The sequence below is a fragment of the Arachis stenosperma genome, chromosome 5 (assembly GCF_014773155.1).
Source record: "Arachis stenosperma cultivar V10309 chromosome 5, arast.V10309.gnm1.PFL2, whole genome shotgun sequence".
Lineage (NCBI taxonomy): Eukaryota > Viridiplantae > Streptophyta > Magnoliopsida > Fabales > Fabaceae > Arachis > Arachis stenosperma.
In genome coordinates, this window is record NC_080381.1 from 140,204,511 (window position 1) to 140,324,264 (window position 119,754).

A 119,754-nucleotide genomic window follows, 5' to 3' on the forward strand; every position below is an offset into this window, starting at 1 on the left:
CTAAGGCTGCAATTTCCAAAGGAATGAACCCTTTTGTTTTTGTTGTTTATAGACAAGCCTTTGCATCAGTTTCCTTATCTCCATTTGCTTTCTTTGACAGGTTTAATTCTCTCATCATCAATTAAATTATTATTATTATTAACCTTTATTAGTGATTACTAGGCTTCTAATTCTCCTTTGGTTGTGTGTGTTAATTTTGTAGTAAGCAGAGTGCTCCCTTGTCATGCAAGTTACTGTGCAAGTTGTTTCTTATTTCACTTGTTGGGTATGAATGAAATTATGAATAAACTATATATTAATACTACTCTAAGATAGTGACATAACATTCTAAGACACACTTTGCTTTTATTTCTCATGTGTTAAATGTGCAGGTTGACAACAAGTTCAACACTTTACTATGTTTCAATCAACTACACTTCTGCAACATTTGCTGCAGCCTCCACTAACACTGTCCCAGCTATTACTTTTATCATGGCAGCTTTAATTAGGTAAAATTTAATAAATAAGAATTCATTAATAGGCATCTACTCAAAAGGGTATTGGAAAGTTTCATTATTTAATTTCAGGGTGGAAAGCATTTCCATAAAAAATGTGCATGGAGTTGCTAAGATTTTTGGTTCTGCTCTAAGCCTTTCTGGGGCAATAACATTTGCCTTATTCAAAGGACCTGCCCTTGATTTCATGAGATGGTATCCACAAAATCAGAACCATTCATCATCATCATCATCAACTTCTGTGGTTCACTCCAAAGGGGATAATATCAAAGGTGCTCTTATGATGCTCTCAGCAAACATTGCTTGGTCCTTATGGCTTATTTTGCAGGTATCTCATCAATAATCATCAATTCTATTTTCACTATTATACTTATAATGTTTTTGCTTATTCTCCTATTTGATTCTATTTCCTTGGAAACTTAGGAAAGTGCTTTGTAAAGCTTTTTTATGTAACTAGTTATTTTTATTTTCTTACTAGAGAGTTTAAGTACAATCTTAGCTCTTTTTATCGGTTTGAATAAGATACTACTTATAAATGATTATCACAAGTATTTCTTAATTTAATTCTAAAAGAGGAAAATAATGTCAGTACTTTAGATTTATTTAAAAAAAAGGACTAACGTATTATTTTATATCTTTTCTTTCCCCAATACAAGATATTTAGTAGTTAGTAATATATTAATCTTAGCTCTTTTTATCAGTTTGAATAAGATACGACTTATATATTGGCAAATAATTTTACTAATTTTATCTACATACATGATTATTACAAGTATTTCCTAATTTGATTCTAGAAGAGAGAAATAATGCCTGTACTTTAGATTTACTAAAAAAGAAGATATTTAGTAGTTAGTAATATATTAATCTGTTTATGATTGTGATTTGAATTACTCAACACAGGGATTTGTTGTGAAGGAATATCCAGCAAAATTTAGGCTTACAAGTGTTCAATGCTTGTTTAGCTTCATTCAATCATCTGTTTTGGCTTTATCAGTGGAGAGAGATCCATCATCATGGAAGCTTGGATGGGATATTCATCTTCTTTCAGTGGCCTATTGTGTATGTTCTTATATTATATATTCTAATTCTAATCATGTTTAAGAAAACAAAAAGGAAAAAAAGATTATGTTAGTAAATCACTAATGTTAATTAATCAACATGCCTAATTGAATAGGTAAACTTAGGTACAGAAAAGTAATGTGACATGTAAATGTAAAACTCTTATTAAAGTTTGAAACACTTAAATTACTATATATGCAAATTTAAATTTTGGTTCCATAAAATATGGCTTTGTTCTTTAAAGGAAATTTCTTTTACTATTTATATATTTGGTTTTTGTAGACTAAGATCAACATAGAATCTTGGACTACTATTCTATATATAATTATATATCACTATCCTGAGCTAAGTGGATTTTTTTTTTTTTTGGGGTCCAAAATGCGGTTGCATTTTCCTTCTAGGGGATAGGACATTGGAGAATGACATAGAAAAAATATATATATTTAATGCCCTATAGTCACATCATATGAGAACAAAGTTGACATATAAGATCTCAATAATGGTCCACTCTACACTTTGATTAGTATCAATTTTTGTTCAGCACATAAAAGTTACTATCTGTCCCTGTTCTTGTTAAGCACACAACAAAAATATAATAATGAAAAAAAAATATAATAATGAAATTAATTAAATAATGTTACTTAATTTAATTATATATATTCCAATGTGATTGGCAGGGTGTAATTGTAACAGGGATTTGTTATTGGCTACAAGTGTGTACAATAGAGACAAAAGGACCAGTTTTCACAGCCATGTTCACTCCTCTTGCTCTCATAATCACAGCAATGTTATCAGCACTTTTGTGGAAAGAAACACTTTACTGGGGAAGGTTCACATTAAATTATACTCTCATCTTTCTTTCTATTTCAAGATGCTACTTATATTAGCCATTACATTGCTTATTAAAGACATTTATTATGATTATGGGTAAAGTATATTTTTTGTCTTTAAATTTTGGCAAAAATTTTAAAAATATTCATAAATTTTATTTTGTTTCAATTTTGTCCCAAAAGTTTTCGATTTGCATCAAATATACCCTCGACGGCTAAATTTTCAAAAAATTTAAGATTAATCTAACAATAATGCATAAGAATTATGTTTGATTTGCTTGTGTTGAAGGGTTATTCTTATGAAATTGTTGTTGAATCGGTCTCAAATTATTTGAAAAATTAGCTAATAGGAGTATATTTGATGCAAATCAAAAACTTTTAGGACAAAATTAAAATAAAATAAAATTTATGAGTATTTTTGAAACTTTTGTCAAATTTTAGGAACAAAAAGTATACTTTACCCGATGATTATTAATGATATAAGAAAAATTAGTGTTTTTAGTTCATGAATTACATGTTTAATTCTTTTAATATAAAATTTCTATTTTGAACTAACACCTTTAAAACATTGCATAGGAAAATTTATAAAACAGAAATGTGAATTTTATTTGCTACTAAATATTTTAAAAATACTTATTAAAAAATATGAAAAGTTTAAAGAGTTTGATGTATTATTATTGTTTAAATTTTGAAAATGAATATTGTCCCTTTTATTTTAATAATGCTACTTTTTTTTATATATTCATACAAAAATACAATACAAACACTTATAAATGGAGCAACATTATAAAAAATAAAGACAATTTCATTGTCTTTTATTTTTCTTAAAAAATATTTTATTATTGGATTTTGGTAAAATAAATATGGAGATTGTTTATTAGTTAATCATAATTTTTTTTTAATTATGGCAGTATTGGTGGCACTATTTTATTGGTTGTTGGATTGTATAGCGTATTGTGGGGGAAGAGCAAGGAGAGCGTAGAAAGGAAAAATCATGAAGTTGAAGAAGTTGAACAAATTAAAGAGGAAAACAGATTGGAGTGCATTATACAGAATTGAAGAATCTGATTGATTAGACAAAAAATTAAGAAATGATATATGTATATGTCTTCCCTGTCCCATAATGTTTTGTTGAATGCCCTTCCTTTTATGCATGCCTCTTTAATTTATAAATGTCTTGTGTATATCTTATCAACTTTAATTAGTAGTATCATTATTTTTCCATCTACTTTTTCTTTTAGACAACATATATCAGTAAATAACTAAATATAATATCTTATTTATTATTTTATATATAGATATAGATTATATACAGTGTGTAGACTATGTTATTTTGATGTAATAATGTGTAATTGTTTTCAACGTTTACAAGTGATTAATTCAGTTGGTAACTTATGGTCCTTTACCAATCAAGAAAGAACAAAGAGTAGTTTATATTTGAAACATTAGATATTTAGATATCGACTTACACTTTATTTATCATTATAAATAAATATGAATTTATTTATTAAAAAAGAGTAAAATATTTATTAATAAATGTTCTGTAAGTTTTTTTTAATATGTTGGATAATTCTCTATTCTAAATATTCCATTATCACAAACTCACTCATACTACACGCTATATATATACACACACAACACTTTAAGATAGTGGTGTTTATTTTGAGGTATTAGGACAGAAACCGAGAGATTGAGACTGAATACCATGTTTGTTGGTTCAAAAATTAGTACTAAAATTTTAGTATTTTAGTACTTTCCAAAAATAAGAACACAGGAAATTGAAATTTTTAGAGACAGAAATTGAAACTTTAATAATATTTTATATCTAAAATACTCTCATTTCAATTAATTAATTCCAATTTTACCTTTTGTACAAATTAAATTAGAGTTTCATTCTTGTTTTAATTTTTTTTTCCCACTTTGCATCAAACAGAATACTAAAATTTATTTTTGTGTCTTCAGTCTCAGTTTTTTTATTTTTGTCTCTTCACCAAACGTTACCTAAGAGTTCCAACTTCTCATTCACTGCTTAATCTCATCTAAAGTTTCGAATCCGATTGTAATTACTCACGAGACAAATAAATTGTCATTGCGTGACCACAAATGTTTTATTTGTTTTTTTTGGTATTAATATTTATTGTTATTATCGTTTTTTTGGGCCAGCCTGTTCTTTTGACATAGTTTTGGACTTTTGGGTCAGCCTCGAACAGGCTAGTGTATGTGTTTTATGTTGTATGAAGAATGAATCATCATATTGTGCCAAGCCCAAACCCATAGTACGGCCCGGCCCAAAAACAAAAAGACGGATTTTTACCAAAAATGATTGTGTTGGATAAACTGCAAGGAAAATGTGTGTCGATTGATAAAAGACATTGATGCGAATGCCCAAAAAAAAAAAACATTGATGTCAAAATAATATCTTCTATAAAGAGAGTAGATTTAGCGGGACAGATATAGTAATAATTTCATTAGATTTTTTATTAAAGTAAGTAGAAGTTTGATCTCTCACTCTTGTGAATGGAGAATATTCTTGTTTGTTTGTTTTGTATTTTTGGTTCGTATATTTCTTATGTATGAGTGAGTCTATGAACATGCTTCCTATAACAAAGACATAATAAAATCATTAATAATAATAAATATATACACCGCTATCTACTGCAATATAATAAGAAGTAGCCAGTAAGTAGTAACCACTAGTTTTAGCTTTGTAAATACGCCAATTATAAACCTAAATTCTAATTAGCTACTTAATTATAGTGCTATGCCATGTATTATCACTTTCTTTGAAAAATAAAAATATATTTAAAGAAAGAGAATATATAGAGAGAGAAAGAAAACTTAGAGTCTTATATGAGTGTTAGGAGGACAGTAAATTTTGTAATTTATAGTCATTAATTAACTATCGTTAATATTTTTAATTGTGTAAAATTACATCCAGTTATATAGAATTATTCACTTTTCTTTTAATAATTAAATATTACTGACCAAATTTTAATAAAAGTGTTGGCTCTAATTTTCTTTTACTTATATCAATGATATATATATATATATATATATATATCATGATTTTGGTTGATATCCCATAAGAGAATTAGGCTGGCCCTTGAAGTTATTATAGATACATTAGTGTTATTAGGATCTTCCAAATCTAGTAGCTTAAAAAGATAAGGATGATTAAGGTTTCTAAGTGCGAATCTAATTATTATATATATTGTGGAATCAGAACCTTAAAAAGGTAATGCGTTACAGGTCGGAAAAAGGGAACTATAAATATAATAATGAACTAATTAAGAAAGTATTATTGCTAGATTAATATAGTAATTAATTGCTCCAAGGTTAAATGCAAGAAGCTAAATATATGAGCCAAAGAAAAGGCAACAGAATAGAGAAACCGTCGTTAATGAATATGCATGTATAGCTTTAATTATATATATGCATGCTTCTTGAAATTTCTTAACAAGTAAATGCCAATTGAATACTTAACACACAGATAGGATTCAAATATGTCATTACAAGTCTATTCACACATCACATGTTTTTGTTTTCTCAATTTCTAAATCAATCTATCCAAGAGTTAATCTTATCTATAACCACCATTAATAATTTTCTATATATATAAAATAAAATTTAAATTCTTAATATTTATTTAACTAAACAAATAAATTGACTACTCGACTAATTTGAATTAATTACTTATTTAGGCAGCAATTAATATCATATATGAACAATTCAAATGTTTATTACTTGTGATGATTTTAGGTGAAGTAAATAACCAAGTTTAAAATATTGCATTAAGTTCCCAACCAAAAAGATTGCATTAAAATTGTTCTCACAATAAGTAGGCCTAGCTAGGAAGTTAGTTAATTGAACATATAAGCAGATGAAGATGAATGGGGTCTATGCTTGACTTAGTAGATAATAAGCATTTAGAGAGTCAAAGATCATACATGTGTGGACCATGTGAACTTAATTATTACTTTAAAAAAGATTATTACGTACCTAACTGGTGCAACTTTAAAGAAACAAATATATACATGAATATTGAAGGAAGCAGTTATAATATTTTCTGGTCCTATTAGAGATCGATTAGTGCTAATTGCTGATGCAATTGTGCATTCTTCCACCACTTTCAACAAGTAATTATTATTTCTTTTTCTTGCAAAATATATTATATATATATACATACACCAGCTTTTCGTTCATGCTTGATTATTGGTGCAACGGTGCCAATATATACTAGTTATTTATGAATAGATACAATATAAACTAAATTATAAAGTATATTTAAGTAGTAATTACGTATGATATTAAATAATTTAATTAAATATATAATAATTATATAAAGATATAAATTTCATTTTGGTTAAATTTTCAGCTAAAAATTTATAAAAATTTGGATATAATTTTTTTTTAGTATTATTCTAAAAAATAAAAATATATAATGTTAAATTTTAAAATGGTGGATTCACCATTCTCAAAGTGGACGAGAGATTTTTTTATTTCTTTTTAAATTATTCCGAAGCAGCAAAAAGTTTTTTTTTTATTCAAAAAAAGATCTAACTTTTAGCGAGGAGAAATTTCTACTTTTTTAATATATATATATATATATATATATATATATATATATATATATATATCCAATTATTAATATTATATTTAATATTAATACATTTATTTATATAGGTATATATAACAACAGATAAATACATATACAACAAACAAATAAATGATTATATATAAATCAATAATTAAATTATAACAGTAAAATTTAATTATATTCATTGTTAATTATTTACAACTAAAATTTAAATAATAACATTAAAATATATCAAGAAATAGTTCTTAAGTTTATAAGAATTATAAAAGATTATATTGTTATAAATATTATCTAAGTTAAAATATAATCATCTTTTTTTAAGATTTACTTTGATGTTGTTATTAAATTTGTGGTTCAAAATAAAAAATAAAAATTTTATAGTTAATATTTATCAATAAACTAACACTATAAAACACATTATGTTATACATACATTAATACATATGTTCTAATAATTACTATAAATTTATGTGTATAGGATAGTTGAAATATATGAATAGTATGATAAGTTTGTAGTGTTTATTAATGAATATTAACTATATAATAAAGCTCAATTAGCTTAATGTAAAATAAAAAAAAAATTACAAATGTTTTAAGTAATATCAATCAATTTACGTGGGAAAATTATTTTTTTATAAACTGCTATAACTTATCAAGAATTTTGCCTTCCACATAAATTGGTATATGCAAAATATATATTTTATACTCACTTCAAATATTCACACTATAAACCTTTAAAATTAACACTAATAAAGTACATACTATTCTCCATCATGCTTTAACTCATTTTTATATTAAAATATTATTCTGTTAATATTTTGATTAACTCACTTCAATAAATCACTAAAATTTTTAAGAGACCATTTTAATAAAAACATTAAAAATATTTTTTTAAAACGTTTACACATGTTATATTAGTATTGAACATCTTTATTAAATTGGTTAATAATTTATTTTTTTATTATATATTAAAACAAAATCAATTTATTATAGCAATAATAATAAATTTAATTGTCAACATTATAATTATTAGACCCGATTTAATCCGATTAAATTATACCATCTAAATCGAATATATTTAAACTTTTTGATAAAAAGACAATTATATTCCTAACTTTTGTTTTTCAGATATTTAAATCCTTAAAAATTTAAAAATACAATTAAATTTCTAAAAAAATTAAATTTATTGTTATTATTATAAAAAAAATCAATTTTATTTTAATTTATTAATAAATTAAAAATAATCAATTTATTAATACATCTAACAATAATACAACACACAAATATCTTTACAAAAAAATATTTTACGCATCTTTACGAAATCATCTCCAAACTTTTATCTACACCACTCAAATTCTACCAGATAAAAAAAATGACGTGCTTGCTCAGCATCTCAATCTACGAGAAGCATGGCAGAACATGAACATTTCGCAAATTTAAAAATGGTAAATATTTAATAAATTTTATATAATTTAATTTTTTATTTTAAATATTTTATTTTTTATTTTAAAAAAAAAATTAAACAATTTAAACACCATAATAAAAATACCATAAAATTAATCTTCAAAAATATCTGACAGTAGACAAGATTACAATGTGAATTTTGTGTTAACCACGAGAAGCACAACTCACCATATATGCATTTATCTCGCTCCTATTTTACTCACATGCACAACACCAACAATAAAATAATTTCCGTAAATTTTCTTCTAAAACATCGTTGCTTTAAAAAAATTTATAATTTTTAGCAAGCCATCACAATATTTTCTGGATGTCCAAATATTAGTCACGTGATCCTCACGTGTCATTCACTGCACCGCGTCTCAACTGGCAAGTCTTAAGTCATACCTCTCAACACAATGCAACAGTCAACTATAAGGGCAAAATGGTAACATCACAGGAAAAAGTAAGCAACGTTGAGTCCAAGTTGGTATCAGTTTTAATTCCATTTTCTTAAGATAACAAGCAAAAAATAAATAAATAATTTTTGTAATTAATAGAAATAGTTAATAGATAATAGTGATTAATTAAGCAACTTTATTATTTTGTTGTGGATTGAATAAATGCGTTTTCTGCGTGTCTTTTTGAGGTCAGAGGCTGTGTCACGGACACGGAAAGAGAGAGAAAGAAAGAGAGAAACCATTGCTAGAAATAATGGTAAGCTTCTTCTTCTTCTTCTTATTCTGATTTTCCTTCCTTTTCTTCAATGTTACTTTCATTAAGTTTCTTAGTCTTTTGCAGCTGAACTTCCACTTCCACTTTGTGCTGGGAGCTTCAAGACCCAGAATATTTTTTGTGGTATAAGTAGCAGTTTTCTCAAGTTTCTTCTTCTGGGTTCTCTTTGAAGCTTCTAAAATTTCCATTTTTGTTTTAGTTTCTGGAATTTCCATTTGGGTTTCATTTGGTGTAGTATTTAGGCAGGTCTCTTGTTTTATTTTATTTTTTAATAATCCTTTGATTTTGATTTCTGCAATTTTTTATATTTTTTTAATTTTTAGGGTTCTGTTTTTTGTTTGCATTTTGCAGTTCTTATAATCTGAGGCTTGTAGTGGATATTTCAGATTTTAATTAAATAAAATAAAAATAAAAAAATTGTGTTATAGATCTTTGAGCGTGGAGGGGTTAGGGAGCCTAATTATCATTAAAATTCGGTATTGGGGGTTTGTTATTATTAATATCTCACCTAAACCTTTTAATATTTTCATTTCAGCTTTATGTCAATGTGTGTGCTTGCTCCTGTCTCTTGAATCTTGAGAAACTTTCTTTGCCAAACCAAATAGTTTTCTATTTTAAAGGAAAAAGAAAAGTATATAAAGAAATTGGGCAATTAGATTCCCTTATGCTAAATCATGCCTATGAAATAGGTTACAATCACATATATTAATACAAAGTATGTAGTAGCTTTTTATGCTTTTGATCTGACACTCTACTTTGCCCTTTTGCCTTTATTTTTGTTTTTTACTTTTTCTTTTTCCTCTTTGTGGTAGGGAGCTTGGTTAATTTTTGATGCATGCAAAGTGCAAACTTTTTGTGGTTGAATTCCTATTTAGATAGAGTTTAATTGCTTTTTATGAGAGATTATATTTAGGAGGTTCAACTGATGAAAATATGTTTCTGAGAAAAGTATGATTTAGTGATTTATACTGCCTTTAGCCTTTAATTCACGTGAGGCTTCCTTTTTTGAGATTCCCCAATTGATAATTAGAATTGAAGCTGGTATTTAATCTTAGGTTTGCTTGATTTGCAGCGCTTCACACTCCCAAGACTTGCAAGTTGTTGCATCTTCTAACTAGATTGGAACATTATCCTCTGAGTGGTGTTTATCTTGGTTTGAATTGTCAATTGTTAAGTGTATTATAGCAAATGTCCTTCCGGAGTATTGTTCGTGACGTGAGGGATGGGTTTGGAAGCTTGTCAAGACGGAGTTTTGATGTAAGGCTTTCCGGCCATCAAAGGGGCAAGTCACATAGTTTGGTCCATGAGTTGCAGGATCAACTGCCGGTAATACAGAACAGCCAGTGGGCTAGTCTTCCGCCTGAGCTTCTCCGTGAGGTTGTTAAAAGATTGGAAGCAGATGAGAGTACATGGCCTGCTCGTAAGCATGTGGTTTCGTGTGCTGGTGTGTGCAAGTCCTGGAGAGAAATGTGCAAAGACGTCATTAACTGTCCTGAGTTCAGTGGGAAGATTACTTTCCCCGTGTCCCTGAAGCAGGTGAGACTTTTTCCTTTTGTAATCATGTACCTGAATTCAAGGTATATTGGGATGCAAAAATGAAAGAATTGTATATTGTATATTATATATATATATATATATATACCGGAGTACGAGAGTAGTACATAATAAATTATCATGATTGAGGACGACCGAAGTATAAATTTTCATTTTTGACTTTTCATCGTCTTTTATTTTACAGCCTGGTTCTAGGGATGGACTCATCCAGTGTTTCATCAAGAGAGACAAATCTAATCTGACTTACCATCTATTCCTTTGTCTTAGTCCTGGTATGCTCAATTTTTACATTTTGACACATATATATGGGCTGATCTGATTACCGTGTTTTATGATTGATTTCGATTCTTATACCTATGTAATTTTTTAGCTTATACCCTTTGATGTATGAATATGGATAGTTTTGTAGGTCCATCTTATTTTAAGGGCTAGAAATCTTGTTCATGATGTATCAGCCAAATCTTGTGTTCAATCCAAGGTTGTCTTGTAATCTTTGGTGGGATCATTCTCCGGTGGATCATTATATTTGGTTATTAGGTTAATCATGAATATATCTGTGGATGGATCTACTAAAGTATATCTTCATAATGGTGTTAATCATTTTCCCCATTATTTTTTCCAATTTATATTGACCTATTATTTTGTTAATTTTTGGGCTTAGTTATGTTGCTGTGGAACTGAGTACTACTCGGTAAGAGTTGATGCCACTTTTAACATTAGTACAAGGATTTTATATTATCCTTTTCAACTTTATTATTACAAGTATAGTGTCTGATTGCAGATTAAGTACATGTTGGCTTATTTTGAAATGATTTAATGTGTGATGGTTGAGTTGATTCTGTGCTGCTGAGGTTATCTGAAAGTAGAAGTAAAGCTTCATTTTTCTGATTATACCCTGGATTAACAATAAATGAACTTGACGTTTTCTAATTAATTCTTTGCTAATCCCGCGATTTAAATGCCATAGATAGTTCTGCATTTTGAACTAGCAACTGCATTGCTACTACTTCATTTCAATATCATATAAAATATAAATATGAATTCTGCACAGTTATGGACTTGAATTTCATTGTTTCGGGACAAGTTTTGATCTCTTAACTGTTTTGGCAGCATTGCTTGTTGAAAATGGAAAATTTCTTCTTTCGGCCAAACGTACCCGAAGGACAACTTGCACGGAGTATATTATATCAACAGATGCAGATAACATATCAAGATCTAGTAGCACTTATATTGGAAAATTGAGGTATTTCATTCTCCCTCAAGGTCTCATATAGAGAACACTTTCATTCAGAATCTTCCAAGAATGGATGTAGTAGAAAATCAGAAATCAATGTTTTTCTATAGTCTAGCATTCCATACTTAGAATACATGAATTTCCCCTCATTTCAGGTCAAATTTTCTTGGCACCAAGTTTATAATATATGATACACAACCCCCATGTAGCACTGCCCAACTTTCACCACCGGGCAGAAGCCGTAGGTTTAATTCAAAAAAAGTTTCTCCAAAGGTTCCTAGTGGCAGCTATAATATTGCTCGGATCACCTATGAGTTGAATGTCCTTGGTACTAGGGGTCCACGTAGGATGAACTGCACCATGCACACAATTCCTATGTCATCCCTTGAGCCGGGTGGCTGTGTCCCGGGCCAAGCAGAGCTAATTCCCCGTACCCTCGAGGATTCCTTCCGGAGCATCTCCTTCTCATCAAAATCGATTGACCGGTCATCGGAGTTCAGTAGCGCTAGATTCTCAGACATAATTGGGCTAGGTAAAGAAGGGGAGGAGGGTAAAGAAATACCTCTAGTTCTCAAGAACAAAGCACCGAGATGGCACGAACAGCTTCAGTGTTGGTGCCTCAACTTTAGGGGAAGGGTGACGGTCGCCTCCGTCAAGAATTTTCAGCTTATTGCAGCAACACAACCTCCGGCCGGCGCTCCTACGCCGTCGCAGCCGACACAGTCCTCTGACCATGACAAGATTATTCTTCAGTTTGGGAAAGTTGGTAAGGACATGTTCACTATGGACTATAGATACCCACTTTCTGCATTTCAAGCTTTTGCCATTTGCTTGACTAGCTTTGACACAAAACTGGCATGTGAATAGTGTGAGAGAGATACATGGTAAGAAAATAGGATTCAATCTTCATTAAGTTCATAGTACTGTACACCTCATAGTTTAAAGTGTAAAGTACAGAACAATCTGTGCTCAATGTACAATTATATTTTCCTTGTATCTTGTTTTTTCCTCTTATTTTTCCTATCTTTTTTTTTTTTTTTACAACCCTCGTGTTAGTATGCTACAAACTCTGTCTGAAAACATAGTTGTTGCTTATATGCATGAGGAGGGAAAAGGTGTGTAGACAGCATAGGATTGAAGTAATGGAAATATGGGAGCCTTCGGAATATTTGGATTGATGTGATTGCAGCAAATGTCAAGTGCCAAAATATCCTTATTCCTTAGTCTAGTAGTAATTTTGTTACTTTAAATAAAGAATTGTACCTTAGAGGCACTAGAATTGCTTCGGAAGCAATTAATTTTAATGTTGTGTATTCGTATTCATTCTCTTGGAAAATCAACTAGTCTAATGATAAGGTATATTAAAGTCAAAATTTGTGATACTAGTTTGAAACAAATCAACTAGTCCTCTTGATACTAATTTGTGACGAGTCAAAATTGAAGAATTCTTGCATTTGATTTACTTGTATTGTGCTAATTATTGTTGTTTAAATTCATGCACGCCAAGCATTCAGTGATATAACTCTATAACGCGAAGTATTTGTTTTGATTTGTATTTTTACCATTCAACTAGTAAAATATTGTGTTTTAAAATAAAAATAATATTATATGATATAAAAAATATTAATTAAAGTATAAAAATATAATATGATATTATTAATTTTATTCTAAACATATTTTTATTATAAAAAATAACTTCGGATCGAAATGGATCGGAGCGGGTCGTAGTCACCGAAATATAACCAAAACCAACTCAACCAACTCAAAAATAACATTGGATAAAAATTATAAACACAAAAAGATATGACCGACCTTGAACACTCCTAAATTGAGGGATATTATCAAAGGAGTAACCTTTTTATAATGCAAATTCATATAAATATAATGAAAAAAAATCATGTAATTTTCAATGAGTGGTAGGTAGATACTAGTTTCCATCAAATTTATTCTATAATATATTTTATTTGTAAGTTCTAATGTACTATGTAAATTGCTTGATGCATATTCGTAGTTTTTTTTTTTTGGACTTGGTGCATATTCGTAGTTTGTAATATTAGTTTGGTACTGCATTAATGCTTATGCCTATCTACTTTGAATTTAGTTTTCTTTTTTTTTTTTTTTTGGCTTTTGGGGTTTTTGTCCCGTTTCAATAGAAAAGAAAAAAAAAAAACTTGCATCAAGCCATGTGAACATTCATGTCAACACAGTCACTTAACATTGCTTGTTACTAAAAAATTATTCGAAATACTAATAATTTGACTCATTTTTTTAACTTGTAAGAATTGTTTTGAATCTAAGAAAATCTGGCGTGTATATTATATAGATCAAAGTGGTTTGTAACTAATTATTTTCTTAAATACATCAAAGGAATGTCAAAAGTCCATGTGTACATTAAAAAAATCAGAAATTAAATTAGTTATTATATATCTGTATATAAATGTATGTATTATTTAATTTATTTTTAATATATATTTAAATATATATTTTATACATATGACTGATTTTTTCTTTTTTACATATGAAAAATACTAAAGAATTATTAAAATTTATTATTTTTGTCATTATTTTTAACAATCACCAAATTTTTTTAATGTAGTAATTTAACAACATTATTTAGCTCATATTTTTAAATATTAATAACTAATAACTGAATAAAAAAAATAAATTATGATAATCTTCTAACATTTCTGATCTCCTTACATATACCATGATTGAAGGAATGCATATAACTTGATTGAAGGAATGCGTATAACTAATGTTCTCTAAAGAAAAAAACATCACACATACATAGATAAAATTATGTAAAAGTTTACAAAAAGAATAAATATCTTTTCTTGTTGCGGTTCTTTAGACAAGGAAATATTTTGTTGCAGTTATGACCATGTGACAATTAAAAGATGACCTAACTTTTTCGGTGAAAATAATAAATAAATAACCTTACTCATATGATTAAAAAGGGATATATATATTTGGTCCTACAAGGAAAAAGCAAACTTCAAGCTAGAATCTTATAAAATAAATAACAGAAGTTTCAAATCAAAGTCCTTTCTGATGAAACTTTAGTAGTAATTTTCCAAATATTTTGTGCGCCACCGTGTGATTTCAAGTACAATACTGAAGAGCAGTTCAGTTAGTTATCTTTACCAATTATCAACCACCTAATAATGTGTTGGAAATTTTTTTAAATATTTTAGGAATATCAATATTTTAATAATTTTAGTAGTTAATATCAACTAATATATATTATATATTTTTTATAATTAAAAGTAACTATTAAAATTACTGAAACATCTAAGAATACTTGAAAATTTTCCATATGTAAATAGTTCACACTTCACAATTTTTCTTTTTTTTTTTCCATAAACAGAATTACATTGGTAAATTCCTTTAAAATTAAAGTAGTTCTTGCCTTGTTGGCACGTGGAGAATTCATTTAATTGTAAAAAAAAAAGTGAATAAAACTAAGGTGATGGTGAAAATAACAGTGAGAGATAGTACCATACAATAAATTGCTGGTTAAATGATGTGTCACCAAGTTAGTGGAGTTGGGACCAATGTTTCATTATTATTTTGACAGACACATTTAATGAATGGATGGGAACTCACCATAGCTTTCGGTAACAAACACCATAAAAGGATGTCGATTTTCACCCAACATGTTCCAAATTCCATACAAACAAAAACCACATTTCATCTCTTGCTTCCATACCCCAATTATACTTCAATATTGCTCTAATTTTAACTTCCTTTTAATATGTTTGGATAATGTGTAGTTGTTTTGTAAAATTATTTCTATGAATTTAATTTTTTAAATAGTTTTTTTTATTTTTTTATATATTTTAACCATCCTTACCAAATCCAACAACTATCTCAGTTACACAATAACTAACATTTAACAAACTTATAGTCATCAATATCATGCATATTCATGGAATATCCTTATCATACTTTCCCCTCATCACACTCTTTTTCTTTCCAAAGCTATGACCAAAGAACATGTATTATTTGAGGGCATGGTGGTTGCAAATATGCCACCATTATCTAAGGGGCAAAAAATTATATATTATTTAGTCAAATTAAAGAAGATATTCTTAAATCTTATAAATTCATCATCAAATACATGTAATTCTACCAAAAAAAAAAAAGAAAAAGAAAAAAATAGTTAGGCCCAGATTTTGATAAAGCATAAAAATACAAGCACACAGATACTCATATATGGCTCTAATCCGGACCATAATATTTATAAAAAAAATGGAAAAAGAAAAACATAGTATAAACATTAATTAAATTAATAAAAAGTTAAAAACATATATATAAGGCTAGGTTTGCTGGACCATTTTATATAATAATATTTAATTACTGATACATGTGTACTTGGGCAATAATACAATAATATAATGATGTATATATAAATAATAATAAAAAAAAGCATATGGGGTTATAACCCCTGACAGACTTACGAGAAGTGAGCACTATTTGGTACTTTGAATTTCCAGAGAGATACATATAATATATATATGCTTCTTGTTGCTGATGCTGCCGCCTCTTGATCTGATGAATGATTACATAAGCTTTTTAATTTGGACTCTCTCTTAATCTCATTGCTCATGGAGACTTAGCTTTAATTTCATGATGCTAATAATAATAGGACACTAAAGTCAGAAAATAATGTATCCCTATGCTTCCATGGTGGTGGTGGTGGTTGCGGTGGTGGAATCAGCCTTGTGGAGAGAACACAGGATAAGAACCACCTCCTCCACCACCAGTAGCAGTAGTTGTTGTTGTTGTAGTTCCTTCTCTCCATTCTCTTTCTCTTTCTCTCTATCTCTTCTTTCTCTCTCTCTCTTTTCTCTTTCTCTTTCTCTTTCTCTATTTTATTATAATATTGGGGTGGGGTGTGTATATATATTGGGTATAAGGGATAGTAAATTTATATTTTCAATAATTTTGTGCAAAATATTGTTTTTATTAATTATTTAGGGTTCATTCTTAAACATTTTGTTTTACTAATAAGTACTCGTTATTAAGTAAAAATATTTAAAAATATTGTGCTCTTTATTAATTGAATAAAATTTATTTTTTATTTATTATATTTATATCAATAATTAACTCTTGCTAATTAAGTCAACTATTTTTATTGGTAATATGATTATAAAAAAATAAAAGTTTAAATATTTGGTACTTATAATAGTGATAAATTTGTATGAAAATACTATGGTGCATTAAGATTAACCATTAAAATCAGTTACGATATATTTGTGTTTATTAAAATCAGTCACTATATATTTATATATAAAATTATTTAATTTGTTTATAGATTAAGAAACTAAACAATAAAATAAATTTACAAAATAGTACGTGAATAACGTAAAATAACACCCTAATTTATATATAAATACATATATAATTTAATTTATTTTTAATATATATTTATATTTTAATACATATTATATATTAATGACTAATTTTAATATACATCTAACTTGATTGAATTTTTTAGAGATCCTATATTTTATATTTTCTTTGGGGTGGTATAGCATTCATGTTAATTTAGTCATTAAATTATAATAATAAAACATGATATAAATTCAAAGGTAATTTACATTAATGAATAGAGATTAAAATTATGCAGATGTCCTATATAAAATTATTTGATTACACATCTACTTTAAACGTATCTATATAAATAAAATTAGATAAATTCAATTTATTAATAGGATAAAATATCTAAATAAATTGAATTAGACCATTTCAATTTATTAAAACAGGTAAAAAATTATATCTGCACTAAATTTTTTAATAAATTTAATCAATCCAATTCAATTTATTATTATAGAAAATACATGATAAATCAAATCAGTTTACAAACTCAATTTACTATAATACATAACACGAAATAAGTATTATTATATAAATATGTGAAGACTAAATTATTAATTTAAAATTTTAGATGACCAATTTTAGAAAATAATATTTAGTAAAACTGTTATTAAAATATAAAATGGTACATGAAATATAAATATAAATTTAATTTTAATATACTAAAAGTATAAATAATTTTATATAATTATTTAATTATATTTATATTTTAAAATAAATTTTAAAACTAAATTAAAAATTATTTTCACGACAGTAAATCAAGTTAAACTAATTCGGTTTATCATATATTTTTTATAATAATAAATTGAATTATACTCATTAGATTTACTAAAAAAATTAGTCCAAATATAACTTTTTACCTACTTTAGTAAATTCGAACTTGTCTGAATCGATTTACTTAAATGCTTTACTTTGTTGATAAATTAATAAATTAAATTAATTTAATTTATATGTGTTTATATAAGTTAAATTTATCTAATTTTATTTAGATAAATTTATTTAAAACACATTTATAACTAATTCTATTTAGGTTTAATTATTTTGTTGATCTTTATAGTTTTGTAAAATTTTTAATTAAGTTCTTATACTTCTTTTTAATTGAGTATTTGCACTAATTTTTTTTAATTGGGTCCTTACAATTTTTTTTCTTTTATTTAGGTCTCTGCACCAATTTTTTTAGTTAACTCTATGTAAAATTAAGTCAATTACTATAAAAAAGACCTAATTAAAAAAATAGTACAAAAACCTAATTAAAAAAGTATAAAAACCTAATTAAATTTTTTATAAAAATTATAAAAACCAACAAAATAATTAAATTTTCTATTTAAGATATTTATATCATTTTAATCTCCATTTATTTTATTAACTTAATTTACCTTAAATTTTTTATATAAGTTCCATAAAAAAATATAGATATTTAATTTGGTGATTGTGCTTGGACGAACATGCTTATTATTGCTTTTGGTGCGTTGAAAACATTGAAAGTACATAGCGTGTAACAGTGGAAAACGTTGATTATTCACTTCCCTTTCTCACCTTTAAATTACCTTATCCTTTCTTTGCCACTACTTCGTTGGTGCCACCTAAACTATATATAGTTACTCGATAACTTAAAAGTAACCAACAAACACACATCAATGTTTTAAAGAGAATATATAACCCATTAGAAATTGAATATAACAGTGGAAAACGTTGATTATTCACTTCCACTTCTTTCACCTTTAAATTACCTTATCCTTTCTTTGCCACTACTTCGTTGGTGCCACCTAAACTATATATAGTTACTCGATAACTTAAAAGTAACCAACAAACACACATCAATGTTTTAAAGAGAATATATAACCCATTAGAAATTGAATATATTGCATAAACTAATTAATGACGTGTGTTGGCTGTTATTTAATAATGACTTTGCTTTTACTTGGGGGGGGGGGGGGGGGGGTTAGAATTAGTATATAATCTATTAATATATAAATAAACCTTATCAAGTTACGATGTTGTGCATATAATAATGCTCCATGTTGTTTTTAAACAATTGAAGTTAAACACTAGAGATTAATTTAATTGGTGAATGGTCTTTAGTGTTCTTATATTTATTTATATATATGGATCCCGCTAGGGAGACAATGGACTATTTGTACAATGGCTATTGAGTTATGAAATGAACATCCCCTATACTATTTAGAATAACCATCCGAGTACAAAGGATAATAAACATCTTTTCGAAAAATTAGTTTAATTTTTGGGTTCACCAAGGATCGAACTTTTGACCTTTCGGATCTAGCGCTTTAATACCATGTCATGATACCACTCATCCCAAAAGCTTCAGCTGATGGGAAAATGTAACACTAATAATTATATCTCTAATACTCTATAAACCTCCATTGTACATATTGTATAAATATCTCATTGGCTCCTCATACTTTCCCTATATATTATGGTTAATTACTTATTAATAATTAAAATACTTCTGACGCATCCCAAGTGTCTTTCGGTTAATTATTGAAAAAATGATTAGTTAATTATATATCTACATGTGTAAAAACTTGAATAATGAATGAGAAATGAATACGATGGTTTATATATATGGAATAATTCTCGTAAGCACAAATTTAACGAACACTTTTTTCATTAAAATAAAAAATACACTTATGACTTACCATTCTTGACACATTGTTTGGTAACTTGTTTCATATACGAAAATTTTTAGTAGCAATTAGCAAATAGCACAAACTAAGCCTTTTAACGAAATTGGCGGCTTTAGTTGTGGAATAATTAATAATTAATAATAAGTGATAAATCTAAGTAACATGATGGGAAAAATATTCGATATTGCTTTCATAAAAAATGTTACCTAACCTGAGTTTCTTACTTTGTTTTTAGTCAAGTCAAGCTTTTCGTCAGAGCTAGAAAAAGATTATGAGCTAAGTTTAATTTGATCACCTAATTTTAATTTCTGATTTCTGAATTATTAGGTAGTCACATTGTTTAAGTCAAACTAAAGTAACTTATTTCTACTTTATTCAGATTATAATTTAGCATGTCACGTGGGGTAATCATAAGCATGGTAAATAATAAAGTTTAAGGGTTAATAAAAAAAAATATGTGGCGTACATTGAAAAGACTAAATATATATGAGATAAAATTAAGCAGAAATTATTTTTAATATAAAAATGAAGATGGTGTTTTAGTTGAATATTAATATTTGAAATGTATTATAATATTGTGGAAATCATTCAATACGTCTTTCTATTAGTGTTTCAACACACTTTCTACATGTTGGCCAATATATTAGCACGTCAACGTGTCTAACACACTCTTCATGTATTGGTTAAAATGCTGCCACATGTCTAACATATCCCCCACGTATTACAACATGTCTCTTATTTGTCAACATTTTACTTACAAAATTTATCTATCTATAATTACACCAAATAATTTTATTTAAAAAAAAACACTAATATTTCTTCCATATAAAAAAATCAGCCAAAAATAGGTATCCTAAGTGAAAGATTTACTGTCTCTGGATTCATAACATGGAAACAAATTTTATTGATATAATAATAAAAAAAATATTTTATATTCTAAAGAAAATTAAAGTTCATTTTTAAAGATTCAAATTCTATAATGTTAATTAAAGTTGACCTTAGCTAGGCCAATTTATGGCATGTAGTCCTGTCATCTGACTCATCTCCTACTTAAAATCACGTGTTGCTTTTTCACGAAGACAGTTCAGATGGAGCTAAGTTTTTTTTTTTTTTATTATTATTATATAAGTTATACCCTTACACACTTTTTTGTTTTTTAATTATGAGTTTCATATATTAATTTTTTAGCATGGATTTGGATTACAGTTTACAAATGACAATTTGAATAAAATTGATTTTGTAAACTTAAATTTTGATAAAAAATAAATTTATATTAAGTAATTTATGTTTGACAATTTTTATTTTAAAATAGATTATAGTAAAAAAATGTTGTTTAAATTACACAATTTAAAATCACTTTTAGATACAAAATTACTAAAATAGATATCAATTTAAATAATTTTTATATATTATCTTATCATTTTAATTTAAATATTTGAATAGATCTTATTAATTAATTTTATAATAAAATTAATATTTATACACTAAAATAAAAATAATATATAAAAATTAGCAAAATATACTTTTGATTAAAACTAACAAAATATAAATTTTAGAGAGTATTAAGAATAATAAAAAAATTAAATATTTATCTTGATAATAATTAAAATAAATCAAAAAAATTTTTATGATATTTTTTATATAGTATATTTTTAATACTCTTAGTACTCTTTTTTAGTATATTATAATCTTTTATTATTATTATTTATAATTAATTTTTTATTTAATTTACTTTCTTAAGGATCAATAAATTATATTATAAAAAGATAATAAAAATAATACAAAAAATACAATTATAAAAGTGTATAATATTAAATAAATAATAATTAAAAAATAGTAAATAATAGAAAAAAATAGTTTATATAAACAAAAATAATATAAATAATACTATGCATAAAGGATAAAGTTGATAAAAGATAAATTAAGATTGAGTATTAATGGTTAAAAGTCCCTTGGTAAACGCAAAAGCTTAAAATTGTTGTTTCTTGAAAACGTGGTTTTGAATGCAAAATCACTTTTACATTCATGAATAAAAAATTTGCCAAATCAAAAATTGAAGCTTTCAAAATGTCTAAACGTACTTCTTCTCTTTAAACGCATTTGCTAACACACCCTAATTAAAATTAAAATTCCGTGTACCTTCTAACAAAACAAATATAATTGCTATTAAACCAAGTCTTGCAATGTAGATGGAGCTAAGTTGGATCCCAACATCAAGTTGACAAGATTGATTAAATATTAAAAAAATAAAAAATAAATTTATGTAAATGAAGTGTTTTTATTTATTTTAGAAAATGATTATTTTTTTCAGATAAAAACATTCTCCAAAGCTCAAAGTAAGTATGTTTTTCTTATTTATAAATAAATATTAAATATATACTAAAATCAAATCATAAATATATCTATATATAAAAAAATATTTACACATTAAAATTAGTTTATATATATAGTTTAATTTATTTTTAATGTATATTTTATATTTTAATGTATATTTTATTTTGATAACTAATTTTAATGTATAAATAATATAATTAATTTATGTATATATATATATATTTTTACTTATTTTTTATGTATAGTTTATATTTTAATATATATTTTATATTAATAATTAATTTTAATATATACTTAATATAATTGATTTATAAAATAGTAATTAACATAACCATGAACCTATCCGGAGCTAGCTTAGAATAGAATGACTACGTGTATCCGGAAAAAACCGAAGGAATGACTAGGAATTTAATTTCACCCAACAACCACATAAATGTGTGTAAATAAAGACCAAAAAGAATGTGTGTAAATGAGAAATATTATGCATATTTATTTAAAAATAATTTATAAAATATGAGAAAAAATAAAAAATATATTTTATATCATAAAAAATATATATAAAAAGCTATACACCTGTGTAAATATAATAAATCTACCAACACTTTACTAGTCGTGGAACACTAACTAGCCAAAAAAGTTGGAGCATTTAATTGAGGTTATAAGAATAAACAATCTGGTTTTTATCCATTCATATAAAAAAGATAATGCAATTTTAAATAAAAAAAGAAATAATGCATTTTTTATTTTATTATTTTTTAAAAAATACCATTTTTGTTACAAAATTATTTTTATGCAAAAGTAATATTAAAAATATAAACACATTATATTAGATAGTTCGATCAAATATTTTAAATCTTCTAACAATAGGCTAATTTTTTTTTATATTGTATAAATATATGTGTAATACATTGTTATGGGAAGATTAGGTGTTTTTTTTTATATGGTGTTTTATTCAAATCGGACGGTCCGATTTGTTTGAAAAAAAAAAGTAAAGTACAAATCGGAGGGTCCGATTTGTTTGATAAAAAAAAAAAAAGCTATAAATCGCATGGTCCGTTTTGCATTTTTATTTTTTTTTATTTTTTAAAATAGAAATCGGACGGTCCGATTTCAACATTAAAAATTTTTTTATTTTCAAAAACACAAATCGGACCATCCGATTTGTGATTGTTGATTTAAAAAATGAAACAAATCGGAGGGTCCGATTTGTTCACACCATAACAATGAAAAACTCTTCTCTTCTCCCACCATTGTGAGATACACTCACTTCTCTCCCACACAAAAAATAACAAGCGTTTTTTATTGTTATGTTTACATATAGTTATTTTATTTAAATAATAAAAAAAAACTTTAACAAAAGAAGATTCTTTTGATTCTTGATGATGTGGATGACTTGCTATTCTTGATGACGTGGAAAACTTGGTTTGGTTCTGTTTACAAGCACATGGGATGAAAAGGTTTTTATGAGCTTCAAGAGTTCAACGATGACTTTAAAACTAGGCTCTTATTAAACGTAACTGCTAAGGCTGTTGAATTCATTATTATCTATATATCTCCCGAATGAAAATTAATTAAATTTATCATCTAAGAAAAATAAAATACTTGTAAAATTTACTATTATCTGTTCTTGTAATTTTTACCAGTAACAAATAAATTTATTATAATTCAAATCTAAATCAAAGATTTAACTTAATTTTTGTTTAGTTTTACGATTAACTTAACATTTTAAATTTAAAAATACGATCAACATTTATAAATTTTAAAAATAAAAATTTAGATATTTATAAACTCTTTAGCTATTAATTTTATATAAAAATAATCGCAATTTTAATAAAATTGTAAAAGAATAGAAAAAAATAAATTTTTTTTATTAATTATTAATTAATTAAATTATGAAGATAAAATTAAATATATATAAAACATCATCTACTAAAAACAAAAATAAAGATAAAATAAGATAAAAATAATATAAAAATAAGATAAAATAATAAAAATTAAATTTATTGAACTGAATTTATAGGCTATGAGACTTTTTTATTTGTTATGGCCCAAAGAATAGTTTAATAAGTTCTAAATTAAAGATACTGGTTCACATAAGAAATTTCTGTATGTTTTCATATATACCTTCCTCTCATCTTGGCGTTTACTTTGATTAGTCAAAGTCTTCCCCATTGACTCTATCCATAACCCTCTACATTTGATTATATATTATATTATTGTTATTTATTTAGGAACTAATTAAATATACTAATAAGCTCACAAATTATATGATAATGGCGGAACCATCATCATCATCGTCATCTTCTTCTTCCTTCACATGGAATTGGATCTACGACGTTTTCCTCAGTTTCAGAGGAGAAGATACTAGAAACGGTTTCACCAGTAATCTCTACCATGCACTGGATTTTATCTATTAGTGGAAAAATTTCCAACTTTTCGTTGCCTTCTCATTCCATTGCCCAATTCCTTGGTGGGTTTCAACAAAATGCACCATCATATCAAAACTAAGTATAACTCTATTCTCATACACAATTGCAGCAACGGATCATCATCAATCACCATTCAATTTAAAACAACACCCTCATCTGCAGTTCCCAAAGGGTCAAAAGAATTTTGTATATAGCAAACAGACAAACAAAGCTAACAACTGCTCACACAAAAATCATTTCAAGATGGAATGACAAAAAATACAGAAACTTATGCAAGATGCTCCATTTCCCACTCATCCAAGGTGAGAACTTCCACTTATTATCACAACAAAACCTCCCAAAAAAAAAAATTCAGCCAACAACTCCTTCCACCAATTTTATCATTTCAAGCATACCCAAACAGGCATGGATCATAATGCAATCCTGATCACTACACCTCAAACTCTCAAAGACATATAACATATCACCAAACTGAAAACACACCGAACAAGCAATCCAAACAAATCAAAAGTAGTAGTACTCAAATTTGATAACATATCAATATAAATTTCACTACATCAAAATCCAATCCACCACTGCATCTTTGACTCTTGAGATGCTTGCTGATAGAAAAGGTCAAACACTTTCTTTTCACTAATCTATCCAAGTCCGGCATTGACTAGCACAGTAAGAATCCTCTTCAATCACACGTTACCAAAATCAAACCCTAAGGCTTGTAATTAATTCTACAAATACATCTCACCCACGGAAATTATCCCCATTTCTACCCACATATAAAGGACCTAACACAATCAACCCTAAAATTACCAACAACCAACCGAATTCTAGATCTATCTACATCACAAACCCTAAAACCACAAATAAAATAAAAAGATTAAAAAGTACCGATTGGAGATCAATGGTGGGCGGCGGCGGAACCGTGTGCCTTAGCGAGGCGCTCGTGCTCGAGGTGCTCGTAGTGGCGGCGCTCCTCGGGAAGATTAACGAGGTAGGACAAAACCATGCCGCCGAAGCAAACATGGTAGAGTGGATCAGGAGAACTGGTTTCGATGTACTTGGTGTAGTAGTTATCCAATCCGCGGTTAAAGGAGTTCTTGATGTAATCGAGAGATAACTTGGGCTTGATGTAGTTAGGAAGCTCCTTCACCTTCAAACCCCTGATCTCGTTGACGAAGTTCCTCAGCGCCATTTGGGATCCTCAAAAACCCTAGAAATTTGGGGGAGATTGAGAATAAAATGCTGATTCTTGATAATACTATTCTTCAAAACCAGAGAATCCAAATACAGAAAATGAAGCAAAGAATCCAAACTCACCAACCATGGAAGAATGAAAAGGGCTTTTACTTTGGGCTTCATCATGTCTCAATTCTCAAATCATATAAGGGATCTTCAACCAACCAGCCCAAAAGCCCGTGTACAACTACAACCACTCATTTCTAGTCATAAAATGACCCCAAAAAAAATCTAGTCATAAAATATTTGAATATTGATAATTTTAAATAAAAAATGTAAATTAACTAAATATATATAAAAATTGTTAGAAATGATAGTTTATTATAGTAGAAAAATTAAACATTTTGTATTATCTCATTTTTTTAATTTTATCATTTATTTTTAATAGCAAAAATAGAATATGTATACACAATATTAAAACAAAAGTAATGCATGTAACATTTATTTAAAAAAAATTCCATACATGCTATGATACTAAATATCTTGAGTAAATTTTTTATTTGTTTTGTTTTTCTCCCGAGTATTATGAAATGTGAATGTAAAAACTAAAAAGTATACATAAAAGATAAAAAAAAATGTACATACATGATACAACACATTAGAAATTTTTTCAAATAAAATTTTTGTATTCTCTCTTTATCTGTTGACATAATATCTGTTCATTTGTTGTATTACTTTTCTAATTTTCTTCATAGATCTTAATATATAGTATAAATAAGTAGTATATTTTTTTTTATGAACAACGAGGAGCTTAATCTCTAAGAAAAGAAATATTTTTATTCTTAGAAAATAAATATTTTTAAAAGAAAATGTTAAAAAACTACCATTTTTTATAATAAAAAAGAAAATATTTCGGGTTGCTCCGATTTCTACGTTTCTTCAATTCACAGATTCTCTCCCTCTCTCTCTCTCTCTGTCTCTCTCTCTCTCTCTCACGTTTAACTTCTCATCGGAGCTCCGAAAAAACCACCAGTCACCACCAGCACTGAGCGCCACCATGGAAGGTGGCGGAGCAACGTTATCGGATGTTTACCAAAGCGCGAAGAAGCTCCTCCTGAAGACGCGCGACGGCGTGGAACGCCTCGAGCGCCTCGACTACTCCGCCTCCTCCGATCTCTCCCTCTCCCTCTCCCTCTCCAACGACATCTCTCAGATCCAATCCCTATGCGTCCAGATGGATCGATTCTGGCACTCCATCGCCGCCAAATCTCAACGCGATCTCTGGAAAAGGTTCGTTCCGAATCATCCTCCTCCTTCTCCATTTTTTAACCTATTCTGAATAATTTCTAATCGAAAATTCTGTTTCTGCAACACGTTAGTTATTAGGCCATGATGCTTCTGAAATAAACGAAGCATCTGCAATCGGTGAAACATTGTAGTTTAGAAGAAGACTTTCCAATACGGTAACTACTGTGGTAGCAAAGTTTGGAATCTGGTGTTTTTTTTTTTCTTTTCTTTGGCCAGTGGTTGATGTTGAAGTGGTTGCGTTGTGAATTTTGGTGCAGAAAAGTGGAACAGATTGCTGAAGAGGCTGACTCTCTGAAACAGTCTTTAGATAAATATAACATAAAAAATCAGAAACGGATCACAGAAGTTAAAGAGAGAGCAGAGCTTCTGGGACGAGCAGTATGTACTTGAATTTTCATCTTGCTTTGGTTTTGGTGATTCTCTCTATTACTGTTTTTATGTTTTTGCTTGATTTTGATGCATGCATGATTGATTTGTTTTTTGTTAATTTGATGTGGCAGAATGGGGATTCCAGCCATGTTTTGAGGATCTTTGACGAGGAGGCACAAGCTATGCAATCGGTTCGAAACTCAAGGCTTGAGCTGCAGAATTCTACTGCACTTGGAGAAACCATCCTTTCATCAATACATGGACAAAGGGAACGCTTGAAGGTATCTTCATACATTTAATACGACTGATCCATGGCCTGAAAGATATGAAAGATAGGATCAACAAACATTTAGATTAAAACTATTGAAAGATGGTATATTTTTTGAACTTTTCACGTAAACAACTAGTTTTTGACAACTATACTCAACAACCACACAATAGTTAAAAGGAAAAGTATAGGGTACCAACATATTATCTGCCAACTTCTGCCAACTCTTATTTATATTTGTGTTTCATGGAAGTGTATTCGTAGATGTGTCTAATAATTAATATATTTTAAATACATATATAAAGAGACACATCCAGAAAATATATCTATAAAGACACTTCTATTAAACACAGTTATAAAAAAGACATTTTTATTAGACACATCTACGAACACACTTCCATGAAACACAATTATAAATAAGAGTTGGCAGATATGCTGTTGGTAACGTAGCGGAACCGTAGTTAAAAAGGTGTTTAATGAAACGGCATAACAAGTTCGAAACAGACATCTCTTTTACTTTTTGTATAGTTATATATAGTTGTCAAAACTGTTGTTTACATAGCACTTCTTGAAGAAATGGTTCATTTTCTTGCAGATTTCATTTGTGACTAATAAGTTGGTTTTGAACAAGTGTAGCTTCTGTCTTTTCTTTGGTGAAAAGCTAAATTTAAAATGATGTTTTAGATTTCGTTTTTAGCAATGTTAACACTAAATGATTACTGCAGAGTGCTCATAGGAAAGCATTGGATGTGCTGAACACGGTGGGGATGTCAAATTCTGTTTTGAGGCTAATTGAGAGACGTAACCGTGTTGATCAGTGGATCAAATATGCAGGCATGCTTTTAACTGTCATTTTCTTGTTTGCTTTTGTTATATGGAGACGTTAGACGGGACCATGGAGACGTTAGACGGGACCATCTTTCAAGAGTTCGTATCTTCCTTTGTGAAAAGTATATGCAAATAGATTTATCCAGAAAAAATGTTTTGTACCTTTGAATAACTAAGGTTGCTTAAAATTCGCTTGTATTCTTTACACCTTATATTTGAGCTAGATAGAATCTAAGTCTATATAGTTTTGTTCTTAAAAAGAAAATGTTGAAAAGTTTAATCATTTCAATTTGAAAACAGAAGTTTCCCATTAGCCATTAGAATTTGGGAACACCAATAATTGAAAAAGAAAAAGAAACAAAAATTTTGTTGGAACCCACCAAGGAATTGGGCAATGGAATGAGAAGGCAACGAAAAGTTGGAAATTTTTCCACCAATAGATAAAACCAGAGGAGAGAGAAATTCGAAAAGCTTGTTTGAACCCTAGTGAGAGGGAGAGGGACTGATACACTGATCAGTAGTCAGTAGTCAGTACTATCCATTAGAAGAGTTTCAGAATTTGAGTGGAAAAAAAGAAAAAAAAAAGACAGAATCTCAATCATATGATGAGTGAGTGGGCTCCTATTACTCCAGCACTTGTGAAGGCTATTCAAGAATCTAGGATTGCCATCGTTGTGTTCTCTAAGAACTATGCATCATCTACTTTCTGTTTGGACGAGCTTGCAAAGATTCTTGAGCTGTTGAAACTTGAAGGAAGACTGGTTTGGCCAATCTTTTATGATGTGGATCCATCAGATGTTCGCCATCAGAAAGGTAGCTATGCGGAGGCATTAGCAAAACATGAAGAACGGTTCCAGAATGATGACAATGGCAAGGTACAAAAATGGAGGAATGCTCTACGTGAAGCAGCTAATTTGTCCGGTTCACATTTCAAACCAGGGTAATAATCTATATGTTTCTTATGTACAAAATTCTTTTAAATATTGTTGCAAATTATTGTTGATTAAGTATTGGCTAAAAATAATAATATTTACTGATGATCTAACTGTTAGAAATATAATTATTAATGTTGTTTTCTTATTAGCTTTAAATTTTTAGGATGAATAGTTTCATGATAGAAGGTGTATGCAAAAAAATTAAGGAAAGTTAAAAGAGATTTTTACTTAAAGAAAAATATTAGAAATATAATCATTAATATTATTTTTTTATTAGTTTAAATTCTTGGAATGAGTGGTTTCAGGAGAGAATCAATACTCATGGATTATTTTAATATTTGATTGTTTAATTTTAGTAGAAAAGTATGTGAAATAATATATAATAATGCTTTGTTTTCATAACATGGCTTGATATGAACTTGTATAAATGTAGGTTTCAACAGGAATACAAGTTTATTGAAAACATTGTTAGTGACATCTCCAAAAAGCTGAATTACACTCCTTTACATGTTGCTGACAACCCGGTTGGCCTGGAATCGCACGTGCTAGAAGTGAAGTCTCTGCTACAACTTGGGTCTAATAATGATGAAGATGGAGGAGTACACATGGTTGGGATTTGTGGAAGTGGGGGAATAGGTAAAACAACACTTGCAAGAGCTGTGTATAACTCTGTTGCTGATCAGTTTGATGGTTTGTGTTTTCTTGCTGATGTTAGAGAAAATGCAATCAACAAGAATCATGATGGTCTTGCACAACTCCAAGAGACATTTCTTTCTGAAGTTCTTGATGAGAGTAATATAAGAATAAGAGATGTCAACAGAGGGATTCCAATGATAAAAAGGAGGCTTCAACAAAAGAAGATTCTTTTGGTTCTTGATGATGTTGATGACTTAAACCAGTTAAGGGCTATTGCCGGAGGCGATGATTGGTTCGGTTCAGGTAGTCGGATAATTATCACTTCTAGGGACAAACATTTGTTAGAAGCACAATATGGGATGAATCCAAACAAGATTTATGAGGTCAAAGAGTAAAACAAAAAAGAAGCTCTTGAATTGTTTTGTTGGAAGGCCTTTAGAAGCAACAAAGTTAAGTCAGGGTATGAAGATATTTCCAACCGTGTTCTTTCTTTTGCTGGTGGTGTTCCTTTGGCTTTGGAAGTAATAGGCTCTAACTTGTATAACAAGAGCATAGATCAATGGAGCTCTGCATTAGATAAGTACAAAAAAATTCCCATTAAGAAGATTCAAGAAGTGCTTGAGGTAAGTTATGATGGATTACATGAAGATGAGAAGAGTATTTTTCTTGATATAGCTTGTTTCTTCAACAAGGAAAAGATATCATATGTGAAGCAAATGCTACATGTCCGTGGCTTCCACCCTAAAGATGGTATTGATGTTTTGATTGACAGATCTTTGATGAAGATTGGCAAGAATAATAATTGTGTGAGAATGCATGATTTGATTCAAGACATGGGTAGAGAAATTGTTAGAAGGGAATCAACTTCTAAGCCTGGCAAACGTTCTAGACTATGGAATGATGAGGACATTGTTCATGTTCTAGAAAATGACATGGTATGTTGTTATATTTATGTATTCAGCTTGTAAATTTCTACAACCTTACATGTAAAATTTGACATATAAGTTGGTTTTGAACAAGTTAAAATTCAGATTTCATTTGTGACTAATAAGTTGGTTTTGAACAAGTGTAGCTTCTGCCTCTTCTTTGGTGAAAAGCTAAATTTAAAATGATGCTTTAGATTTCGTTTTTAGCAATGTTAACACTAAATGATTACTGCAGAGTGCTCATAGGAAAGCATTGGATGTGCTGAACACAGTGGGGATGTCAAATTCTGTTTTGAGGCTAATTGAGATACGTAACCGTGTTGATCAGTGGATCAAATATGCAGGCATGCTTTTAACTGTCATTTTCTTGTTTGCTTTTGTTATATGGAGACGTTAGACGGGACCATCTTTCAATCTTTCAAGAGTTCGTCTCTTCCTTTGTGAAAAGCATATGCAAATAGATTTGTCCAGAAAAAATGTTTTGTACCTTTGAATAACTAAGTTTGCTTAAATTAGCTTGTATTCTTTACACCTGATATTTGAGCTAGATAGAATCTAAGCCTATATAGTTTTGTTCTTAAAAAGAAAATGTTGAAAAGTTTAATCATTTCAATTTGAAAACAGAAGTTTCCCATTAGCCATTAGAATTTGAGAACACCAATAATTGAAAAAGAAAAAGAAACAAAATTTTGTTGAAACCCACCAAGGAATTGGGTAATGGAATGAGAAGGCTACGAAAAGTTGGAAATTTGAACCTAGTGAGAGGGAGAGGGACTGATATACTGATCAGTAGTCAGTACTATTCATTAGAAGAGTTTCAGAATTTGAGTGAAAAAAAAAAAAAAGACAGAATCTCAATCATATGATGAGTGAGTGGGCTCCTATTAAATTTTGTTTGCTTAATATAGTGTGAAAGAACATAATTCTGATTGAAGTTTATTAACCATTAGCATGCTATATGCATGAGTTGAACTACACTTTCTTTACATACATAGAATAGAAGCCTTGAGGAATGGAATTTTTTTTTATAAAGTTTAAATACCAATGGCGTATTTATTGTCAATGGGGACATGATTTGATTTGGATTGGAATGAGTATTCTGCTTAATATAAACTCTTGTGTATAAAATAAAAATAGTAACTAAATAATGAATCTTTAAAGGATTCTTGATTTAAAACTTTATTACTTGAATATGAAATATATTGTATATCAACTTCATATTTACAGAAGTTTAAATTCATATATTTTTTTCTCTAGTGATTTTTCAGAAGCATTTTAATTCCTAAAATATTAAGATAAAAGAGATTTTTGAAGACTAAGGAATCCTTTAAATGTGATCTTTTATTTAGTTTTTTATTATAATAATTTAAAAAAAATTGAAATAAACACATTTAAATAGATTTAGTGTCTTTTTAAAATTAAATACATATTCAAAATACAAACTAAATAAAACTGAAATTTAAAATTTAAAATTTCTGTTTCATTTCTAGCATTTTTAATTATTAAAAGATTATCATTTATTGAACAAAATGATTAGTTAATTATATATGTACATGTCTAAAAACTTGAATAATGAAATGAGAAATGAATACGATGGTTTATATATATGGAGTAATTCTCGTAAGCACAAATTTAACGAACACTTTTTTCATTAAAATAAAAAATACACTTATGACTTACCATTCTTGACACATTGTTTGGTAACTTGATTCATATACGAAAATTTTTAGTAGCAATTAGCAAATAGCACAAACTAAGCCTTTTAACGAAATTGGCGGCTTTAGTTGTGGAACAATTAATAATTAATAATAAGTGATAAATCTAAGTAACATGATGGGAAAAAATATTCGATATTGCTTTCATACAAAATGTTACCTAACCTGAGTTTCTTACTTTGTTTTTAGTCAAGTCAAGCTTTTCGTCAGAGCTAGAAAAAGGTTATGAGCTAAGATTAATTTGCTCACCTAATTTTAATTTCTGATTTCTGAATTATTAGGTAGTCACATTGTTTAAGTCAAACTAAAGTAACTTATTTCTACTTTATTCAGATTATAATTTAGCATGTCACGTGGGGTAATCATAAGCATGGTAAATAATAAAGTTTAAGGGTTAATAAAAAAATATGTGGCGTACATTGAAAAGACTATATGAGATAAAAATAGGCAGAAATTATTTTTATTTGGTTATAAGAATAAACAATCTGGTTTTTATCCATTCATATAAAAAAGATAATGCAATTTTAAATAAAAAAGGAAATAATGCATTTTTTATTTTATTATTTTTTAAAAAATACCATTTTTGTTACAAAATTATTTTTATGTAAAAGTAATATTAAAAATATAAACACATTATATTAGATAGTTCGATCAAATATTTTAAATCTTCTAACAATTTTTTATTGTTATGTTTACATATAGTTATTTTATTTAAATAATTAAAAAAAAACTTTAACAAAAGAAGATTCTTTTGATTCTTGATGATGTGGATGACTTGCCATTCTTGATGACGTGGAAAACTTGTTTGTTTCTGTTTACAAGCACATGGGATGAAAAGGTTTTTATGAGCTTCAAGTGTTCCACGATGACTTTAAAACTAGGCTCTTATTAAACGTAACTGCTCTGTTGAATTCATTATTATCTATTTGAGAAATGTTAAGGGATCAGTAATTTTTAGGATTTATAGTCATTAAATAATTATTAATAAAATTTTTAATGGTGTAAGATTAGTGTGAGATTTTATCTAATAGTTTATTTTTTTTTGCTGGTTATATGAGAAGTAGATCCTCTCCAGTGAATAAAAAACTGGATAGTGTGCAGTGTTTAATCTAATCATTCATCACTCTCTCTCTCTTATTTATTTCTGGTTCCACTATTAAAATCAAAGTGAGAAATTGCATTGTATTTTATCAAGTGTTAAAAAAATTAGAGAGGATCCATTTCCAGTTACATATTGACCAGAATTTGATAAAATTGGTGGCCCCTAAACTTTTCCTATCTATATATATTCCGAATGAAAATTAATTAAATTTATTATCTAAGAAAAATAAAATATTTGTAAAATTTACAATTATCTGTTCTTGTAATTTTTATCAGTAATAAATAAATTTATTATAATTTAAATCTAAATCAAAGATTTAACTTAATTTTTGTTTAGTTTTATGATTAACTTCACATTTTAAATTTAAAAATACAATCAACATTTATAAATTTTAAAAGTAAAAATTTAGATATTTATAAATTCTTAGCTATTAATTTTATATAAAAATAATCATAATTTTAATAAAATTATAAAAAAATAAAAAAAAAAAAAATTTATTAATTATTAATTAATATTTTAAAAATAAAATTAAATATATATAAAATATTATCTATTAAAAATAAAAAAAAAATAAAATAAAAAAAATATAAAAATAAGATAAGATAATAAACATTATATTTATTTATTAGGCTTGATTTATGTACCGTGAAACTTATTTATTATTATCGGTGGAAGAATACTTTAATAAGTTTTGAGTTAAAGAAATTTCTGTATGTTTTCATATATACCTTCCTCTTATCTCTGGCGTTTACTTTGATTAGTCAAAGTCTTTCCCATTGACTCTATCCATAACCCTCTACATTTGATTATATATATATTATTGTTATTTATTTAGGAACTAATTAAATATACTAATAAGCTCACAAATTATATGATAATGGCGGAACCATCATCGTCATCTTCTTCTTCCTTCACATGGAATTGGATCTACGACGTTTTCCTCAGTTTCAAAGGAGAAGATACTAGAAACGGTTTCACCAGTAATCTCTACCATGCACTGGATCAAAAGGGGATCCACACCTTCATTGATGATGAGGAGCTTCAAAAGGGGGAAGAAATTACTCCAGCACTTGTGAAGGCTATTCAAGAATCTAGGATCGCCATCGTTGTGTTCTCTAAGAACTATGCATCATCTACTTTCTGTTTGGACGAGCTTGCAAAGATTATTGAGCTGTTGAAACTTGAAGGAAGATTGGTTTGGCCAATCTTTTATGATGTGGATCCATCAGATGTTCGCCATCAGAAAGGTAGCTTTGCGGTGGCATTAGCAAAACATGAAGAACGGTTCCAGAATGATGACAATGGCAAGGTACAAAAATGGAGGAATGCTCTACGTGAAGCAGCTAATTTGTCCGGTTCACATTTCAAACCAGGGTAATAATCTATATGTTTGTTATGTACAAAATTCTTGTAAATATTGTTGCAAATTATTGTTGGCTAAGTGTTTGACTAAAAATAATAATATTTATTGATGATGTAGCTGTTAACCATATAATGATTAATGTTATTTTTTTTATTAGCTTTAAATTTTTAGGATGAATAATTTCTGATACGAAGGTCTATGCAAAAAAATCAAGAAAAGTCAAAAGAGATTTTTACTTAAAAAAGAATATTATAATATAATCATTAATATTATTTTTTTCTGTTAGTATAAATTCTTGGAATGAGTGGTTTCACGAGAGAATCAATACTCATGGATTATTTTAATAATTGATTGTTTAATTTTAGTAGAAAAGTATGTGAAATAATATATAATAATGCTTTGTTTTCATAACATGGCTTGATATGAACTTGTATAAATGTAGGTCTCAACAGGAATACAAGTTTATTGAAAACATTGTTAGTGACATCTCCAAAAAGCTGAATTACACTCCTTTACATGTTGCTGACAACCCGGTTGGCCTGGAATCGCAAGTGCTAGAAGTGAAGTCTCTGCTACAACTTGGGTCTAATAATGATGAAGATGGAGGAGTACACATGATTGGGATTTGTGGAAGTGGGGGAATAGGTAAAACAACACTTGCAAGAGCTGTGTATAACTCTGTTGCTGATCAGTTTGATGGTTTGTGTTTTCTTGCTGATGTTAGAGAAAATGCAATCAACAAGAATCATGATGGTCTTGCACAACTCCAAGAGACATTTCTTTCTGAAGTTCTTGATGAGAGTAATATAAGAATAAGAGATGTCAACAGAGGGATTCCAATGATAAAAAGGAGGCTTCAACAAAAGAAGATTCTTTTGGTTCTTGATGATGTTGATGACTTAAACCAGTTAAGGGCTATTGCCGGAGGCGATGATTGGTTCGGTTCAGGTAGTCGGATAATTATCACTTCTAGGGACAAACATTTGTTAGAAGCACAATATGGGATGAATCCAAACAAGATTTATGAGGTCAAAGAGTAAAACAAAAAAGAAGCTCTTGAATTGTTTTGTTGGAAGGCCTTTAGAAGCAACAAAGTTAAGTCAGGGTATGAAGATATTTCCAACCGTGTTCTTTCTTTTGCTGGTGGTGTTCCTTTGGCTTTGGAAGTAATAGGCTCTAACTTGTATAACAAGAGCATAGATCAATGGAGCTCTGCATTAGATAAGTACAAAAAAATTCCCATTAAGAAGATTCAAGAAGTGCTTGAGGTAAGTTATGATGGATTACATGAAGATGAGAAGAGTATTTTTCTTGATATAGCTTGTTTCTTCAACAAGGAAAAGATATCATATGTGAAGCAAATGCTACATGTCCGTGGCTTCCACCCTAAAGATGGTATTGATGTTTTGATTGACAGATCTTTGATGAAGATTGGCAAGAATAATAATTGTGTGAGAATGCATGATTTGATTCAAGACATGGGTAGAGAAATTGTTAGAAGGGAATCAACTTCTAAGCCTGGCAAACGTTCTAGACTATGGAATGATGAGGACATTGTTCATGTTCTAGAAAATGACATGGTATGTTGTTATATTTATGTATTCAGCTTGTAAATTTCTACAACCTTACATGTAAAATTTGACATATAAGTTGGTTTTGAACAAGTTAAAATTCAGATTTCATTTGTGACTAATAAGTTGGTTTTGAACAAGTGTAGCTTCTGCCTCTTCTTTGGTGAAAAGCTAAATTTAAAATGATGCTTTAGATTTCGTTTTTAGCAATGTTAACACTAAATGATTACTGCAGAGTGCTCATAGGAAAGCATTGGATGTGCTGAACACAGTGGGGATGTCAAATTCTGTTTTGAGGCTAATTGAGATACGTAACCGTGTTGATCAGTGGATCAAATATGCAGGCATGCTTTTAACTGTCATTTTCTTGTTTGCTTTTGTTATATGGAGACGTTAGACGGGACCATCTTTCAATCTTTCAAGAGTTCGTCTCTTCCTTTGTGAAAAGCATATGCAAATAGATTTGTCCAGAAAAAATGTTTTGTACCTTTGAATAACTAAGTTTGCTTAAAATTAGCTTGTATTCTTTACACCTGATATTTGAGCTAGATAGAATCTAAGCCTATATAGTTTTGTTCTTAAAAAGAAAATGTTGAAAAGTTTAATCATTTCAATTTGAAAACAGAAGTTTCCCATTAGCCATTAGAATTTGAGAACACCAATAATTGAAAAAGAAAAAGAAACAAAAATTTTGTTGAAACCCACCAAGGAATTGGGTAATGGAATGAGAAGGCTACGAAAAGTTGGAAATTTGAACCTAGTGAGAGGGAGAGGGACTGATATACTGATCAGTAGTCAGTACTATTCATTAGAAGAGTTTCAGAATTTGAGTGAAAAAAAAAAAAAAGACAGAATCTCAATCATATGATGAGTGAGTGGGCTCCTATTAAATTTTGTTTGCTTAATATAGTGTGAAAGAACATAATTCTGATTGAAGTTTATTAACCATTAGCATGCTATATGCATGAGTTGAACTACACTTTCTTTACATACATAGAATAGAAGCCTTGAGGAATGGAATTTTTTTTTATAAAGTTTAAATACCAATGGCGTATTTATTGTCAATGGGGACATGATTTGATTTTGGATTGGAATGAGTATTCTGCTTAATATAAACTCTTGTGTATAAAATAAAAATAGTAACTAAATAATGAATCTTTAAAGGATTCTTGATTTAAAACTTTATTACTTGAATATGAAATATATTGTATATCAACTTCATATTTACAGAAGTTTAAATTCATATATTTTTTTCTCTAGTGATTTTTCAGAAGCATTTTAATTCCTAAAATATTAAGATAAAAGAGATTTTTGAAGACTAAGGAATCCTTTAAATGTGATCTTTTATTTAGTTTTTTATTATAATAATTTAAAAAAAATTGAAATAAACACATTTAAATAGATTTAGTGTCTTTTTAAAATTAAATACATATTCAAAATACAAACTAAATAAAACTGAAATTTAAAATTTAAAATTTCTGTTTCATTTCTAGCATTTTTAATTATTAAAAGATTATCATTTATTGAACAAAATGATTAGTTAATTATATATGTACATGTCTAAAAACTTGAATAATGAAATGAGAAATGAATACGATGGTTTATATATGGAGTAATTCTCGTAAGCACAAATTTAACGAACACTTTTTTCATTAAAATAAAAAATACACTTATGACTTACCATTCTTGACACATTGTTTGGTAACTTGATTCATATACGAAAATTTTTAGTAGCAATTAGCAAATAGCACAAACTAAGCCTTTTAACGAAATTGGCGGCTTTAGTTGTGGAACAATTAATAATTAATAATAAGTGATAAATCTAAGTAACATGATGGGAAAAAATATTCGATATTGCTTTCATACAAAATGTTACCTAACCTGAGTTTCTTACTTTGTTTTTAGTCAAGTCAAGCTTTTCGTCAGAGCTAGAAAAAGGTTATGAGCTAAGATTAATTTGCTCACCTAATTTTAATTTCTGATTTCTGAATTATTAGGTAGTCACATTGTTTAAGTCAAACTAAAGTAACTTATTTCTACTTTATTCAGATTATAATTTAGCATGTCACGTGGGGTAATCATAAGCATGGTAAATAATAAAGTTTAAGGGTTAATAAAAAAATATGTGGCGTACATTGAAAAGACTATATGAGATAAAAATAGGCAGAAATTATTTTATTTGGTTATAAGAATAAACAATCTGGTTTTTATCCATTCATATAAAAAGATAATGCAATTTTAAATAAAAAAGGAAATAATGCATTTTTTATTTTATTATTTTTAAAAATACCATTTTTGTTACAAAATTATTTTTATGTAAAAGTAATATTAAAAATATAAACACATTATATTAGATAGTTCGATCAAATATTTTAAATCTTCTAACAATTTTTTATTGTTATGTTTACATATAGTTATTTTATTTAAATAATTAAAAAAAAACTTTAACAAAAGAAGATTCTTTTGATTCTTGATGATGTGGATGACTTGCCATTCTTGATGACGTGGAAAACTTGTTTGTTTCTGTTTACAAGCACATGGGATGAAAAGGTTTTTATGAGCTTCAAGTGTTCCACGATGACTTTAAAACTAGGCTCTTATTAAACGTAACTGCTCTGTTGAATTCATTATTATCTATTTGAGAAATGTTAAGGGATCAGTAATTTTTAGGATTTATAGTCATTAAATAATTATTAATAAAATTTTTAATGGTGTAAGATTAGTGTGAGATTTTATCTAATAGTTCATTTTTTTTTGCTGGTTATATGAGAAGTAGATCCTCTCCAGTGAATAAAAAACTGGATAGTGTGCAGTGTTTAATCTAATCATTCATCACTCTCTCTCTCTTATTTATTTCTGGTTCCACTATTAAAATCAAAAGTGAGAAATTGCATTGTATTTTATCAAGTGTTAAAAAAATTAGAGAGGATCCATTTCCAGTTACATATTGACCAGAATTTGATAAAATTGGTGGCCCCTAAACTTTTCCTATCTATATATATTCCGAATGAAAATTAATTAAATTTATTATCTAAGAAAAATAAAATATTTGTAAAATTTACAATTATCTGTTCTTGTAATTTTTATCAGTAATAAATAAATTTATTATAATTTAAATCTAAATCAAAGATTTAACTTAATTTTTGTTTAGTTTTATGATTAACTTCACATTTTAAATTTAAAAATACAATCAACATTTATAAATTTTAAAAGTAAAAATTTAGATATTTATAAATTCTTAGCTATTAATTTTATATAAAAATAATCATAATTTTAATAAAATTATAAAAAAATAAAAAAAATAAAAAAATTTTATTAATTATTAATTAATATTTTAAAAATAAAATTAAATATATATAAAATATTATCTATTAAAAATAAAAATAAAAATAAAATAAAAAAAATATAAAAATAAGATAAGATAATAAACATTATATTTATATTTATTAGGCTTGATTTATGTACCGTGAAACTTATTTATTATTATCGGTGGAAGAATACTTTAATAAGTTTTGAGTTAAAGAAATTTCTGTATGTTTTCATATATACCTTCCTCTTATCTCTGGCGTTTACTTTGATTAGTCAAAGTCTTTCCCATTGACTCTATCCATAACCCTCTACATTTGATTATATATTATATTATTGTTATTTATTTAGGAACTAATTAAATATACTAATAAGCTCACAAATTATATGATAATGGCGGAACCATCATCGTCATCTTCTTCTTCCTTCACATGGAATTGGATCTACGACGTTTTCCTCAGTTTCAAAGGAGAAGATACTAGAAACGGTTTCACCAGTAATCTCTACCATGCACTGGATCAAAAGGGGATCCACACCTTCATTGATGATGAGGAGCTTCAAAAGGGGGAAGAAATTACTCCAGCACTTGTGAAGGCTATTCAAGAATCTAGGATCGCCATCGTTGTGTTCTCTAAGAACTATGCATCATCTACTTTCTGTTTGGACGAGCTTGCAAAGATTATTGAGCTGTTGAAACTTGAAGGAAGATTGGTTTGGCCAATCTTTTATGATGTGGATCCATCAGATGTTCGCCATCAGAAAGGTAGCTTTGCGGTGGCATTAGCAAAACATGAAGAACGGTTCCAGAATGATGACAATGGCAAGGTACAAAAATGGAGGAATGCTCTACGTGAAGCAGCTAATTTGTCCGGTTCACATTTCAAACCAGGGTAATAATCTATATGTTTGTTATGTACAAAATTCTTGTAAATATTGTTGCAAATTATTGTTGGCTAAGTGTTTGACTAAAAATAATAATATTTATTGATGATGTAGCTGTTAACCATATAATGATTAATGTTATTTTTTTTATTAGCTTTAAATTTTTAGGATGAATAATTTCTGATACGAAGGTCTATGCAAAAAAATCAAGAAAAGTCAAAAGAGATTTTTACTTAAAAAAGAATATTATAATATAATCATTAATATTATTTTTTTCTGTTAGTATAAATTCTTGGAATGAGTGGTTTCACGAGAGAATCAATACTCATGGATTATTTTAATAATTGATTGTTTAATTTTAGTAGAAAAGTATGTGAAATAATATATAATAATGCTTTGTTTTCATAACATGGCTTGATATGAACTTGTATAAATGTAGGTCTCAACAGGAATACAAGTTTATTGAAAACATTGTTAGTGACATCTCCAAAAAGCTGAATTACACTCCTTTACATGTTGCTGACAACCCGGTTGGCCTGGAATCGCAAGTGCTAGAAGTGAAGTCTCTGCTACAACTTGGGTCTAATAATGATGAAGATGGAGGAGTACACATGATTGGGATTTGTGGAAGTGGGGGAATAGGTAAAACAACACTTGCAAGAGCTGTGTATAACTCTGTTGCTGATCAGTTTGATGGTTTGTGTTTTCTTGCTGATGTTAGAGAAAATGCAATCAACAAGAATCATGGTCTTGCACAACTCCAAGAGACACTTCTTTCTGAAGTTCTTGATGAGAGTAATATAAGAATAAGAGATGTAAACAGAGGGATTCCATTGATAAAAAGGAGGCTTCAACAAAAGAAAATTCTTTTGATTCTTGATGATGTTGATGACTTAACCCAGTTAAGCGCTATTGCCGGAGGCGATGATTGGTTCGGTTCAGGTAGTCGGATAATTATCACTTCTAGAGACAAACATTTGTTAGAAGCACAATATGGGATGAATCCAAACAAGATTTATGAGGTCAAAGAGTTAAACAAAAAAGAAGCTCTTGAATTGTTTTGTTGGAAGGCCTTTAGAAGCAACAAAGTTAAGTCAGGGTATGGAGATATTTCCAACCGTGTTCTTTCTTATGCTGGTGGTGTTCCTTTGGCTTTGGAAGTAATAGGCTCTAACTTGTATAACAAGAGCATAGATCAATGGAGCTCTGCATTAGATAAGTACAAAAAAATTCCCATTAAGAAGATTCAAGAAGTGCTTGAGGTAAGTTATGATGGATTACATGAAGATGAGAAGAGTATTTTTCTTGATATAGCTTGTTTCTTCAACAAGGAAAAGATATCATATGTGAAGCAAATGCTACATGTCCGTGGTTTCCACCCTGAAGATGGTATTGACGTTTTGATTGACAGATCTTTGATGAAGATTGACAAGAATAATAATTGTGTGAGAATACATGATTTGATTCAAGATATGGGTAGAGAAATTGTTAGAAGGGAGTCAACTTCTAAGCCTGGCAAACGTTCTAGACTATGGAATGATGAGGAGATTGTTGATGTTCTAGAAAATGACATGGTATGTTATATTTATGTATTCAGCTTGTAAATTTCTACAACCTTACATGTAAAATTTGACATATATATAAATATATGTTTGGTGTTTGCAATGATGATGATACAGGGAAGTGATAGAGTTGAAGTCATAATTTTGCACTCAAGCAAGCGTAGAGTGAATTGGAATGGAAAAGCATTCAAGAAAATGAGGAATCTCAAAGTTCTCATATTCTGGGATGTACATTTTTCAGTTGGTCCTGATCATCTGCCAAACAGTTTAAGAGTGTTGGAGTGGGATGGATATCCATCACCATCATTACCCTCTGATTTTCATCCCACTAAACTCTTCATACTCAATTTGTGCAACAGTTCTCTCAAATTGGACAATCCACTCAAGGCATGCATCATTTCCTACTATTTTACTCAATCAAATATGTTTATTCGTGTAACAATTCTCAACTATCATCTTCATGTTTTTCTATGCAGAATTTCAATTCCTTGAGTTTCATGGATTTTGGAGAGTGTGAATTCTTGACAGAAGTACCCGACCTTTCAGGAGTCCCAAATCTAGGAGCACTATGTCTTGATAACTGCCGAAATTTAGTTAAAGTTCACAGCTCAGTTGGATTTCTGGAGAAATTGATTTTGCTGAGTGTTCAACGATGCCCCAAGCTCCGCACTCTCGTAGACGAAATCAATCTTCCATCTCTTGAGACTCTGGACCTCAGTGGCTGCACAAGCCTTGTGTGCTTCCCAGAAATTGTAGCAACTATGGAAAACATTCGAGTAATTTACTTAGACAGCACCGCCATAGATGATTTGCCACTCACCATGTTCAATCTTGTTAGCCTGGAGCGCTTGTATCTCAGGAACTGCACAGATCTGAAAACTCTTCAAGGTTGCATTAGCTTGTTACCTAAACTCGAGGTCGTTATTTTTCCGAATCAAAGAGGATTTCGATTGAATTCCGTGGTACACGGATTTCAGCAACAGATATCGTCAGAGTTCATGATTCACCGCGGTCCTCGTCCTCTGGTTCCAATTTGGGAAGCTTATTGCACAGTCTCCAGTGATTTGAATCTCATCCGATTATATCACCCTTGGCGCCGCCATGTTTCGCCGGAAGAAGAACGCGGCGCCGGATCTGAGGGTGCATCGAGTGTGAGCTTCTGGTACCGGAGAAAACTCCCGGGGGTAATCAGCGCGTTGTTTACGACTGAAACGACGGACATTGACGCCTTTGGCTCTGTTCTAGAGTTCAGGGTTCTTGTGTTGGTGAATCGCAGTTACATGTTCTCTTCGTCGAGTGTTTACGTAATCTCTGAGACAAGAACGAGACAGCCATTACTGGTGAATGTAATTCTCGGCACACTTCAAGGCCACGGCGAGCGATATGTTTTCAGATCGGAGTCGGAATCGGAGAATGGATGGAATCTGGTGCAGATTGTTGGCGAGATGTATTTTCACAGGCCGTGTACGGAGGGGGAGGGGAAGAGCACGGCGGTCGGAGCAGTTATGAAACGAAGTAGACTTCTTTTTGACAGGGAATATTGTTGCATGGAGGATATTCGATATTCGAACGGTGACACGTGTGAAAGTGATGCCCTTGAGTCACCAAGAGATATGATTATGCGTGATCCTGGGGATGATGATAATGCTACCGGTGTTGATCGTAATTTGATTAAAGTTAGTTTACCAAATATGTTATGGTTCATGGGGCGTATGGCCCCTCTCTGAATATGGCACCACATCTATTTTTGTTATAAAATAAATTATATACCAAGTACTCTTCATCTGTATAAAAATAAGCATTAGTTGTTATGAAAATATTAGTATAAAACTAATATATAATAGAGAAAGATTGATTTAGTAATTAATTTTTAATTATAGAATTATCCTGTCTAGATAATATAATATATATAATCAAAGGTTTATTTAAAAAATAAAAGAGTATTAAGGAGTTAGTAGATTTTATAATTTGTGATTATTAATTAATTATTATTAATACTTTTAATGGTATAAAATTATATTTAATAATATAAAATTATTTATTTTTTTTACTGATTAAATACTACCAAATTTTAATAAAAGTACTGTTTTCTAAACTTCCTTAAAATATAAGTATAACTAATAACACATACAACAATTAAATCAAAAGAAAGGTTTACTTTTTTAAAATTTTACTTTCTTTCTGCTAAATGGACACAAATCATGATTAACCGCGCTTCTCCCCGTATATTGCTGCTAACTCTATTTGTTATCCCATAAATCATAGGTTATATCTAGCCAGTCTTATTGGGAGATTTTTTTTAATTATATGAGTAGCTATTGACTAAATCGATGAATAAGAGATTATTATATTTTTAGACCAATCCCCTCCTCTTGCACCTACAGAAGGAGGCTAAGCTACAGTTTATTCTTTTTGGGCACTCACATGATGGTTCCAGTTCAATATTTCTAGAGTTGTTGCACTCATTCTTGTAGTTGCAGTTTGGATTACTGCTTCCTAAGCCATGCTGACAAGTGTATCCCTCTCGACCTTGACATATACATGAAAAAAAGTCCTTAAGTATCTTCTTCTCTTTGGTAAAGGATCAGCAGGTGAATCTCCTGGACGAGGAACAGCTCCTACAGCTACAGCAAAATGTAGGAGATCATATGCCATAACAGAGGAACTTTGATGATCTATGATTGTAGACATTCTCTCTTTAAAACAAAATAAAAAAGACCTTTTTTTATATAAAAGTGTTCCTACCCTGGCCCAATAATAAAGGCTCAGGTCCAAATAAAAGGCCTAGTCCAGAGGATTGAGCCTTACTAAACACCAACCTTCACGCTTAGAAGTCGGTGTCAAACCCGACTTACTCTCAAGAAGTCGGGACGAAGATTAGTTGGCAGATAAGTACTCATTCAAATGAGTAACCGCCCCTAAAATCTCTCTAACCGCTTCATAAAGCCATATCTTAACCTCCCTAAGATAATGGGACGGTTAACACCCTAAAGATATGGCACTACTCCAACGGTGGTTATTGGCTCACCACTATAAATACACTGACACCCCTCAGGTATCTCTAAGCCCAATACTCTCTAGACCTGCTCACACCCTTGCTAACTTAGGCATCGGAGTGTCTTTGCAGGTACCACCCCCCATTCACTCACGAGCGCAAGTCGGAAGGAGGCTCCAACGTGCAAACCAGCTCGGAAGCCACCATCCGCGGACGATTGGGCCAACCAAAGCCATCCATTTTATTAATCTCCGGTTACCCATCGTAACATTGGCGCCGTTGCCGGGGACCTGAGAGATCATCCAACGATGGCAAACAGATCCCACGAAGAAGGCCATGTGGAGACAGACTCTGAACAAGAGAATCTGGACACAGGCAACAACGACGTGGACCTCAACCTCCACCAAGAAATCGATAATCAACACAGGGAAGGCACATCCGGAATAAAGAATCCGAAGGTGAACTCCTCAGAAGGGCGCGAATCAGAAAAAGAAGGACCACCCCATGTAACTGAACTCATGGGATTAGTCCAGAGCCGCCTGGAACAATTAGAGCAGGAGCGAGAACGACAAAAGGAAACTGAAAAGAGCCTAAAAGAGGAGATAGAACGACGAAAAAAGTTAGAAAGAAAGCTCTTACAGTTGGAATCCTCCCTCAAAAGTCGCAACTCCCGTGATGAACACGAAGAACCACCTTTAGGTGGGGAGGATCCCTTCAGCCAGGACATCATGAGGGCTAAAGTTCCGAGAAACTTCAAAAGCCCTGACATGGACCTCTATGACAGGACCACAGACCCGAAGCATCACCTGAGCAACTTTAAAAGTCGGATGTACCTAGCTGACGCTTCCGACGCTACACGATGCAAGGCCTTCCCGACCACTCTATCGAAAGCAGCGATGAAGTGGTTCGATAGCCTCCCCCCGAGGTCGGTTACTAGCTTTGAAGACCTCTCAAGGAAATTTTTGATGAGGTTCTCAATCCAGAAAGACAAAGTGAAACATGCACCGAGTCTCCTGGGAATAAAACAGGAGATCGGAGAATCTCTGCGAGCCTATATGGAAAGATTCAACAAAGCATGTTTGGAGATTCAAGACCTGCCCACAGAGGCGGTCATAATGGGATTAGTCAATGGACTCAGAGAAGGTCCCTTCTCGCAGTCCATATCCAAAAGACATCCCGTTTCTCTAAGATATATGGTCACTCCACAAACGACTGTTACGACCTTAAAAATGTGATAGAAAAGCTGGCTAGAGAAGGTCGGCTTGATAGATATCTCATAGAAAGGTCGGACCGTCATGGAAAGAGAAAGCGAGACGACATGGATAGAAGAGACCCACCGCCGCAGACTCCAGAGAGGCATATCCACATGATCTCAGGAGGGTTTGCAGGAGGGGGACTTACCAAATCCTCTCACAAAAGACATCTCAAAAGAGTCTACCAGGTCGGGGAGGAGACACCCGACCTTCCCACCATTTCATTCACAAAAGAAGATGGGCAAGGAGTAATCCCTGGACATGATGATCCAGTGGTAATAACTATGATTCTAGCAAATGCCCATCTCCACAGAACCCTGGTGGACCAAGGAAGCTCGGCGGACATTCTTTTTAAGCCCGCCTTCGACAAGCTAGGGTTAGATGAGAAGGAATTAAGAGCTTACCCCGACACCCTATACGGACTAGGGGACACGCCAATAAAACCACTAGGATTTTTACCCCTTCACACTACCTTTGGAAAGGGGAAAAATCAAAGACTCTGAGTATAGACTTCATAGTCATCGATGTGGGGTCAGCATATAATGCTCTAATCGGCAGAGCTACCCTCAATCGACTCGGAGCAGTGGTATCTACTCCTCACCTCTGCATGAAATTCCCGACCTCAGCGGGAATAGCAACGGTAAGGGGAGATCAAAAGTTAGCAAGGAAGTGCTACAATGAAAGCCTAAACCTAAGGGGAAAGTGCAGCGAAGTTAACACAATAGAGCTCGGTGGCGCAAGGGCCAGAGAAGAGCTGCGACCACAACCGAGGGGAAAAACCGAGGAAATACAGGTTGGTAAAGAGGAAGGGAAGAACACTCATATAGGAGCCAACCTAGGGAAAACTCTAAAACAAGGGTTAACTAGGCTCCTAAGAGATAATTCCGACCTCTTCGCCTGGAAGGCCTCTGACATGCCTGGGATTGACCCTGAGCTCATGTCCCATAAGCTCTCGGTTTATCCAGGGTCCCGACCTGTACAACAAAGAAGACGCAAGCTCGGCCCAGAACGAGCCCTAATAGTGGAAGAACAAGTACAGGCGCTCCTGGAAGCTGGCTTCATCAGAGAAGTCAAGTACCCAACATGGCTAGCCAATGTAGTGCTAGTCGAAAAACAGAATGGCAAATGGAGAATGTGTGTCGACTACACCGACTTAAATAAGGCATGTCCTAAGGACCCTTATCCCTTGCCAAGTATTGATACCCTAGTAGACTCTAGCTCGGGGTACCAATACTTATCATTTATGGATGCCTACTCGGGATATAATCAAATCCCGATGTACGAACCCGACCAGGAGAAAACATCATTCATCACACCCAGAGCTAATTTCTGCTACGTGGTCATGCCATTTGGATTAAAGAATGCAGGGGCCACATATCAAAGGTTGATGAATAAAGTGTTTTCCCCTCATCTGGGGAGTCTAATGGAAGTATACGTCGACGACATGCTGGTAAAGACCAAGAAAGAAGTCGACCTATTATCAGACCTCTCTCAAGTCTTTGACACCATAAGGCTGCACGGGATGAGACTAAACCCCGCAAAATACGCCTTCGCGGTGGAAGCAGGAAAATTTCTGGGGTTTATGCTAACACAAAGAGGGATCGAAGCTAATCCCGATAAGTGTAGAGCCATCCTAGAAATGAAAAGCCCGACTTGTTTGAGAGAAGTCCAGCAGCTAAACGGCCGACTTGCAGCTCTCTCCAGATTTTTGGCAGGTTCGGCATTGAAATCCCTGCCACTATTCTCCTTATTGAGAAAGGGATGCCAGTTCGAATGAACTCCTAAATGCGAGGAGGCATTCCAGGAATTCAAAAAGTTTTTAAGCCAACCTCCTATTCTAACCCGACCCATACCTGGGAAAGACCTCGTCTTATACTTGTCCGTAGCAAACAAGGCTGTCTCGTCAGCCCTGATAAAAGAAGACGAGGTCGGACAACATCCAGTCTACTTCATCAGTAAGGTTCTACAAGGCCCCGAACTAAGGTACCACAAACTAGAAAAGTTTGCTTACTCCTTGGTAATAGCCTCGCGAAGGTTACGGCCTTACTTTCAAGCTCACACCATAAGAGTCCACACGAACCAACCCATGAAGCAAATCCTCCAAAAAACGGATGTTGCAGGGAGAATGGTTCAATGGGCAATAGAGCTCTCCGAGTTTGACTTAAGATATGAAACTCGGACAGCGATCAAAGCTCAATGCCTCGCCGACTTCGTTGCAGAATACGCAGGGGATCAAGAGGAAAAACCAACTACATGGGAACTCTATGTAGATGGATCCTCCAACAAAACGGGAAGCGGCGCAGGCATAATATTAGTAGATGAAAGAGGAACCCAGATAGAGGTTTCTCTAAAATTTGAATTCCCAGCCTCAAATAATCAGGCAGAATATGAAGCCTTGATTGCTGGGTTAAAACTAGCAGAAGAAGTCGGTGCTACAAAGGTGATGATATACAGTGACTCGCAAGTGGTGACCTCCCAAATAAGTGGAGAGTATCAGGCAAAGGACCCAAATATGAAGAGGTACTTGGAAAAAACTTTGGAATACCTTGGGCGCTTTGCAGAAACCGAGGTCAAACACATAACCCGGGATCTAAACAGCAGAGCAGACGCCCTATCCAAGTTAGCAAGTACCAAACCAGGAGGGAACAACAGAAGCCTGATCCAAGAAACCCTCCAGGAACCCTCAGTAATAAAAGATAAATCAGAAGTGCTTGAGGTAGTCGGTTTAAACCTCGGATGGATGAACCCCTTAGTTGAATACATGAAATTCGACATCCTCCCTAACGAGGAGAAAGAAGCTAAAAAGATCCGAAGGGAAGCACAACACTACACCTTGGTGAGAAATATCCTCTACAAAAGGGGGATATCAACACCATTGTTAAAGTGCGTACCGACCTCGAGAACCACCGAGGTGTTGGAGGAAGTACATAGTGGGATCTGCGGAAACCATCTCGGAGCAAGGTCACTAGCCAGGAAAGTAATCCGAGCTGGATTCTATTGGCCGACCTTACAGAAAGATGCCACAGAATTTGTGAAAAAGTGTCAACCATGTCAAATGCATGCAAATTTCCAGGTGGCTCCGCCAGAAGAGCTTATCAGCATCACTTCTCCATGGCCTTTTGCAAAATGGGGAATGGATCTGTTAGGCCTTTTTCCCCAAGCGCCTGGACAAGTCAAATACCTGATCGTGGGAATAGATTATTTCACAAAGTGGATAGAAGCAGAACCATTGGCCACCATCACCGCTCAAAGAAGTCGGAGGTTCCTCTACAAAAATATCATCACAAGATATGGGATACCTTATTCCATCACTACGGATAATGGAACCCAATTCACCGATGCTACCTTCAGAAGCTTAGTAGCCAGTATGAAAATCAAGCATCAGTTCACCTCGGTGGAGCACCCACAAGCCAATGGGCAAGCCGAGGCAGCCAACAAAGTCATACTGGCAGGACTAAAGAAGAGACTGCAAGAAGCGAAAGGAGCTTGGGCTGAAGAGCTCCCTCAAGTGCTATGGGCCTACAGGACAACACCCCAATCCGCCACTGGAGAAACACCCTTCCGACTAGTCTATGGTATGGAGGCAATGATACCAATAGAAATCAATGAGCAAAGCCCAAGGGTAATTCTCCATGACGAGATCGGAAACATACAGGGGCACAAAGAAGAGCTCGACCTGCTCCCCGAGGTCCGAGAAGATGCCCAGATAAGAGAAGCAGCGTTGAAGCAAAGGATGACTACAAGGTACAACAAAAAAGTCATTCGAAGAACATTTGCTCCAGATGATTTGGTCTTAATCAGAAACGACATTGGAATCAACAAATCGGGAGAAGGAAAGCTCGCCGCAAATTGGAAGGGACCATACAAAGTCAATGAAGTTTTAGGAAAAGGTTATTATAAAATAATCGACCTGAACGGCACTGAGCTCCCGAGGTCGTGGCATGCTTGTAACATGAAAAGGTACTATAGCTAAAAGCGAACTCTACTCCCTGATGTACTCTTTTCCCAACTTCATGATTTTTTCCCAAAAGGGTTTTTTCTGGAGAAGGGTTTTTAACGAGGCATCATAGTAGAGGCTAAGGGAAATAGATTATTAAAACCCTTAGTAGCAAAAAGGTACCTCCCCAATAAATAAAGATCCTTTTCATCTACAATATCTCTTATAAAATCCTTTTTATTTTTTATTTTTCTAAGTCTTTCTACGAAACGCGCTGACTTAAGCTCGACAAAACGTGAAAATCCCATGAATCGACCTAAGTGGTCGTCAGGATAAAACGACGAGGTACAAGTCGGTGTAAAGAGGTTATATGAGTCGATCGTAAAAACTCGGGAACAAATCCGACTCATAAGTCGGAACGAGATCCCGAGTAGGAAAGCTCGGGAACACTTCGATCCATAAATCGGAGTGTAGAACCGAGTAGAAGAAAAACGCATCGCAAAAATAACCTAAGTCATAAGAACTCGCTAAAACAAAGTTGAGTATGAGGGATAACAAAAAGAGATAGGAAAACCTAGGAAGAAGTTTAAAGGATGTCCCAAAAATCCTTAAACAAAAAGCTCAGAAAAACAAACAAGCCAAAAAGAAAGGTTTTCAAGAAAAGGTCAAGGGGAATTCAGAAAATCAAAAAAGCATACACGCATAAGGTAACTTAAACCCTTATCCCAAAGAAAGGGTATTTATTTTGTTAAGTTAAAACCCTTATTAAAAAAGGGTACTCATAAAATATTTTGTTTACGGCCTCAGAAGGCCAAAGAAAATTGTTCAACGCCACCAACCAAAAACAAATAAAGATTTTAAAAAACGGGGGCCCACAGGCCGGACCCCAAATAGCCACAAGTCATTTTTTAGGAAGATCACCACCACCGGAATCAGGAGGAGCGCCACCAGAGGTATCCATAGGAGAGGAAGAGATAGGAGGAACTACTGAAGAACTCGGAGCGTCTTTGGAATGAGGAGGGGACTCAATAATCCTCTGCCCCCGAGTCTTCAATTCTGACTCGAAAACAATTACGGGGGCAGGAGGATCCACGATGGCACCATCAATAACAACCTTGTCAGGATGTAAAGGAGAAAGATCCAAGTCGGGAGCAATCACCCTGACTTGCTCCAAGAAAATCCTCCAAGACTCCTCGGCGCCATCAGCAATTGAGTCCTCCAACTCATCATATGCCTTCCGAGAATTCAGCAGATCATTCTTCACAGACACAAGATCCTTGAATAAGCTTTGATAGCTGGCCTGTGCCGTTTTCCTCAACTCCATCTCCATGTTGTACTGGGCCTGCAAAGCCTTCCCCTTCTCCCGAAAGGTATCTCTCTCCTCCCTCAGCTTGGCAATCTCCTTCTTCAACTCTCCCTCATGCTCCTGATATGAGCGAAGCCTCCCCTCTAGCTCCTCGACCTTCGAGGTCGTCCCTAAAGAGCTGAGGGGAGCCTTCTCAAAGATATCCAAGAGCTTGCCACAAACCCCCGCCGCCGTGAGACTCTCCTCATCCATGCCTATGCGAACATGGGGATAGATATTCTTTCGGACAAACTCAATAGCATCCGCCTTAACCTCACCAGAAGCACCAGACTCTAAAGTCTTGCGCTTCTTTGGATCAGGGGAAGGTCGGACGACGGGGAGCGATTGAGGGGGAGCTGAAGAAGAAATTACGATAGGCTTGGAAAGAGTCCCAACGTTCCGAGGAGAAGGAGGAGGAGAGATAACCCTGGCACCACCGGCCCGAGCGCGAGACTTGGCCTTGGTGTAAGACTCAGAATTCTCGGAAAATCTTATTGTGAACTAATTTCAATTTATTTATTTATTAAAGATTTAAATTTCAGAAATTATTTTATTAAAGCTAATTAAATCAATTTTTGATAATTAAATTAAAAATTTTATCTAATTTTACAATTATTTGGTAATTTGCATATTTAAATTATAAAGTTTAGGAATCATAAAATAATAAGAATTTATATGATTTGATTTAAATAATTGTGATTCTAGAAATTAATACTTTAATTTTTATGAATAAAGAAAATTAATTATATTATCTATAATCATCGAATTAGAATTATTTATTTGAGAATAATTTGTAAATTGATAATTAAATAGTATTTTAAATATTATTGTTGGATTAAAACAGGTTTTTAATTATCCTATTACTCTTAATTTTATAAAATTGTTATATTACTCATATGAATTTTACTCTAATTCTAAATTCCCAAATGAAACCTTAATTGAGGCAATAATCCCTAATTCCTTCTAACCTACCCAAGCCGCCCTTGTTTCCCCTTTCTAACCACACATACGGCAGCAGCACTAGGAAGCAAGAAAAGAAAAAAAAAGGAAATGAAAGAAAGAAAGAAGGAAACAGGGAAGGGAGATCCGAGAGAGAGGAGCGCCGGTGGAGGTGTCGCGCCATCATCGCAGACCGCCGCTGCCGCTGCGTCTTGCTGCTTGCGCCGCCGCCGCCGTCCAGGAAGCTGCCGCTTCTGCTCGCCGTCGCTGTTGAGATCGCGAAGAGAGATGGCTCGCGAGTGAAGGGAGGTCGCAGGCTTGGAACCGCCGCGCCTTCATCGCCGCTGCTCGCCTTTCCTGTCACAGCCACCGTCCCCGCCACGAAGTCCGTCGCCGTTGCTGCAGCTGTCAGCGCCGTTGTCCATGGTTGAGGCAGAGAAGAGAGATCCGGGAGGAAGGGAGGATCGGGACCTATCCAGCCACCGCGCACAGTTGCCGCTCCTATCACCGGCCATCCTCATCAAATCCGCCGCCTCCGAAGCTTCTGGCCGCGACTTCTGGCCGCACCTCTGCCGTCGGAGAGCGCTGCTGTCACCGAAAACCGCCTTTGAAGCCTGTGTATGTTGGAAACTGCCGCCGGAACCCCTGTCTTCTTGGTAAGCACTTTGTTTCTGAAACTTATTGAAATTAATGTTCTGTTGCAATCTGTTGGAGATTCTGAGATGCTGGTACCGTAGGTTTGGGTTCCGGTATTTGCGCGTCAAAATTAAGGTTGTTATTGAACCATCGGAGCTTCGGGGAGTGCCGGAGATGCCGCCTGATCGGTTTAAAGGGTCACTGCTGCTTTGTTTCTCATGGTGAGGTTATTTGATTCTGTTTTAATTTATCGTAAATGTTCCATTACTAATTTTGTTCTATTCCGCTCAATATCAACTTCGCTTTAAATTCCAATTTATGTCAGAAAAGTGTTGTTGCCGCGATTCTTGATGCCGCTGTTGATATTGTCCGAAAATAAACAAGGTTGTGGCCGCTGCTGTAAAATTGAAAATAAACAAAAGAGGAATTGATGAGTCTAACTACTGAGCTTTGACTAAACCGAGGTAGGGGTTTTTCTTAAAATCTAATTTATATTACAGAGTTGTGATAAATAGATATTAATGTGAGAGAACATATGCCTGTGATTATAATTGTCTTCCAAATGTGGTTGTTTGCTGGACTGAATGACTGGTTGCTTGATTGCTTGAGTAGTTTGTGATTGCTGAAAAGAAATTAGTTTGAAAGGTTATTTAGTTGATTATTATGAAAAATGGCTTTTCTTGGTTTTGAAGCTATTTTTGATGATGTAAAGGAATTGGCTTTGGAAATGGTTTAATTTTGAGTTAGTGACTTTATAAATGACTTTATCAATGATTTAGTATTTGAGCTGGTTTGATTTTAAAAAGAGATTTATTATGGGCACAGATTTGCTTTGAAAATAATTTGATATTGGAACTAGCTGAATCTTGGAAAATGATTGAGGTTTGGAAAAGGTTTGAGAAATGTTTGGATGGGACCCGAAAAGGGTGGCAGAATCCGAGTTTTAGAGGAGATGCTGCCGAAATTTTATAAAATTAGAGGTTTCATTTGAAGTAGTTATTTTAAAAGGTTTAATTTTAAGCATTATATGATTTAAGATTACTTCACTTATCAAAGAAAAAAAGTTATGTTTTGGATTGAGAATTGTTAGTGTACGAAACGGAAAGAAAGATGATGAGGATTGATTTGAAATATAATTTTTGAATGAATTTGGAAATGGGATATGGATTGATGAATGATGATGATATTGAGAATGGCTTAGATATTGATGAATGAATTATTTATATGGCTTATGAATTTGAAATATCTGAGATACGAGGTTCCCTGGATTAAGTGCCGTGGCTTGCCACCACGTGTATCAGGTTGAAAACTCGATACTCTGTTGATCCTACGACGTAAGTGTGACCGGGCACTATATAAATTCCCGGGAATGTTACCCCCATTGAGCAATATTGATTATTTGAGAAAAAGCTATGCATAGACTCTTGGGGATGCACGTTGGGGGACAGTCTAAGGACAATTCAGACTTGTCGGGTTGGCTGGATAACCGACAGATGAGCCTCATCAGCCATAGGACAGGCATGCATCATATACATTTGTATGTTTTGCTTGGGTTTGAACTTGTTTTGGTTTGCCTAATTGCTAAACTGTTCTTAACTGCTACTTGAACTATTTGCTGTAACTGCTACCTATTTGTGCTTTCCTTGTCTGTCTTGCTTGTGTTTGTCCTGGCGTGCTACATTTGAGAATGAACTTTGGTGCTGAATTGATGACTGTGTTGTTTGATTGCGTGGTTGGTTTCTGACTGAGATTTTCTTATAAGAAAGGAAATCTTTTGAATTTCTAAAAGATTAAACATTATTTCTTTGAAAAAGTTTTTGAACAATTTCCTATGGGTTTTAAAAGATTCATAAAGCAATGATAATCACTGAGCTTGAGAACAGTTTTCTTATTAGATATCTTCTTATGACAACTTTGAAACTCCGTGGTGAGACCGTGTGGTTAGGTTCTCACCCCCCTACAGCTTTATCTTTTCAGGAACCAGATGAAGAGGCATTAAGAAGAGTTATACTGATTTTGGTTTATATACTGTTGTGTTAATTAGATTATTTTCTTCCCTCGTCTTTGTTATTACAAGTTTGTAAGAGGGATAGGAGTTGTATGTTCTATATGTATATCATATTATGAGATATTATGTAAGGAGTCTTGTATATGAATCTATGCCTGCTTGCATTTTTCTTAAGATAAAGTATTTATTTCCGGTTTTCAAAGGAATTAGCGATACAGAGTCGAGTCACAGGCTTCTATTCTAATATTTAGTATGTAAAGTAGTCGTAATACCTCTTGCTATCAGAATAGCGCAGCCGGAAACGTGACTTCTGATAGTGAGGGTGTTACATTATGGTATCAGAGCGGTTCTTCCTGTAGAGCCTGAGGAATGGACTGATTATGCTTCAATTGCATATTCTGCGTCTGTCATGTAATAGGTCTCGTTCAGATAATGAGAATTAGAGTTTTATACACATGACGGTCTATTGATTAATGCCATTAGTCTTGCATTGCATAATTTCTGGTATTAGGTTTGGCCGGCTTAACACTAGTGAATTATGTATGTGAAGCACCAATGGGTTATCATAGACGATATGCGAGTCATATATAATACGAGTCAGGTGGTTCGCAGATGCTATTATTCGCTTTTCATGCTTGGTTTTGATTTGTGATTCTTGCTTACGTCGATTAGGTTGGCATATCGTTTCTTTTTACTATCCTCATTGAAGTTCCTTGACTCGGATTCCTTTCTTGAACCATGATTGATCATTCTTCGACCGTATTTCATTATTCGTCCATAACCTTGTTTGATTGTATTCTTGAGAATTTGCTCGAGTCTTTTAAAGATATCTGTCTTTATCATTGATTATACTCTTCTTTAGGAATCCTGTGCTCATTGATTCGATCTTGAACTTGTTTTGGCATGATGCATGATCCTTAAATCTTGAGCAATTTGAAGCTTGAGAATTATGATTCGAACTAAGCTAACTTTGTAAATTGATTCTTTTACTTCATGTCTAATGTATATTCTGTACTTACCATATTCTTGATTATCTTCTAAATTCTCGGCATCATAATTCTTAACCTTGAATTTCTCTACGTAATCTGTGTATCTCCTTAACGTGATCTTAGCTCATTTTGGATTTAAAAAAAAAAAATAGAATTGACTATTTTTCTGCTTAATTCTGTTATGCAATCATCTTTTGAATTTTTTATGAGACCACTTTAACTTAGTATATATTTTCCTACATGGATTTAAAAATTTCTTTATGTGATTTAAATATGTTTATATGCAATACTTCACCTATTCTTTTATAGATTTGTGAAAACAATTTTTATCTTGGATTTTCTTCTTTGACTACAACTTGATTTACTTCCAATTTTATCACAATTTTTATACGTATACTTTTGTGATTTTGCACCTGAGTATTTTCCAAGACCCTTAAGAAAATATTTCTACTCATAGCTTGATTAAGTTCTATTTTATAAATTTTGCTTATCTAATTTTAATCTGAGTTGTTTTGATGCAATACCTTTTATATTTCTTTTGAAAAAGTGAATTCATTCCTTTTTGAGTTTATCCATTCCTTGTGGACGCTACCATTAATTTTTAGTATTCTTTTCAACCTAGTTTAGATTCAGTTCAAAAGAGTGCACCATTCTTCCTTTTGATTGTTCCTTTCGAAATTCTTAGATTCAAATTCTTTCCTAGGATTACAACTTGAATTCCTACCAATCTCATATTTATTTTTATGCAAATTCTTATTTTATAATGTAAAATGTTTTTCAAGGTTTTTGAGAAAATATTTTATTCTTAGCCTAACTAATTTTTTATTTCGTAAATCTTGCATAATCTAACTTGACTTGAATTTGTTTTGAACAAGATGCAATATTTACGTTTTTAATTGACTTTTTTGAATTTTGTAAACAATTACCCTATTCTATTCTATGGTTTCTATTGAAGTTCTTTGAAATCAAAATTCTTTCCTATTTGTATTTTAATTCTTTCTTCTGACATACTTCACGACTTTTAACCATCCTAGTTTGATGGTGACTAGAACCATTCCGTCATATTTTTGTAAACGTTGCGCTTTTCTAATTTGGATTCAGTTTGTTTTGATCCAATTTACCATTATTCTTTTCTTGTTTTCTTTGGAGTTCCTAGATTCAATATTTCCTGTTAAGATGCGAAATGGCTCTTTCTGAGATGTTTTTCATGTTTATACCTTGTTGCTTAGTTGTAATCCTACACCTCCTTCCGAATTCATATGAATCTTATCCCTGTCACTTATTCTTTTCTTCCTGCGATTTGTATCTCTTTGAACGCACTTAATGCATTTTAATATTATTGAATGTCCTTATAAAGTGTGATTTCTAGTATATTATTGTATTGTTTTAGCCTTTTTAAACAAGGTTTGATTTATTTTTATGTAAGGTTGTTTTTGACTCTGCATTCCTTTATTTGGGCAATGCCTCTTTTTGCTATAACTTGAATTAGTTTTGGAGCGACACAACCATCTCTTGAAGTTTTAATAAAATCGCTTTTAACTTAGCTTATACTCCCTTACTTTGAAAACTTTTGTATGTGATTTAAATCTGTTCCATTGTAATGCATCTTCTTTTCCTTTTATAAGCAAAACTTTATTTCAAATTTCCTTCCAACAAGATCGTAATTTTCATGCATGCTTAACATAAAAACGAAAAAAAAATAATAATAGAATTTTTCTTTTAGCCAAATTAATCTTTCTTTTTTCAAATTTTATGTAGTCTGTTTCGACTTGAAATTTATATTGAAATAATGTTACATTTATGCTTTTATTATTCTGTTGAAAGATGTTTGTTACTTATCTTTTTTTGTAAAACGTGAAATGATCTTCTCTTAAGATTTCCATTCTTCAAGAACAATATATTCGAGAATATTTTTAAATCAAATTCGAGTTATGAGAGCTTTGCCTTTAGTTTTGGATATTCTTCTTATATAAACTTCATATTTACCTGACTCAGCTTAAACTCGTTTCAACATACTGTATTGTTTTTCATCTTATTGGTCTTATCAAATTCCTTCGATTCAAGAGATATCCTTAAAGTTATCAGTTGATTCTCTTTCCAGCACTCTTTATTGCTTGTTCATCCTTGTCTACTTGTGATTTCCACAATTCTTTCAAATTTTTGCGAACACGGTCCTTGTCTCTGTTCTTTCTTTTCTATGATCTACTATAATTCTGAGTATATTCGAGATTAGTTTTGATATCTTGTGCGACCGCTAGGCTTGGTATGAACACAAAAGGTAAAATTTGTAAACATACGACGTAGCAAAGAGTTGTGGAATCTTGTTTCATGAGGAAGAGTTTTATTGATGTTAAGTTTGTGACTACTAAGATTTGCAAAGTATTTAATGAGGTTGAGAACCCTCAGGTGAATTGATCGATGAAGTACGGTTGGGAGTGGTAGAGATAAGTTATGTTGAAATTTGAATAGTTGAATGTCTGAGTTAGTGCGAGATCAATGTGCGAATGTTAAGCACATTGTTTTGACCCCAGCATATTTTATGACCTATCACTACCTTGCCTTACCACTACATGTTTGAACCATGTCGTCATTTGCATCAAGCTTTCTTTGTAATTTCTGTCTTGCAATTGCACTCCTACCCTTATATCTTTATGCTATGTGGTAATCAAAGTATTTGAAACTAAATAAATATGAATGCTAAAGTTCTTTGCTTTTTACACAAAGTGTTAAACCATGTAACGTTTTCTGTGATACGCCAATTTTCGAGGACGAAAATTTTTATAAGTTGGGTAGGGTGTAAGACTCAGAATTCTCGGAAAATCTTATTGTGAACTAATTTCAATTTATTTATTTATTAAAGATTTAAATTTCAGAAATTATTTTATTAAAGCTAATTAAATCAATTTTTGATAATTAAATTAAAAATTTTATCTAATTTTACAATTATTTGGTAATTTGCATATTTAAATTATAAAGTTTAGGAATCATAAAATAATAAGAATTTATATGATTTGATTTAAATAATTGTGATTCTAGAAATTAATACTTTAATTTTTATGAATAAAGAAAATTAATTATATTATCTATAATCATCGAATTAGAATTATTTATTTGAGAATAATTTGTAAATTGATAATTAAATAGTATTTTTAAATATTATTGTTGGATTAAAACAGGTTTTTAATTATCCTATTACTCTTAATTTTATAAAATTGTTATATTACTCATATGAATTTTACTCTAATTCTAAATTCCCAAATGAAACCTTAATTGAGGCAATAATCCCTAATTCCTTCTAACCTACCCAAGCCGCCCTTGTTTCCCCTTTCTAACCACACATACGGCAGCAGCACTAGGAAGCAAGAAAAGAAAAAAAAAAGGAAATGAAAGAAAGAAAGAAGGAAACAGGGAAGGGAGATCCGAGAGAGAGGAGCGCCGGTGGAGGTGTCGCGCCATCATCGCAGACCGCCGCTGCCGCTGCGTCTTGCTGCTTGCGCCGCCGCCGCCGCCGCCGTCCAGGAAGCTGCCGCTTCTGCTCGCCGTCGCTGTTGAGATCGCGAAGAGAGATGGCTCGCGAGTGAAGGGAGGTCGCAGGCTTGGAACCGCCGCGCCTTCATCGCCGCTGCTCGCCTTTCCTGTCACAGCCACCGTCCCCGCCGCGAAGTCCGTCGCCGTTGCTGCAGCTGTCAGCGCCGTTGTCCATGGTTGAGGCAGAGAAGAGAGATCCGGGAGGAAGGGAGGATCGGGACCTATCCAGCCACCGCGCACAGTTGCCGCTCCTATCACCGGCCATCCTCATCAAATCCGCCGCCTCCGAAGCTTCTGGCCGCGACTTCTGGCCGCACCTCTGCCGTCGGAGAGCGCTGCTGCCACCGAAAACCGCCTTTGAAGCCTGTGTATGTTGGAAACTGCCGCCGGAACCCCTGTCTTCTTGGTAAGCACTTTGTTTCTGAAACTTATTGAAATTAATGTTCTGTTGCAATCTGTTGGAGATTCTGAGATGCTGGTACCGTAGGTTTGGGTTCCGGTATTTGCGCGTCAAAATTAAGGTTGTTATTGAACCATCGGAGCTTCGGGGAGTGCCGGAGATGCCGCCTGATCGGTTTAAAGGGTCACTGCTGCTTTGTTTCTCATGGTGAGGTTATTTGATTCTGTTTTAATTTATCGTAAATGTTCCATTACTAATTTTGTTCTATTCCGCTCAATATCAACTTCGCTTTAAATTCCAATTTATGTCAGAAAAGTGTTGTTGCCGCGATTCTTGATGCCGCTGTTGATATTGTCTGAAAATAAACAAGGTTGTGGCCGCTGCTGTAAAATTGAAAATAAACAAAAGAGGAATTGATGAGTCTAACTACTGAGCTTTGACTAAACCGAGGTAGGGGTTTTTCTTAAAATCTAATTTATATTACAGAGTTGTGATAAATAGATATTAATGTGAGAGAACATATGCCTGTGATTATAATTGTCTTCCAAATGTGGTTGTTTGCTGGACTGAATGACTGGTTGCTTGATTGCTTGAGTAGTTTGTGATTGCTGAAAAGAAATTAGTTTGAAAGGTTATTTAGTTGATTATTATGAAAAATGGCTTTTCTTGGTTTTGAAGCTATTTTTGATGATGTAAAGGAATTGGCTTTGGAAATGGTTTAATTTTGAGTTAGTGACTTTATAAATGACTTTATCAATGATTTAGTATTTGAGCTGGTTTGATTTTAAAAAGAGATTTATTATGGGCACAGATTTGCTTTGAAAATAATTTGATATTGGAACTAGCTGAATCTTGGAAAATGATTGAGGTTTGGAAAAGGTTTGAGAAATGTTTGGATGGGACCCGAAAAGGGTGGCAGAATCCGAGTTTTAGAGGAGATGCTGCCGAAATTTTATAAAATTAGAGGTTTCATTTGAAGTAGTTATTTTAAAAGGTTTAATTTTAAGCATTATATGATTTAAGATTACTTCACTTATCAAAGAAAAAAAGTTATGTTTTGGATTGAGAATTGTTAGTGTACGAAACGGAAAGAAAGATGATGAGGATTGATTTGAAATATAATTTTTGAATGAATTTGGAAATGGGATATGGATTGACGAATGATGATGATATTGAGAATGGCTTAGATATTGATGAATGAATTATTTATATGGCTTATGAATTTGAAATATCTGAGATACGAGGTTCCCTGGATTAAGTGCCGTGGCTTGCCACCACGTGTACCAGGTTGAAAACTCGATACTCTGTTGACCCTACGACGTAAGTGTGACCGGGCACTATATAAATTCCCGGGAATGTTACCCCCATTGAGCAATATTGATTATTTGAGAAAAAGCTATGCATAGACTCTTGGGGATGCACGTCGGGGGACAGTCTAAGGACAATTCAGACTTGTCGGGTTGGCTGGATAACCGACAGATGAGCCTCATCAGCCATAGGACAGGCATGCATCATATACATTTGTATGTTTTGCTTGGGTTTGAACTTGTTTTGGTTTGCCTAATTGCTAAACTGTTCTTAACTGCTACTTGAACTATTTGCTGTAACTGCTACCTATTTGTGCTTTCCTTGTCTGTCTTGCTTGTGTTTGTCCTGGCGTGCTACATTTGAGAATGAACTTTGGTGCTGAATTGATGACTGTGTTGTTTGATTGCGTGGTTGGTTTCTGACTGAGATTTTCTTATAAGAAAGGAAATCTTTTGAATTTCTAAAAGATTAAACATTATTTCTTTGAAAAAGTTTTTGAACAATTTCCTATGGGTTTTAAAAGATTCATAAAGCAATGATAATCACTGAACTTGAGAACAGTTTTCTTATTAGATATCTTCTTATGACAACTTTGAAACTCCGTGGTGAGACCGTGTGGTTAGGTTCTCACCCCCTACAGCTTTATCTTTTCAGGAACCAGATGAAGAGGCATTAAGAAGAGTTATACTGATTTTGGTTTATATACTGTTGTGTTAATTAGATTATTTTCTTCCCTCGTCTTTGTTATTACAAGTTTGTAAGAGGGATAGGAGTTGTATGTTCTATATGTATATCATATTATGAGATATTATGTAAGGAGTCTTGTATATGAATCTATGCCTGCTTGCATTTTTCTTAAGATAAAGTATTTATTTCCGGTTTTCAAAGGAATTAGCGATACAGAGTCGAGTCACAGGCTTCTATTCTAATATTTAGTATGTAAAGTAGTCGTAATACCTCTTGCTATCAGAATAGCGCAGCCGGAAATGTGACTTCTGATAGTGAGGGTGTTACACTTGGCCTCCTGGACCCTTTGGAAAATTTTTTGAGCATTTGTCTTAGCCATTTCTGAAAGAGAAAAACAATAGCTAAAGAATCAAACAAGTCGGGATGATCAGTTGATAAGTCGGAAATTTAAAAACAAGAAAAAGCTACCTAGCTGCGCCTGGACAAAGGTCGGAGACCCTTGGAGAAACTTCTTGGTATCCAAATATGGGGCCCTCCCCCACACTTCTCGGAGGAACCCCACAATGGCAGCCTCTACTTCATCCAAGTCGTCCAGACCATATTTCTCACAAGGGGAGGCCTCCAGCCAATACAAGGGAAAGCGAGGGGAAGAGTTATCATCCAGAAAAAAGGGGTGGTGACCCTCTACAGCTTGTACTTTGAAAAAATAATTTTTGAAGTCATGGAAGGATTCGTCAAAAAGGGTGAAAATCCTCCGACCTTGTATGGCTCGGAAGGACACCCATTGCTGTTTGTTGTTTAGCCCACTAAAGGGCTTAGTCATGTGGAAAAGAAAAAAGAAAATCCTCAAAGAAGTCGGGAAGTCCAAAGCTTGACTAATAAATTGATAAATTTTCAGAAAACCCCAAGAGTTGGGGTGAAGTTGAGTAGGGGCAACTCGACAGTGGTGCAAAACAGACATTTCAAAATCCGAAAAAGGAAGAAAGACACCCAGACGGGTGATCATACATTCATACATAAAGAAAAAATGAGAAGATGCCTCATTGGCCCTCCCAAAGCAAACCCGGTCTTCTGGACCCGGGACTACCAACTCATACTTCGGCTCGTCATCCTCAGAAACACAAATCCTGTGGTGAGTATGAAGATGAGTAATAAACTCCGCATCAACCAAAGGTTCCTCTCCTAGGACTGTGACATCAACCCATTGAGAAAGAGCCTCTATAGAAGACATTTTCTAAAAATACGACGAAAACCTACAAAGGAAAAAGGAAAAAGAATAAAAAACGAGAGTCCCTAAGGGGATACGAAAGCCTACAACGCCACTTCTCCCTCTCCAAAGAAAATAAAAGCATGCAATCACAAAGCTTGACGTAGAAGTAAAACGCTAACCTTTATCCGAAACTGAAGGTTGAAAGAAGCAGAGGTCTCCGAATGCAAGAATGAAGCACGAACAAAGCAAGAAGAAATTTGAAAAATTGCAGAAACGAAAAAATGAAAGAGAGGGAAAGTATTTATAAACATACTAAGGGGCATAATGGTAAAAGCGGGGCAGTCATTAATGAGAATGCACCGTTACCAAAGTCTACGCACATCCCTAACGGACACGACGCTTGATTAAACATAACCGTCAGAACCAAAGAGACACGGAAAGTCACGTCGGTTTCAGAAAATCACGTCGGTCCTCCAACAAGTCGACTACGATCCCGAGTAAAATACTCGAACCCAAGTCCTATAAAGACCTTGGGCTCAAGTAGGGGCACTGTTCCTACCCTGGCCCAATAATAAAGGCCCAGGTCCAAATAAAAGGCCTAGTCCAGAGGATTGAGCCTTACTAAACACCAACCTTCACGCTTAGAAGTCGGTGTCAAACCCGACTTACTCCCAAGAAGTCGGGACGAAGATTAGTTGGCAGATAAGTACTCATTCAAATGAGTAACCGCCCCTAAAATCTCTCTAACAGCTTCATAAAGCCATATCTTAACTTCCCTAAGATAATGGGACGGTTAACACCCTAAAGATATGGCATTACTCCAACGGTGGTTATTGGCTCACCACTATAAATACACTCAGGTATCTCTAAGCCCAATACTCTCTAGACCTGCTCACACCCTTGCTAACTTAGGCATCGGAGTGTCTTTGCAGGTACCACCCCCCATTCACTCACGAGCGCAAGTCGGAAGGAGGCTCCAACGTGCAAACCAGCTCGGAAGCCACCATCCGCGGATGATTGGGCCAACCAAAGCCATCCATTTTATTAATCTCCGGTTACCCATCGTAACAAAAAGATTCTGACCTAATTGCCAAAACCTTAAATTGAATTGAAAATGTTAAAAAGTTTCATCATTTCAATTATTTGAAAACAGAAATTTTCCATTAGCCATTAGAATTTGGAAACACCAGTAATCGAAAAAGAAAAAAAAACACTTATTTTACAAATATAGATAAAAGTATTAGATTATCTCTTTTTCTTTCTCCCTGAAACAGCATCAATGAACTTTATCTAAACAAATAAATAAAGTATAATTTCATTCACAAAGTATTTTATACGTATTTTGTTTTTTAAAAAGTAAAAAAGATGTAACAATCCAAAAAAGACCAAAAATATATTCTTTTGTTAACAAGAATCCATGCATTTGATGTAGGGGTGTTTATGAATTGTTTAGGCTGGGTTTAAGTATATTTTGGATTTGACATTAAAATGTTACTAATTTATTTTAATCTAATTTAAAAATAATTCTAAATAAATTAGGTTAAACTGAGAATTTATCGAGATAAAATTAGTATATATAAATTTATATATCATATTTAACAAATATTTTAAAAATTAAATTTAATAATATTATATTATATTTATTTTAAAATAATTAGTTTTAAATAAAAATAATATTATATATATAAAAATATAATATAACTTCATTAATTTTATTCTAAAACGTATATTTTTATTATAAAAAATAACTTCCAATAGGTTGGAGGTTTTTTTTAAATAGATTGATTTTTGTTTAATTAAATGTGTAAAAATATAATGTATATCTATCTAATTAAGATTTTTTTGGAAATGAGTGGTATTATGAGAGGAGTGACATTTTTATAATACAAATTTATATAAATATAATGAAAAAAAAAAGTAATTTTAAATGAGTGGTAGGTAGACAGCACACATACTATTTAAATGATCATAACAATTATCATTTTCATTTTTTTTCTAAGATCTTAGAGAAACAGTTTCTATTTCGCGTGCATGAGAGTATTACTAATGTTTTTGTGAGTATTACTAATGTTTTTGTGTATAAAAATTTATGTGTGATTTAATTTATTTTTAACATATTTATATTTTAATATGTATTTTTATATTGATAGTTGATATTAGTGGCTGATTTTAATGTGCACCTAACTAATTATTTGACCAACTCAAATTAATTAATTAAAAAAAATCTATATTATAATTTTTTTTAGGTGTGTGTATGGATCGGGTGAAACTGGGTTTGATGTGATTCAGACCCGGCGCGAAATATATATTGGACCTATTTATTAGACTAGAACCCGACACTAGACCCGATGAAACCTATACCCTTTCGAGCCACGATTATACCGAATAAAAACTCGGTGAAAATCGGATAATTAACATTACATTACCTTGATACCTTCTTATAAGCTAGCATGTAAAAATATCCAAATTTTCAAGACTCCAACCATTATTTGACATGGTAAATTTCACTTAAAAAAATATAACAAGAACCAACTCTTTTTTAAAATTAAAGCATAGTCATAATCAATACTAATATTGTCTAATAATACCAAATATTTAAATCAATACAAATAACACAATATTATGCATTAATTAGTCTAAAATCTTATGCATTTTAAACATAAAACATTAACTTATAATCTTATAATAACTAATAACACAAAATATTAAGGTTTACAATACTTAAATTCCACATAAAAATAACTATCATCCATCACTAATAACACAAAATATTAATTGTGTATGATGACCGGGCCACCGGGTGACTCGAGTCATGGCCCAGACCCGACCCGAAATAATAATCGGATCTATTTTTAAAACCCTTATCCGATCTTAGATCCAATAAAATCATACCAAATTAGTCCTTAAAGTGTTAATAATCATTTTTAATTCATATTGGACTTTAAAAACAGTCCATTATAGTCATTATATAAGTATTTCATTATCTCCTAGGGAGACTCTTTAAAATTTTACTTTCTTTCTGCTAAATGGATCTCACTCTATATTGCTGCTAACTCCATTTGTTATCCCATAAATTATAGGTTATATCTAGCCAGTGTTATTGGGAGATTTTTTTTTAATTATATGAGTAGCCGTTGACTAAATTGATGAACAAGAGATTATTACATTTTGATTTGTGCAAATACTATTGGTTTAGGCTGGTTTATTATTAGACTTTAGAGTTATAACATTCAATGAATTTGAAGAAATCATTAGAGATTAAAAGATGATATCTTTTGGACCCAAATTTTTACTACGAAAAAAAGGTATGGCCTACCAAGAAAGCTGCAAAGCAACCAGACCAAACAACCATTAACACGTTGGTTATGTTAACGAACCAATAATAATATATCATATATTATAAATAGGTATCTATTCCCTTCACAATTCTCACATCACTCCATAAACTCATCACTTCTTTAATTCATATTAAGCTTTTAGATCATGACTGAGGAGAAGCACCACCACCACCTCTTCCACCACAAGAAGGATGAGGATAACACTTTTGAAGAGGTAGTTGACTATAAGAAGGAGGAGAAACAACACAAGCACCATGAGCACCTTGGCGAGCTTGGTGCTGCTGCTGGTGGTGCCTATGCCTTGGTAACTATTTATTTCTCTTAATTTCATCATCAATATTAATTAATTATACTCCTATATATTATATATATCATTAAATATCATCTAGATATAAATTAATATTCTATATACATATCCTAATTTGAATTATTCTTTTAATTTGTACTTCAGATCATTTTTGTCTATTCTTCTTTAATCTGTTCAGTTTAATTCTTGGAGAGCAAACATTAATATTTAACTAGTAAGTTTACTTATTATATGTATTGTTCAACTAATTGAATGATTAATTATCTTATTAGTTAATTGCATAATATAAAGAAAAAAAAATAATGAGGTGTGTATTATATATATTACACAAGATCTGATCCTCAATCATGGGCACCGATAATTTTTTTTCTTAATTTTGGTTCTTTTTTAGTAACATCCTCACACATCTCTATTGTTAATTAATATAGTGGAATAGTATATAGATTAATTAATTTTTTTTATGCAACTGTTGATTTTGTGACAGCATGAGAAGCATAAGGCTGAGAAAGATCCGGAGCATGCTCACAAGCATAAGATAGAAGAGGAGGTTGCCGCGGTCGCTGCCGTCGGAGCTGGTGGTTATGCTTTTCATGAACACCATGAGAAAAAAGAAGCAAAGAAGGAAGACGAAGAAGCTCATGGAAAGAAGCACCACCATTTGTTTTAAAATGTTAAAGAATATCTTTATCGTTAATAAAAGAGTTATATGATAATTACAACAATAACCAAACTCCTAAGCATTATTATCATCACCACACCCTAGCCTTCTATTTTAGTTTCTTATATATTGATAAGCTTTTGGTATATTTATGTGTATTTCTATATATCTTCCAATTATTCACTATGCACTATCGGCTAGGGGTTCTCAATCATTGAGTTTGGAGTGTGTTTAATTCTTTGGTGTTAATTAATTGCTTGATATATATTTGTATATGTAATAATTTAATGTAATAATGTGTGCTATGTTGAATATATTCATAAAATAATAATATTGTAAAGTATAGTTTGAGTCTTTTGATTAGATTAACAATTTATCTTTTTTGATCATTTTCTATAAGGCAATTATGTAATGAAGAGTTGAAGACTCCTGATTAATTATTAACCTTTCGATATTAAGATGGGTAGGAGTAGGACACCTAAATAATTGTGTTAGCTTTATTTATTTGCAAAGGATCCATTATTAAAACTACTCTTGAAAAAACTTTTAACACCACCAGCGCATATAATCAAAATATTCACTATCAAAAATTTGAAAATTAATTATTCAGTTTTTCTTACACTAAGACTAAATTAACTAAATTTAAGTTTTTGCCCCTGTAGAAATAGACTGAATTTAAATTATTCTTCATTTTTTGTATAAAACATGATTGTTTTTTCAACAATTTATAACATATATATAGAGGTTTAAAAATTAATCAAATTCATGATAATAAATTTGGAAATGATGGCTAAAATTCAAAAGAAGTAAATAGATTTATGTCTCTTAGTTCAAAATTGAAATTACAAATAAAATATATAAATACACTTGTTGCACTCATTCTTGCAACAGTTGCAGCTTGCACTTCCTCTAGCCAAATTTTTTTTCACCCTGTTTCCTAACTGAACGGATTAAGGATTGATAATTAATTTGTTACGGATCTAAAATTTATTTAAAAATTTATTATTGATAAATAAATTACTAAATATATAAAGTCAAATTTAAATTTTTGATATTTATTTAAATAAAATAAATCAGTTAATTATTAGAGCAATTTAAATTAATTTTTTATTTTAGCCAATTTTGTTATTTATTCTATGCAGTTGAGACTTGAGAATGAGATCATGGACCCAAGGAAGTGTGATCCAAAGAAACATTGTTAAGGAAAAACAATAAGATAATGTTTTTTAGTCAATTTTCTACTCATTTAAGTAATGGGAGTGAAATTTAACTACTACTATAACTTTTCATGTTAATGTAAAAATAAGTGTATTATGATGTAACTGTGTTGTGTATGAATGAAAGAAAGATAATAGAACAAATATTCATAATGATTTTCAAATAACTTTAATTTTAATATATTTTTATTCTTATTCTTTGATTTTTCACCGTATTTTCCAACTCGACAAATTAAAAACTAATCTGCTCATATTTGCTTAAAAGGGTTAGTGAGCTAACCACTAAACTAACCCCATTTTATTTTATATTGTTATTCTTAAATCTTTAAGAATTATCTTTGTGGGATGGATTGATCTTTCATTATTACGAAAAATAACTAATTTATTTTATAGTAATTTTTTTGGGATGTAATTTTCTTATTATAAAATTTGTTTAAAATTTATTTGTTCATATTAAAAATTTAATTGAAAACGACAAAGAGATTAATATGTTGAATGAAAGTAATTTTCAAAAAATTTTAATGAATAAAAATTTATTAGGGACTAAAGTGACTAATTTAATAGTTTTGGATTTGTAGAATTGCATAAAGGTAGAATTAATTCTGTGAAATTAGTTTAGTTAAAATTGATTATAATTTTTTATTAAAAAAATTTAACAAGCTTTTACTTTTCTCAAAATCAATTCTAGAGGACACAATTAATTTTGAATAAACGTAATCATATATTTACCTTTAATTCTCTTAGGTAATGGAAACCAAATATTGTTCATCATATTAGCAAGTTCATTACATTCATCCCTGTTTAAATACAGAGCTTAGTTACGTGGTAGTCTTTGTTTTACAGCCACACAACAAACATGAATCCTCCAAATCCTAAATTAGCATAGGAAACTAGGAAACATGAAGGACTGTGATGAAAGGTAAACCTTGTATACAAAATGCAGCTCAGGAAATTAACTCCAGCACATCTAAACTCATTCACAGCTTAATTTTGTTACAAGTGATAATACAAAATGAGCAAAAGAATGTGTAAGCCAAACTGGCATTAAAAAGTATAGAAAGAGATAAAATGTAAATGTAAATCTACTTCTATCTGCCACAAAATGCTATGACTTGTGACATACAACTGCTGTGCAGGATAAATCACTGTCTATACTCCATAAATTCAACTCTTCAAGACATTTTTTAACGGATTCTAGTTCCATCACAGTTGACCAATGTACCAACTTTTTATCCTCAAAAGAAGATTTCCCAACTTCATCAGAACAAATCTTCATTCCAAAGGTAGTTTCATCAACTCTTCCAATCCTAGCACCACTCTCTTCCAATAATTTTTTTACCACATATGCAAACCTTATACCATCATCTTTTCTTGCCAATGAGTCTGCCATAGCTACAACCTTCGACACGAAGTCATTACTCCAAACTTTCTCACTCGAAGATGAGCTTTTAGCATAGAAGAAATCCAAGTTGTTTGCAACAAAGAAGTCCTTATTGAGATCACTGGATTCGAACAAGAGATTAGAATTGAGAAGCATGTTTCCATTGATCACCCATGTGTTATACCTATTTTGGATACACTTTCTAATTACATAAGCCTTTGCCAAAATACTCTTGATGGCAACAGAATTGGGACCTTTGGAAGTCGATTTATACACTCTAACACTACTTAGAAATTGGTCCATATCAACTACAGGATGCCCCCTCCTTGCAAGATCAAACAAGAAGTCAGATGGAGGGCCCATAAATATATAATTCCTGATATCTAGCCTCTCAAAGTGACATAATAAGTTTCTAGCTACTGTATCTGACACCCCAACAAGATTAACTACGACGATACTATCTTGTTTCGGTAGAGAGTGAAGCATAGATCCAAGTTCTTCCATGTTTGTCACCACCTTGCTGGGAAGTACTTCTTTGAAACAAAAATCGTACCATTTTAAACTGCTCAGAGGCTGCATTTCCAAAAGATTGAAGTCAAGAGATCTTTCCTCAATTAATTGAGAATCAGGTCCAGCACTTTTTCCATAGTTTACTCCTGCATCTCTGTGGGAAACACTCAATGCTCTCTCATGCAGAAAGTTTTGGTAGATATTAAAGTAACCGTGGGATTGAATAAATTTAATGAACCAAGGTGTCCAAATTTTCTCCCCCATCTTCTTATACCATCCTGTAGTCACCTACCCACAATTTTGCAACAAAAATTATATGCTAAACTCAACAAATCTGAGAACTGGATAAGAGTGAAGAACACAAATTTTTTTCTTACAGTAAAAAGGAAATATTACCATCCCCTCAAGAAAGGGCCTAATTCCCTTTGCCTTGTTTCCATCGTACCACAACCTGAACTCTTTCCAAGGCTTTGGAAAGAGAATTTGACCCCATGTGCCAACCAGTTGGTATAAAAATAGTCGTGTCTGGTCATCTAACTGTAATGTGTTTCCATGTTTACCTGCAGCCCCGAACCAATTATACCATCAGTACCCATATTAACATACACAAATAATGAAGCAGCAGAGAATAATTACTTAGGCAGCAGATAAAAGAAGAAAGTTACACCAAGTTGTCCAACAAAGTAGGGGTGTCAAAATTCCCCAGGAGGCGGGGATCCCTGCGGGGACCGCCCCGAATGGGGCTCCAATGGTGGGGAATTTTTTCCGTGGGGATGGGGATGGAGAGCAAAATTCCCCCGAGACAGGCGTGGGGACCCAAGCGGGGATCCCCGCCCCATCCCCGATGATAATTCTCCGAATATTTGAAATTTCTTAAATAACTTTACTTTATTTCTAACATAGGGTTTTTTAGTAATTTCACCAATTAAAAAAACCCTAACCCTATTATTCAGTCTTCCCTACTCACTGTGTTGTTTGTTGCGCCATCTACTCTCTATTCCCAGTCCCAACTCTCTTCCATCTCCACTTTGTTCAAACTCCAAAACTCCCACAGCACCATACGTTGTTCTCTCCCACAGCCCCAATGTTATATTTGTGGACTTATAATCTTAGATAAGATATGTTTGTGTGTTTGTAATAGTATTTTCTAGTTTATTTTTTTATTTTTTTGATATTTTTTACTATAATTTTCATATGAATGTTAAACATAAAGAGATGGGAAATGGGGCCCCGCGGGAATACGGGGAACGCGGGGAATAGGGATGGGGACAATTATCCCCCACGGCGGGGATTGGGGCGGTTCTTCCACCGTTCTCAACTTTGTAACATCCATTTTCATTTTTCAAATAATCATCACACACAAAGAAAAGGTCCATTCCATCAAAACTTAAAACACCAGTGTCTCATAGATCAAATTCTTATACTCAGCATGATTGTCACCGGCACGAAATCCTACTGCCGGAAGTATCCCACTACTCAGCTAGTGAAAATGCATGGATTCGCAGCTTCCATTCTCAATTTTTAAGCATCACCATCAGAATTGGAAAGTATTAAAAGACAACTTCTAAAATCAAATAAACAATCAGAAAATCAGATAAAGCATAGATGAAGAACTTTGCCATTTCTATGGAATCTACATGATTAAACCATATTCCTTCAATACATAAAACTTCACCTACTTTCCAAAACACACACAAAACAACATTTAAAATAAGTTTGCACAATTTTGAGCAAAATCAATCAAATGAATTAATCGTTAGAAAAATAAATAAACAGAAAAAACATGGTACCTGGGACAAACCTTGCTCTTTGCAACGAAACACCATAGATGGAAGGACTATAATTGGAGGCATTGTAATAGAAATTCATGATCACTCCTTTCACGAACTCGTAATAGAGTGAAGAAACCTCCAAATCATCCTCCACAACGAATGCAAACTCGTCATCGTTGCTTGGCCACCACGCTTCCAGCCACTGCGCCTGCAAGCCAGCATTCAGGGTCCTGTAAAGCACAACTTTTTCCCCAAATTTCCATTTAAACGAATCGACGAACTCCAAAATCCGGTGTGATTCTCTAAGCTTCTCATCAATCTCCGATGATCCATTGGCGAAATGGTCAATGTAGATGTGGAGGTGGACGCGGTCGCCGAGGTAATCGGCGGAGGAGAGTGAGCGGAGGCAGCGGGAGAGGGAGTCGAGGCGATTAAAGGCGAGGATTTTAATGATGAAGGTGAAGCTAGGGTTAGGGTTTTTCCGAATTGGGTTTTGGAGGGTGAAATTGGGGTTAAGTTCGGGGGCGGAAGGTGGTGGAAGTGAAGACTGGTGGAATGTGTAGAAGATGAAGGCGGTAACGGAGATTAAGATAAGTGGAAGGAAGTGTCTTTTCGGTCCTACCATTTGCATTAGGGTTCGTTTGGGAGTGAAGAAGTTGCATCTGAGAGTGGCATTGGAAGGATTTCTGCGACTCTGATGAACAAGAAGACACAGATCTCAAATCTCAGTTAAGACTTAAACGACAACGAACTTATGAAACGACACTAGCACAGACACCTCAAAACGACAGTAGTAGTGCATTTTCGATTTAGGTGATACTATGTGACCAAGGCATTTTGGCAATTAAATTGGACTAAGACTCTGTATTACAACTCGGCAAAGTCTTCTATGTAGATTGATACTTAATATCTATAGGTGTAGATTTTTGTTGGCCGAAGTTGTGAGCGACAAGTGTCTTATAGAAGGGACAAAGGCTGCCTTGACAGCTTGTGGTGCAGCGGAAAGCTTGACCAATCCGACCCAAAAACAAATATGTGATCTACCATTCAATGATTGAGCCATTATTATTCCCAACTATTGGTTTTATTTTTTGAACAGGTTCAGGCCCCAAAAGCAGGCCCGAACTGACCGAATCGCTACCCGACTCGGATGAATATGAAAAAAAGAACGATGAATCTCCTTCATTCTTCATGGCTGCCGCTGCTGTTCTGCGAAGGAGAGAAGACCGCAGCTCGTCGCCTCCCCATCTCCTCCTCGTGTGGCCCGCTTCGCATCGCCGTCAGCCGTGAGAAAAGTTAATAGACGCCTTTTTAATCGACGCCGTGAGAGAAGCGCCCCAAAGACACGCTATCTTCTTCAACGCCGTAGGAGAAGGACCAGAGGAGGCGCCTTCTTCTTCGACCCCGTGACCTGCGCCGAGGATGACGGAGAGGAGATCCAGAAAATACGTCATCATCTAAGACGCAGTGGCCCACGGCGTGAATCTGATGTGACAGCTACAAAGAGTTTGTTGTTGAAATCTTGTTCTTGCGTCTTTCGCGGTCGACAAAAAGAATTACAATCGGGCTGTGGCGTGACTTCGGGTGAGCACAGTAGTTAATTCCTATTGTGACTGTTCAATTCTATATTTATAATGATATAGATGTGCGCTGTGTTCGAAACAATTCATCTAATTTTTTTGAGTTCTATAGTTGTTGATGACAATGTTTTTCTCTAAAGTAATAACTTCTGCAATTTGTAATGGGCACCTGCTTGACCAAATGTGATTTAATTACCGTTGAATTTTCAGTTGAGCTAGATTATTAGGTAATTTGTTTCCGGCTTTGGGAATCAAGACAAAGCAAAGTGGGAGATCTTTTTATTTTGGGGTTGAGACGTTGATTTTTTCTCGCCCTTTTGTCAGGATTGAGTTTGTTTTCTTTTAGGAAAAAAAAAAAGAAATATTATTCAAGCAATTTTTATTTTATAATAGTCTAAAAAATATTATCTAAGTTGTTTTAAATTGTTCTTCTTTTTATAGGTCCATAAAATATCCTGTAATATAAAGTGAATAGGCCCAATTACTTCTTAATTGCACTACTTCTAATTAGTCTAATAATTTTTCTATTAATTTCAAAAAGTAACACTCCTTTCCTGCTGACAACCATTAGTCCAAATACTTCTGCAACTGAAACAGCAGTAGAATTTGTCCTATTGATCTATTCAATAGACACTTGTCAATCTAAAATTCAAACAGCACATATCTATATATGTAGATTTGTCCCCCTTATCTATACCGAAGAATTGGCCTTACAACTTTTTAAGCCATGCCGACATCAGGAACAGCAGGTGGATCAGGAACAACTCCTAGAGCTGCAGCAAAACGTAGGAGATCATAAACAGAGGAAACTTGATGATCTATGATTGCAAACATTCCCTCTTTAAAACAAAACGAACAAAAAAGACTTCTTTTTATATAAAAGACTCTAACCCAATTGCCAAAATCTTAAATTGAATTGAAAATGTTGAAAAGTTTCATCATTTCAATTTAAAAACAGAAGTTTCCCATTAGCATAAGGTATAATTTCATTCACAAAGCATTTTATATGCATTTTATTTTTTGAAAAATAAAAAAGATGTAACAATCTATAAAATACCAAAAACATATTTTTTTTTGTTGTTAATGAGAATCCATGCATTTGATGTAGGAGTATTTATGAGTTAGTTAGGCTGAGTTTAAGTATATTTTGGATTTGACATTAAAAGATTACTAGTTTATTCTAATTCAATCTAAAATTAATTCTAAATAAATTGGGTTAAATTGAGAATCGATCAAGATAAAATTAGTATATATAAATTTATATATCATATTTAACAAATATTTTAAAAATTAAATTTAACAATATTATATTATATTTATTTTAAAATAAATTAGTTTTAAATAAAAATAATATTATATAATATAAAATTTTAATTGAAGTATAAAAATATAATATGACATCATTAATTTTATTTTAAAATGTATATTTTATTATAAAAAATTAACTTCGAATAGGTTCCAGGTTTTTTTTAAATAAATTGATTTTTGTTTAATTAAATGTGTAAAAATATAATGTTTATCTATCCAATTAAGATTTTTTGGGAATGAGTGGTATTATCAAATGAGTGACCTTTTTATAATGCAAATTCATATAAATATAATGAAAAAAAAAATGTAATTTTGAATGAGTGGTAGGTAGATAGGAGGCATACTATTTAAATGATCATAATTCATAACAATTAGCATTTTCATTTTTTTTCTAAGATCTTAGAAGAAAAAAATATTAAAAAATAAAAATACAAATTAAATTATTATTATTATTATTGTGAGAAACAGTTTTTATTTCGCGTGCGTGAGAGTATTACTGATGTTTTTGTGTATAAAAATTTATGTGCGATTTAATTTATTTTTAACGTATATTTATATTTTAACATGTATTTTTATATTAATAATTGACTTTAGTGATTAATTTTAATGTGCACCTAACTAACTATTTGATCAACTCAAATTGATTAATTAAAAAAAAATTCATACTATAATTTTTTTGGTATAGGCAAGGGCCTCTGACCAAACCCAGGGCCCACCATGGTTCTTTTCTTCAATTTAACAAAAGTTTTTGAATAGGCCGTTGTCAATATAGTTAAATCGATACAAAAAAGGCTCATTTCTATTATTGTGAAATCAGTGATAGAAATAGTGGGGGAAATATACAGATACTTAAATACCAAAAAATATACCTTGCCCAAAAAAAAAAAAAAACCAAAAAATATATATATATATATACAGATACTTATCAAATAATCACTAGTTTGGTTCTGTACCCACCTACTTTGGGGAGAGGATTCTCTCCGGTGAATAAAAAACTGGATGGTGTGCAGTGTTTAATCTAACCATTTATCACACTCTCTCTCTTATTTATTTTTGGTCCCATTATTAAAATTAAAGGTAAAAAATTACACTGTATTTTGTCAAGTGTTGAAAAAACTGGAGAGGATCCATTTCCCCTACTTTGCTGCTTCGCTTCTTTATGTTTTCGTTATAATTGCATCTCTTTTTCTTCGCTTAACGCGTTCCACCAAGTCAACAAATGGATATGGAAATGGAATTTGCCTAGAACTTATGCTTTCTTATATTTACATTTTAAGGTCTTTTTCTGCTGCTATCAAAACCTCATGGTTAAAGAATTAAAGTCAAAATGACCATACCATTTGGTAACATAAACAGCCTGTCAATGCAGAAGTCAAGAGAAAATTAGTGGGACAAAATGGTATTTTTGGAGTAGCTGTTACTATTGGAAACAAAATTAGATACTTGCAATCCGAAACACTATTATATTCATGTCAAATTTTACTTGATTAGATTGCAATGAAATTAGCATTGGTTCTGCATCCGGGATAACAATACCTTCAACAATGAGCCCACCATTTTTGTAATCATAAATTGATAATTGTGTTGTATGTATTTGAGAAGGGAATGGATTAATTCTTATTCTCTTAATTTTTTTCTTTAATTCTTTTGTAAAATATAATCTCTAACAGTAATCATATATTTTTAAGTAGGATAAAAAAATATAAAAAAATATTAAATAATAAAAAATTATCATTGACAAAATAATTTAAAAAATTGAGAAAATTTATTTCTATTTAAAAAATTATTATTAAAAATTTTCTAATGACTTAACAAAAGAGATGGAACCAAATAAATAATTTTGATAGTTATAAAAATACTTTTTTTAATCCTAATTTCTCTCCACATTTACTCTTGTTTAGGTTAAAAACATTTTTTTAATCCTAAATTCCACTAGTAGCTCGTCTTTCAAGTATATTTTTTTCTCCCATCATATTTAATTTTAGAGTTTTATTTTTTAATTTCTTATGGTTAATTATGAGCTTTTTTTAATGGACAAAGTAAAGAACTAAATGTTTAACTATCTTTAAATTAAAATAATAAAATTTACGTATAATAAAAATTACAAATTTAATAATAATAAATTTTTTATTTTACTATTTTACCAATTTTTTTATTATATATTGTCTCGAGATTTTCTCGTTTAGCATCAAACCAAAAATACTTTTCAAGGCTCAATTTTATTTAGTAGCATATTTTTCAAGTACATTTTTTTTCTGTTTAGATTAATTTTAGAGCATTATTTTTTTATTGTTTATAGTCAATTATGAGTTTTATTTTAATTCTAAAATTTTTTCTTTTCCTATTTCCATCACAATTGTAATTTTTTTTAGTTATATGTAATTGCAATGAGACTGTCTTGTTTTTGTATAATTATAAATATAATTTAGAAGTTTTTAAGAATAAAAAACCATACAAGTTTTATTTTTTAATATTTCTTTTATGTTACTTAATTAAAAAATTATTTTTTATCCAAATAAAATTAAAAATACTTTTAATATTTTAAAAAAATTAAATATGATCTAAATGTTAAATAACTTTTTTTAAAAATAAAAAAATAAAAAAAGACTTCTTGGGTTTCCTCGGTCCTCTGTTTTCAACGCAATTTCAATTGCGAAAAGCAGCGCATTTCATTTCAATTACCAAGCATGGATGAGAAGATGAAGCTGAAGCACACAGGGAACAAACCAAAACAGCAATCGTCCATGAAGAAGAAGCAACAGCAGAATGAGAATCACAAGAGCAAGAGCATTCACGACATTCTCGCTCTTGAGCTGATTCACAGAATCCTACTTAGGGTTCCTGTCAAAGATCTCGATCGCCTCAAGTGCGTTTCGAAGCTTTGGAACACTCTCATTTCCGATCCCGATTTTGCGAAATCGCATCTTCACCTCTCTGCCGCACCCACCCATGTATGCCTCTTCATAAGTGACCGCTCCAATGCCTTTTCCGTTGACATTGACGCAGTATTTCACCGCCACACTGCACTAAAAGAGGTATCTCTCCCTTTCAAGATGAACACACCTTTGGATTTTACAGTTATGTGCTCTTGCAGAGGGCTTGTTCTCTTACACCGTGCCCCGCATTTTTTTTATCGTATGGAACCCACTAATTGGATCCAGCAAAAGAGTTTCCTACTCTCACATTGTTTCTCGTAGTCGTCGCCAGTACTTTATGTTTTCCGGTATTGCGTGTTTGTATGGATTTGGTTATGATGCTTCACAGGATGACTACTTAGTTGTTGTAGCTTCTCAGGATAAGAATGGCCAAGAGCACTTTGATTGCTTGTCTTTGAGAACCAATTCATGGACTAATCTTGATTTTGCACTCTCCAAACCCTTGGATACTAGCAACTGGCAATCTTGTGGGTATCTTCTTGAATGGCGCTATTCATTGGGGGACTTTTAGAGATTATAGTATTCTTATATTTGATTTGAAGGAAAGAAGTTTCTCAATCATATCTATGCCTGAACAAGTGATGGGTTATCTCTTTGCCCCTCATCTCGTCCTACTAGGAGGGTGCCTGGCCTTGTATTCTCATGAACCCAAAAAAACTAACATATGGGTGATGAAAGAATACAAAGTGCATTCATCTTGGACTTTCTATCAGATTCCTCGTGCACGATTTGAGCCTCTATGCTTATCCAATAGTAGTGACATTGTTGCACAAGATTATGTTCTAATGTCTATAGATCCCTACTTAAGGTTGGCCAAATATAATGTCAGAGGAGAGCTCCTCCAACAAAGAATTTTTTATGATCATCATCTAGCACATGTTAAAGCTCGTCCGAGGTCTATATCGTCCAGAACAAGCTACATTGTATACACAGAGAGTCTCGTGCCAGTCCCCAGTGAGATTAAGGATAAGGATAAGGATAAGAAGAAGAAAAATGGTATGTAACTATTCTCCTAAGGATTGCACTATGTTATTCCTCATAGTCTTCATTGCTTTGTGATTAATTAAAAATACCTAGCAAAAGATGCATTATAAATCAAGTTGCAATCAGATGCAGGTTTTGGCTGTTTGCATTTATCAATGCTTATGGAATAACTGATCACTGTCTTGCTTCCTGAAGCCTATTCTTGTGGTGAGGGGTTTTAAGTTATTTCTTTTTTCATGTCTAATCGGTGCTTATCTTTTTTTATAGGCCGTCAGAATCAGAAGAACGATGTCAAACAAGAAAAGAGAACTAGGAGCGAATGACTCAACAGAGACACTTAATTATGTTGTAAATAAAGTGTTGGCAAGTTCTTCTGGAAGAAGCTACTAGAGAATTTTGTTTTATTTTGCTTTTGCATTAAAGTATGATATCCCTTTCAACTATGAATGTAAAAAACTGGAACATTTGAATGAGCAGATAGAGTTTCCTCTAGTTATTCCTAAAATTTAGTATCGTTGCTAAACAGAGTATTAGATTTAAAATAAGAATCATGCTGTATTGCTGTTTAACCACATACTCTCAGTGTCGGCAAGAACAATACTCTGAATTTCGGAACGATGAGGACAGCGATTGATTATCGATGAGGCAATAATCTACAAGATGCCATGTTATGCAAACTTACTAAATCAATAAATAACAAATTATGATTTAAGCATCTGGTATTTTACAATATACCTCTGTTTGTTGAGGAATCAAGAGGCTTTCTTTTCATTTGTTGGCTGAAGATTCTTCCAGAGCAATCTACATATCAGATATGCCTTTTTGAGTTAAGTAAAATAGAGTCAAAAATCACCTAACTCAGCATTTTGAAAAACTTTTAACACCACCAGTACGTATAATCAAAATGTACACTATCAAAAGTTTGAAAATTAATTATTCAGTTTTTCTTACACTAAATTAACTAAATTTAAGTTTTTGTCCCTACAGAAATAGATTGAATTTAAATTATTCTTTATTTTTGGTATAAAACATGGTTGTTTTTTCAACAATTTATAACACATATATATATATATATATATATATATATATATATATATATATATATATAATATAGGTTTAAAAATTAATCAAATTCATGATAACAAATTTGGAAATGATGGCTAAAATTCAAAAGAAGTAAATAGATTTATGTCTCTTAGTTCAGAATTAAAATTACAAATAAAATATATAAATACAGACTATAAAAACTAATTTAAGTTGATTGAATAATTAATTCACTTGTCTTCTTAACTAAATATCTTTTTAAATCTAAATATCTTTTTAAATCGTACAAGGTAAGTAGTAACGGCAAATTCTTATTATCTGCAATTCTTCATGTGCATTGAAGATCATATGAATCACAATGCCTCAATCTAACAATCACATATGCATTACATACACATGGCGGCACATGCAATATAATTGATAAAGGCTAATAATGCATGTTCTTGATTTGATCTGATCTATATGTTAAACCTATCCGTGAACGGAGGACTGTTTGGTTGGTTATAAATGGAAAGTTAGTTATGAAACTTAGTTTCAATGTAATGTTACATGAACTTTAGTACTACACTAGTTCCTATTTCATATGCATCCATGTACCACTATAAATAAGAATATGCTATAAATACGTCAAAATTCTAATTGTGTAAAATAGTATGATTTTGTCTTTTAGTTGAAACTATATATATAGGAGACATATGGTGATGTATGATAGATATCATTGCTTTTTTCAAATTCCATTCATGTCGGCAAATACATTTGTAATTGAGAATAGAAAACCAGAGGGTGGTATACTAATTAAGAATTAAATGATTATATTGGAAGATACACATAAAACAGAAGCTACCAAATTAGTTTTCACTTTAATCAATAAAATAAAAGTAAACTGGTTCAGCTTTAATCATATCAAAATCATGTAATGTTAGCCTTGTTAGGCTTTTCCTTGATGCATTGTAGGTGTAAGAAAAGAATATATACTTTTCCCATATATTACTACTAAAACTACACAATCAATCTTATGCATGCCCTTGTAAGAAAATATTATAGCAGCAACAAATATGGAGCTTGAATTAGGACTCAAAATCACTAAAACAAGAGATAACATTACTTCCATCTCTCAGTATCAGTTAGCCAAGGATCGAACAAGACCGGTTTTTGAGTCTAGAGAAACAAACACCATGTTCATCCTCATTGCTCATCTTAAAGGTTAGTCCAAAAGATTTCATAATCTTTCTGTTTGTTTATTTAGTTTCTTGCCATTTCATTCTTTATGTAATGTACTGTTTGAATTGAGAAGCATCAATTAAAACACAGGTTATAAGAGGAATAATATTGACATAAAGATTAGTGAAGATGGTAGTAAGATATCAATTAGTGGAGAGAAGCCAATTCAGGAAATGATGATGATGGGGTGGGTAATGCTCAAGAAAGATGTTGAGATTACACAGTTCAATAAGGCCTTCAAAATTCCTGAAGGGGTGGTTTTGGATCGGATCAAAGCGAAGTTTGATGAAGAGGAATCGATGAAGATTGTAATGCCGAAATCTTTGAAAGGGATTTGTGGGGCTAGGATTGAAGAGGTCAAGGAAGATGAATCTGATGGAGGGAGATCAGAATTAGAGAAAAGTGAAGCTGATCACATTTTCAACAGCATTGGGGAGACACGTGAAAGGGGATTCAGAGAGCGTGAAGTTCATGAAATGGAGGACAGTGAAAGTGTTATGGAGAAGGAAGAAGTGTAATCCGAAAAGATAGAACATGAAGCAATGAAGGAATCAGATTCAGAGCAAAATGTAGGTGCAAGTATCCCACAGAACATTGTGAATGCAAACCACGATGAAGAAAGTGTAAGAGAAAAGCAAGGTTCTGAGAACCGGACCTGTTATCGAACCGCTCTACTCACTGGTTTACTGGTTTATTGGTCCAACCGTGGTCCAACTGGAAAAACCGTTTTAAAATAAAATAATAAATAAATTATAAAACAACTCTCATCAACACAATAAAAAACAATAAATATATCGTCAACACAATAAAAATTATAAAACATGTTTATTTCTATAATATAAAATTACAAAACATGTTTGTTTAATAGTTAATACATTGATAGTATTAAATGTTTTCCAAGCTTCCAATCTAATGTGGTTTCAGAGGATGGTAAAAATTCATAAATAGAGTCTGTGTCAACCATCTTTAGAAAGATACCTAAAATAGGATCAATCCTTTGGCTTCTAAAACATAAAATCCAAGAGACTTGTTAAGAAACCTCTGTTTTATCACTCAGTATTGTCTATTGGCATGTTATTCATTGTGCTGATGGTTTTCAATGCCGCAAACTACTCCACTCCCAACTTTGAGCTGCTCCCTAATAAAATTTGAAGTAGATAATTCAAAACATATTAATACTATGGCTCAAAACATATTAAAGCTTGAGGTGTATGCATGTATTAAGTGAAATCAAAGCAAAACTAACCGAGATAAGAACAATTTATCATCTGAATTTAAAAGAGGGTCTCCCACTGCAAAAATAACATGTTTGTCTGGGATATGAACTTGTGAAGAAATCAAAAATCAATTTTGATTTGTCTACACATTGAAAAGATGACCATGCAAGTTGATAAACATAAACTAGGAGGTGTATTACAATATGGCATGTCTAGGCTAATAGGGTACAAAATCAAGAGTCGGGGATCACGCATTCATTCCTGCTACACAGCAAGAATCTTCGGTCTCAAAAGATGAGACTTTCCTATGAGATGAGTATTTCTTAACTGCTTAATTATGTTTGGTTTGGTCATAGCTATCACAAAAACTCTAATTAGCAACACAAAAATCAAATAATTTCACATTTAGAAATCAAGAACAATTAGCAACAAAAATGAAAAAAAAAAATAGCAGCAACAGCGTAACAACACAAAATCAATGATTTCACATTCAGAAATCTAGAACAATCAGCAACACAATGACATAAAACAGCAGAAGAACCAAAGCTAATCAATAATCACAACACATTCAATAATCAATAATCAGTAAATTAAAATAATAAAATCACAACACATACAAAACAGCAGCATAGCAGAACCAAACAGAGAAATAAACTTATCAAATCAGAAATTACCAAAACACACAAAGAAATTAAAAGAAAGGTACAAACCCTAAGATAGAGGACGCGGCGTGACTGAAGGTCGTGGTCTCGTGGACAATAAGGACCGCGGCAAGTAGGACGGCTGAGAAGCAGATGACGGTTTGACCGAGAGGAGGAGGAAACGATGGCGCTCGCGATGATTCTTCCTATATGTGAGCGCGACGGCGAGCGGCGAGCAGGGAGACGACGGCGGCACGACAGCGAGCAGCTCCAACCCTCAACCAGAGAAGCCACGGGAGGATGGGGATGACGTGCGGAGCTACAAGAGGGGCTGGGTTCGGGACAGGGGGAAAGGAAGAGGCCGCAGAAGCGCCGACAACAACGGACGGCGCCGGCAGAACCCTAATTTTTGAACTTTGAAGCTTTGCTTTTCTGATTCTGATTATGAATGAATGAGTAACGAAAGCGGGGAGGGTGGTAGGGGAAGGGGGGTTTACGCGTTTGGCGTTTGGCATTTTTTTAATCAAACGACGTCGTTTACAAGAACCGGTCAATTTTCGATCCGACTCAATCGGCTAATTTAACGGTTTTTAAACGATTTTTAATTTGGCAGTTTTAAATACTGGACCGGATCGTTTATATTTTTTGTTCAATCGACCGGTCCAATTCGATCCGATTTTTAGAACCATGGAAAAAAGAGCAAAAAATCAGAATGTAAAGCAATTAAGACATTGAAGTCTGAGCAAAATGTAAGAGATCATATTCCACAGAGCATAGAGCAAACAGACCAGAAAATGTGTTGATAAATTACCAGAACAATCAAATTATCACTATTACAAGTGTATTAAGGTAACTGGTACATGAATTCTACTTGGGCCATCAAAGCCCTTCTTCAATTAATATTTGTGCAGCTAGCCTCCTCGCCCCTGCATGGGCATTGCGCTGTGCAGACCATTCCCACTCTCTTGTACTCACAGGAGGAGGCTAACCTACAGGTTATTGCGCTCATTCTTACAGTTGCAGCTTGGATAAAGGATCAGCTGGTGGATCTCCTAGACCAGGAACAGCTTCTACAGCTGCAGCAAAATGTAGGAGATCATATGTCATAACAGATGAACTTGATGATCCATGATTGCAGACATTTTCTCTCTAAAACAAAACAAAAAAAGACCTCTTTTTATATAAAAGACTCTGACTCAATTGCCAAAATCTTAAATTGAATTGAAAATATTAAAAAATTTCATCATTTCAATTTAAAAACAGAAGTTTTCCATTAGCCATTAGAATTTGGAAACACCAGTAATTAAAAAAGAAAAAGAAACACTTATTTTATAAATACAAATAAAAGTATTAAACTATCTCTTTTTTCTTTCTCCCAGATACAGCATCAATGAACTTTATGTAAACAAATAAATAAGATATAATTTCATTCACAAAGTATTTTATACACATTTTGTTTTTTAAAAAGTAAAAAAGATGTAACAATCCAGAAGATGTCAGAAAATATATTCTTTGTTAATGAAATCCATGCATTTAATGTAGGGGTGTTTATGAGTTGGTTAGGCTAGGTTTAAGTATATTTTGGATTTGACATTAAAAGGTTGTTGGTTTATTTTAATCCAATCTAAAAATAATTCTAAATAAATTGGGTTAAAATGTGAATTGATCAAGATAAAATTAGTATATATAAATTTGTATATCATATTTAACAAATATTTTAAAAATTAAATTTAATAATATGATATTTATTTTAAAATAAATTAATTTTAAATAAAAATAATATTATATAATATAAAAATATTAATTGAAATATAAAAATATAATATGATACCATTAATTTTATTCTAAAACGTATATTTTTATTATAAAAAATAACTTCAAATAGGTTGCAGATTTTTTTTAAATAGATTGATTTTTGTTTAATTAAATGTGTAAAAATATAATGTTTATCTATCCAATCAATATTTTTTTGGGAATGAGTGGTATTATCAAAGGAGTGGCGTTTTTATAATGCAAATTCATATAAATATAATGAAAAAAAATGTAATTTTGAATGAGTGGTAGATAGATAGCAAGCATACTATTTAAATGATCATAACAATTAGCATTTTATCTTAGAAGAAAAAAATATTAAAAAATAAAAATACAAATTAAATTATTATTGTTGTGAGAAACAGTTTCTAACTTTCTATTTTGCGTGCGTGAGAGTATTGGAAGAGATTTTGTGTGATCTCATCTTGGCGGTATCTCCTTCGCTTTCTAGATTCATAGGAGGTCTCAAAGTAGATTCGGGAACAGACCCGATTCATGAACAGGGGAACCATAAACTATAGATTCTCCAATCCCTTGACTTTCACTTCTCGCATTGAAGGTTAATGAGTTAACCCACTAGACTAGAGGGAATCGGCCAGCCGCGCCCTTCCATTAGCAGTGAGACCTTAATGGCCTAGTACGACCAGACAGAAATAGGTTACTCGGGCAAGTCTTCTTCCAGCGCTGGCCTTCTTTCGGCTTAAAGCAGAGCAGCAGACAGGGGAGATCGAGGATAGGCCCAAACGGCAAGAACGAAAGCTCAGAAACTGACAAGCATATACTACGATATGGGAATCGATTTGTCCCAACCTTTCTTTGATTCCAGGATCGATAGCAGCTCAACTTCCGGCATTGATGAGCTAGAGGAGCAAGCAGAACGGGAAAAAAGGGAAAGAGGCAATGAGTTCCACTGCCATTACTTCAGTTAAGTGCACGCCTTCCGGTAAAGGTAGTCCGGGGAATGCCATCAAGCAACCAATGAAGTCTTTCCTTCAGCCATCAAGGAATCAAGCAGAAAGTTCCGTCTTTTCAGGTGAATGGGCGAGTTCCGGGAAAGAAAGAAGCCCGCCCGAACCCAACAAGTGAATGCTATGAATGAGCCTTCTTCCCTTCACGAGTCAAATTCATTCTATTGAACGGGGTAGGAGGCGGCTACGCTGCTGGGTTACGGACCTGGAACGACGATTCCCGATAACGCATTCAAATGACTGCCTCCTCTGATCGGACTTCGTTCTTGAGTTACTCGTTTAGCTCCCGAAACCAGCCAGACTATCGGGGGCGGGCATTGACACCCCGTCTACATCGCCTTCTTCCTTAGCTGTGCTATTGATGACCAGGGAAGTATGCTTGATGGCTTCCTGGTTTCATCCATATCCATACCATAGGTCTATTCCTTAAGTGGGTCTAAGACTATCAGACAGTGACAGAGTGAAGGATCGTAGATCAGTAGCTGCTAAGAAAGACTAGACTCTAAGAGAAGTAGCAGCTATGAGACATACCTTGTTTGTTTCTCAATGCTAGGATTTACTCCAATTCATGAGCAGCCCGTGCCCATGAATGCCATTGATAGATATCCCTATTTAGGTCTTCCAACATATTGATGAAGGACCTTGATGGAAGACCTACGATATTTCTTTTATTACTTTGGAACTAAAGCTTATGGCTGATAGGTTCGATCCTTATAATATAATGAGAAAGTCCAAGACTCCCCTTAGTCTCCCCCGTTTGTTCTCGTGCTTAAGCTCGTGTCTAATGTTTTTGTGTATAAAAATTTATGTGTAATTTAATTTATTTTTAATGTGTATTTATATTTTAATATGTATTTTTATATTAACAGCTGATTTAGTAATTGATTTTAATGTGCACTTAGTTAATCATTTGACCAACTTAAATTGATTAATTAAAAAAAAAATTTATACTATAAATTTTTTGGGTTCTTTTCTTCAATTTAACAAAAAATTTTGCATAGGCCTTTGTCAATGTAGTTAAATCGATACAAAGAAGTCTCATTTCTATTATTGTGTTTTCCTTTAGAACGGATATTATTGTCTATTTCAAGTTATATATTATGAAAGAAAAAAAAAAAAACTATTCTTATTCAGAAGAGTGTTGGTGATCTGGACTTATGCCCACTGCCTGGTTCAACAGATGCTGTCCAAAAATAAAAAGCATAATGATGGTCAGGATAAATTTGTTAATTATTAAATGTTTTTACCAAAATAATAAACAACTTAATGATTTGAATTATATTAACCAGATAGATAAATATTAAAAAAAAACATATTAAACATTTTTTTTGTTAAAAAATAAAAAATAGTTGGTTTTCAATCTTTTCTTATTCACAACATATATATCACCATGTAATATTTTTGTTTTGATTTAACTATGCTAAAATTTAAGTGTAGCGGCATTATTTCCAGTTTTTTTGCGGGCCTTAACCTGCATTATTCCTCACATGAAACTCCAAGAGAAAATACTACATATTAAGACACTGATGATGATCATTGGCAGCGACATATATATTTCATATAATTAACCAAGCCCGTGAATCCGGTTAATTATTATTTCCTTATACTAAACAACAATCTAGGGGTTAGTTGGCTCAACTAATTAGGATAAAATAATAATATGATGATTCATTCATAATTAGAAACTAGGAGCTATATATGTATCTGCCACTGCTGCTAAAGGTTTCATCATGGCTGTGAAGTGTAGTTGTTGAGCAAAAAGAAAAAAAATGTGCAGCTCATCATGCAATAATCATTCTATTCTATCTATATCTATGTTTTTCTTCTGTTATTTTGTGTAGAAAATTTCGTAGGGGCAATAGCATATGGAGATCCTGCTCTTGGATTTAGCCCTGTTCCTTTGACACAAGCTAATTTGAAATTGTAAAAACCATATGACATACCATTGGAGTATTGGACCAAAGGTATAGCTATGAACATGGAATCCATCGATTATGCTCTATGCCAACGACAAGCCTCGTGAACCAACCATCCGCATTCAACCTCGCACGGAAATTCGTATCTTAGTATAATTAATTATTTTCAATATATCAAAATTATACTCTTCTTGTATTTTTCCTTGTGTCGCAAGTAAACTTTAATTTAATATTTCAGGGGCTTGACTACAACTCAGGGGTGTGGCAATTTGAAGGATATGGTTTTGTACCAAATGGAACATCTGGTGCTACAATGGCACAGATTCATGGTGCTGCACATGGTGCTACCACACTTATACTAAGAATATATAATTATGGAGAAATGAGATACTACAGCAGAGATTTAGTGGCTGAAAATCTTTATGACAAGTGGTTCAGACTCAATATCATTCATGATGTTGATGGTGGAACCGTTTCAATATTCATTGATGGAAAGAAAAAGTTTCATACATGGAATCAAGATGAAGAAAGATCAAAATTTATAGATTATAATAATTTTGTTCATTCAATAATAATCCATTGTTATTAGTATTCTCTGTTTAGTTGATCCAAGATCCAAAATTAAGTTGGTTTGCTCTCCAACCCAAATTTAATCAAATTGGTTGACCATATTCTATTTCTAATTAATATGTTTAATCGATGCTAAATTATTGGATTATATTATTGATTGAAATGTTAGCTGCTAACTTATTAGTTAACTAACTAGTACTTCTCAATAAATAATAACACTTAATATTCGGCACATCTAATGTGTACAAAACGAATGATGAATATTCTAGGATCCGAACTTGAATATTATTCAGAGCACTTCATGGTGGTTGGTCACGTTTGCAGGCCAAAACCTCCATTCACTCTACGACATATGAATCAAGATTTGTAAGGCTTGTATGTTTGCTATCAAAATTTTGAGAGATATGGTCATTAGAACCTTTATGTGATAATGTATCACATAGGGGGAGAAAGAAGAAGCACCCGAACCTAACTTATAAAAGAAGATTTGCAGCAGAGTTTAATAGAGATTACTTTCTTCATTTATCCTAATTTGGAGTGGCAGAGAGTTGGGGAAGAGGAGAAGAAAGCAATATGCATCCAAGAGAAAATAAGTTACCTTTGGCCTTTGCCTTAGCCTAAGATGGGTTGATTTTGGTGATTAGACCTCAACCTTTTTGTTTAACCCTTCTCTTTCTTTCTTCTTTGGTGAATACTTAGAATGAAACTCTCTCTCTCTCTCTTTTCTGAGTTTTGATCGAAATTGAAAAAAAAGTAAACGTTGCTTTGAAGGCCTGAGTGAACTTCCATTCGGGCTTGGGTTGGCTTTCATCCTGATCAGCCCAAGTGAATTCCTTGCTTTATTTTCTTTGGGCTTTCTTTGTTTTCGACAGCCCACCAGTGTTGGTTTTATTTTCCATCCTATTAGGCTGTTGCTTTGTTTTTCTTTGACCTGCAATGTTTAATCAAATTCAATTAAAAACTAATTGGATGTTTAACACACTAAACATAATGTTTGTCATCATCAAATTAAGGAAAAGTATGTGGAACCAAAATGGGATCAGCCAAAAAATAAACAAAATCACATTAATCTTAATTAATTTAATTTTATTTAATTTTCAATTTTTGTTATTAATTGCCGTGTTCAATGAAATCACTCCTTGACTAATATATTTTAAAAACCCAAAAATCACTCCTGGGATTACGGAACACCTCATTAAGCCCGATTCAAAATTCAGCTTCCTTTTGGTCAAACCCGAATCATGTATCTGCTAGTCAAATGTTTAGAAAGCTTACAGTTGAGAGAAGCATACATGAGGCTTATGTGGAAGCGATTAGGAGCGCCAATAAGTTCATATATATTGAGAACCAATATTTCATTGGAGGGTGCCAGTTGTGGGAGAAAGATAGTTATAGTGGCTGTAGAAATCTGATTCCAGTTGAGATTGCACTCAAGGTGGTTAGTAAGATCAAAGCAAAAGAGAGGTTTGCAGTGTACATAACAATACCAATGTGGCCAGAAGGTGTTCCTGAAAGTGAACCAGTTTAAGATATACTACATTGGACCAGAGAAACAATGCAATGATGTATGGATTAATTGGAGAAGCAATACAAGAAATATAAAAAAACATTCATTTAATATGAAAAAAAACATCCCAATTGTTAACAAAAGAAATATCCAATTATATTTTAGTAAAATTTAAAAATAAATATGAAATTCTTAAAGAAATAGAGACATTTACATTTGTAATACAAAAAAATTTAAAAAATATATAAAAGAACATCTGTTTAGTATGAAAAAGAAACATTCTGATACTTAGCAGAAGAAACATCCATATATATTAACTCGTAGAGATTTTGGATTCACTCAAAAAATATTTGGCTGATTTTTGGCTAATACCCTTTTGGTTCCCTAGCATTATTCAAATTAATTTAGTTAATTTCTTAACTCAACAACCGATTCTAGCCTCTTTCTCTCCTTTATCCCCTCTTCATCTTCTATCTCAAGGATGACAAATCTAGACTGGTTGACCTTCCTAGTTTCTTTTCCATTGTTACGACTTGTGCTGGCTCCCTCTTTGTTTCCCTCTTTCTTTCCCCTTTTTTATCGTTGAATCAACATCCATGGGCCAAAGTTGTTATCTTGTTGTTCCATCACATCCTTTCCCTTTGGATTATCCTTTTTTGCATTCCCAAACCCTTTCAGTCTTCCTTCCTCTTGTTCCTTCATGTTTTCTTGTTGTCTCTCAACTTCATTTTCTTGATGGTTGTTTTGTTTTGCCTCTTCCTCTTTTTTCCGTTTCCAAATAACACAATCTTTTTGTTCATGATCAATTTTTTCACATGAGAAGTAAATTTGGTGTATTTCTTCATACTCTATTTGATACATTTTTTCATTTATCATGTACTTTTCCAGCAGAAGTTTAGTCAGGTCAACTTCCACATACAATCTAGCAAATTTACCTCTACATAACTGTTGTGTATTGTGGTCCACTTTGCAGGTTTTTCCTACTAAATCACCAATTTTTCTGAGGATTCTTTCATTGTACAATTCTATGGGTAAGCCTGGTAATCTCACCCATGCTGTAATTTTGTCAATGATGGTCAAGAGCGGATTGAAGTTCGGTTCCCACAACCTCACTGCTAGGCAATGGTCGTATATCTTCCAAGGGCCTACTAAGAGTGCATAATCCATGTCATCCTGAGCATAGAATTTTACAAGATAAAATTCATTACCAAAGTCTATGACATCTATACCTACATAACTTTCCCACATGGTTTCAATCCTCTTTTTCATAGTAGCATAGCCAATTTTTCTTCCCATTAGTTTGACAATAAGAGATCTCCACCAAGGCTTCAATAGTTCATTTCTGGTGTTCTCGCTGATGATGATGTTGTACAGCCCATCTCCCATGTCCTCCACTATGATTTCATTTTTCTCAGATCTTTTAGATTGCTCATTATTTCTATCTTCATTCGCTGTTTCAGGGATATCTTCTTGATCGCTTTGCATCTCCTCATCTCTAGATTCAGAGTCGAGAATCGTCCTCAAGCGAGTCGTCCTCCAAATCTGATATCTTCCCTGTAACCATGTCGGCGTAAGATCTTTCTCCAGATTGACCTTCTTTGTGATGCATCCAATCTTCATCGCGAGGGACAAGAACCGACGATTCCGTAAATCCTGCTTCTCCTTTTTTTACCTTTTTTATGCTTCTCTGGAGAAGATCTTGTTCTTGTTCGGACTGGTTGTCTTTGTCCGGAGCTCTTGCCGGCCTCCCGTCGCCGGACATGGTGGCTGAAAACGGTTAAGGCTTGAAAGATCGCACTAGTATGGAGAGAAAAGTCTAACGGCTAGTTTTTTGTTCATATGTTTATATTCATCAATGTTAGTATGTTATCGTAATTACATATTTATTACACCTATAGTTGCACAATTATTTTTCAGCCTAGAAAAGAAAGAATTAAAAACATGAATAGATTTAAAAATAATGTTATACATCCAAATCTTTTTGTTAACCAAGATCAACCAAATTAGTCTAACTTAACGAAAATAAGTTACAGCTTGCAATTCCAAGTCTTATCATTTAACTTGGTTGGACATAATTCATAAAAAGACTTGGATATATAACATTACTCTAAATTTAAATTTAAAGTCTTATGAAAGCAAAAATACAGAAATAAAATAAAAAGAAAATATCCATCAAATTTAGGTGAAACTTGTCGAAAATTCATATCATTCTGCTAGAACTATATTGACGCAGAGGCAATTTTCAAAATCTGATGTATAATATACCCTTCTCGTTAAGAGTTTTATTTGAAGACATCAACAACAACAAAATCAATAAAAGAAGGAAACAGAAGCAGGATTAGCAAAGGAAGCACATGAAATTCAGCTGATACTTGCTCTTAGTCACTACTTACTTCCGAGAAAGAGCCTTCCTCCATTGAAGCATCAAAGGTCAGATCACCATTACTTATACAACCTGAGAATATGGTGAAAACTCAAGGAGAGTTAACTTCATGTGAAGTTGATAATTGAGAGCTATTGACTGATTTGACTAAATTTTTATCTAACAGCTCTCAGTGTAAAGTTGATTCTACTTGAAAATATATCGGACAAACAAGTAGTGGATAATAAAGTATAGTGAGCAGCATTGGTGGTTGTAATATCAGCTTGTTCCTACAATGAGAGAGCATTCTCAAGCAATACCTCAACTTCGCCCATTGTAGGTCGCTCATCTCTCTGCATGACACTAGTGAATACCTGGCAACATTCTGGTGCAATCTTTCTTTTCAGAATTGGATCCATTATCTCCTCAAGAGTTTGCCCTTCATTATGGCCTACCACGTCTAGTAGAACCATGCCAAAGGAAAAAACATCACATTTATCAGAAACAATACCATTCCAGACATACTCCGGAGCCAATCTGAGACACTAGACAGATAGATGAGATTAATGATGATTTCTATTCTGATCTATTGGGACTCTTACACTTTCACAGATGTAATATATCTGCAATTTTTGCTTTGTGAAATCAGTGATAGAAATAGCGGGGGAAATATACAGATACTTATCAAATAATCACTAGTTTGGTTCTGTACCCACCTACTCTGCTGCTTCGCTTCTTATGTTTTCATTATAATTGCATCTCTTTTTCTTAGCTTAACGCGTTCCACCAAGTCAACAAATGGAAATGGAAATGGAATTTGCCTGGAACGTATGCTTTCTTATATTTACATTTTAAGGTCTTTTCTGCTGCTATCAAATCCTCATGGTTAAAGAATTAAAGTCAAAATGACCATACCATTTGGTAACATAAACAGCCTGTCAATGCAGAAGTCAAGAGAAAATTAGTGGGACAAAATGGTATTTTTGGAGTACCTGTTGCTATTAGAAACAAAATTAGATGCTTGCAATCTGAAACACTATATTATATTCATGTGAAATTTTACTTGATTAGATTGCAATGAAATTAGCATTGGTTCTGCATCCAGGATAACAATACCTTTAACAATGAGCCCACCATTTTTGTAATCATAAATTGATAATTGTGTTGTATGTATTTGAGAAGGGAATGGATTCATTCTGGTTCTCTCAATTTTTTTCGTTAATTCTTTTGTAAAATATGATCTCTAACAGTAATCATATATTTTCAAGTAGGACAACCAAATATTAAAAAAATATTAAATAATAAAAAATTATCATTGAAAAAATAATTAAAAAATTGAAAAAATTTATTTCTATTTAAAAATTATTATTAAAAATTTTCTAATAACTTAACAAAAAGATGGAACCAAATAAATAATTTTGATAATTATAAAAATACTTTTTTTAATCCTAATTTCTCTCCACATTTACTCTTGTTTAGGTTAAAAACACTTTTTTAATCCTAAATTCCTCTAGTAGCTCGTCTTTCAAGTATATTTTTTTCTCCCATCATATTTAATTTTAGAGTTTTGTTTTTTAACTTTTTATGGTTAATTATGAGCTTTTTTTAATGGACAAAATAAAGAACTAAATGTTTAACTATCTTTAAATTAAAATAATAAAATTTACGTATAATAAAAATTACAAATTTAATAATAATAATTTTTTTATTTTATTATTTTACCAATTTTTTTACTATATATTCTCTCAAGATTTTCTCCTTTAGCATCAAAGCAAAAATACTTTTTAAGACTCAATTTTATTTAGTAGCATATTTTTTAAGTACTTTTTTTTTTTCTGTTTAGATTAATTTTAGAGCATTATTTTTTTATTGTTTATAGTCAATTATGAGTTTTATTTTAATTCTAAAATTTTTTCTTTTCCTATTTCCATCACAATTGTAATTTTTTTTAGTTATATGTAATTGCAATAAGAATGTCTTGTCTTTGTATAATTATGAATATAGTTTAGAAGTTTTTAAGAATAAAAAATCATACAAGTTTTATTTTTTAAATATGTCTTTTATGTTACTTAATTAAAAAATTATTTTTTAACCAAATAAAATTAAAAATACTTTTAATATTTAAAAAAAATAAATATAAAAGTAATTTACATAAATAAAATAAGTAGAAAAAAATGTTACGCAAATATAATATTCTAAAAAATGCAACAAAATTTTTAAACTATAAAAAATCAGATGCAAATACAACAAAACTAATTACATGTAACTCACGACACCTTAACTCGGTTTTCGATTACACGTAATCCGCTAGATTTTATGGCGGATTATTTTCAGAAGCTACAAATACATAAATCGCTACATCCTGTAGCGGTTTATGAACAGATAAGCCCAAAGCGTATTCTGCGGGACCCTATAACGAATTATGAAGGAGTTGGTGTACTATATAAATCGCGATACCCTACAGTGTGCACTGGAGTACGTGTATTCAGGTTCCGTGTTAGAGTGTCCGAATTGCGTCTAATTTTTTAAAATGTTGTATTTATGTAATACTTTCTCTCATCCGTTTTATTTATGTAATTTGCTCTAAATAAGATCTAAATGTTAAATAACTTTTTAAAAAAATAAAAAAATACTTCTTGCGTTCCCTGGGTCCTCTGTTTTCACTTCTCAACGCAATGCATTTCATTTCAATTTCCAAGCATGGATAAGAAGAAGCGGAAGCACAAAGGGAACAAACCAAAACAGCAATCGACCATGAAGAAGAAGCAACAGCAGAATGAGAATCACAAGAGCAAGAGCATTCACGACATTCTCCCTCTTGAGCTGATTCACAGAATCCTACTTAGGGTTCCTGTCAAAGATCTCGGTCGCCTCAAGTGCGTTTCGAAGCTTTGGAACACTCTCATTTCCGATCCCGATTTTGCAAAATCGCATCTTCACCTCTCTGCCGCACCCACCCATGTATGCCTCTTCATATATGACTACTCCAATGCCTTTTCCGTTGACATTGAGGCAGTATTTCACCGCCACACTGCAGTAAAAGAGGTATCTCTCCCTTTCAAGATGAACACACCTTTTGATTTTAAAGTTATGTGCTCCTGCAGAGGGCTTGTTCTCTTACACCGTGCCCCGCATTTTTTAATCGTATGGAACCCACTAATTGGATCCAGCAAAAAAGTTTCCTACTCTCACATTGTTTCTCGTAGTCGTCGCAAGTACTTTATGTTTCCCGATATTGCGTGTTTGTATGGATTTGGTTATGATGCTTTACAAGATGACTACTTAGTTGTTGTAGCTTCTCAGGATAAGAATGACCAAGAGCACTTTGATTGCTTGTCTTTGAGAACCAATTCATGGACTAATCTTGATTTTGCACTCTCCAAACCCTTGGGTACTAGCAACTGGCAATCTCGTGGGTTCTTCTTGAATGGCGCTATTCATTGGGCGTCTTTTAGATTTTATAGTATTCTTATATTTGATTTGAAGGAAAGAAGTTTCTCAATCATATCTATGCCTGAACAAGTGATGGGTTATATCTTTGGCACTCATCTCGTCCTACTAGGAGGGTGCCTGGCCTTGTATTCTAATGATCCCAAAAAAACTAACATATGGGTGATGAAAGAATACAAAGTGCATTCATCTTGGACTTTCTATCAGATTCCTCGTGGAGATGTTGCGCCTCTATGCTTATCCAATGGTAGTGACATTGTTGCACAAGATTCGGTTCTGTTACCTATAGATCCCTACTTAAGGTTGGCCAAATATAATGTCAGAGGAGAGCTCCTCCAACACAGAATTTCTTACGATCATCATCTGGCACATGTTAAAGCTCGTCCGATATCTATGTCGTCCAGAACAAGCTACATTGTATACACAGAGAGTCTCGTGCCAGTCCCCAGTGAGATTAAGGATAAGGATAAGAAGAAGAAAAATGGTATGTAACTATTCTTCTAAGGTTTGTACTATGTTATTCCTCATAGTCTTCATTGCTTTGTGATTAATTAAAAATACCTAGCAAGATGCATTATAAATCAAGTTGCAATCAGATGCGGGTTTTGGCTGTTTGCATTTATCAATGCTTATGGAATAACTGATCACTGTCTTGCTTCCTGAAGCCTATTCTTGTGGTGAGGGGTTTTAAGTTATTTCTTTTTTCATGTCTAATCTGTGCTTATTTTTTTTTATAGGCCGTCAGAATCAGAAGAATGATGTCAAACAAGAAAAGAGAACTAGGAGCGAATGAGTCAACAGAGACACTTAATTATGTTGTAAATAAAGTGTTGGCAAGTTCTTCCGGAAGAAGCTACTAGAGAATTTTGTTTTATTTTGCTTTTGCATTAAAGTATGATTTCCCTTTCAACTATGAATGTAAAAAACTGGAACATTTGAATGAGCAGATAGAGTTTCCTCTAGTTATCCCTAAAATTTGGTATCGTTGCTAAACAGAGTATTAGATTTAAAATAAGAATCATGCTGTATTGCTGTTTAACCACATACTCTCACTGTCTCTGAATTTCGGAACGACGAGGACAGCGATTGTTTATCGATGAGGCAATAATCTACAAGATGCCATGTTATGCAAACTTACAAAATCAATAAATAACAAATTATGATTTAAGCATCTGGTATTTTACAATATACCCCAGTTTGTTGAGGAATCAAGAGGCTTTCTTTACCTTTGTTGACTGAAGATTCTTCCAGAGCAATCTACATATCAGATATGCTTTTTTGAGTTAAGTAAAACAGAGTCAAAAATCACCTAACTCGGCATTTTAAAAAACTTTTGAAAATTAATTATTCAGTTTTTCTTACACTAAATTAACTAAATTTAAGTTTTTGCCCCTACAGAAACAGATTGAATTTAAATTATCCTCATTTTTAGTATAAAACATGATTGTTTTTTCAACAATTTATAACATATATATATATATATATAGGTTTAAAAATTAATCAAATTCATGATAACAAATTTGGAAATGATGGCTAAAATTCAAAAGAAGTAAATAGATTTATGTCTTTTAGTTCAGAATTAAAATTACAAAATAAAATATATAAATACAGACTATAAAAACTAATTTAAGTTGATTGAATGATTAATTCACTTGTCTTCTTAACTAAATATCTTTTTAAATCGTACAAGGTAAGTAGTAACGGCAAATTCTTATTATCTGCAATTCTTCATGTGCATTGAAGATCATATGAATCACAATGCCTCAATCTAACAATCACATATGCATTACATACACATGGCGGCACATGCAATATAATTGATAAAGGCTAATAATGCATGTTCTTGATTTGATCTGATCTATATGTTAAACCTATCCGTGAACGGAGGACTGTTTGGTTGGTTATAAATGGAAAGTTAGTTATGAAACTTAGTTTCAATGTAGTGTTACATGAACTTTACTACTACACTAGTTCCTATTTCATATGTATCCATGTACCACTATAAATAAGAATATGCTATAAATATGCCAAAATTCTAATTGTGTAAAATAGTATGATTTTGTCTTTTAGTTGAAACTATATATATAGGAGACATATGATGATGTATGATAGATATCATTGCTTTTTCCAAATTCCATTCATGTCGTCAAATACACTTGTAATTGAGAATAGAAAACCAGAGGGTGGTATACTAATTAAGAATTAAATGATTATATTGGAAGATACACATAAAACAGAAGCTACCAAATTAGTTTTCACTTTAATCAATAAAATAAAAGTAAAATGGTTCAACTTTAATCATATCAGAATCATGTAATGTTAGGCTTTTCCTTGATGCATTGTAGGTGCAAGAAAAGAATATATACTTTTCCCATGTATTAATACTAACTACACAATAGAAGTATCATTTCTTCTATTTCTGGTTTAAATATTCAATCTTATGCATGCCCTTGTAAGAAAATATTATAGCAGCAACAAATATGGAGCTTGAATTAGGACTCAAAATCACTAAAACAAGAGATGACATTACCTCCATCTCTCAGTATCAGTTAGCCAAGGATCGAACTGGACCGGTTTTCGAGTCTAGAGAAACAAACACCATGTTCATCCTCATTGCTCATCTTAAAGGTTAGTCCAAAAGATTTCATAATCTTTCTTTTTGTTTATTTAGTTTCTTGCCATTTCATTCAGTATGTAATGTACTATTTGAATTGAGAAGCATCAATTAAAACACAGGTTATAAGAGGAATAATATTGACATAAAGATTAGTGAAGATGGTAGTAAGATATCAATTAGTGGAGAGAAGCCAATTCAGGAAATGATGATGATGGGGTGGGTAATGCTCAAGAAAGATGTTGAGATTACACAGTTCAATAAGGCCTTCAAAATTCCTGAAGGGGTGATTTTGGATCGGATCAAAGCGAAGTTTGATGAAGAGGAATCAATATTGAAGATTGTAATGCCGAAATCCTTGAAAGGGATTTGTGGGGCTAGGATTGAAGAGGTCAAGGAAGATGAATCTGATGGAGAGAGATCAGAATTAGAGAAAAGTGAAGCTGATCACATTTTCAATAGCACTGGGGAGACAAGTGAAAGGGGATTCAGAGAACCTGAAGTTCAAGAAATGGAGGACAGTGAAAGCGTTATGGAGAAGGAAGAAGTGTTATCCAAAAAGATAGAACATGAAGCAATGAAGGAATCAGATTCAGAGCAAAATGTAGGAGATCATATTCCACAGAGCATAGGAGATTCAAGTCGAGAATTTTCTGAAGAGTCTGCGGTTCAACAAATGAAAGAAGCTAATGTTGAAAAGATGCTTGATAAGGCCAATGGATTTTCTCAGGAGAAGCATGGAGAGAGGTTAGAGAAAGAATTTGAAGAACTTAAGTCTGAAACTGAAGGTGTTGAGGAAGTTATTAGTATGGAAAGATTTGAAGAAACAAGAACATCAGAACTGGACAAAACTGAAAGTTTTGAAGAGACCATCAAGAAGGACATGAAAAGGCCTAAGAATGAAACTGTCGATGGTGATGATGAATGTGAACAGAGAACAGAGAAAGCTAACAGGAGTATTGAGGAAAATACCTTAAATGAGACCTCAAGAAAGGAAGATGAGGAGTCTGACAATAAAAGAAAGGTCAAAGATCGATCATATCTGCCGGACATTGTTGTCGAAGGAGTATTCGATGCAATGCAGGAAAAGGTTCCCAAGAAGGTGGCAGAGGCAATGGCCCTAGGAGAGAATGAAAAACCTGGATATGGTGGTGTAGTGAAATTGAAAGAAGAGGGATCTATAAGGATGAAGTTTGAAGCAAATAAGGTTGTTGAGGAAGACATAAGTAGGGACAGAAATGAACAAGTTAGAGTGCCAAAAATGAAGTCAAGGGATCTACCAAGTGTGAAAGAGAATACTCATGAAAGAGGACTACATGGAAGCGAAACACAAGAGCTTCCGGAGGGAGGGAAAACTAAACATTTCAAAGAAGAGGGTGCGAAAATTGAACAGTCTGTTAAGAAAGTGAATGGAGAGAAAAATGGAAAGATTGAAGCTGAAGCAAATGAAGGTTTAAGGAGAGACTTGACAAGGGATACATTTCAGCAAGAAATAGATGATCCTGATATTCAAACTAAGGAAAGTGAACAAATTCTACAAGAATCGACGGGTAAAGGAGGCTTTGAAGCAAGCATGGCCGAAATAAAAGATGCAGGAGAAGTAAAAGAAGAGCTGGTCAAGCAGAAGCGTGAGGCAAAGGTGGGGGAGACAGAAGATGCCGAAGATGGTGCGAAACTTGAGCCGCCTATGAAGAAGGTGAAAGGAGAGAAACATGAAAAGATACAAGATGAAACAACTATGAAAGGAACAAAAGAGCCTGAGATTCAAATTAAGGAAAAAGATCAACAATGTGTGCTGGAAATGAATAAGCGAATGCTTGAACTAAGCATGGCAACAATTGAAGAAGCAAAGGAAGCAAAAGAAGAGTTCATCAAACAGCAGAGTGGGGAAAAGATGGAGGAACCTAAAGATGTCAACAATAAGGGTGCAACAATACAACAATTTGTGGAGAAAGAAGCAGGGGAGAAACATGAAAAGACACAAGTTGAAGCCAGTGGGGATCTGAGGGAAAATATAACAAAGGAACCCAAGATTCAATCTAAGGAAAAAGATCAACAAAGTCAACATGATGCAATGAGCGAGGAAAGATTTGAAGCAAGCACAACAGCAAGAGAATTTCCTCTGCAGAAGAATGGAAGGGAAGGACCAAATGTTGAGTCCACAGAAAAAGAGACAACTCAAGAGTCAGATAGTGAAAGAATAACCAAGACTTTTCAAGAAGTAGCCAAGGAAAAAAATCCAAAAGCATTTCTTGTAGGAACTGATGAAAGAGATGCGAAAGTATTAAATATGGGAGTTAAAAAGACTGAACAAGGGAGTGAAAAGAAACATGACACTGAGCTGTTATCTCAAGAAAATCAAAGGAAGGAAGCTTGTGAATCAAGAAATCAAAGTGTGAACCAAGATATCGTAAAGTCAAAGAAAGCAAAAGAAGCAGAAAGTGCAGATCAGTGCACTTATAAGAAAGAAAGAACTGAAGCAGCTGCAGCCATAGAAGATCAAATGGCTAAGCCAAGGTTTCCAACAACTCAACAATTTGAGGTTGAAGAATGTACATTACAAGAAGACTGCAAAAAGAAACATGAACCATCTCCAAAATCACAAAAGGAATATCATACAAATGATTTGCGAAATTCAATCGGAAGGAAGGAGCAAGAATCCAAGCATAGGGAAGTTTTGAAGCCAGAAGTTCCTCTAGAAGAACTCCTAAAGAAAAGCGAGCAGGAGACTAGAAAAGACGAATTTCAAAAGGGAGAAAAAAATGAGGAGAAAATGCAAGAAATTGAGCAATCCAAAAGTAAATTTGATGACAAAGATCAACAAGATGTTTGCAAAGAAATTGGAGCAGCAGAGATCATAGGGAGAAAGATGCCCGAAGCCAAAGAACAATATGCATCAAATGCAGGCTCAACAACTGGAAGGAAGGAAACCGAAAAAGATTTGGAAGCAACACATGAAACAGAGAAATGCTTGGTTCAAAACCTTGAAGATAAGAAGCTTGGGAACAGGGAAGAAATTAAAAAGACCATTTCTGAAGAAAATGATGAAGTTAAATATGCCGCAGAGTTAAGAAAAAGAACACAAGTGAAGGAGCATCAGAGAAAATCAGAAACGGCTGAGAATGAAGCAGAACCTCCCAAATTGAAAGAGCAAATTATTGAATGGAAATCACCAAAAACAAAAGAGTATGTGCAAGAATCAACAGGCAAAAAGCAACATGACTATGGCACAGAAGACACAAAACTAAGTCAGCAATCTACAGATGAAGAAAACAGAACACCAGAAAATGCTATTGATGAATTACTAAAGAAAAACACTGACACAACCTACAGAAAGTCAGTTGAGTCGGTGGATCCCTCGGAAGATGAACGAGTTGAATCTTTTCAAGCACATATCCCAGAAAATCAAGGCTTCGAAGATAATCAGGAGGGAACCAAATGTCCCAAGATTTCCACCGGCAACCCTGATAAGAAAGGATATCAAATAACAAAGGATATAGATGAAGAGTTGCTGAGGAAACAAGACTTATCAGAAAAAATTGTTCATGAAGAAAGGGGAGTGCAAAATTTTGAAAACAGAGGAGAACCTGAAGAGGATCCCAAACAACTTCGCAAAAGAGAGAAGGTAAAACCAATTCAAACTGCTATAGATAAGAAGCCAATAATAATGGACATAACCCCCGAGTTTGAGAAGGTCAACGGATTCAAACAAGTTGCAGAAACAATGCAGAAACCTCCAACAAAAATTGAAATGATTTCAAAGAAAGGAATGGATAAACCACAAAGAGATGAAACACCACCTCTGGCAAAGGAAATCAAAAGAAAAGAGCCTCCTGAATTATTATGGTCAAGCATGGGCCCTGAGAACTCTCAGGTTAAAGAAGACACAACAGATGAAGGTCATGAAAAGTGTGACATAATAGAGGTAGAGAAGCAAAGAGAATGTGAAGAGGAAGATGTAAGTGGAGGAAACAATGACAAAACAAAAAGGACAAAGAAACTATTTGTTCCTTTGTTCATAGCAGGATCAGCCCTTCTTGTGTCTCTAGTATTTATGTTTGTGCATCGCAGAAGAACTAAAAGAAGGTAACAAAAATTAAATTTATTTTTCCTTTTATGCTATGATAAAATATCTTATGTTACTTTAACTTATACTCAGATCAAATTGAAGTTCACATTGCACACCAATTTTGAACTCAAGCAAATTGTACAAATAAGAGCATGAGGAAGATTGTTTATCTGCACACAAATGCTTGGAAATGCTACAACTTGTTCTTTTGGTGTTATGTATTTACCAAGCCTTGTAATATTTGTAGAAAAATAGATTATACAACAGCAGCATTACAAACCAAAAAAGACAGGGGAGGAAAAACAAGCAACGCAGACCATGAAGGTCAACTTTAAAATGTCTTAAACTCTATACAGTTTAGATGGTATATAGATACAATAAACCTCCCCCTTACCACAATGTCATTGTGATCATCAATTCAAATATATGGCCTATACAATCTCTCTATCCACCTCTTACTTCTTCACAACTTTTCAGTAAAATCAGGTTATTTTATGACATTATGTTAAACATCAACAAACTAACCCAAATGATTATTTTATTCAGCATAGCTTGTTGGCCTAATAAGAGAAAAGAGAGTCAAGTCCCTACTCGGCCGCGCACAATTACATGGAACACCTCCCTTACTTGGCGTTCCAACGGGTCTAATCCATCCTTGAGGGCCTCAAGAACATGTGAAAGATCTTGCACTCTTTGTCTAACCTCCTCTCCTTTCTCCTCAGCTAATGGAAACTGCAAAGTGTCAACCAACTCATTCATCACCCTAGCACATTTCTCAATCTGTTGAATCTCCCTCAGCAAGCCACAAGCATTCTTCCTCTCCTTCTTCTTGGAATCCTCCATGATCCTCTCATGGAGCGACAGCAACGGCGCAGACCAAGGAAACTGTCTCGGAATCAAAATGTGGAGCTGCAATCTGCGATCCTGGCATGGAATTGCAGCCACAAGAGCCCACATTACAAACAACAGGACCGAGCTCATCGTATAAACCGGCATAGCAAGGCCATTTGTGGCCACAAGATCATTACTCTTAGGGGGGCACAAGCTGTTCCCAATTGCTTGGAGCTGCTTAGCAGCAGACCAATTCCTCGAAACGCTCCATGAGAGCGATCGAAAATGGCCCACTGATCGGTGTTGGTAGTTACTATTTTGATTGTGAATTTGATACAAATCCTTAGTGGTAGTGTTTCTACCAAAGGATCTATTCCTAAGAGCCATGTAAGCACTAGATTCCTTATCATCAAACATACAATTAGCCAAATCAGCGAGAGCCTTCTTGGCACGGCGGCATTGGCCCTCACCAATGATCCTCTTTTGATCCAATGCACATAGAACAATCTCTAACAGCCTCTGACACTGCTTAATCTGTTCAATTCCGTCACGGACGGCGTTGCAGAGATCAAGGGCCTTCACGCAGCGTTCAAAGAAATCAGAAACAATTCGGTCCATTGGGGGCTTCATGACCTGAGCCCTGTGATTGAAGAAAATCATCCTCAATTCGTCTTGGCATAAGATGAAGATATCAAGGAGCTTCCTCATCCATGCGAGTGAAAGCAAATCATCATTTCCAACTGCGGCCAGCTCAAGGAACCGCAACGTGACTTGTCTCTGGAAGGTTTCTAACTCCAGCTCCAAGCTTGAACCATCCATGGAGTGAACTTGGTTTCCACGGATAAACATAACAGAGGAACCTTGATCATCCATCATTGCAGACATTCCCTCTTTAAAACAAAACAGAAAAAAAAAAAAAAACAAGACCTCTTTTTATACGTAAGACTCTGACTCAATTGCCAAAATCTTAAATTGAATTGAAAATGTTGAAAAGGTTCATCATTTCAATTTGAAAACAGAGGTTTCCCATTAGCCATTGCAATTTGGGAACACCAATAATTGAAAAAGAAAAAGAAACAAAAATTTGGTTGAAACCCACGAAGAAATTGGACAAGGAATGAGAATGCAACCAAAAGTTGGAGATTTTGCCACAAATAGATAAAATCAGAAAAAAGAGAGAGAGAAATTCAAAATGCTTGTGGAACCCTAGTGAGAGGGAGAGGGACTTATATACTTATATTGAGGATCATTGGACCGCGTTTTATGGTTGTTGGAAAAAATAGAAAAATGAAAAAGTGTAAGGTCAAAAAGAATACTATTACTAACAAAATTAAAAATTATATTATAATGATTGGTTAACAGGATTTTAGCTTTTGATCCTCAGTGATTAGTGAAAATTAAGGTTTCGAAAGATACACACGGATCTCGCTCACACGGTTCGGACACGGTGGCAAGAACATAGATTCTTCCAAATGTTTTACGGCAAAAATATTAAAAAATTAGACTCAGATGAAGTATTTTTTTTTTTTGGTGACTTCTCGGAGATGGAGCATTTATTTAATGCTTTTTAATTTTGATATTAAATTTATATTAGTATTTTTTAATAATGTGTGAAATTTAGTGTATTTATAGATATCACAAATATACCCAAAATTTAAATTTAGCTCTCTTCAAATCGGATCATCAATTTTCCTGTTCCCAAAATTCAGTATCTCCTATTTATGTTTTGAAATTTAAAAAATAAAGTCGACTTCATATTAATTAGAAACACACAGGTTCTTCGTAACTATGAATAATACATCCAAATAATTTATATATAAAAAAAAATGAATCTTTATTTAGAGGATAGCAATTAAGATGAAAAAAAAGTTGATATTTTTTATGTCATTATATATTGCTATATATTATTAATATTTAAGGTAGATATCAAAATAATCTTAATGTTTTTTTGTCTTATTTATATCTCAAATATTTTAAAAATAATTTAATATTATTCTTATTTTAATGTCATAAAAAGTACTAATTAAAAGTTTATATCTTTTCAAATTCTAACTGTTTATGTAATTTATTAGAGAAAAAATGATTTTATGATTAGTTTAAATTTTAAAAACAATTCAATAATAAATATATAATTCAGATCTATCTATATAGTAAAAATATGCAATACACTTATAATTTAATAAAAAAAAGCATTTAAGTAACGACATCTATGGTTGCATTTGAATTTTTAGGATTAGTTTCTTCTACTAAATTAGAATCTCTCATTTTAAAGGTCAAATAAAGAAAGCATCATGTAGTTTGGAATGTAGCAATGTCAAAACTCATAACAATGAATAAGTATATTGGATTTGAGCCATTGATTTTGGGAGAAAGAAAGAGAGAGAGGATAATTGGCCACCTTATTTGGGGGCAATTATGTCAGAGTGATTAGGATGTTTGTTAAGGAGTTGGGAAACTATGCCACGTGGAGGGCAGACAGGGCTTGATGCTGAGTGGGTCACGTGCTCAAGTGACATTGACACGTGGGGCCGGATACGGTATACCAGAACCGAGTCTACGTACTCGGATGAGTGAAACCAATTAAAACTTAAAAGACTTGGTCTCTTCAATCATCTTATGCTTATGTTACGTGGCCTTTGCTTCTAGAATCAATAATATCAAATTAAGCTCTAAATGAAAGACTAATATAACAAATAATCAAGTAATTTAATTAGTTATTGTTGAGTCAATTTTATTATTGTTGAAATTGATAGGTGTGATGTGATTCTCAGGTCTTATCAATTGGATAATTAATGTATTGGTGATATAGTACTGAATAGAATAATAATTTAGTGGTCATTATCATATACTTGTTTTATTGTGAAGCTTTCATTTTTTTGTTCTTATTTTATGTTTATAATTAAAAATGTGTTTGAGAACATATTAGGATATGGTAGCCTTTGTGTCAACTTAAAGTTGGCAAAACTTCTTTGTCCGATCTTTATATTTTCAATATTTTGTCCTTTAATTTTTATATTATATATTATTATTACTATTATTATCACGAAAAGAAATTTTTTGAATTTGCTGAAAATACAGATATTACATGTTATTTTAAAATGGTAAAATAAAATAAAAAATATTATATTGTACTTATTTGACTAGGTAATAACAAAGTTATTTATGATCAGCACTGGCTTATGGCTGGCAAGCACACACAATTTGTACATAACAAGCTCATCTCAATTTTTCTAGACTCCGTAATGTTAATTCTCTCCAAATTTAATTAAATATTTACACTTAAAGAAGAAATTTGAGGTTTATTTATTACATCACAAAAATTTCATTGTTTTTTAACGAATTTAAAGAAATATATAGGACGAGTTGGGGTCCTCCGAATTTCTTTTGAATTGAATATGTATGTACTTAGAAAATCAAGTTTGGTTGAAATATGCATAATAATACATAATATGACATTATATAATAATGCCAAATAAATACAGATAAATCACCGCCAAACATTATCCCTAAAATTTAGTGTCATTGATCTTTGATCATGTTCATATATCATATATCATATGCTTAAGTACAGGATGAATCCTCCTTTAAATCTCTTCTTTGGTGCTAGTTGGCTACTATGTATTTACTATTAACTATTATGTAATGCATATTGATGATGAAAGAATATTGTAGTCTACTAGTTTGAGACGATTTTGGTATTATAAAGTAATAATTAAAAAACACTTTATGAGATCAGTAATCGGATAGTGTGTCTAATCAATCTATATACTGATATAAGATGCATATATCTTATCCCTATAACCTCTATATATTATTAACGTAAAATATTTGAAGTTCATTGAGCATAGATCATGCAAAAGTTGACTAACTTTTTAATAATGTGTGTAAACGTTTAACTTATTGAATTCTAATTACAAGTTATATTTATCATTTGTGCAAAATTTTATTAAAAAGTATCAAATAATTTACTTATATATATTATGTTGATTTATATGTGCATAAAAAATTTGTCGAACAATATTTAAATTAGCATAAAGTTTATAAATATGATCTATAACATGAATTTTGAATCCAATTATTAGTTTTTGTAAAAACTTTCATTAGTAAAAACTTAACAGTGTAAGAATTGAGTTTAACTTACATTGATATAAGAGTATCCCAAAAACCTTGAAAGAATTATTATCTGATTAATTATAATAATTTCAATGCTTCTTTATAGGCATTTATTTGCATTTTCTAGAGGTCCTACTTAAGAATTATGAATTATCCCACAAAAGTATAAATATGACAAGAATCATTAATGAGAAAATCAATATTGTGAGATATCACAGCATGACACTCAAATATTAAAGTGAGGTGGGGGAGGATATCATTCATAGGTAAGGTTAGTTATTTGATCAAATCAAACTTGGAAGATTTCCAAGAGGTAGTTGGTTAGTTGCTTTAGCAATAGAGGGTCTCAATGATAGGGTCCCCTTTCTCTTGATCATGTCCCTCTATGCATCACAATCAATCCCTACATAGTTTCCCAACAAAATAGCATGATTTGAGTTTCAATGGCTAAGGTAGAAAGCTCCCTCACCCTTTGAAAAAGTCACACCAAGGGTTGAAGCACACTAGATTTAGTCTTGTATCAGCTATTCAATTACTGGGGACAAATATTTTTTTTTTTAACAATAGAGTTCAACACAATAACTAACAAGCAAATAGAAAAGTTAAAAAAGAAAAAAATTACAAAGAAACTCATCAACTCTTTTTTGTACTCCTTCTTATAGTGTACTCCTGATTTTGTACTCAAACATCTTCAACCACTCCAATCTTACTAAAACTCTGTCAATCCAATTGCAAGATTGCTAAGCTAAAAGCCACCAGTTGCATATCTTCTTTTATCAATTCTTACTAAAACTCTGTATGAACTCTACAATATAACTCAATTTCTCCCGCACAATCTCGTTAAAGTCTCCCATAAAAGCTGACATAACTCTACAATATAACTCAATTTCTCCCGCACAGCAAATTTATCTTCTCTTGTATGAACTCCATACACCACAGAAAGCATAATTGAAATTATTTTTAGTAAAACCCCTTCAACACACAAACAAAACTCCCCTTTATAACAACGACTCATTTTAAACATTATTTCATCCTAAATTAACAAAACTCAACGTATTCTCATCCCGCAGCATTACTCTTCCGAATTCTTATTACATCAAATTTCATCACTACCCACTTAATTTCAAACAAGCCTAACGTATTTAACTTAAATTTTTTCTGAGGTTTTTGACCATGTTCAACTAATAAGGTGAAAATATTACAAAATAAAGAAAATCCAAAATCAGTTATGAGGTGATAGAATTGATTTTGGGGACTATAGTTCTAGAACTGAAACCAAAAAATGCTATAAGCTTCTTTTATCCAAAAGGAAGCAAACAAGGTAATTAAAGAAACAACATTTCAATACTATGATTATGATAAAGGTCAGACATGATGCTGAAAGTTTTTAATAATGGACAAAAGCATGCAAGGGAGTTAAAAAGAAAGCTTAGATTGTTGGGTAGCAAAAGTACATTTGCTATTTGAATGATTTATATGATTATGTTGAATGGCATATCAGTATCACAATAATGACTTTATATATGCAAATCACAGAATCAACCTTCATATTAATAGTTTCAATAATTGAGATTTTCAAATAATGGAAACTTTATGATCAAAATGACAAAATTGGAACATTGCACAAAAATAATACAATTAGTGATGTGAACTCTCGTTTTTTTTTTCTTTTTTTTGGGGCTGAGAGATAACTGTGGTTGGTTACAGACACTGAACTACTGAAGCTACCAAGAAATCTAGAGAGACATCATTTCATCAATTCCACTTGCTACATCAGCTATGAATATGCTACCTGAATCACACCATCCACCCAAAACATCATCTTTGGAGCTCTGCAATGTAAAACACATTAATTAGATAGAAGCAAAGTGCAAGAATGAAATTCGCAACTTCTACAAAAGTAAGAACAAACTAATCATAATGAAAATTTGGTAAGAAACTCAGTTACAGTACCTTACTAAAGCCAAGCCAGTTCGAGTCACCTCTAAATGAAAACAATTTGTTGGTTTCTTTCCAAGTTCCACACAAGACCTGTTTGAAATTGTTTAGCCTTATGAGCATCTACAGGAATATTCTGTGAAACATCTTACTACAAAGAATGCTCAGAATAGTGAGTCACAGAAAATCAGTTTAACACATGCAGCGACATTATGCTCATGACTCATTATCTCATTGTACATGGTGTTATTCGTTGGTTGTAAAATTGTCTGAAAAAGAGTTACCTCATAATCAACCCCTTGAATATAAATGTAATCAGGGTCAATTGTTGAGAAAGCAAGTCCTGTTATCTGCAGTAATAATAACATTATACTTTATTATAATCAATGTTATATAAAGTAACCAAGCAAAGCTACTCAGATTTTCCAAAATGAATAACACAGGAAATCAACTTTAAACACATATTTAGAACAAAGAGAAGTACATGGTAAATAGGGTTTTCAATTATACACAAGAACCTGAACATATAGCAATAATGTAATAAATACTTAACAATAATTACAGCGACTACATAATATTTTTCACAACTGTTTCCACAGCAAACTTATACCCTAACAGTAAAATACATAAAGATGTCTAAGATATTACAATTTCTTCATGAAAGATTCATCAAAAGCAGGATCGAAGTAGTTGAGAAAGATGAAGGCAGAGAAATATATTTAAAGTTTAAACTGACCTCAAATTTAGAGCAGTGCACCCATCTAGACAATGCCGACCATCTATATATACAAATGTAATTTACAGGCTAAGATTAATCCAACAAGGTAAGGATTAAACCAAAAGAAAAAAAGTGTGTTCTATAATGGCAATTGCTGAACACATATACTTGTTTTATCTAGAAGCCTAGAAGGCAACTAACCTGCGAGGATCATAAACAGTCACAGTACGATCTGCTCCACCCACAGCAACATTACCAGTGGAAGAACTGCAGACAGAATATAAGATGTCACCAGGGGTACCACAAATTCGTTGTAAACAACCACCATTTTCTTTCATTCTCAAGTCCCATAAAGTCAGCTGCAATTATATTAAATGATGTTGCTCAGAAATAGATACTAATAAAGGGTATAAGGAAAGGAAGAATTCATAATGACAATAAAGCATTAAAGAAACTATGAACTGAAAAAATTCACCTGGCATCCTTCGGTAACAGCTATTACAGGACTCTGGTTTCCATTAACTACATTCTGCATGAAGTTTAAGGAGGTAGGATGCCAAAGCCTGAAATATGGAAAAATAACTAAGGAATTCTAGCAACTAAAAGTGAACATATACAAAATTTAGCAGATTTTATCAGTTATTCCTTTGCTTCCACAAGTAAATACCAGGTCACTTAATATCACTTATGTCCAAGGAAACGAAAAAGAAAAATTAAGAAAATAAGCCAATTTATGTAATTAAAGTAAGCTAGATACATAAACTTGATTGCCTTGACTAATAAGAAAAAAAACAACACACTGCACAGGAACTAAACTGAAATGTGAACCAAGACAAGAGAAGAGAGAAATCAACAATTGAGATTAAAGTGAACAACATACAATTCTTAATTTCTGATCATCAAAAATAAATAGCCAAAGAAATATTGTAAATTGTCAAAGTTAGGTCACATTCAAGTCTAAAGGGTATTGCATGGATGGAAAAATAAGAATGAATCATGGAGAAGCAATAAAGGGCAGATACTTATTCCTATTTCCATAATATTTAAGATAAAAGTGTTGAAGTACTGTACAGAATCCTTACGGTCGTAACGTACGAACATGTATGTCCTGGTCATAAATATCAATCGTTTTGCAAAAGCTACGTGCAACAGCTGCCTGGAAAACAGCACAAATATCACAGATCATAACCAAGAGGGCAAGCATATTAACTCTACACACTAGTTTAATAACATCAGCAGCGATAATCAACAAGAGGGTTAAGATCACAAGAAAGTAAAATATTAGTCTTGGTCTCTACACATTTGATTAAGGAAATAGCTCACCATAGACCATTGACTTGGGCTAAAGCAAAGTCCTGACCAACTTCCTTCCCCAATACCATTATCAGGAGGCAACACTGAATACGTAAGCCTGTCAACATCTACAGAAAGGCAACTCTTATTCAAGTCAGTGATAAACTCCGGCTTACTTTTTTTCTTTTCTTTTCTGAGTAGCATTATTTCTCTCAGAATCCAGCAAGACAGTATATACAATAACCAGGTTTTTGTGTTCCTTAGAATCTTAGCATTGTAAAAGGAATAAATTATGTAAATCTAACTAGTTGCCTCTAGACAAAAATGATATACTTGACAAAAAGTTCATAGTTGCCTCTAGACAAAAATCAAGTATGTTTTCTTCTCCAAGCAAACTTGAACATAAAAATTAATTCTAAGTGCAAGGAAAGTCAGAATAAATAAGTACCTCTACCAGATGTATCTAGTTTGGATACAATAAGATGACCATAAGAATCCACACTTCCTAATATTAAGTAGCCATTACCTGAAAAATGCATCAAGTTCAATCATGCATGCTATTGCATTATAAGGTAGCTAAACAGGGTATTAGATTTAAAATAAGAATCATGCTGTATTGCTGTTTAACCACATACTCTCAGTGTCGGCAAGAACAATACTCTGAATTTCGGAACGATGAGGACAGCGATTGATTATCGATGAGGCAATAATCTACAAGATGCCATGTTATGCAAACTTGCTAAATCAATAAATAAAAATTATGATTTAAGCATCTGGTATTTTACAATATACCTCAGTTTGTTGAGGAATCAAGAGGCTTTCTTTTCCTTTGTTGACTGAAGATTCTTCCAGAGCAATCTACATATCAGATATGCTTTTTTGAGTTAAGTAAAACAGAGTCAGAAATCACGTAACTCAGCATTTGAAATGAAAAGTGAAAAGCAGGAACCTGGAGATTATAGATGTGAGGACCAGAGGCTATGTAGAGAAAACAAGAACGGGAAGAGTCATGGCTGACCTGAGAGGGAAAAACGAAGAAAGTAAGAAAGTTAGAAACTTTAAGAGAAAATGAATTGATAGAGAGGGGAACGAACATGGAGAGCGAGGCGAGTAGATTGAAGGCTTCCGGGAGATGGATTCTCGATGAGGGTGGTCGGAACCACCGCTTTCTTCAGACACCTAGCTTCCAACATCTCTCTGCTTCTGCTTTCACCACTTTTTGACCTTTTATTATATTGAGTTTTTAAAATGATATTTAGTTTCAAAAATTGTTTAAACGGTTACCATTTACCAATTTTTATTTTAAATATTATTTTTAGTTACTAGTTAGGGTTTGTTGATACTGTGTTAATTAATTCAGTTAATGTGTTACAAGATTCCAAGAGTTTCTTCCTTTCCCTCGTTTTACATAATACATAAAATCCTATAATTTTGCATTCAATACCATGCCTTCTAGTTTGTGAATCAATTGGTATACGCGTTGTTCAATAGACGGTGTACGCACAGCGGGATCGCAAAACTTGTTCTTTCTTTCAAACTGTAAATCAATAGAAGAGAAATTAAAGAAAAACTCTAATTTATTTGGGATCAGAGAGGATGTCATATCGAGAACAAAAAATCAAATAAATACAACAGCGCAACATAATTAGAATAAAATTATCTTATCAACATGCTCGGATAATATACTTGTCAACTGTAAAATTACAAAATGGTTATTTATATCCTAACTAGCCCAGCCGACAGCTACGAAGAACAATGCAGGAATAACACAGCTCCAGATACCAACACCAACAAAGCTGATATTCCCGGGTAGAACCTATCGATCATGAAATTAGATATCTCCTTCAAAGATTTTCCTGTTAAAATGTCAGAACCCTATAATTTCCGATTACTAAGTATACATGCCAATTATCATTTCTAAAAAAAATACATTCATAGCCCTCAGATCTCATAGCTATACAGAAATCATGTGTAGCTTAAACGGGTTTCATTAACAGCCTTCTTGCACCATTGCCTTGATCATTATTATTATATTATTATTTCTAAATATAAGAGTACTTCATCCAGTCACACACACACACAAACACACCCACACATACACAGAGATGGATTGAGAGAGAGAGAAAGAGAGAGAGATAGAGTCAATGGTGCATGTCCAGCTAGAAAACAGAACCACGTAGCTACTCAATAGTCTAATTTCTCCATCATTGGGCAGCACTAACATACACGAACAAAAACAACAGAAAATTTGTGAGCTAACAATAATAATAGTCAGAAAAAGCCCTCAGATCTCATAGCTTAATAGAGAATCATATGCGGCTTTGGACACCCGAATTCCATTCATAGCCGTCTCTGCATCAATCAGAGTGCCATTGACATACATGCATACGTACATGGATTCATATGACCGGTTCGGTTTTCAGAAACTTGAGAGAAAAGAGTGCGAGCGATGAGGGACCAAAAGGAAAAAAAAAAAGAAAAATAGTATATTCATAGAGAGAGAGAGAGAGAGAGAGAGAGTGCAGATCAGATTATGAAGGAATACGAGTAGCCGCTCAACAATCTATGTTGTGCATCATTGGGCAATCTATGAACTATAAATTAGGGTTCTAACTACAAGATTTTCATCATTCAAACATAGCTTCATGTAACTGGTCAGAAAACATTGTATGCGTCAAAATTTAGGTACGGATTTCATTTTTCTTTTGAAAATTTCAACAATATGAAAACATAATAAAGTAGCAAAAATTCAACACACAGAAATATCACAAATAAGAAAACACCTGAACAGATAAAATTTTGGGCGTAAATGTGCAGAGAGCCAGAGAATGGAGAATATGATCTAGATTTTAGCAGCGGAAACCGATTAGGGTTTGAGGGATTTACAGCTTTGCATGTGCGCTATATATAGTGGGAACAAAGGAAGTTACCAATCGGTCCCTCTCCACTCCCCAGTCTCCAGTCTCCACTCTCTCCACTATCACTCCTATGGGCTTTTCTCTTGTGGGCCTATCCACACAAAGCGTAACTGTCCACTACTTGACAAAAAAAAATGTGATGCATTGTTTTGTAAAATATTTTCATTTGGAACTGGAAGTTTTTAACTAATATCAGGAACAGGTATCAACTAGAAAAATTAATTTCCAAGTCAATACTTTATGGAAGCATTATAAATTTATAATATAAGATTGTTTTCGTCATCCAGAATCTCTTCAACATATGAAGCCAAATGGGAATGGTGACCATAACATATAGCAGCCAATAATCCTCCATATGCTAAGCATTGTACACCCAGCTCAAAAATGTGTACCCTTGCATTCTCATTGCAAGTTTGTTCTTCACAGGTCTGGATACTATTTCCAGATTCGTGTGAGTGACATATTTCAGATTTTTTCTTAGCCAGAGCTCCGGGATCCGTTGCTCTGGAATCGCTGGTAGAGACTAACCAGCCCGAATCCATAGGATCCTTGATCGATCTCAAAAAACGGCAACCATTGACAAGGAAACTCCAAACCTTCTGTGTTGAATCATGTGAGATGCAATCAAGAAACTCATTTGATGCATTCTCAAAATCATCATTCCTAATTCTACCATTACACATATAGGCTCTAAATGTATCCATTAATGAACACTTGGAACATTTGACCTTGGAAACCGAAGAAGCAACCAGACTTGATTTGAAAACCTTGCTCCATTCCGAACTTCTGGCAAGATACAACAAAGACTCGCCTGCACCTGTCCAAAAATTTGCAAGAGATGCAATCAGTGAGGATTCGGAATTGAAGAGATGATGTGCTGTAGTTGCTAGTAACAAGGAATATGCTGCACTGGTTCTGCTCATGTTGAAAGCTTCTAACTGGTTTTGATCTATTGTAGAAGTTGTAGACAAGATATCACTAGCACGAACTTTATATGCCGAAGCAAGTGTTGTGTATGCATTTAGAGAGAGGTAATGCAGGGGATGCAACATGAACTTATAATGTGGAGTTTCTTCAACATTGTCCAACTCGTCGCACAGACCCTGCATAAGAATCTTCTCAAGTTTCTCACAGCAAGGCTCAGGATCACCAGCCATGAGATACTCAGATATAATATCATCAACTGAATCATTCAGTCTTCTTTCTGCTGTGTCTCTGAGAAGATTGTAGCTGGAGCTTGAACTAGTAAAATCACAACCGGAAACAGAAATTTCCTGAGATGTTTTGGGAAAATTGCAGATTGTGATGACCACATCCTAGGCAAAGAAATCACTAATCTTGGTGATACCCTGACTGAGCTAAATACAGTAGAAAGTGAATTCCAAAGACAACTTACTTGCAATGCATGATCAACATATGTGAAGGGCACAACACTACATCGCATGCAACAGCAGATAAACCTGTACTTGGACCATAGATCCAATTGCCGCATTGCCTACAAATGCAACATGCAAAATCAAAAGCTATATACTGATCAATACAATTTAGACACTTTTCATAATGCCGAAACCATCATCAACCAATCTGATAGTTACATGCATTAGATTCTTCAACTTCATAATGAGAATACATATCAGGATCTTAGAACTCAACAATACAATACAATACAATACATGGATCAATAAAAATGAAGCATACCTTAGATTGCAAGAGATCAGTGTATGCTATGGTAATCTCTTGTCCCTTTTTGATTCTCTTGATACTCCTCACAATCAATCTCGGTCCATAGCCTTGCTTTTGCTCCTCTTCTTCTAATGCAGAAAAGTAACCCCAATTCACTATCATAGTATTCACCAAACAGTGCAAACCAAAAATCAACTAGTAACAAATATAAAGCTAGATTTTTTGAATTTCTTTTTTAAACTTAAAAATAAAAATACAAATTTATGAAGACCTTTCTGAAAATGATTACTGATAGTACAAACCCCACTATCTATCTGCAAAAAACAGCACAATTCCTATCTCATCAAAGAACAGAAGCAAAAAGACAGAATTGAAGAAACTTATTATAGAGATAGTAGATGGAAGTACTTGTGAATCAGGAGAACCGCGAAAGGAAGATGGAGCTATTCGAAGCTTGGATTCCTGCGAAGAAGAAGAAGGAGGAGGAGGAGAGAGGATGAAGCGGTAGCAGGCATTGGGGGAGCAGCTGTGGTTGATCCAAGAGAACGCCGGACCATAAACCGCGATTCCCAGTGCGCGCCCTTCCTTATCCTGCACCTCCACGGCGTTCGTTAGCACCGCGCACAATGCACACTCCGCCTCCTCCAAAACGGCGTCGTCCGGCTCCAGCTCCCCTCGCAGCTCCGTAATTGCAGTGGCCAAGGCTCTGACTCCACTGCTGATTCTCTCGGAAACCTCGTCTTCGTCGGAGTTGTGGTGGCACGTGAGCTTGTGGCGGTTGGAGAGGAGGCCAGCGACACGAGAGGAAGTGACGGAGGGGCGGTAGTGGGAGAGGAGGAGGAGGGCGGCGCGGAGGTCGGAGGAGTGAGAGACGGCGGAGTGGTGGAGGAGGAAAGGGTGGGCGGCGGAGCAGGTTGGAGAGCAGTAGAGGAAGGGAGGGATGGGAATGGGAGAGGGAGGGAGGAGAGAGAAACAAGAGGAGCAGTGAGTGTGGAGGTTAGAGTGGTGGAGAGAGAAAGTGAGAGGGACGAGGGATGGAGTCATGTCTGTGGCTATCTCTGTATCTTCCATGCTTCGCATCTCCATCTCCGTCTTCTTTCTTTTCAAAGCCGCCTTCTTTGCTTGCGGTAATAAGAATAAATGAAAAATAAATTTTTTTTTTTATCAAAACATGAAGATTTTTCGAGTTAAACTTTGAAGTACTCTCTGTAATTTACGAAATGCACTGATTTAATTTCTGATTTTTAATTACACTACTTATGTCTCTGAGTTTGTTAAAAATACATCAAGTTAGTTCCTTTCTTATTTTTCAATCAAAATATTTTTTGCTGGGAGTGACCTGGCACTTTTCGAGAGTAGTGCGCTTCACAGTTCACAAACAATTCCTCGTAAAATCAAACCTGCGCCATACACTAAATAATTTTTTCCTATTTTCACACCAAATCCACCACTCAAAAATCAAACGCTTTCTCCTTCGTTCTCACGCCGCTCCTTGTTTATCTTCACTCTTTCACCTTCTTCGTTCTCCTTTGTTCTCACGCCACTTCTTCTTCGTTTTCACCGTTGTCATTACTATACTCTCGTTCTCATGCCACTCCTTCTTCGTTCTCATAAATTACAAGTCTGCCGCCGCTGCCCTAATCAAAGACTAGGTCGATATCCTCTTCACTGACTTTTACAATCTCCTATTTCTTTGATTCATGCTCTGATTTCAAAATGGTGCCAAAGTAAAGCTTCTATAATTTTTTTTGGTACATTGTGGGAGAAGATGGTGGAACTGGTGGAGCTATGAAAGGGGTAAAATGATCAGAAATTAGGAAATGTAATTATTTTTGCTGCGAATGTGGTGATGTTTCTACAAATGGGGGTGTACTTTAGAATGAGGTATATATTTGAGGAAGTGTTTTTATGGAGTTTGCATCCAGAAGGGAGAATTCAATGACAAGATGACCTCCATTGACAAGTGCATTTCTATTTTTCAAATTTTTTGGAGGGTTTTTGACCTTTCTAAATTCCGATTTTGTGATTTTTAGGGTTCTTCCGCTTCTAATTTTGTAGTTCTAGAGTTTTTATTTTAAATTTTTTTTTTTCACTACATTCTTGTGATTTTGCATTTTGCATTGGAGAATTTGTTTATTATTGCTCTCAATTGGAATATATTTCTCTTTCATGTTGTAATACACTCATCTTAATTACAATATATTTAGCTTGAGTTAATGCTTCACTACTCTTTGAAATTATCCTCTCTTCTTGTTCATGTTTCAGGTCAATGTCAGGTCACTCTTGGCGGCAGACATTTTGATCGAAGAATAGATAAGAGGCTAACTTGGTGCATTTTTAACAAATTCGGGAATATAAATAGTACAATTGAAAAGTTAGGGACTAAATTAGTGTATTTTCTGAATCTCAAGTCCACTTATAATGTAAAAATTTAAATATGATATAATATTATTAATCATTTTATTAATTATTTTACATATATTACATATATACTGGAACGAGTAGGGACGGATATTACCTAAATCCGACCTATCCTATCCTGCACAATAACTCGTCCTGATACGAAACAAATAATTATCTGCTCCGTAAAAACAAGATAGGTATCCACAAATTCAAATGATGTTGCCATCCTTACTCAATTCACACCTCAATCTTACAACTTACAAGGATGAGATTATAACAAGCAATGCAATGGAAGGATGATACGACGATGGAGTGGTTAATTAGGCTTTCGTGAGTGAATGGATTGGAAACTTAGAATCTCTTATATGATGATTGGAGCAAAATGACAGCAGTGACCAAGAACATTAATGTTTTTCTCTTTAAATATATGTTTAAATAGGTCTTAAGAAATTTTGCCTCTTAACAATTTTGTTCTTAAATAATTTTATTACAATAAAGTTATAAAAGTAAGACATAAAAGACGAAAACATCTCATGCAAAGTTTTTTAGAAATGGATATCCTCT

General features: G+C 32.7%; 16 protein-coding genes, 1 long non-coding RNA gene and 1 pseudogene across 26 annotated transcripts in view; 11 read left to right on the forward strand and 7 right to left on the reverse strand.

Moving 5' to 3' along the window:
• Positions 1–3,618, forward strand: part of LOC130983186 (WAT1-related protein At1g43650) — a 3,754-nt gene extending 136 nt beyond the window's left edge. Inside the window, exons 1-7 of the mRNA XM_057907372.1 lie at positions 1–100; positions 203–265; positions 372–488; positions 567–822; positions 1,395–1,553; positions 2,231–2,382; positions 3,295–3,618. The exon at positions 1–100 is cut by the window's left edge and continues 136 nt beyond it. Coding sequence (XP_057763355.1) covers positions 1–100; positions 203–265; positions 372–488; positions 567–822; positions 1,395–1,553; positions 2,231–2,382; positions 3,295–3,442 — 995 coding nt within the window. The 3' untranslated portion in view covers positions 3,443–3,618. The remainder of the gene's footprint in view (positions 101–202; positions 266–371; positions 489–566; positions 823–1,394; positions 1,554–2,230; positions 2,383–3,294) is intronic.
• Positions 3,619–8,962: 5,344 nt separating this feature from the next.
• Positions 8,963–13,265, forward strand: LOC130980013 (tubby-like F-box protein 8). Of its 3 annotated transcripts, XM_057903599.1 has the most exons (6): positions 8,963–9,136; positions 9,221–9,277; positions 10,227–10,690; positions 10,893–10,980; positions 11,819–11,951; positions 12,098–13,265. In XM_057903599.1, exons 3-6 carry the CDS (start codon positions 10,343–10,345, stop codon positions 12,807–12,809), a joined length of 1,281 nt encoding a protein of 426 aa, XP_057759582.1. In that variant the 5' UTR covers positions 8,963–9,136; positions 9,221–9,277; positions 10,227–10,342; the 3' UTR covers positions 12,810–13,265. The 3 variants fall into 3 exon arrangements, with proteins under 3 accessions (XP_057759582.1, XP_057759583.1, XP_057759584.1); XM_057903600.1 differs by lacking the exon at positions 9,221–9,277 and having other exon boundaries at positions 9,020–9,136; XM_057903601.1 differs by lacking the exon at positions 8,963–9,136 and having other exon boundaries at positions 9,163–10,690.
• An 11,052-nt stretch (positions 13,266–24,317) lies between these two features.
• Positions 24,318–26,161, reverse strand: LOC130982056 (uncharacterized). Of its 3 annotated transcripts, none has more exons than XM_057905902.1 (3): positions 26,047–26,161; positions 25,618–25,939; positions 24,318–24,769 (listed from the first exon to the last, which is right to left on the reverse strand). In XM_057905902.1, the coding sequence occupies exon 2, from the start codon at positions 25,919–25,921 to the stop codon at positions 25,628–25,630; it is 294 nt and encodes a 97-aa protein (XP_057761885.1). In that variant the 5' UTR covers positions 25,922–25,939; positions 26,047–26,161; the 3' UTR covers positions 24,318–24,769; positions 25,618–25,627. The 3 variants fall into 3 exon arrangements, with proteins under 3 accessions (XP_057761885.1, XP_057761884.1, XP_057761883.1); XM_057905901.1 differs by having other exon boundaries at positions 24,318–24,888; XM_057905900.1 differs by lacking the exon at positions 24,318–24,769 and having other exon boundaries at positions 25,083–25,939; positions 26,051–26,068.
• A 679-nt stretch (positions 26,162–26,840) lies between these two features.
• LOC130982055 (membrin-11-like) lies at positions 26,841–28,814 on the forward strand. Its single transcript, XM_057905899.1, has 4 exons — positions 26,841–27,195; positions 27,471–27,591; positions 27,714–27,863; positions 28,576–28,814. The coding sequence occupies exons 1-4, from the start codon at positions 26,963–26,965 to the stop codon at positions 28,735–28,737; spliced, it is 666 nt and encodes a 221-aa protein (XP_057761882.1). The 5' UTR covers positions 26,841–26,962; the 3' UTR covers positions 28,738–28,814.
• A 461-nt stretch (positions 28,815–29,275) lies between these two features.
• LOC130982054 (disease resistance protein Roq1-like) lies at positions 29,276–31,694 on the forward strand (annotated as a pseudogene).
• A 3,148-nt stretch (positions 31,695–34,842) lies between these two features.
• On the forward strand, positions 34,843–44,545 carry LOC130981563 (uncharacterized). Its single transcript, XM_057905146.1, is given in 8 exon segments — positions 34,843–35,366; positions 35,798–36,935; positions 37,162–37,318; positions 39,477–39,532; positions 40,584–41,122; positions 41,554–42,688; positions 42,794–43,063; positions 43,153–44,545. Coding segments are annotated over 8 exon segments (5,049 nt in total). The 5' UTR covers positions 34,843–34,863; the 3' UTR covers positions 44,404–44,545.
• Positions 44,546–67,299: 22,754 nt separating this feature from the next.
• LOC130979331 (abscisic stress-ripening protein 3-like) lies at positions 67,300–68,568 on the forward strand. Its single transcript, XM_057902747.1, has 2 exons — positions 67,300–67,553; positions 68,041–68,568. The coding sequence occupies exons 1-2, from the start codon at positions 67,395–67,397 to the stop codon at positions 68,221–68,223; spliced, it is 342 nt and encodes a 113-aa protein (XP_057758730.1). The 5' UTR covers positions 67,300–67,394; the 3' UTR covers positions 68,224–68,568.
• Positions 68,569–70,213: 1,645 nt separating this feature from the next.
• Positions 70,214–74,884, reverse strand: LOC130982501 (uncharacterized). The gene is made up of 3 exons (XM_057906534.1): positions 73,113–74,884; positions 71,719–71,882; positions 70,214–71,610 (listed from the first exon to the last, which is right to left on the reverse strand). The coding sequence occupies exons 1-3, from the start codon at positions 73,723–73,725 to the stop codon at positions 70,537–70,539; spliced, it is 1,851 nt and encodes a 616-aa protein (XP_057762517.1). The 5' UTR covers positions 73,726–74,884; the 3' UTR covers positions 70,214–70,536.
• Positions 74,885–78,638: 3,754 nt separating this feature from the next.
• Positions 78,639–80,643, forward strand: LOC130982259 (F-box/kelch-repeat protein At3g06240-like). Of its 3 annotated transcripts, none has more exons than XR_009087111.1 (3): positions 78,639–79,017; positions 79,269–79,914; positions 80,170–80,632. XR_009087111.1 is itself a non-coding variant. In XM_057906196.1 (3 exons), the coding sequence occupies exons 1-2, from the start codon at positions 78,670–78,672 to the stop codon at positions 79,427–79,429; spliced, it is 501 nt and encodes a 166-aa protein (XP_057762179.1). In that variant the 5' UTR covers positions 78,639–78,669; the 3' UTR covers positions 79,430–79,914; positions 80,170–80,632. The 3 variants fall into 3 exon arrangements, 1 of the variants encoding a protein (XP_057762179.1); XM_057906196.1 differs by having other exon boundaries at positions 79,277–79,914; XR_009087110.1 differs by having other exon boundaries at positions 78,639–79,914; positions 80,029–80,643.
• A 1,358-nt stretch (positions 80,644–82,001) lies between these two features.
• Positions 82,002–82,685, forward strand: LOC130981564 (uncharacterized). Its single transcript, XM_057905147.1, has 2 exons — positions 82,002–82,149; positions 82,258–82,685. The coding sequence occupies exons 1-2, from the start codon at positions 82,002–82,004 to the stop codon at positions 82,683–82,685; spliced, it is 576 nt and encodes a 191-aa protein (XP_057761130.1).
• Positions 82,686–82,952: 267 nt separating this feature from the next.
• On the reverse strand, positions 82,953–84,586 carry LOC130982260 (uncharacterized). The gene is made up of 2 exons (XR_009087112.1): positions 84,095–84,586; positions 82,953–83,305 (listed from the first exon to the last, which is right to left on the reverse strand). It is a non-coding gene; the product is annotated as an uncharacterized LOC130982260 (long non-coding RNA).
• A 3,963-nt stretch (positions 84,587–88,549) lies between these two features.
• LOC130982261 (citrate-binding protein-like) lies at positions 88,550–89,413 on the forward strand. Of its 2 annotated transcripts, none has more exons than XM_057906197.1 (2): positions 88,550–88,871; positions 88,960–89,413. In XM_057906197.1, exons 1-2 carry the CDS (start codon positions 88,800–88,802, stop codon positions 89,308–89,310), a joined length of 423 nt encoding a protein of 140 aa, XP_057762180.1. In that variant the 5' UTR covers positions 88,550–88,799; the 3' UTR covers positions 89,311–89,413. The 2 variants fall into 2 exon arrangements, with proteins under 2 accessions (XP_057762180.1, XP_057762181.1); XM_057906198.1 differs by having other exon boundaries at positions 88,550–88,769.
• A 1,775-nt stretch (positions 89,414–91,188) lies between these two features.
• LOC130982262 (uncharacterized) lies at positions 91,189–93,835 on the reverse strand. Its single transcript, XM_057906199.1, has 4 exons — positions 93,763–93,835; positions 93,481–93,620; positions 93,192–93,253; positions 91,189–92,565 (listed from the first exon to the last, which is right to left on the reverse strand). The coding sequence occupies exon 4, from the start codon at positions 92,416–92,418 to the stop codon at positions 91,375–91,377; it is 1,044 nt and encodes a 347-aa protein (XP_057762182.1). The 5' UTR covers positions 92,419–92,565; positions 93,192–93,253; positions 93,481–93,620; positions 93,763–93,835; the 3' UTR covers positions 91,189–91,374.
• Positions 93,836–95,775: 1,940 nt separating this feature from the next.
• LOC130982263 (F-box protein CPR1-like) lies at positions 95,776–97,867 on the forward strand. 2 transcript variants are annotated; one of them, XM_057906201.1, is made up of 3 exons: positions 95,776–96,205; positions 96,464–97,094; positions 97,348–97,867. In XM_057906201.1, the coding sequence occupies exons 1-3, from the start codon at positions 95,861–95,863 to the stop codon at positions 97,401–97,403; spliced, it is 1,032 nt and encodes a 343-aa protein (XP_057762184.1). In that variant the 5' UTR covers positions 95,776–95,860; the 3' UTR covers positions 97,404–97,867. The 2 variants fall into 2 exon arrangements, with proteins under 2 accessions (XP_057762184.1, XP_057762183.1); XM_057906200.1 differs by having other exon boundaries at positions 95,776–97,094; positions 97,348–97,866.
• Positions 97,868–99,046: 1,179 nt separating this feature from the next.
• Positions 99,047–103,314, forward strand: LOC130981565 (uncharacterized). The gene is made up of 2 exons (XM_057905149.1): positions 99,047–99,238; positions 99,347–103,314. Exons 1-2 carry the CDS (start codon positions 99,091–99,093, stop codon positions 103,312–103,314), a joined length of 4,116 nt encoding a protein of 1,371 aa, XP_057761132.1. The 5' UTR covers positions 99,047–99,090.
• A 275-nt stretch (positions 103,315–103,589) lies between these two features.
• Positions 103,590–105,317, reverse strand: LOC130982265 (protein ROH1-like). The gene has a single exon (XM_057906202.1). It carries the CDS (start codon positions 105,007–105,009, stop codon positions 103,873–103,875), a length of 1,137 nt encoding a protein of 378 aa, XP_057762185.1. The 5' UTR covers positions 105,010–105,317; the 3' UTR covers positions 103,590–103,872.
• Positions 105,318–109,817: 4,500 nt separating this feature from the next.
• On the reverse strand, positions 109,818–115,051 carry LOC130982267 (uncharacterized). 2 transcript variants are annotated; one of them, XM_057906204.1, is made up of 15 exons: positions 114,970–115,051; positions 113,636–113,723; positions 113,281–113,410; positions 113,136–113,204; positions 112,979–113,044; positions 112,822–112,897; positions 112,635–112,712; positions 112,217–112,314; positions 111,976–112,049; positions 111,369–111,456; positions 111,095–111,252; positions 110,912–110,954; positions 110,460–110,525; positions 110,191–110,268; positions 109,818–110,069 (listed from the first exon to the last, which is right to left on the reverse strand). In XM_057906204.1, exons 3-15 carry the CDS (start codon positions 113,377–113,379, stop codon positions 109,974–109,976), a joined length of 1,089 nt encoding a protein of 362 aa, XP_057762187.1. In that variant the 5' UTR covers positions 113,380–113,410; positions 113,636–113,723; positions 114,970–115,051; the 3' UTR covers positions 109,818–109,973. The 2 variants fall into 2 exon arrangements, with proteins under 2 accessions (XP_057762187.1, XP_057762189.1); XM_057906206.1 differs by having other exon boundaries at positions 113,631–113,723.
• LOC130982266 (protein SET DOMAIN GROUP 41) lies at positions 113,746–117,874 on the reverse strand. The gene is made up of 5 exons (XM_057906203.1): positions 117,196–117,874; positions 117,059–117,101; positions 116,803–116,942; positions 116,501–116,599; positions 113,746–116,378 (listed from the first exon to the last, which is right to left on the reverse strand). Exons 1-5 carry the CDS (start codon positions 117,871–117,873, stop codon positions 115,362–115,364), a joined length of 1,977 nt encoding a protein of 658 aa, XP_057762186.1. The 5' UTR covers position 117,874; the 3' UTR covers positions 113,746–115,361.
• Positions 117,875–119,754: the final 1,880 nt, after the last annotated feature.

Bases quoted from the DNA above. Each gene is read 5' to 3' on its own strand.
- LOC130980013 (XM_057903599.1), top strand. From the start codon at position 10,343: ATGTCCTTCCGGAGTATTGTTCGTGACGTGAGGGATGGGTTTGGAAGC. The intron at 10,691-10,892 runs GTGAGACTTTTT...TTTATTTTACAG, and splicing joins TCCCCGTGTCCCTGAAGCAG to CCTGGTTCTAGGGATGGACT. The intron at 10,981-11,818 runs GTATGCTCAATT...CTGTTTTGGCAG, and splicing joins ATTCCTTTGTCTTAGTCCTG to CATTGCTTGTTGAAAATGGA.
- LOC130982056 (XM_057905902.1), bottom strand. From the start codon at position 25,921: ATGGCGCTGAGGAACTTCGTCAACGAGATCAGGGGTTTGAAGGTGAAG.
- LOC130982055 (XM_057905899.1), top strand. From the start codon at position 26,963: ATGGAAGGTGGCGGAGCAACGTTATCGGATGTTTACCAAAGCGCGAAG. The intron at 27,196-27,470 runs GTTCGTTCCGAA...ATTTTGGTGCAG, and splicing joins CAACGCGATCTCTGGAAAAG to AAAAGTGGAACAGATTGCTG. The intron at 27,592-27,713 runs GTATGTACTTGA...TTGATGTGGCAG, and splicing joins CAGAGCTTCTGGGACGAGCA to AATGGGGATTCCAGCCATGT.
- LOC130979331 (XM_057902747.1), top strand. From the start codon at position 67,395: ATGACTGAGGAGAAGCACCACCACCACCTCTTCCACCACAAGAAGGAT. The intron at 67,554-68,040 runs GTAACTATTTAT...ATTTTGTGACAG, and splicing joins CTGGTGGTGCCTATGCCTTG to CATGAGAAGCATAAGGCTGA.
- LOC130982501 (XM_057906534.1), bottom strand. From the start codon at position 73,725: ATGCAAATGGTAGGACCGAAAAGACACTTCCTTCCACTTATCTTAATC. The intron at 71,883-73,112 runs GTACCATGTTTT...TCGGGGCTGCAG, and splicing joins AAGAGCAAGGTTTGTCCCAG to GTAAACATGGAAACACATTA. The intron at 71,611-71,718 runs GTAATATTTCCT...AATTGTGGGTAG, and splicing joins GGCCCTTTCTTGAGGGGATG to GTGACTACAGGATGGTATAA.
- LOC130982259 (XM_057906196.1), top strand. From the start codon at position 78,670: ATGGATGAGAAGATGAAGCTGAAGCACACAGGGAACAAACCAAAACAG. The intron at 79,018-79,276 runs GTATCTCTCCCT...GTAGCTTCTCAG, and splicing joins GCCACACTGCACTAAAAGAG to GATAAGAATGGCCAAGAGCA.
- LOC130981564 (XM_057905147.1), top strand. From the start codon at position 82,002: ATGGAGCTTGAATTAGGACTCAAAATCACTAAAACAAGAGATAACATT. The intron at 82,150-82,257 runs GTTAGTCCAAAA...ATTAAAACACAG, and splicing joins CCTCATTGCTCATCTTAAAG to GTTATAAGAGGAATAATATT.
- LOC130982261 (XM_057906197.1), top strand. From the start codon at position 88,800: ATGCTCTATGCCAACGACAAGCCTCGTGAACCAACCATCCGCATTCAA. The intron at 88,872-88,959 runs GTATAATTAATT...TTAATATTTCAG, and splicing joins GCACGGAAATTCGTATCTTA to GGGCTTGACTACAACTCAGG.
- LOC130982262 (XM_057906199.1), bottom strand. From the start codon at position 92,418: ATGAAGATTGGATGCATCACAAAGAAGGTCAATCTGGAGAAAGATCTT.
- LOC130982263 (XM_057906200.1), top strand. From the start codon at position 95,861: ATGGATAAGAAGAAGCGGAAGCACAAAGGGAACAAACCAAAACAGCAA. The intron at 97,095-97,347 runs GTATGTAACTAT...TTTTTTTTATAG, and splicing joins GGATAAGAAGAAGAAAAATG to GCCGTCAGAATCAGAAGAAT.
- LOC130981565 (XM_057905149.1), top strand. From the start codon at position 99,091: ATGGAGCTTGAATTAGGACTCAAAATCACTAAAACAAGAGATGACATT. The intron at 99,239-99,346 runs GTTAGTCCAAAA...ATTAAAACACAG, and splicing joins CCTCATTGCTCATCTTAAAG to GTTATAAGAGGAATAATATT.
- LOC130982265 (XM_057906202.1), bottom strand. From the start codon at position 105,009: ATGTCTGCAATGATGGATGATCAAGGTTCCTCTGTTATGTTTATCCGT.
- LOC130982267 (XM_057906204.1), bottom strand. From the start codon at position 113,379: ATGTTGGAAGCTAGGTGTCTGAAGAAAGCGGTGGTTCCGACCACCCTC. The intron at 112,315-112,634 runs GTACTTATTTAT...GCCTTTCTGTAG, and splicing joins ACTAGATACATCTGGTAGAG to ATGTTGACAGGCTTACGTAT. The intron at 110,269-110,459 runs GTAACTCTTTTT...AATTTCAAACAG, and splicing joins TTCAAGGGGTTGATTATGAG to GTCTTGTGTGGAACTTGGAA.
- LOC130982266 (XM_057906203.1), bottom strand. From the start codon at position 117,873: ATGGAGATGCGAAGCATGGAAGATACAGAGATAGCCACAGACATGACT. The intron at 117,102-117,195 runs GTACTTCCATCT...TGTTTTTTGCAG, and splicing joins GCGGTTCTCCTGATTCACAA to ATAGATAGTGGGGTTTGTAC. The intron at 116,943-117,058 runs GTCTTCATAAAT...ATACTATGATAG, and splicing joins CAGTAATCATTTTCAGAAAG to TGAATTGGGGTTACTTTTCT.